Source organism: Capsicum annuum, chromosome 10, assembly GCF_002878395.1.
Source record: "Capsicum annuum cultivar UCD-10X-F1 chromosome 10, UCD10Xv1.1, whole genome shotgun sequence".
NCBI lineage: Eukaryota > Viridiplantae > Streptophyta > Magnoliopsida > Solanales > Solanaceae > Capsicum > Capsicum annuum.
Genome location: NC_061120.1, coordinates 159,240,877 through 159,385,055, shown reverse-complemented (window position 1 = coordinate 159,385,055; position 144,179 = coordinate 159,240,877). Strand labels below are relative to the sequence as shown.

At 34.8% G+C, this 144,179-nt stretch overlaps 1 protein-coding gene across 1 annotated transcript; it reads right to left on the bottom strand.

Annotated features, from left to right (window-relative positions):
• Nucleotides 1-48,400: 48,400 nt before the first annotated feature.
• LOC107844418 (mitochondrial outer membrane protein porin of 34 kDa-like) lies at nt 48,401-111,645 on the bottom strand. The gene is given in 8 exon segments (XM_047397734.1): nt 48,401-48,499; nt 48,501-48,729; nt 63,433-63,644; nt 63,754-63,777; nt 63,896-63,970; nt 64,326-64,409; nt 111,262-111,413; nt 111,612-111,645. Coding segments are annotated over 8 exon segments (909 nt in total).
• Between the last annotated feature and the right edge of the window lie 32,534 nt (nt 111,646-144,179).

Here is a 144,179-nt window from a genome sequence, read left to right as displayed (position 1 = left end):
TGGGAGTCCGAAGAATTCATACTTTAATCGATTGATTAGTACCAATGTCATGTTCTGAAGTCCAATCTGACATATAGAGAGAATTTTGCAAGGGTGGCCACGGATCTGCATACCTGCCTACTATTGGAGTTTCGGTCAATAGCCTAGTTAAAACAATAGCATCATCGGCCTCAATTAGAAGATACTTGATAGAGGATGAAGATGTGTGGTCTCTAAATCAAACCATCTCTACAAGCTGCATAAACAAAAGAATCTTAGTCAAACACAAAGTCAAGATTTGAAAAAAATACCGGCAAAGAAAAAAAAGCCAAGGAATAAAAAGGTTCTTCATGTTTTGGCTTTGGTGAAATATAGTCATGTATATTTGAAGCCGAATTCGTCAGGTATATTGAATATATCAAAACATATTGAATACCTTGATTTGAAATGATCGAAGTAATAATATACATCACATCTACAAGTATATTACCTCATAATACAACACATTCATTACATTCTGAGGAATTATCGGTTATATACATATGTACGTTACATTATTATAACTTTAGTAATAGCATAGTATTATTACCTCAGCTGTATGATATAGACATATTCATTATACAGAGATTATGTTTAACGTAATTTAACATATATACAACAAAAAATATTTATTTTATATATTAAAACATAAGTAAAAGATAAAGATTATGTTTAACGTAATTTATTTATTTTATTTGATATATTTCTAAGTATAACGTTTTTACAAAATCTAAATTTATTTAAATTTTTTATTATTATATTGGTTATCAACTACATGTGATCAGTGTAATTTTAAAAAATAATATATTTAGTTGTACATATAATAATTATAATATATTTTTTTAATTAAAATATATTTTTTTAATCAAAAATGACCTCAAGTGGTTCTTTGTGCATTTATTTTTTAATAAAAACAATCATAAGTGGTCTCTTTTTTAATTTTTTTTAATTTTTTAGCAGAAAACCGACCACAAGTTGCCGCTTTTATATAAATATTTTTATTTATTTTTAAAGAAAACTGACCACAAGCGGTCTCAATTTATTTGTCATCAAAAAACGACTACTAGTGGTCGATTTCTTACATAATTTTATTTTTTATTTTTTTAATTCAAAAAGTGACCATAAGTGGTCACTTTATAAAATATTTTTAATTTAATTTGAAAATAAAAGCAACCACAAGTGGTCACTTTTTAAAAATAGTTTTTAAATAAAAACGACCATAAGTGGTTGTTTTTTTAATTTTATTTTTATTTTTTAATAGAAACCGACCACAAGTGGTCGCTTTTATATAAATATTTTTTTTTATTTTTAAAGAAAACCAATCATGAATGGTCTCAACTTATTTTGTATTTTTTTTCAAAAAGCGTCCACTAATGGTAGATTTATTTATTTATTTAATTCCAAAAGCGACCACAAGTGGTCTCTTTATAAAATATTTTTAATTTAATTTTGAAAATAAAAGCGACACAAGTGGTCAGTTTTTAAAATAATTTTAAGTTGAATTTTTTAAATAAATGCGACCACAAGTGGTCGCTTTTTAAAAATTATTTTCTAGTGATTTTTTTTTAAAATAAAAAAGTGACCACAAGTGGTGGCTTTTTTATTTTTTTATTTTTTATTAAAGAAATATAATTAATCCAAAAATGATTATTTTGGAAATTTAAAATATAAAACCTCATCTGAGTATCATCCCAACTGAATTTTCTCCTTTCATGTTGATTAAACTTGCAATATATTTATAATTCTACTTATCCTAATTTTCTTATTCTCTAAAGTGTTATCTGTAGTTCAAGTTTTTAGTCGACACTTATTATTAACAAATTGTAAAAAAAGATGAAATTTATCGATTTTTCAATAATCTTTTAAAAAATAAAGGCGATCAATTTGAAAAAAATCAATAGACATCTGTCGGTTATATATATTTCTTACAAAAATTCGCAAAAATTGTATTAAAAAAGAGTTTTATTTTAGTTTGATGCTCTTTAATTTTGAAGTGCAAAATTGTAATTGAAGAATATAGATAAAAAGTATAGATGTATTTAATGAAAAAACATGTGTGATTTAGTGGTAGAATTGTTTAATATCGTGGTATGTATTTGATTTCAAGTTGCTATATTTTTAAATATATTTCTGAAAAATCGAGGGACTCCAACAGTATAATAAATTTGACCGGCATCCCTCTATTTAACCAAAATGATCTACTATTTTTCTTAAATCAAACGCACTATTTTACAACGTTATTGAGTCCATCAACTTTAGTAAAAAATGAGAAAATTTGTCAATCTTTTACTTGCTTTTAGTAGTGACCCTATATTGTGGGGATAATTAACCACCACAAATTATGAAAAACCTCACAATTTGATGTAATTTGTGGAGGTTATCACAAACCTCCGTAATAAAACTGCCACAAGAAACTTATATTGTGGGGGTTAAAATAAATGCTACAAAATAATTTTGTAGTAGGGGTTTTTGAAACCTCCGCAAATAAATCTCCATAATTAACCTTATTTTTTGTAGTGTAAATACGAGATATTGTCATATTTTAGAGGCTCAAATAAGCATCACGTGTCAAATGACGTGGCATGCCAAGTCAAGGGAAAGATCCAATAGGACCATGCGACTTGTCAAAATGATGCAGCAGACTCATGAAATCAAAGTTCATATAAGACGTCATGTCACTCAAATCTGATTGGTCAAAGAAAGTCCATCTTGATCATGATTCTCCCCTTTCCACAACTATAAATAGAGATCTCATAATTCAAAAAAGGAACCCCTAGAACTCTAACAAGTAGTGAGAGAAAGCTCGGGGATCAAACGCTGCAATTTCTCTAAAAAACTCAAGCATTCAAATCAAGTTCATCAAGATTCAAGATCAAGACCGCAATATTCAAGAACAAGCTCAAAAGCCCTTGAATTCAAGCACAAGTCAAGATCAAGTCCCTCAAATCAACAAATAAAGTTCAAATTCAAGATCAAGCGTTAAGCCCTTAAATTTATATTTGAAAAGGCGAATCAGAGGATTCATAGAGATTGTAACACTCACATATTGAAATCAATAAAGTGATTGTTGCAATATTTTCGTCTCGAATTATTTATTTTTCCAACTCAAAAATTTTATTGTCCAACAATAGTTTTTCATCTATTTCTGTTGTCAAGAAAGAAAAGAAAAAAAAACACTCTACTTCTCTCTCTCAACAAGCAATTACTTGTAGTTTTCTGGTATTCTTATATCATCCAACTATTTTACATGAAGATTGTGATATCATCTTCAGTTTCTTTGAAAATTCTTTCAAAGTGCATAATGATTTTCTAATCAATTTCTCTTTTGTGTTCATGGGCTTTTAAAGATGGCTAAACAAAGAATTTTTGATATTGAGATTCTGCTTTTCGTGGTGCGATTCACTACTCAACCTGTAGCCCCTGCTTACGAGTTGAATGGTATATATATATATATATATATATATATATATATATATATTTAATTGAAGTTCTTGAATTATGGAATATAGTTAGGAATGTTATTTTGATATTTATGTGATTCTAAATTTGTAGTTGTAGAGAGCTATCTGTACAGAGCCCTAAACAGCGCTGGGAAATTATCATTTATTGATAGGTAAGTTGTTAAATCCTTTTTTTCTAAGATAAAAACATCTTTGCCAATTCGTTCTTTAAGCTGTACATTGTGAATATCTCGTGAGTTGCCCTTCTTGTTTTGGCTGATATATTGTATTTCTATTTGAATGCAAACTTTTACTCTTCAAAATCCATTTCATGCACTCAATGATTTACACCGGAGGAGAGTTATTTATTTCACAGCTTCAATCCTTCAATGCCACAGTTAAGATCTCTTTTCTAAATATAAGTTTTAACTGGTAGAATGTCTTTCATTTTGTTGTTTGTGTTGATCTGTTGTTTACAATAGATTGCCGTCTTTTCTACGAGTGATCACAATATGGCTTAAAATGCTTCTTGCATTAGGTATTCATGATTAGAACACAAATATGTCACTCTTTTTACGTGTTCTTGATCATGATACGAGTATGTACTGTACTTATATCTAGTGAATCTTTGTTCATCTACATCACTTGTGAGTTATCTGTTTAGTTGAGTCTCTCAAATTTTTAAACTGTCACTCACAAGATTTTTATGCTCCTGAGAGCTTTCAAAATACAAACAGCTTATGGTTATGTAACTGGATTCAAAGTGTTAGGTGGATAAGGATAAACTCTTTTATGACGCGCTGTTTTTCATCGTGTTCATGGTTTTAATTATAGAATTCCACTTACTTTCAGCTCCTGCTTTAACATATCCTGCAGCGTGCCTTCCAATCCTGATAGCAGTCTAATGGCTGCCAACAACTTGCTTGATGAAGATCTAAACCCTCATATTAGTGGTTACGGCCCAGCTGTCCTTAAAACCACTGGCCAGCAACAACACAAATTTTTCCAGATGTTCACGGCCAATCACTCTCATATTTAATGTTGCAAAACAGGCTTCTGAGATTGCTATTACAGATAGTGGCTATGTTGCGCTGCGTGAGCATGTCAAACAATATGGAAGTGGAAACCTAACGGATTCCTTTGTTATGCTGCTTCTTGAGCTTTTAACTGGAAGGCAGACTTTTGAAATGTTAATACTTTTTTAACTTTTCTATCCGCTTGTGTTTGAAACCTTATTCTTGTTGCTGATGTTTCCTTCTTATTCCGGTACAGTTCCAAAGCAAAATAAGAAGAGTCACTTTGTAGTACTATATCAAGAATGGTTCAGAGATATATATATGGGCTTAAAACTCTCCATGCAATTTAATTTGGTCCATTTGGAATTAATACAAAACAAATTAGAAACTCCTGCCTAGATTCAGTGTACTTTCGATTTGCCTCCTAGCGTATGGTGGATGACGATAAAGTCTTTATGACTTACCTCTCTGTGTTTTTTCATGGTATTCATGGAACTAGTTATCTCATTCCATTTATATTTCAATTTCTACTTACGCACATCCTGCGGCATGCCTACCATACCCCGTAGCAAAGGCGAACCCAGGATTTGAAGTCCGTGGGTGCACCAGTATTGTCAAAGACACGCATAAGCCTCGAAGTAAGACTCAAAATGTGTTGAATGCTCGCCTCACTTAATGTGCAACTTAGATTCTAATTTCTGATACATACTTTCCTTTGTCAATGAGGCTTTCTGAAGAGGCAAACACTAAACAATTGCTATTTCATTTTATAAAAAAAATAAATTTTTTTGTTTATATATTCGTTGTGCATGCTTATATTATTAGTCTTGGACTAGACATATATTTATATCTTTTCTACCTTTATGCCTTTTTTCGTTGAATTTCACGCTTTATTTGTATTTTGTGCTTAAACACAATAGACCTTGAAGCTTTTTTACGTTTAGTGCTTTTGATAATATTGTGGAGCACCAATATTATCTTAAGACGTTAGAAAAACTTTCGGTGTCGATTAAGGGATATTATCATATTCAATTGGTCGCCAAAGACATGAACAATACTGAAAAAATAAATATATAGAATAAGAGTTTTCAGCTAATAACTTTATTTTCTAATATGAAGTTTACTTTTAACATTTTTGAACAATTAGTTGTAGTAGCTCAATGGTCAAGCGGGATTTACCTTATGGACTAGTCGTGGGTTTGAATCCCCAATCTAGCAATTTTGTTGTTTAAATTTAGTAATATGCCTTTTAAATTTGAAGTATTGAAAATAAAAACTAGGGCGTTATGCGACCCAGGAATCGGTCCCTGGTTGCATGGACGGAAGCGCAAGCTTCAACCAGCCCTCCAAGGTGCACCATCATTTATCTTTGGGTACACTATTTGATATATCCCAATTTTTCAAGGTATATACACAATTTTTTCGACGTTAACGGGTGCACGTGCACCCCCACCTATGCATGTGGATCCGCCCCTGCCCTGTAGCAATCGAATGGCTGACATCTATTCCTTTGGGGTGCTGCTTCTTGATCCTTTAACTGGAAGGAATTTTGCTTTTAAACTTCTCTCAACTTTTGTTCTGTCACGACCCGAACTAGGGTCTGTCCATGACGGGTATCTCAAGCCCACCATGGACTAGAGACCACCCTCATCGCCTAACCTCATGGGCACAACGATAATTATAATGACAATGTGGAAGCCAACTCAAAATAGATTAAAGAGATGAATAGATACTCTATGAAAGCTAAGAGTACATCAATATCCAACCAAGCTATATATGTCCATAAAAGCCTCTAAACAATCGAATATTAACCTATGTTAGGGCATGCCCCCGACTGTAACCAAAAAGAAGTCCAAGGGGATACTTTACTACATAAGAGAATCAAGACAATGAAATGACAAAGCCTTTCGAGGGATGAAGGATCACCACCTCAAAGCTAATCAACAGACAAATCTGAAACACCCCTAGGACTCTGCACCACATGGGGATATAGTGTACGGGGACGGTTAGTGGGTGAGCACTAGCATGTACCTTAGGGATAAGGGACAAAGTAATGTCATTTTAGAATATTCAAAACCAGTTAAATTCAATACACATAATCTGCCGCATATACACACAAACATGTTACACATACGTTATATATATATCAGGAATAGGAAAAAAAGCTTAATATGAACTTTAAAACTTTAACCTGGATTGTATAGCTTGACCGTCATAAACTACCCATGGGTTATTGGGTGCAGCTGTAACTCCATGGTTGGGCCCCGATGTGTGTTAGCCGCACAAACCGAACATATCATGAAAGGCTGGAGATTCTCTTGTACCCTATCCCAACCATGATACAAGTATATATATCTACTTAGGGGATTCTCTTGTACCCCACAAACACATAGTCACCAAGACCAACCCTCACGTCAACAAACATGCGTTTTCAGTATCAATCTTTCAAGACTCACACCTTCATGTCTATTTATCACAACCCCCATTAAGCCCAATTAAAACATTTAACACATAACCCAACCATTACGTTAAGGAGTCAATAATTAAGGCATCATTAAGTGGTATCATTATACCGACTATAGCTTGCAAACAATATCATTAGCCAACACTTTGAGGATTTCTTCGTACCCCGCAGACTCCATTATTAAAATCAGTTAGGGGGATTCCTTCGTACCCCACGTGGTTTTCAAGATCATTATTTTTAGGCCAAAGTCGTCGACAGGTACTCAAACTTGTTGCGAAAATTCACTTAGACCCCTAAACTAAGGCCTATTCCTATCAGACCCCTAACCCCCCCTCCCCCTCGAATTTTATTCCAATTGGGCATTTTTTTCCCTATCAGCAAAAATGTCAAAGTGTGTGTTGCACACATACGATGACGTGGCAAAACGAGCTACTTGGAAGCTGACACGTGGCATTGTGGGGCCAATAATTATTTAAAATTCATAATAATTTTTTTAACAAAAGTATATAAAAATAAGATTGAGGAAATTACTAAAAGAAAATTTTAAAATTATTTAAAAAATAAACATAAAAAATTGATTATTTTAAAAAAATTATAAATTTTCTTAAAAAATTAAATAAATTATTAAAAAATTATTTTTTAAAAAAAATTAATTATTAAAAAAATTTAGAAAATGAAAATAAATAATGGAATTGAGGATATAAATTATGAAAAAATAATTATAAAATTATTTTAAAAATAAAAATAAAAAACTGATTAAATAAAAAAAATTAGAAATTCTTTTTTAAAATAAAATAAATTATAAAAAGATATTTAAAAAATAAAAAATTAATTATTAAAAAAATTATAAATTTTTTTAAAATTAAAATAAAAAATGTCATTGAGGATCCAAATTATTACAAAAAAATTCTAAAATTATTTTAAAAATAAAAATAAAAAATGATTATTTTAAAAAAAGTATAATTTTTTTTTAAAATGAAATAAATTATTTAAAAATTATGTTTTAAATAAATAATTATTAAAAATAATTATAAATTTTTTTTAAAAATGAAAATAAAAAATGGCATTGAGGATATAAATTACGAAAAAATAAGTATAAAATTATTTAAAAATTAAAAATAAAAAACTGATTATTTTTAAAAAATATAAATTTTTTTAAAAAATGAAATAAATTATTAAAAAATTATTTAAAAAATTAATTATTAAATATATTATAAAACTTTTAAAATTGTAAATAAAAAAATGGCATTGAGGATTCAAATTATGAAAGAATAATTAAAAAATTATTTAAAAAATAAAAATAAAAAAATGATTATTTAAAAAAAATATATAACATTTTTTAGAAAATAAAATAAATTATTAAGAATTTATTTTTAAAAAAATAATTATTAAAAAAATTATCAAATTTTTAGAAAAATGAAATTAAAAAATGGCATTGAGGATATAAATTTTGAAAAAATAATTATAAAATTATTTAATAACTAAAAATAAAAAACTGAATATTTAAAAATAATTATAAAAATTTTTACAAAAGGAAATAAATTATGAATAAATTATTTAAAAAATAAAAATTAATTATTCAAAAAATTATAAAACTTTTTAAAATGAAAATAAAAATTGGCATTGAGGATCCAAATTATGAAAGAATAATTATAACATTATTTAAAAAATAAAAATAAAAAACTAATTATTCAAAAAAATTATAAAAAATTAAATAGATGAAAATAAAAAACAATTTTTTTTAAATTCAGTTTTATTAAAAAAAGAAAAAATTGGGGCCCTCTAATGCCTTTTGGGGCCTTTAGTGTTTGAAAAAAAAATTGTTATTAAAAAATTTTTGGGGCCCTCAATGCCACTTGGCAACTTTTTATTCATAAATTAGTAAAAAAAAAATGTTCCTCACGCGCCTCCCACGATGACGCTGCACACGCAGTGCCACATAGGCAAAAAATACCCAATTGGAACAAAATTCAGGGGTTTAGGGGTCTGATAGGAACAGGCCTTAGTTTAGAGGCCTAAGTGAATTTTCGTAACAAGTTTGATTGCCTATCGATGTCTTTGACCTTATTTTTATCATCTAATTAGTCAGTTATGCCATGCATTAGTTTCAAAGAGAATAAGCCAAACCAAATGATAATTTACATTCCAAAATCAATTATGCAAGTAGGTTGAGTTTACTATAAATTTCCATACCAAAACCAATTATTTAGAGATTCCGTTGTACCCCCTATTGCCATAGTTTACAAATTTGGGAAGTCGATTGTACCCCTATTCTATCCACTATTCCCATACACCCCAATGAGTGTTCAAACCAACAAGTCAATGCATAATAATTCAATAATAGTCATGGAAAAACATTCAAACACTTTATATTCAAAACCCTCAACACATAGTTTAATGCCAAATCAAAATTATGTAAATAATAAAACATTTTCATACCATTAAGAAAATACAAGAATAGGGAAAGAGATAATGCCTTAATTGAAGAGAAACCCTTGAAGAAGATAGGAAAATTTAAACCTAAAGCCTTGGGATTGAGAAATCCTTCTTGATGTTCTTGGGAGGAAGAGGATGATGTATTTTGAGAGCCTTCTGCTAGTTTTGAACGACCTTAGGGTTAATAAACGGATTGGGGAAGTTATTATGGGGTGGGAAAAGACTATTTTATCCTTGTTTTAACGTGGGAAAAACATGTTTTTACGTCTAGGAAGTAAGGGTTGCGATGCGGACCCAAACGCGAAGCCAAAGCTTTGCCTTACGCCCCAAACGCCAATCTTGGACAGTATCTCACTAAAACACTTATAACTTTTAACTTCAAACTCAGATTGACGAACGGTCGGTGGATTTGGAAAGAAGACTCAAAGGAATTTAATTTGATATGTAATAGACCACATAACTCGTTATATTCTAAGAGGAATAGTCATGGGAAGTTGGCCCAAGAAAAATTGTAAACTAAAACTTAATAGTTTGGAAAGGTTTCAACTCAACCTTGAGCTAAGAGATTTTTGTGAATTTAATCAATATCCAATGATGTTACCACTCTAGATAACTGATCATCCCACTCTTTTTAGGAAGAAATCTTTGGGCTCGGGTCTATACATATATGAAATATGAGTTCGAATTCTAGCCTAAAAATCTGGGGTGTTACAATATCTTCCCCTTGGAATCATTCGTGCTCGAATGATGGATAAGAACATTTTGAAGATCAAGAAGTACATAATAAAGAATGTAACTTCACCTTAGAAGCTCCCCCTAACCAAAAATACATAGGCATCAAAAGAGCCTTATGGAAACAACAAGTAAATCATGTAATCACGAATCATGAGATACGAGATTCAGCATAGACATGATATAGGACATGAGTTCATGGAACATGATCATTCCAAAGTAAGGTATGGGTTTTCTAAAGATCATCAGCCTGATTAAGATTGATACAAAACATGATATAAGATTCTCGTGGGACATAAGAATAGAAGCCTTCTCCACCTCCAATGATATGTTCAATATCACTTAAATATAACAATACTTCTCAACTATCAATTCAGCTACGAATACCATACTTCACCATTTCAGTCTTATGATTCCCCCCCAAAAGACATAACTACAAGAGCCTGAGTCTAACTACATATTGATTCCATATTGAAGTCTAACTCGGAGTAAAAAGGTGTTAGCTTAAGATATGGGATTCTATACTCTACACTCCTCCAAGAATACTACTCCATCTCATCACCATAATCAAACAACTTCTTGTCTTAATCAAGGAGTACTAGCCATATAACCCTATGGTTTGTGTATCTATCAATCGCCACCTTCAAGCCTATCTTTACTGAACCTACTTTATAAATCTCACCATCCAAACTAGCTACTTCTATCACTTTCACAAAGATTTTTCACCGCATATCCCCTTTCTAACTATTTTACATCATATAAGTTCATTTCACTTTTCCCGCATCTTCTATAAACTTAGTTCGAGTTGTCACACTGTAACTTTCACAATAAGTAACGTCTACTCACTTATCTAAAACATTACTATGCTTCCATAACCACTATCATCCTAACATAGGGAGGGTTATTGAGGGAATAGAGCACAAATAATAGAAAATAAGAGTGACACTATTTTAATCATAACTTATATTCGCTACACTACCCAAGGTGGGGCCTATGATGTAAGATACGATACAATAGGTACGAAGTGCTTTATATAACAAACGTCTAGATCATAAATAGAGGGAAAAAACATGGACATAGGTTGCATAGAGAACTTAGACCTTAGGCATAGGTATAATTTGAAGACACAAGATATTGGTAGAATGCCTTCTTAAATCGAGGTAGGAGAAATTCGCTAGAATAAGAGTAGACTTACCATGACTCTTCCTTAAGACTCACCACCATGATAAAATTTAAAATTAGCTGTAGTTCACCATCTCCCTCTTAGCTCAGGGTTACCATCCTAAACTTGTAAACATAGCCTCTCATTCAACTTATGAGCATAACACTCAGCACCAAGGGGGTATCACTATACACGTGAATGCTAGACTCATCTAAATAAAGTATTACAGGACGAGTTCTATGGTCTAGCTATGAAATTCCTCCCAGGAGCACTACTCTAAACTTTCTCTAGACTCCAAGGTTGAACTCTAGTCGTAAAACTCCCAAGATACATTTTTGAAGAGAAGAAAAACCCCTTTCAAATGATTACAAATGATTTAAGGATTAGAAATGAGTTAAATAAAGATTGGACGGTTTAGAAAACATAAAAAGGATCAAAATAAACTCCCATTGATGAATGGGGGAGGTTCTCAGTGCAGAGCCCTAACTGAACCCCCAGGTTCGCGGCACGATGCTCAACAGAAAGCCTCATCTTTGCGATGTGAAGCCCAATATGAAGATGAGGTAGTGATATTTTGCATCTCCTTCATAGCTCAAAGCCAAATCAAACCACCCCTTCGCAATATAAAGCCTCTTTTTGGTCCCAAACCTCCCCTAGAGCACACAAACTCTTTCTGAATTATTTTACACTCAAGATAGGGGTTATATAGGCTTGTTTAAGCACAATTTATACTCCACAAACACCTGGGCTATTACATACTTATTTCTCCAACCCTAATCCTTATATACATATATATATATACACATACACATCACAATTACCCACTCCAATATTACATAAGTCATCAACCTAAGATCTTACACACATATATCGAGCCTACTAATTCACTCTTACCAATCTTGCATCACTATCCTCAAAATAATATCCTTATCACTACAATCAACGTATAAAGATCAAACCTAGCATCTAGCATCATTCATGTACTATCGATGAAACATCCCATATACTATAATAGTCCATCAAATTGGGAAATCAATCCAAGTTACTTGCTTTACTTAACTACGGCCTATAACCACATCCTCTATACAATATTACTGCTACATCTTAAAATGTACTACACACTTTCCACCTACTAAGCTAACTTATGATTACTAGATAAAATCAAGGGACCACCATTTTAGTAAAACCACATAATAAGGATAATCGATCTTAACCTTGTAATGTAACCCATTATGATCTATAAAACATCCACCTCCCTCACATTACATCCATTCATACATCCCATCTACCTTCAAAATGCTATAAATGTCACTGGGTCCCTCTTGCTAAGATTTTACCCAAGTAATTGCTAAATTTATAAAGTATTAGCCAGTCTATCTTTCATTCACAACCTATGACTAATTTTTACTATTACAATAACTATCCATCATAAGACCCTTTCCTATTTCAAATAAATCCTGAATCATCATGACTAATCACTTACTCCACTAACCACTATAAAATCTACAAATTCTTCAACAACTATAACCAATCATTACAAGAGCATACCACCCCTTTCACTCACTCAAGGTTACACAGACATACTTCCTCCTCTTTTTACTGCAGAGTTACACTTATTTCGACTTCTACATTTATGACTTCATGTCGCTAACCTTGGGATCATCATACTACTCATAGGTCATAACACCCTAATTTATACTAAATCTTGGATGGAAATAATATCCCAACATTTGAGTTCATATCATTTCCTTAAGCGAGGCGCCTGTCATAAAGTCTTTGAAAAAGTCTAAATACACATCTTACTTTGGGCTTGAAAGCATAATTTATGAAGATAGAGGTATATGCTTAAATCAACACACCTTAATGCACTCATTGACTCCTTTCAAGTCCTTGTGCTATTTCATAACCTTTTTGATGACTCAATGGAAAAGGACCACATCGCTAGGAACCTACGCCCTTCTACTTGTGTCGCCTTGATAATGAAACATTACCAACAAGAGTAGAGCAATGAAGAAAGTTGGATAACTTTTATATTGACAACACTAGCACACGATCTAGAGTATGAAAGAATGAGAAATATTTTCTAAATGCCTCGTAGCCTCCTCCTAATATTTTCTAAATATTTTAGTTGCACAATTAAATCCTTCATGCAGTGGATAGTCTGGAATGCAGCAAATTCTTAGTAAATAGCCAGATATAACACCATCATATAATTAGAGTTAATTTCACTGAAGAACATTTGCTTATTCAGTGAACTATTTGATTAATATGCTCAGGGAAACTACTTGATTTAGAGCCTTAAAGTTTCCGTGCAGTCAAAACTTCTCCGCACTCAATGTTGATGTTTAAGCGTCATATTTCCTCCGAAATGATAATTTACATTTCAAAATCAATTATACTAGTGGGTTGAGGTTACTATAAATTTCCATACCAAAACCAATTATTTAGGGATTCCATTGTACCCCTATTTCCATAGTTTATGAATTTGGGGAGTCCATTGTAACCCTATTCCGTCCACCATTCCCATGCACCCTAATGAGTGTTCAAACCAATAATTCAATGCATAATAATTCAATAATAGTCATGGGAAAACATTCAAACACTTTATATTCAAAATCCTCAATACATAGTTCAATCCCAACATCAAAACCATGTAAATAATAAGCCAATTTCACGCCATTAAGAAAATACAAGAATAGGGAAAGAATATATGCCTTAATTGAAGAGAAACCCTTGAAGGAGATACGAAATTTAAACCTACAAGCCTTGGGATTGAGAAATCCTTCTTGATGTTCTTTGTAGGAAGAAAATGATGTATTTTGAGAGCCTTTTGCTAATTTTGAATGACCTTAGGGTTAATAAATTGATTGGGGTAGTTATGGGGTGGGAAGACCATTTTACCCTTGTTTTAATGTGGGAAAACTTATTTTTCCTGTCTGGGAAGTGAGAGTCACGACGTGGACCCAAACGCGGAGCCAAAGCTTTAACCTTCGTCCCAAATGCTAATCTTGTACAATGTCTCACTAAAACACTCATAACTTTTGACTACAAACTCAGATTGACGAAAGGTCAATGACATTGGAAAGAAGACTCAATGAGCTTTAATTTTATATATAATGGTCACATAACTCATTATATTTTAAGAGTAATAGTTATGGGAAGTTTACCCAAGAAAAATCGTAAACTAAAACACAATGGCTTGGAAAGTTCTCAACTCAACATAGAGCTAAGATATATTTATGACTTTAATCAATATCCAAATATGCTACCACACTATATAATTGACCATCCCACTCATTTTTAGAAAGAAATCCTTGGGCTAGGAACTATACACATACGAAGGACGAGTTTGAATTCTAGCCTGAAAACATGGGTTGTTACATGTTCAAAATGATAATCTCGTTGCTTATGTTTCTTCCATATTCTTGATGCAATTTTAAACCAAAAAAAGAGCAATCATTGGTGGATTCCACTTCTTCAATGCATTATGAAAGTGATTCAGCAATTTTCATTCAGACTTCTTCATTTTTTGCTGAGGATGAGGAAAAAAAGAGCAAGAGGATAAAGGTGATAAAGAACTACCTGGACCCCAAGACCCCAAGAAGGAGGAAATTTGGAGGGTGTGATTGAAAAATAAAAAGAGGAGGAGGGGGTAATTGGTTGAAGAACCACTGGACCCAAGGAGGAGGAAATTTAGGTGGTATGATTGTAGAAGAAAAAGAGGAGGAAGGATAAGAAGGAATAGATGCAGGAAGAGCAGGAGAAGGAAGAGGGTGTCTTGGTTGAAAAATCACCTAGACCTCAAGAAGGAGGAAGTTTGGGTGGTGTGATTGAACCACTTGATATTATGGTGAATGAAGAATCCGCTCCAAATAGTCAAGGACTACCTGAATTTTTGGTAATTAATGAAGTTGCTCCAAATATTCAAGGACTAGCTGCAACAGAACTACCTGATATTGTGGTGATTAATAAACCTGCTCCAAATATTTAAGGACCAACTACAACAGAACTACCTGAGATTATGGTGATTGATGAAGCTGCTCCAAATATTCAAGGACCACCTGGAGCAGCTGCTCCAAATAATCAAGGACTACCTACAACATCACTACCTTAAGGAGAAAAGGGAGAATTAGTTGCTGATAGTATTAGACGTTGTTCAACATTATGTGCAGAGGTGGTTCAAGGGTAAAGCTATCAAAACATTTGTTTTAGGTCTCAAAACTTTTAATGGTGAATTTAATAATTTTAGTTTCACTTTAAACAATATTAAACTTAATTTGAGGTAGTGGTATGGATTATGTACTCTTTACCTCTTCAGACAATATTTTGTGGGAATACACTGGATATGTTGTTGTTGTTTAAACAATATTGAAGATTTTTTTTAAAAAATCATATTTGTATAAAAGAAAAAAAGAAAACTATCTATATTTTAACAAAAATATTTTAGAACTTTCATTTAAATAACTTAAACTTTTGTATAAATAAATAATTTTTTACAATAAAATCTAAGGTTCTATATTGCAAACACATCACTGACATCTTATTAACTAGAATAACAACTAAGTTTTATATTACTACATTGAACTAAGCTCTTTATATCATTAAGAGCGCTATATTAAAAACAAAAAAAATGACAAAATAAAAATGACAATTATAAATTATTTTTTTATGTGTATCCATATATACCTAAGGCCTTAATTATTTTCTTTAGACCACTGATTTTATGGAGACACACTTGATTATGTACTGCAAAGTTGAGTGTTGAGTGAGTCTGGGCTTGGATGATCATAGGTTATCAGAATGATACAGGATAATATGTAATGTTGGACTTGTGCATTGAAGAGGAGTACTCGATATATATGTGATGTTATGATCGTATTTCTATTTTACAGTCATCAAAACAATTTTCTGTTTTAGCAATATTAAGGCAATTAATTGGAGATCGTAGTTTTCAATAATCCTATTTCATTTTAAGAATGTAGTTGTGTTGTCTAGTCATAGTAATCTCTAACTATTGATGAAAAATCACTGCCAGGGTAATAAGTAGAAAAAGAAGAAGAAAAGGAAGGAGAAGAAAGATGAGGGTGTCTTGGTTGAAGAAACACCTGGACACCAAGTGAAGGAAATTTGGATGGTGTGATTGAACCACCTAATATTTTGGTGAATGAAGAAGATGCTCCAAATAGTCAAGGACTACCTGAGATTTTGGTGATTGATGAAGCTGCTTCAAACATTCAAGGACCAGCTGCAGCAAAACTACTTGAGATTTTGGTGATTGATGAAGCTACTTCAAATATTCAAGGACCAGCAGCAACAGAGCTATCTGAGATTATGGTGACTGATTAAGCTGCTCCAAATAATCAAGAACCCCCTGCAACAGTTGCTCGAAATAATCAATGACCATCTACAGCATCACTACCTCAAGGAGATAGAGGAGAATTAGTGAGAGTGTTGAACCTTGTTCAACATTATGTAAAGGGGTGGCTCAAGGGTTAGGGTAGTAAAACTTTTATTTTAGGCCTCAAAATATCGGACCTCAAAAATTTTAATTGTGAATTTAATGATTTTATTTTCACTTTAAAAAATATTGAACTTAATTTGAGGTAGTGGTATGATTGCGTACACTTTACCCTCTCCAGACCCCACTTTGAGGGAATATCCTGGGTATGTTGTTGTTGATGTTTAAACAATATTGAAGATAATAAAAAAAATTAAATTTGTACAAAAGAAAAAAAGAGAACTATCTATATTTTAACAAAATATTTTAGAACTTTCAATTAAATAACTTAAATTTTCGTATTAATAAATATTTCTTACAACAAAATCCAATGTACTATATTGTAAACACCTCACTAACATCTTATTAACTAGAACAACAACTTAATTTTACATTACTACATTTAAGTAAGATCTTTATATTATTAAGAACACTATATTAAAAACAACAAGTGTGACAAAATAAAAAATATAATTATAAATTATTTTTTTATGTGTATCTACGTATACCTAAGGCCTTAGTTATTTTCTTTAGGCCACTAATGTTATTAAGACACCCTTGATATGTGCTGCAATGTTGAGTGTTAAGTGACTCTGGGCTTGGATGGTCATAGGTCATCAGATTTATACAGGATAATGTGTAATATGCTACTTGTGCATTAAAGAGGAGTACTCGGTATATCTGAAATGTTATGATTGTATTACTATTTTACATTCATCAAAATAATTTTCTGTTTTAGCAAAATTAAGTTAATTAATTGGAGATCGCAATTTTCAGTAGTCTTCTTCCATTTTAAGAATGTTATTGTATTTTCTAGTCAGAGTAGTCTCTAACTATTGAAGAAAATCATTGTTAGGGTAAGAAGAACAAAGAGGAAGAGGAGGAGGGTGTCTTGGTGAAAAAACACCTAGACACAAGAAAGGAGGAAATTTGGGTGAAATGATTGAACCACCTGAGATTGTGGTGAATGAAGAAGCTATTTCAAATAGTCAATGGCTACCTGAGATTTTGGTGATTGATGAAACTACTTCAAATATTCAAAGACCAGTTGCACCAGAACTACCTTAGAGTATGGTGATTGATCAAGCTGCTCCAAATATTTAAGGACCAACACTAATAGAACTACCTAAGATCGTGGTGATTGATGAAACTACTCCAAATATTCAAGGATAACCTACTACAGCTACTCCAAATAATCAAGAAACATCTACAATATCACTACCTCAAGGATAAAGAGGATAATTAGTTGTTGAGAGTGTTGTACGTTGTTCAACATTATGTGCAGTAGTGGATCAAGGGAGAAGCTAATAGAATATTTGCTTTAAGCCTTCAAAACTTTTAATCATGAATTTAATGATTTTACTTTCACTTTTAACAATATTGAACTTTATCTGAGGTAGTGGTATGAACTTCGTACACTTTATCATTTCTAGACTCCACTTTGTGAGAATACACTAGGTATGTTATTGTTAATGTTTAAACAATATTGAAGATTGTGAAAAAAATTTAAATTTATATAAAATAAAAAAATAAAAAACTATCTTTTAACAAAATATTTTAGAACTTTCAATTGAATAACTTAAATCTTCGTATTATTAAGTAAATTTTTTACGACAAAATTCAAGTAACTATATTGCAAACACATCACTAACATCGTATTAAATAGAATAACTACTTATTTTTATATTACTATATTTAACTAAGATCTTTATATCATTAAGACATTATATTAAAAAAACAACAAATGTGACAAAATAAAAATGATAACTTTAAATTATTATTTTTGTATGTGTATCTATATATACCTAAGGCCTTCGTTTAAATTTTGCTTTAGGTCACTAATTTTATTGAGACACCCTTGATTATATGCTAATGATCATTAGAATGACACAAGATAATGTATAATGTGTGACTTGTGCATTGAAGCAGAGTACCCGGTATATCTGGGATGTTATTATTGATTTTTGGCTTGGAAATTAAATAAATAACAGAGAAAAACTTAGAGAAAAAATACGGCAATTGTATTGTCAAATAAATTTTTTTATTAATAACCCAAAACATATATTTATAGCTAGATTTCTAACTAGACTTCAATTCAAATTCAAATTCAAATTCAAATAACAAAAGGATAACTAATTCCTAAGTCTAAGCCACATAGAACTCTAATAATTAAAACTACTAATAGTTATCTACTACTACTATATTTCTGAGACATATTTTCAACACTCCTCCTTAGATCAAAAATTGTAGATTGCAGGCTCAACTGAATTTGACCTCTTGAATAAATTTGCCAATTCATCATTGATCTTACAAGGCTTATGTGCATCTTCTGTTTGATTAAATAAAAAACTTTTGCCTCTCATATTAACTTGTAAAATTTTATGATTAGTGGAATCAAAGATTCGACAAGATTCATCTCTAAATAATAATTTAAATCCTTCTTCCATTAGCTGTGTAATGATCCAAAATTACCTCCCGGGTCGTCACACGGTGCTTAGGGATACAAGTAGCCCTAAGCTAACCCTTTGAGCCTATCACTTCTCATAATAACTCATTCAAGAAGGAATATACAAAACATTGGCACTGTCATATCAAATGAAAGGAAATACAAAGATAATACTTGATCCAAACGACCACAATACTGAAAATCTCAACACAACCACAATCTGATAACTAGTCTGACAAAGCCTCTACTACTCCATGAACTAGAGAGCCATTGGAACAGATCCCCAACTGACTCAAACTGCATTGAAAATAATAACATAACCACTCAAATACTGAAATATCTGAAGATAGGTCCTCGAACCATAAGGACTCACCACTGGAAAAATGTAGACAAAGGTACTCGAGAATCACTGACGAGACTGGGAATGAACACCTGAACCTACATTATAAGACAATGTAGCACATAGACGTATATGTGGATCAGCACTTGGGAATGTACTGAGTTTATGGGGGTGTATGCATTTACATAAAATAGTATCAATATTCTTTAATCAAATCATGCATGCAATTAGGAATGACTCACATAGCTTGAATAAGTCTAAAATGTAAAGCTCAAAAATCATGTATAATGAAGTATGTAACACAAATCTTGTGAGTCATTATACTTTGGCTTTAAAAACTGATGATCAACTCTTATTAATAGAGAAAACTACTTTCTTATTTGAAAAATACTCAAAAGAAATCCGTTCACTTTAGAAAATATGTCATCTCAAAGTTTTAGGGAAAATATTCTATCTCAATAGAAAATACTTTAGTTTAGGGAGGTTCTCTTAACCGACATAAACCATGCGAGCTACATGAAGTCCAACGTCTTGTCCTCCTAAGGAAGAAATCTCACGTTGGGAAAAGGCATCATACTCTTTCCAAGGAGTATAAACTCAACTCAGTGATCACTTATCTCGGTCTCGGGTCAATCATCTCGGCCTTAGGCCCAAAAACTCAGACCTACGGTGGCACGTAGTTCTGGGATAAGAAACCATAGTAACTTACCCAACTCGGTGCTAAATACTACTCCCTTTAGTTTGTCTCGCTTATCTCATGAAAATCCACTTTCAAAATAATCTCATGGTTTATAAGAACCCAACAATCAAATCTGTAATCGCATATTAGGTCAAAATATTTCTCAATAATCTTAGAATACTCAAATCATGGGCACTTATAGTACAAGAGTTCATAAAATTGCAAGTCTCAAGTAGGGCTTAATGACCCATAATTCAATCTCAAGTTTAAACTCATCAAAATGCATATTAGATAGCATATAGGTTCATAAATCATATAGAAATCTAGAATTTACAACAATTTATCTCATAATCTCAACATACTCATATACGCCAATATCTCAAACATTTCAACTATTAACTTTTCAAGGATTAAAATCATAGAGTATAGACCCAGCTGCAATTTCATAAGAAAACATGTAAAAATTATGCCATTAGACTCTCAATTCATGGGAAACATCAAAAGCTTGCAAACAATAACAATGGGTGAAAAATCCCAATTCAATTTCATGTAAAATCTCATAAATTGTAGAAAATTGTAGTTTAAATAAGCCTTTGGGCACAAGGGTGAAAGGATTACCCTTGTTCAAAACCCCACATACCTTAGATTATGAAATTGGATGAACAAGTTTGCTTCAAACTTTTCTTCTTACTCTTGAGAGAGGGTTCTTACAACCTATGAACTTAGGGAACTTAAATCTCAACTCAATTTGGAAAATCTATGGTGGATTCTTAAGATTCTTGGAAGAGGTTTTGGATCCTTAGGATTTTTGTTGAGAGAAAACTTGAGAAAAACTTCATAGAATGCTTGTAAGTGACTTTAATTTGGTGTTTGTACAGTTTAAGAGGCTTGGGAAAAGTCCAAAGTGCCCTTTTTAACTTCCGTACGAAGATGAAAAAATTAAACTGGGAACTCGATTTTATGGGCTACCGCGATACGCCACTATCACGGTGGCTCACTGGAAATTGACAAATGGGAATTTGGTAGTCACCGCAATGCGGAGCCATCGTGTTGTCCTATTGGTTGGGACCTGGAACTTCAGTGCGACGCATCACAATCGCGCTAGGCCACTGGAAATTAACAATTAGGAAATTGGGGTCCTCCGCAACACGCCACTATCGCTGAGTTCCACTAGAAATTGACAATTGTCAAATAGACCCTCTCCACGATGCGTCAAGCACTAAAATAACATTGTTTTATGACTAGGACTTAAATTAGCCATAACTTCTTACCCGACTATCGGATTTGGACGAATCCTATATCGACGAAAAGCTTATCAAATTTTCCATGTGATAAAAAGTCAAAATTAGGGAAATTTTATATGGTTAAAATGATACTCACTTAGAAAGTCACTCCTTAATCTTCTTGAGGAGAAATTAAGCTTAGGAAAAATTTGGGGTATTACAAGTTGACCAACACTTAATAAGCTTTTATCAATATCGGGCACGTAAAGAACATTTGAATTTATTTTTGTACCTGAAATTGTTTTGACTGAAATATTTCCTTTTTACTGCAGGAATATAGTCACCATTTTCAATTCTGATTTTCTTATTTTTCAAAGGTAGAAAATCTTTAAAAAGAGTTTTGTCATATGTCATGTGGTTTGTACAACCACTATCAATCATTCAAAAATCAAATTTCTTTGTTAAAGAATACGTTGCCACAAATAAGTGATGTTTTTCTTCTTCTTTGGTGACTTGGGCATCTGTTTCATGATTTTGAAATTTGTTTTTGTAAATCACAACTTCATGGCCAAGTTGATTGCAGATCTTGCATTGTGTATTTGGTCTCTTCCAATATTTAAATGGAGGATAACCTATTTTACCACAGTACTGACAAGGTGGATAGTTTTTCTTTGAATTATTATTGTCGTTTTGAGTCTTGTGATTGGTTGTCAAAGCTTCTTTAACCATACCATCCTATCTCATAAGCCTCATTTGCTCTTATGTCTGTAATGTATTTAATAATTCTGCCAAGGTAATCTTGGACAGGTCTTTTGTATTTTCCAAGGTAGTTACTTATACTTCGTATCTTTCTGGCACTGTAACAAGAATTTTTTCAACAATTCTTGAATCTTTAAATTTTGTGACAAGCAATCTTACCTTTTTAACAATGCCAAGAAGTCAATCTGAGTACTCTTTGATGGTCTCAGATTCCTTCATCTTTTGCAATTCAAATTTTCTTATTAGATTCAACACCTTCATGCCTCGTATTCTTTCATCTCTAGTATATTCCTTTTTTATATAATCCCAATTTTTTTTGTTGATTTAAGGGTCATAATTATCGTGAAAATTGTTAGAGACACACTAGCAAATAAAGTTGCTTTTGCCTTTAATTTTCTCTTCCTTTCGACTTTTGATTTGAGCCACCGTGGGATTATCAGGCAACAGAAGAACATCATAATCCTCCTCCATGACCTCTGAAAGATCTAAAGCCTCAAGATAAGTCTCCATTCTTATTGTCCAAAAGTTGATAATTTTCACCATCAAAGACAAAAAGAGCTATTTGAAAAAGTTATTTTTAGAATTTATCTCACTCACAGATCTCTCAAGATAATGGCTTTAGATACCAATTGTTGGTTTTTGGCTATGAAATTAAAAAAAATAACAAAGAAAGACTTGGATAAAAAAATACTACAATTATATTGTCGAATGGATTTTTTTTTATTAATAACTCAAAGCATATATTTATAGCTAAATTTCTGACTAGACTTTAATTTAAATTCAAATTTAAATAACAAAGGGATAATTAATTCCTAAGTCTAAGCCACTTAGAACTCTAATAATTTTAAACTACTAATAGTTATCTGCTTCTACTTTATTTCTGAGACATATTTTCAATAGTTATGATCATATTACTGTTTTATAGTCATCAAAGTAATTTTCTGTTGTAGCAATATTAAGCCAATTAATTGGAGATCGCAGTTTTTAGTAGTCTTGTTTCATTTTAACAATTTTTTTGTATTGTCTAGTCAGAGTACTCTCTAACTATTGAAAAAAATCACTGTCAGGATATGATGAAGAAGAAGAAGGAGGAGGACAAGAAGGGTGTTTGGTTGAAGAACCACCCGGACCCAAAGAAAGGGTAGGAAATTTGGGTGGTGTTGCTTAACCACATGAGATCATGAATAAAAAAGCTGCTCCAAATAGTCAAGCACTACCTGACATTTTGGTGATTCATGAAGCTGCCCAAAATATTCAAGGACCAGTTGCAGTAGAACTAATTAGCTGCAGAGAGTGTTGGACCTTGTTCAATATTTTATGCAAGGATGGTTTAAGCGTGAAGCTAGTAAAACATTTGCTTTAGGCCCTCAAAATGTTTAGGCCTCAAAACTTTTAATTGTGAATTTAATAATTGTCTTTTAACTTTAAACAATATTGAACTTCATCCGAGATAAAGTGGTATCGACAACGTACACTTTACCCTCTCTAGACCCCGCTTTGTGGGAATACACTAGGTATGTTGTTGTTATTTAAACTATATTGAAAATTGTCAAAAAAAAATTCAAATTTATATAAAAGAAAAAAAGAAAACTATCTATCTTTTAACAAAATATTTTATAACTTTCAATTAAATAACCTAAATCTTCGTATTAATAAATAAATTGTTTACAACAAAATCTAAAGTACTATATTTCAAATACACCACGACATCTTATTAACTAGAATAAATACTTAGTTTCATATTACTACGTTTAACTAAGATCCTTACATCATTAAGAACATTACTGTTTCAAACGTAATTTAATTCAAGGAAAATAAACTTCAACCACAAATAAAAAATATGAAGAAACAACAATTTTATTGATAAACAAGGTGGTTAAAAATTTGTTTCTTCCTTGATTCTTCTCTCAATTTTCTCCATAATTCAAGGGCTGTCAGTAGCGTATTTCTCGAATGTAAGAAGATTTGGATATGAATTTCTCTATAATTCGAGGGCCGTTAGTGGTGTATTTCTCGAACATAGGATGATCTCTTTATGAATATCCTATGATTTTGTGGGATATTACAGATCCAAATATTTTTATGAATACCCATCAGTTTATGGATATTCAAGATGCTTGTTTCAAGAAATATATTACCCTTTAAATAGGCGGAATTTAGGGTAAAGTAGCCTCCTAGAACTCTAATATAATTTGAATTTTTCTTTATGAGTCACTCAAATTTTAGATGTCTATAAATGCCCCCTACTTCAAGGCTCGTCGAAGTGTAGATTTGATGAATTGTCTTGAAGTACCAATAGAGCTTCCATCTTTCTGCGGCGGCTACAGATTTGCAGATCTGATTTATGAGAGAAGAGATGAATGACAGATTTGGTCCCACCGGGTGTGCCAGTTTATTTTTGACATAATTTAATTAATGAAAAATAAACTTCAACCACAAATAAAAATATGAAGAAACAATAATTTTTATTGATAAATGACGTGGGTACAAATCTGTTCCTCCCTTGATTCTTCTCTCTTGATTTTCTCCATAATTTGAAGGCTGCCAGTTGTGTATTTCTCAAACGTAGGATTTAATATGGATTTGTCTTGATTTTTCCCATAATTTGAGGGCTGTCAGTAGCGTATTTCTCGAACGTAGGATTTGATATGAATTTCTTCGTAATTTGAAGGCCGTTAGTGGTATATTTCTCGAATGTAGTAATATTTGGATTTAATCTCCATGAAAGGAGGTTTTGTGATTTTTTTTGATGTATTTGATTATCAAGAAGAAAAGGTTTTGATCTATAAATATCTCATGAATTTATTGGGACTTTGAAAATCATCGATCTCTTTGTGAATATCCCGTGAATTTGTGGAATACTGGAGATGCCTCTTTAAAGGTATATTTTCCCCCTTTATATAGGCATAATTTAGGGTTTATGTAGATTAGCTATCAAGCTAGATTTAGGGTAAAGTAGTCCCAAGAACTCTAACCAAAATTAAACTCTTTTTGTAGAGTCCACAAAATTTGAATGTCTATAGATGCCCCCTACTTCAAGGCTGGTCGGAGTGTAGACTTGATAAAACTCAAAGATGACTCTTGAAGTACCGCTTCCATCTTTACGATCCTACGGCTACAGATTTGCATATTTGATTTATGAGAGAAGTGATGAATCGCAGATTTGGTCCCACTGGGCGTGCCAATTCATTTCCAACATAATTTAATTCATGGAAAATAAACTTCAACCACAAATAAAAATATGAAAAATAATAATTTTTATTGATAAACGATGTGGGTACAAATCTGTTCCTCTCTTGATTCTTTTCTCAATTTTCTCCATAATTCGAGGGCTATCAGTAGCATATTTCTCGAATGTAAGATATTTGGATATGAATTTCTCCGTAATTCGAGGGCCGTTAGTGGCGTATTTCTCGAACATAGGATGATCTCTTTATGAATATCTCATGATTTTGTGGGATATTGGAGATTTGAATCTTTTTACGAATACCCATCAATTTATGGGATATTCAAGATGCTTGTTTCAGAGAATATGTTACCCTTTAAATAGGCGAGATTTAGGATAAAGTAGCCTCCTAGAACTCTAACAGAATTTGAATTCTTCTTGAAGAACCCCACAAATTTTAGATGTCTACAACTACATTAAAAACAACAAATGTGACAAAATAAAAACAATAAATGTAAATTAATACTTTTCATGTGTATCTATATATACCTAAGGCCTTGGTTTAAATTTTTCTTTAGGCCACTAATTTTATTTAAACACTCTTGATTATATGCTGCAAAGTTGAGTGTTAAGTGGGTCTAGGCTTGGATGATCATAGGTGTTCATAATGATACATGATAATGTGTAATTGCGACTCGTGCATTGAAGCGGCGATATATCTGGGATGCTATGATCGTATCACTATTTTACAGTTATCAAAATAATTTTTTGATGTTGCAATTAAGATAATTAATTGGAGATCACAATTTCAGTAGTCTTCTTCCATTTTAAGAATGTTCTTATATTGTCTAGTTAGAGTGCTCTCTGTCTATTGAAGAAAACCACTGGGTAAGAACGACAAGAAGAAGAAGAAGAAGAAGAAGAAGAAGAAGAAGAAGAAGAAGACAGAGAAGGAGGAGGATGACGAGGAGGAGGGTGTCTTGGTTGAAGAACCACCTGAATCCAAAGGAGGAAGAAATTGGGTGGTGTGATTGAAATACCTGAGATTGTGGTGAATGAACAAGATGCTTCAAATAGTCAAGGACTAACTGAGATTTTGATGATTGATGAAGTTTCCCCAAATATTCAGGGACTAGCTGCAACAGAACTAATTGAGATTGTGGTGATTGATGAATCTTCTCCAAATATTCAGGGACAACTATAACAGTTGCTCCAAATAATCAAGGACCACCTACAACATCACTACCTCAAAGAAAAATAGGAGAATTAGCTGATGAGACCGTTGGACCTTGTTCACCATTATATGTAGGAGTGGATCAAGGATCAAACTAGTAAAACATTTACTTTTGGCCCTCAAAATATTAAGGCCTCAAAACTTTTAATCATGAATTTAATGATTTTATTTTCACTTTAAACAATATTGAACTTCATTTGAGGTAGTGGTATGGATTGCGTACACTTTACCCTCCTCAGACCCCACTTAGTGGGAATTCACTAGGTATGTTTTTGTTGTTGTTTAAACAATATTGAAGATTACTAAAGAAAATCAAATTTGTATAAAAGAAAAAAAAGAAAACTATCTATCTTTTAACAAATTATTTTAGAACTTTCAATTAATTAACATAAATCTTCATATTAATAAATAATTTTTTTTACAACAAAATCCAAGGTACTATATTGCAAACACATTACTAACATTATATTAACTAGAATAACTACTTTATTTTATATTACTACTCTTAACTAAGATCTTTATATCATTAACAACAATATATTAAAACTAAAAAATGTGACAAAATAAAAACGACAGTTATAAATTATTACCTCCTTCGTCTCATTTTATGTGTCATCAATTTTTTTTGTCCTTCTAACAAAGAATGTCACCTTTCCTTTTTCAGTAACTATTTAAAGATGCAATTTCACTTTTACCCTTATTGGTCCCACTTATAAGTCCCGTTAAATTAAAAATAGTGGTAGTACATTTTTTCATAAAAGACAATTTGGTAAAAATCATTAAGTATTTACCTATTTCTTAAACTACGTGCCCGGTCAAACTATGACACATAAAATGGGAAGGAGAGAGTCTATTTTATGTGTATAATTTTACTTTAGGCCACTAATTTTATAAAGACACACGTTGAGTATCAAGTGGGTCTGGGCTTGGATAATCATAGGTCATCAGAATGATAGTGCGAGTTGTGAACTGAAGCGGAGTACTCGATATATCTGTGATGTTATGATCGTATTACTTCTTTATAGTCATAAAAACAATTGAACCAATTAATTGAAGATCGCAGTTTTCAGTAATTTTCTTCCATTTTAAGAACGTCGTTGTATTATCTACTTAGAGTGCTCTCTAACTATTGAACAAAATCACTGTCAGAGTAAGAAGGAGAAGAAGAATAAGAAATGGAGAAAGAGGCTATCTTTGTTGAAGAACCACCTGGACCAAGAGGAGGAAATTTGGGTGGTGTGATTGAACCACTGAGATTGTGGTGAATGAAGAAGCTGCTCCAAATAGTTATGCACTACCTGAGATTTTGGTGATTAATGAAGTTGCTCCAAATATTCAATGACCATGGTGAATGAAGAAGCTGCTCCAAATAATTATGCACTACCTGAGATTTTGGTGATTAATGAAGTTGCTCCAAATATTCAATGACCAACTACAATAGAACTACCTGAGATTGTGATGATTGATGAAGTTGCTCCAAAATTCAAGGACCAACTGCAATAGAACTAACTGAGATTGTGGTGATTGATGAAGTTGCTCCAAAGATTCAAAGACCACCCGCATCAACTGCTCCAAATAATCAGGACGATCCGCAACGTCACTACCTTAAGGAGAAAGAGGAGAATTAGTTGGTGAGAGTGTTGGACTTGTTCAGTATTATGTGCAGGGGTGACACAAGGGTGAAGCTAGTAAAATATTTATTTTAGGCCCTCAAAGTATTGAGGCCTCAAAACTTTTAATCGTGAGTTTAATGATTTTATTTTCACTTTAAACAATGTTGAACTTCTTTGAGGTAATGGTATGGACTGCATACACATTACCCTTTCCAGGCCCTACTTTGTGGGAATATACAGGGTATGTTGTTGTTGTTGTTTAAACAATATTGAAGATTGTCAAAAAAATTCAAATTTGTATAATAGAAAAAAAAAAAAAAGAAAACTATCAATATTTTAGAACTTTCAATTAAATAACTTAAATCTTTGTATTAATAAATAATTTTTTATAACAAAATTCAAGGTACTATATTGCAAACACTTCACTAACATTTTATTAACTAGAATAACTACTAAGTTTTATATTACTACATTTACCTAAGATCTTTATATCATTAAGAATATTGTATTAAAAACAACAAATGTGACAAAATAAAAACTCATTACTTTAGGCCATTAATTTTATTGAGACGTCCTTGATTATGTGCTGCAAAGTTGAGTGTTAATTGGGTTTGGGCTTGGATTATCATAGATCATCAAAATGATATATGATAATGTGTAATATGCGACTTGAGAACTGAAGTAGAGTACTTAGTATATCTGGATGTTATCATCGTATTACTGTTTTATTGCCGTCAAAACAATTTTCTATTTGCCAATACTAAGCCAATTATTTAGATATCGCAGCTTTTAGTAGTTTTCTTCAATGTCATTATATTATCTAGTGAAGAGTACTCTTTAACTATTGAACAAAATTACAGACAAGTAAGAAGGATATAATTGAATACCATTTAGACGAGTCACTGGGTTTCTCTTGTGAAATAAATTTTCAAATGTTTGTCTATTCCCGACACTTTGTTGAAAGTAATGAATACAAGACTTCAAGCCTAAAAGGTTTATTGGTAGGGATTAAGTGATTATTAGAAATCTGAACTAATAAAGGATTGCTGTCAGAATAGGTCATAGGTAGATGCGTGATAGAAGCATTGAGATTATTTTTAAACCATAAATCATTACCAAAACAATGATCTAACCTTTCTAAGACTAACTCACTACATCTTCTACGATGATTAGACCATATATCATCTACCTTAAATGCCTAAGTCTATTGATTTGCAATGATTTATACAAGAAGGGAATCTAGTACTTTTATTGTGATTAATGCATTACCTCCCCATTTATCGTTCTGACTAAGAATATCAATGAAAGTTACCAGCAACAAACCACATCCAATTGATAAAATTAGCAATAGATTCTATATTATCACATAACGACTTTCTTTTAGTAATATCAGGACTAGCGTAAATGATGCTAAAATGCCAAGGTTTATGGTTAGGATAATAGCATGTAATTCTTGATCAGGCTATCTATTGTTAGTGACCGTAACCATGCTTGTGAGTCATAAAAGAACTATGCCCCCGATCTACAAGGCGTTGGAATTTCCGGGATTGATCAAACTCAAATTCATCCGCAATCCCCCAATGTTTCTATGCATAATGAATACATAGAAAACCACGCGTATTGGCAATGCAAGGGACTTTAATGCATGCATTAGCATGGGTAAAGATACAATAACTCTTCAAAACCTTTTCAACATAATCTATATTTAGTCGTGGAGGATATTTTTATAAATAATTTTTTTTTAAATAAATATGTAATGCAAGTTATTTTTAACACACCAAACCAAACACTGCATAAAAAATAATCTTAGCATAACTAATACAAATATTATTAATACATCATATTTTGCAGTACTCTTATACACCCTACTAAACGAACCCTTTCTAAAAGTACCACCAATCAATATTCGCTTTTTTACTGAAAAAATATAAATGTTCCAGCTGAAAATAATGGTAGCAACTTAAAGATTGGTGCTATTTTATTAAAGAACTTTCATAGGTTGAAATTTTCTAGGGGTTAGTTATGGGTAAGGGTGTACATAGGTCGGGTTGGTTCGGTTTTATTAAAAAAAAAACAAATCAATCATGTCGGTTTATTAAATTATAAACCAAATCAAACCAACATAAAATTAATTTTTTGATTCTTTTTAATAATATTTAGTTTTTACGATTATATTGTGATCGAAGACTAGATCAAATATATTTTCACTCATATGCTAATGAAAAACCATAATTATGAAAAATGAGGAGTGAAAAACTCTCTTGAAACTAAAAACTGAGATGAAGAGTGAAAAGTTTAGGTTTTAAGTTTATATTGGGTTTTGGATCATTTAATTAGCAATTAATGGACAAATATTACAACTTAAAAGCCCAAATTTAAATATATATCTACATCTACTTTCAAATTATTGAAAATTACTAAAACTAGTTGAAAAAGTATTTAAAAAGTAGATTATAATTAATATTTTATGTATAAAAAAGTTCGAATATTATATCTATACTATATTAAAAGTGTGAAAGAATCCTGATAAACTAAAAACTTCTAGTACTTCATAATTTAAAATTATAAAGAAGAATAAGTAGAATATTATGAATAAAATTGTAGGATAAGTCAAAGTTAAAAAGGGAAGAAATCGTTGTGCACGTAAAAAAAATGAAGCGAAAAAAATTATATTTATATATGATTTATAAAAGGAAAACTTTATAAATAGAATAAATTTAATTTATTGTTCCTATGCATGAGTTTTAGGATTAATAACATATATTTATATATTTTGATGATTTAATCTAGGTAAGATTTAGTACTTCTAAAAATAGAATTTTTCCTTGTATAAAAAAATATTCTTTATAATTCTATTTAAGTAATATTTTGGATCACAATTTATACGAAATAAATTCCTATATTGTACTTTTGCTTTTTATTTTAATTTTAATTCACGTGTTTTCTTACTATCATTATCATCATCCCTTTTGCCTTTATTTATTTCTTTTAAATCAAACCTTTAAAGATTATATATGAAGAATAATAATCAACAATTGACATTGATTATCTCTTTTGATAATTTCTTGTGTTTCTCTTTTAGTTAAAAGTTTCTGATCGAAAAATTGGATAAGTATGTTGCCGCTGAATGAAGTTATCAAAAATCAAAGGTTTATTCCTCTTTTTTTCTTTTACTTTCTTTGCATAATCGTGACATAATTTTAATTACCGTGACATAAAAAAGGCTCTAATCCCATTTTTCTTTTAAAAAAAATATATCAAGGTCATGAATTAGGATAGGAGGTTAAATTCTTTTTTATTTATGAGTCATGTATTTTGTAATAGCGTAACTTTTATGTACAATTCAACCACTATAGAAATTCATATTATTTGTAAGTGAAACATATTAATTGTTATTTATGTTAAAGAAAATCGTAATACTAATTTATGAGAATAACATACAAAAGACAGTTATGGAATTTCAAAGAACAAAACAAAATCGAAGCAAAAAAGTTGTTTGTAGTATAGTCATTTTCACCAATATCACATTATGCATAGTACCCTCCTCTATCGAAGATTAGGTTTGATTGAGTTGGTTTTAGTTTATATGTGAATGTGTTGGTTGCTTGTAATCAAATATTTTGATCTTCATAATCTAAATTTAAAGATTTGATAATATGGAGCCATATACAAATGTAGATGTAGAAATTCGACTAAATATAATTCAAATATCTACTTAAAAAATCTGACTATATAGATTTGAGATATGAACACGAAAATTCGACTGATATTTATGTAAGGAGGAGGATCCGAACGTTTATATATAAAAGGCCGTTATTCAACATTCTTCATCACAAATTTTTAAGGTATTATTCTCTCAATTATTTTTGTCATCAACAATATTGCATTTTTTTCTCTAGGAATATTTCTTTTATCATCTTTTGTGCATGTAATTGATAAGGTTTTAATTTACTGTTATGTCCAATTTTAGTCCTTTTTTGGCATAAGATTTGTAAGCAAGCAATGTTATTATAATTAGATATCTTTGTAAAAATTTATAATCCACTCTATTTGAGTAAATTACTATTTAACTTTTTATAATAAAGTCATATATAAATATCTATATAAGCTTTCGCAATAGACAATCGTCTAATTTTAAATAATCAAAGGTTATACGTGCGAGACACATGCGGTTAAACTAATATATATTATGTCGGTTTGATTCGGGTTCGGTTTGACTTTTTTTTGGTTAACACAAAACCAAAATCAAGAATGGTCGTTTTTTTTTTCTAACGCCAAACCAATCAAACCAAACTATAAGTCGATTTTTTTTCTCGGTTTGGTTTGGTTTGTCGGTTCGGTTTGACTTGACGGTTTGATCTGTACACCCCTAACGTATGGGTATTATTATTACTCCTCCCGTACGTCTTATATTACTTATATCCATTTTCTCCTTGAGCGCCTCTTAAGAAATCATAACAATGTATACTTATATTAATTTATCCTTTAATTTATAATACACTATATTAACAAGTAGTAATTTGCTAAGTCGGAAGTCTCTATAAAGTTTTATAAGATTTTATTTTGATTGTGTATTTTAATTGAATTGCCCATTATAAAGATACCGTATTCAAGAATTCTCACATGATAATTGATTGGGTGGTAAGGTTCCCTATTCAATTAGAATAGAATGGTTGTCCGCTCGACCTTGTGATTTGTGTCATGACAGTAAAATTGGGAACGGAAGCATAACATAGAAAACATGAATAGAACTGAAACCATAACTTAAACGAGGAAACATGGGACATAATGGGCATAAATTATCAACTGAAAACTCATTAACATCCTTTGTTTCACTTTCGAGCTTAATGATATCACCAACATCATTGGATCAGCCTCTAACAATTATCTCCTCTGTTACCACATACACCACAACCCCTACTACTTCTACTACCCCTTCTACCTTCCCTATTACCACCATCATTATCTTCATCTACATTCTTTTCAATATTTCCTCCCCTTCCCCCATCACCCTCATACATCACCTATTATCACCCCAATTAGCTCTATTATCATTATTTATCGTACTTCCTCATCTACCACCTCACCTTAAGTTGTTTCCACATACTGCTCTGTGCCTGCAATCGAAGGCCTTCCACGTGAACGAACTTCCCTAGGATTTTTTATATATGTTGTAAAAATAAGTTAACTAGGATTCTCATTTATGTTACACAAGTAAGTCTTGAAAGTTATAATCCGTGAAAAGCCTGTATTCACTAGTTAAAATATAAACTGGTCCTCCTCGACTGCAAATTATTTTTTTTTAAACCTTTGGCCTCTAAAATTGTGTCAGATTTATAATGACGGTAATCCTAACAAATTAAACAACATATTATACCTAATAACAATAAATTATTACAGAGGCAACATCGGAGTAAAAGCCAAAAGAAGCAAAGACATCCCTAGCCCTCCAGGCATTACACCTCGGCTCCAAGTATTCAAAGGAAAAACAAAAAATAATTGTAGACACCTAATTTTATCCCTCCCAAAGCCCAATTTATCCATTTTTTGCTATCCTACATCCTCACCCATGTGATTATACCCATAAAAATACAGAAATAACAACCCTTAACAAAATCTCTAACAAATTTTATCTTGTTTTAATCATCCTAACCACCCCTCCTATCAATTTTGGACAACTCATCACCACCCCATTCCCCTATTCCTATCCCACTCACGTGTCTCACATCACAAAACACATACAACAATACCCCTCTCCGGGGACTCCCAATTTCCATTCACTAACAATAGACACCATCATCTTCCATTTTTGTCAACAACACAACAACATTTATACACGCACAAAACTCCATTTTTTTTCTTCATAGAGAATCACCTACAAGAACACAGTACATACCCCTCACCATTCTCCATTTGACACAATACCACCATATATACACAACAACACACATAGTAGATGGAGGAGAGAAACTCATGCACACACTCACTAGATTCACACTCCCCTCACCACATGCACATACACAGATCTGAGAGAGATGAAACAACAAAGAGAGCTGAATAACGAGAGAGAAAAAATGAAGCAGAGAAGGTGTGAGAGTCGAGGGAACATGAGTTCGTGAGTTGGTTACTGTTTCGGTGACAAACTCATCGGAAACGCTTTAAAGCCGTCATAAATCTGGTCAAATCCATCAAAAAATATCACCAGCTCCGGTTTCCAACCAAAACAGCACCAGCCCGACCCCATAATCTGACCAAATCGACCAAGTTTGATCCATTTCAGTTTGATTCCAGCAAAGTCCGCCAAAAAATGGTTGAAACAGTGACAAGTGTGCGAATTCGGGTACGAGTCTCTCTTTACTTCGCGATTTGATTCGGGTTGGCGAAAAATAGAACAAAAAAAGGGTATATTGAGGTTGGTTTGCTTGTTTTGTTGAGGTTTGACTCGAGGGTTCAGACATGGATTCTACAGGATATAATCAGAATAATACATCAATTTTGAAAGCGGCATTGAGGTCCAATTCTATCTTCTCTCCCTTTTAATTTTTATGTAATTATGAGTGATTTGTGTGTTTGGCATGCTTGAATTTCCATTATGTGTTGATTGATGTTGGATTTGGATATGAAAACTTTATTGGTGAATTGCATATTGAATTGGTTTAATAATGTTGAGAATGAAATTTGGGGGAAGGAGATGAGAATCGAATAAGGTGAATTTTGATTAGTTTTGATTCATTGTTGGATATTGTTGAAATTAATAGTATTATGTTTTGGGTGGAAATTGATAGGCAAATTTTAGGTTTTGGGGTAGGCAAATTCGTAGGATCCTATATCATTGAATGTGTGAATGTCTATATTGAATAATTTCTCCTCTTTAATTACATCTCAAAAAATATATTCATTGAACCGAAGAATGCCCTGAGTTCTTATGTACTTATTCACCAGGGAATGCCCGACGTATCATGTATGCAAAGGAGGTTCGTGATGAAGGCCCAAGGTATCGGGTAAAGCATTGGAGCTTAGTCTAGGATTAGTTTAGAATAAGATTTATATTTTCGTATTTTTTATTTTTGGACTGTATAACTCGGACTGGACATTATTTTGGTTTTGAAATTTCTTTGATTTGTTTGTTGCTTGTTTTTATGTGTTTTATGTGGTTTATACATTCATAGTATTAAATTAACTGATATGCTCCATCGAGCGATCGTGGTCGAACCACGGGATCGAGGGGTGCCTAACACCTTTACCTTGGTCAATATAATTCCTTAACTGGAATCTCTATTCGCAAACCAGTTTAAAACTATTTTGAAAAAGGATCCAAGGGTGACTTGGCACACCCGATATATGCTAAGTGGCGACTCTGAGCTTTGAATATAAAAAGTCCTTTTTGATTTTTTTATGTTTTATCACTTAATAATAAAACCCTTTCAAACTTAAAATTTGATATCTTTCAGGTTGAAAAAGGGGTGTGACAGCTCTGACAACTCTGCTGGGGACTTTTCAGAATTCGAGCTTATTTTTGTAGTTGTATCGGCTTAGTTTGACATTATGGGTGTATAAACATTATTTGTTTTATCATTTGTGTTTATTTTATTATTGTTGAGTTCCTACGTGCTACATGTTTACATTTTTTCTCTTGTGTGTTACCGCTTTATATCTGGTATCATGTGCATAACCCGAGTCAATTCTTTCTGCAACAAGTCCCGGAGTGCACATCATTTGCACGAACTCTAGTTGAGTCACCCTTATTTTAGGAGAGGGAGCCATCGGATGTATGGAGTGGGTGGAAAGCAAAACAGCCACTATCAACCATACGCTCCCCAAACAACCTTGTTAGTGGACCCCAGCATAGGTCAGCCTTTAGGTCATGCTTATTTGCATCATATTGAGACCTAGCGGAACTCACTTGGTCCTTTGTAGGAGACTCACCCCTAAAGCATCGTTACGTGCTGATTGTTGCATCTTTGAGGACAATAGGGTCATTTGACGGACTAATTTGGGGAAAGCACGTGCTAGAATTAAAGAAAGGTGTGTAGGTATGGATAAATCAAAAAAAGAGAAAGGTGATTCAAAAAAAAGTGTTTTATAGTTTTTAGGGTTCTTTATGGTTTTTGTTTTCCACAATACAAAATTCAAAAAAACAAAAGATTTTTTTACTTTTTGCACTCATTTTTTAAAAAATCAAAAACATCAAAAAGATTTTCCTTTTGTTTCTTTTAGCAAGCATTCAAAATTTGAAAACTCCAAAAAGATATTTTTAGGAACTTTTTATAAAAGAAAAATTCAAAAAAAATGGTAGAAGTTTTGTGCATTTCATATAACGAAAATACCAAAAGATTTTTCTTTCATATTTGTTGGGGTTATTTTTTAAGGTTAAGTATCAAATTGAAAAATCAAAAAGATTTTATTGATGTTTTTCATCTTCTATTTGTGGTTGCGTCTCTCAAGTCAGGGTTCAGTTGGTTATTTATTCCTTAATTGTCCTATCTGGATGAACTATGCACCCCTGATTCTTCTCTCTCAGGAGTGAGATACGTAGGAAGCCTATTGTGGGTTCGGGGATCTTATTTAAAAAATCCAAATTTTTTTTTCACTCTTCATTTAGAGTAGGTGTTTCCTATACATCTTTAAAAGAAAACTACAAAAAGATTTTCCTTTAATAGTTTTAAGTTTCATTTTCATATGAAATTCAAAATTGAAAACCCAAAAAGATTTTTCTTTGGTAATAATAGGTTTTATTTTGTGTAGGAATTTGAAAAATTCAAAAAAAAATTCTTCACTCTTCATTTAGAGTAGGTGTCATATGCATCTTCAAAAGAAAACTACAAAAATATTTTCCTTTAATAGGTTCAAGTTTCATTTTCGTATGAAATTCAAAATCGAAAACCCCAAAAAGATTTTTCTTTGATAATTGTAGGTTTCATTTTGTATAGGGAGTTTGAAGCTGAAAAATTCAAAAAAGATTTTCGTCGATTCTTTTGACAATTTTCTTTTCTTTTCTTATTAAAGTTTCAAGAAAAAGAAAGAAGAATGGAAAAAGATTTTAATTGGCTATTTTGGTAAGACTTCACGAACTATGCACACCTGATTCTCCTCTCTCAGGAGTGAGATACGTAGGCCCCTTTCTTGGGTTTGGTGATCTTTTCAAAAGAAATGAAAAAAAAGAGCTTTGAAAAAGTGTTGCACTCTAACATGTTTGTTATCTCCTTTTGAGTTAGTTTAAGGTGGTTGGTTTGTGGCATTTTGGCATTGTAGCTAATTCTTCACATCACACCAATTCCAAAAGGTTAGTTGTGCCCAACAAGAATATAGGGAGTGACATCATGGATCAAACCAAGATTCAGAAAAATGAGAGTTTAAAGCAAGAGATTAGGAGACTAAGGTAACAAATGGCAGAAATGTACCGAGCTTGGGCCAGTGGGTTGCCTCCTCCTCCATTTCCCGCTATTGATCCGACAAATACCTCAAGTTTTCCACCAAAATCATAAAGTCAGTTTTGTACTGTTGTTGATGTATTACAACATGACTCAGAATTCATTCCAAGCCAAAATCATCTCAATACTTCTGCAACTCTTTCTCTAGCTTTTCAGTATAAGCCTGCTACATTGAAAGCACCATATACTACCTGTACTTTTGTTTCTCAACCTTTTGCTGAAGCTTTCACTTTGGCTATCAATTCAACGGTTGTGCTACCCCAATATGCTAATGGACCCATGTTCAATACTCTTGATGATCATTGCTATACTCACAAGCCCACATCAATGTTAATTGGACCACCAAAATTTCTTAACAAGAAGTTTAGCTTGCCAGAAGAGCCAAAGAAAATGGTGGAAAAATGAAGAGTGCAGAAAATGCTAGGAAAAATTCCCTAGGACATGTGGATAAAGAAGATGTTACATACAAAAACTGGGCAATTTCTTCAAGTGTTAACCCTTCTCCAAGCCTTGAGATATCAAAATTTAAGGAGCAAGATGGACAGAAGGAATCTATGAAATATTAGGAACAATATTGCCATCAATTAAAGGAAACTGGAGGGAAGAAGCGTGAGAAAGATGCAGCTGCTATTGTAGTTGGAAAACAGACACATTCAAGAATATGAAGTCATCGTTTCCATCAGTCTCAAGCCCAAGTTCATACCCAAGCTCTCTTTAATCTCTCCCAAAATCCATTATACTCCATTTCCCCACCTCCAAATCTAGTATGTTGTACACCACCATATGTTCAACTTCCTTCTAACTCACAATGGCATGCACCAAATCCTCAGAGTAACCCTCTAACTCCACAAACATACCTAAACCCTTTTAGGCCCGATGTTCGATCCAAGTCAAACAATGAAAAGAGGCAGAAGTCGAGAGATAGCTTCACACCAATTAGAGAGTCGTATGCCAGTTTATTTCAGATGTTAGTACAGTGGGGCATGATTATTCGTCTCCTTGGGTATACTCCTGACCCGGATTCAAGAAGTTTTGATCCTAATGAATGATGTGCATATCATTCTGATGTTCAGGGTCACAGTATTAAAGATTATCGTGCTTTGAAAAGAGAAATCGAAAAGATGATTCAAGATAAATCCATTATAGTTTAGAACATTGATAGTAAGGAAAGCTCTAGTCATGCTGATATGCAAACCAGTGGCTAAGATGCCAGGCTAAGCAATTGAGAAGACACCTCTCTCCCTACTAGGAAGAAGAGGTCTGGTAGTTTATTTTGTTTTATTTTTTGTTATCTAAATTATTTCAAGGTTGTAGTTCGGGATCTATCTTGTTTTGTTCTGTTGTCGTTTATGTCCAAACCCTTTTAATTCAACTAAATAAAGTGTCTCTTTACCTTTGTGTTTTAAATATGTGTTGTTTGTTTTCTTTACACAGTACATTTTATGTTGATTCTAGTGATATGACATGCTAGCGGAATTTTCAGCCAAATCTTAAAATTCAGTTTAAGCATGAACTATGAATTAGAGAGCTAAAGTTAGAAAAAACATCTAAGTAAATAGGTAGCGTGTTGAGATATTTGGTGACAAGTTGAAGTCTTCTTCGAAAATTAAGGCAATTATTTTGAGAATCGTAAGAATAACTTGGTCACCAATTGCGAAGCAAAGCTCAATTAGGTCAAATAGTGGATACATGATCCCTATATCTAGAGAAATGGGAAGATAATCAGCTCCACGAAAGAATGTGTCATTCAATATGAGGGATGTACAAAATGTGGAGTTGTATGTTTGACAAGTGTAGAAGAAGAAGTGGCATACATGCTCAATTAAAGTCGGTGTTGTTAAAGTGTCACAAATGATCTTCATCTTTCACCTCATATTGCATGATGTGTACTTGCATTGTCAAGGATTGATATGACAAAAGAATTTTATTCTGCTATCCAAATATCATGTGATCCTTTGTTTATCCCATTTGAGCCTTAGTGTTATTTTCTTTCGTACCTCTCTTTTGGAATCAAGATAGAGTTAGCAAAGCTCAAAAGAAAAGTGTCGAGCAAAACAATAGAGTCAGAAAAATTTCAAAAAAGAAGAAGAAGAAGAACATATGTCCAAAAAGAAAGTAAAGAGAAGAGTGTCAAGAAAAATAAAGTCAAAAAAGTTCCAAAGAGAAAAAGAGTCAATAAAAGAAAAAAAGAAAAAGTCAGAATCAAGCAAAAGAAACTAGGCCATGAGTTAATCTTCATTGTTTGAGTCGATTCCAAAAAGCTGTAAATCCCACCCCACTTCAAGTGTCATTTGGTCCTCATGCCATCCTTTCTTTCTAACCCTATCCAAAAATCAAGTTACAACCAAAGAAAGACCTTCAGATCAATCTTTGAGAATGTTAAGGGTAAGCATGCGAGAGATATGATGATGCATTTAGGAACTACTTGTATTCCTTAGCATAAGGAATCAAGAGAGAAATAAAAATGAGAGTGTCTTATTGGTGAAAATTCTTTTTGGTACCGTAAGATGATGGTAAGTTGAGAGAAATAAAAATAAGAGAGTCTTATTGGTGAAAACCCTTTTGGGAACCATAAGGCGATGGTGAGCTGAGAAAAAAATGAGAGAGGCTTCTTGGCGAAAGCCCTTCAAGGTGCATCTAGCCAAATAAGGTCTTAAATGCAATTGACCTAAGGAAACAACTCCGTTCCAAGGCCATTATCTCAACAAAAATTGGTAGAAAGTTTGGATGGAAAAATCAGGCAGCTTAATCCAAAATGAATGGCATAATCATTAGAGGTGACTGTTATTTTTAGATAAATTTTTCGCTTCTTTGTTTCAAATGGGGACGTTCATTGTCTTTTATTTCTTCTTTATGTTTTGTTTTCTTTTCTTTTCTTGAGTCAGTTATCAAAGTAAAAAATAAATCATTGTCATTTTTTCTCTTGTCTTTGAGTCAAGTCCATATCAAAACAAGTGAGAAAAGATTTCAAAACTGGCTACCAGCTTCTTTAATTGCACAAAGCAAGACAAAGGGTTAGCACAGGAAAGAAACAGGATTGCTAGTCAGAACAAGGCATACAGAAGGTTGTTGTCAACACACAAATTTGGGGAATTCATGGAAATACCAAGGTTTAAAGGGGATTGTCTGGGAAACATAGAAAAACAGAGATACCGTGTTTGTTTTAGGGTTACTCTTAATATTCTGTGTTTGGGACCAATGGTGCAACAAGGCAATGGCAAATGCTAATAATGGGAAGAAAGATCTAAATGGGACAAGTTCAAGAGAAATCTCCTCAAAGGACAAAGCCGTAAGACAACCACCCTATTTTAAACTCACAAGTTTTCTTTGTATGAAGCAGGAGCAGTTGCGACTTTCTAATCAAGGGCTTCAAAGAACAAATATCTAGAGGTGCAATTCCTCGTTTCTGCAAATAAAAATACATTGTTCCTGTACAAGTTTTGTAATCCCAATTGTGGTAAAACTCATCATATTGTACCCCTTAGAGACAAATTCTCTAACTTAGGTCTTTCATGTCTCATGTCTAGGAGGTGCACTTCCTAATTTGAACAGTTAATTCTGAAAGATGCACTTTAGTAAAGAACCTTCACTTTCATTCTTAAGAGAGGGACTTTTTGGTCTCATTTATTTAATTTCATCCTCAAAAGTGCACTTGTTGATCATAATCTTGATTTATCTTTGCATTACGCACTGTTGCAAATAGTTGTGATTGAGTTTGACACCCACAAAACCTTTTGATGAAAACAGGGGAAAAATTTACTTCACTTTTTTCAGCAACCTTTGGAAAGGCAAACATGTGAGGAATTTACTTATGTCAGCCTGAAAAATGGAAATTTACTTTATGATCAGGACCCTCATAGAAAATGGAACATTACTTTAAGAAAAATAAAATCTATCTTTATCTTAATCTTTGTTCGGGATAATTTTTGTTCTAGTTTTGATTTTGATTTTAGGAGCCCGCCTGAAGAACAGGGTAATTAAATAGCAAGTCAGGAGTCCTCCTGAAGAACAGGGTGATAAAATGGCAAGTCAAGAGCCCGACTGAAGAATAGGGTAATGAAATGGCAAGTCAGGAGCCCATCTAAAGAATAGGGTGATGAAATGGCAAGTTAGGAGCCCACCTGAAAAACAGGGTGATGAAATTAAAAGTCAGGAGCCCGACTGAAGAATAAGGCAATGAAATTACGAGCCAGGAGGCCGCTTGAAGAACAGGGTGATGAAATGGCAAGTTAGAAGCTCGCCTGAAGAACAGGGTGATGAAATAGCAAGTCAGGAGCCTACCTGAAGAACAGGGTGATGAAATGGCAAGTCAAGAGCCCGCTTGAAGAATAGGGTGATGAAATGGCAAGTCAGGATCCCAACTGAAGAATAGGGTGATGAAATTAAAAGTCAGGAGCCCGCCTGAAAAACAGGGTGATAAAACTGCAAGTCAGGAGTCTGCTTGAAGAACAGGGTGATGAAATGGCAAGTGAGGAGCCCACCTAAAGAACAGGGTGATGAAATTGTAAGTCAGGAGCCCGCCTGAAAAACAGGGTGATTAAATTATAAGTCAGGAGCCCACCTGAAGAACAGGGTGTTGAAATTGTAAGTTAGGAGCCCACCTGAAGAACAGGGTAATGAAATGACAAGTTAGGAGACTGACTGAAGAACAGGGTGTTAAAATAACAAGTTAGGAGCCCGTCTAAAGAACAGGGTGATGAAATAGCAAGTCAAGAGCTCACCTGAAGAACAAGGTGATGAAATAGAAAGTCAGGAGCTCGCTTGAAGAATAGGGTGATGAAATGGAAAGTCAGGAGGCTGCTTAAAGAGTAGGGTGATGAAATATCAAGTCAGGAGCCCGCTTGAAGAACAGGGTGATGAAATGTTAAGTCAGGAGCCCTCTTGAAGAATAGGGTGATGAAATTGAAAGTCATGAGTCCGCCTAAAGAACAGGGTGATGAAATTAAAAGTCAGGAGCCCTCCTAAATAACATGGTGATGAAATTGCAAGTTAGGAGCCCGCCTGAAGAATAGGGTGATGAAATTGAAAGTCAGGAGCCCGCCTAAAGAACAGGGTAATTAAATGGCAATATAGGAGCCCGCCTGAGAAATAGGGTGATGAAATGGCAATTCAGGAGCCCACCTAAAGAATAGGATGATAAAATAGCAAGTCAGGAGCTCGCCTGAAGAACAAGGTGATGAAATGGCAATCAGGAGCCTGCCTGAAGAACAGGGTGATGAAATAGAAAGTCAAGAGCCTGCCTAAAGAATAGGGTGATGAAAATTGTAAGTCAGGTGCCCGCCTGAAGAACAGGGTGAGGAAATAGCAAGTCAGGATCCGTCCTGAAGAATAGGGAGAATAAATGTAAAGTCAAACAACAAGGTGAAGAAATTAAAAGTCAATAGATTGGAAAATAGCAAGTCAGGAGCCCGCCTGGAGAACAGGGTGATGAAATTGAAAGCCAAGCAATAAGTTAGGAAATTACGAGTCAGGAGCCCTCCTGAAGAATAGGGTGATGGAACTCAAGTAAAGAATCCAAGAGAAGCTGCTTAGATAGGATTTTTGTAATCCCATTTATGTTTTAACTTGTAATTTTCATTTTTTGATGTAATGACAGAGCCGCAGACCGAAACCATGATGGAAACTCACTTGACTCTCCAACTTGGTATAGTCCCTCTCTTTCCAACCCTTTGAGATACTCATGACTTGATTCCCTCATAACTTGGGCAGGTAGGATGTCCTAAGTCAAGACCCGATTGTCCTTTTTCCTTCTATTTCTTTTCTTGAATAATGGTTGGGTCAAAATTTGGTCTCTTTGTCTTCTTTTTTTGTCTGAAAATACTTTGTGTTTACATCCAAAAAGGGGCATGATGTAGACACCTAATTTTGTCCCTCCCAAAGCCTAATTTATCCATTTTTTTACCTCACATTATCTTACATCCTCACTCATGTGATTATACCCCACAAAAATACAAAAATAACAACCCTTAACAAAATTCCTAACAAATTTTATCTTCTTTTAATCATCCTAACCACCCTTCCTATCAATTTCGGATAACTTATCACCACCCATACCCCTATTCCTATCCCAATCACGTGTCCCACTTCATAAAACACCTATAGCAACACCTCTCTGTGAGGACTACCAATTTCTATTCACTAACAATAGACACCATCATCTTTCATTTTTGTCAAAAACACAACAATTTATATACATGTACAAAACTCTATTTTTTTCTTCACAGAGAATCACCCATAAGAACACAGTACATACCCCTCACCATTTTCCATTTGAAATAATACCACCATACATACATAACAACACATACAGTAGACGGAGGAGAGAAACTCACGCACACACTCACCGAATTCACACTCCCCTCACCACATGCACACATACAGATTTAAGAGAGATAGAGCAAGAAAGAGAGCTGAACAATAAGAGAGAGGGAGAGAAAGAAGTAGACGAGGCATAAGAGCTTATGGAACATGAGTTTGTGAGTTGGTAAACACATCAAAGCTATCATAAATCTGGTCAAACCCATCAAAAAATTTTAGCAGCTCCAGTTTTCGACCAAAATAGCACTAGCCCGACCCTATAATCTGACTAAATTGACCAAGTTTGATCCATTTTACTATTTCAGTCTGATTCCAACAAAGTCTACCAAAAAATGATTGAAACAGTGACGGGTGCCTGAATTTGGTTACGGGTCTCTCTTTACTTTACGATTTAATTTGGGTTGGCGAAAAATAGAATCAAAAATGGGTATACTTAGGTTGGGTTGCTTGTTTTGTTGAGGTTCTTGTAACGCCCCAAAATTGGGTCCCGAGACGTCACACAGTGTTTAGGGTCACAAATGACCCCAAGCTAAGCCTTCTACTGGCATCACTCATAAGCAACTGAATAAAATGCTTAAATCTATTTAAAATCAGTGAGAACATAAAAATTTTCTGAACTTGATCAATACAAATCTGAACTTTACACGATTATAACTCTGCTTTTACCAAAATAAAACTGAAACTGAATACATTAACTCTATTGACTGTCTATGAAGCCTCTAGTAGTACTGACTTTAGATAGCCGGGTCATGACTCCCAACTATACCAACTCAATATGACTAAAATAGAAAAATAAAAAACTATTCAAACTGTTTATCTGGCTCAAATTCTTGAATTAAAAAGATTCATCACCTGCTGACTGGAAGCTGCGAGCTGACTGAATCTGAATGTGCATACTAAGTCTTGTACCTACATTGTAAGACAATGTAGCACATAGATGTATATGTGGATCAATACTTTGGGAATGCACTGAGTATATGAGGGTGCAATGCAATAAGTAAACAATATCTCAATATCATCATAGTTTATAAAATTATACATGCTGACATAAATGACGCATATAGCTTGAATAATATCTAAAATATAAATCTCATAAATCATGAATAATGAAACATGTATAAATCTCGTGAGTCATTTAACTTTCTTTTAAAATCTGTATTCTCTACTTATTCTCAAAACTTGTAAGCTAGATGAAATCTGAAACTCATTCTGTATAGTAAACTCTTTATCTCAATACTTTAAATCAATAAAACTATTTCAAGAGTAGGGGACATCTTTGGGAGTTTTTTCTAACTGACATAAACCATGTGAGCTACATAGAGTCCAACGTCTTACCCATGTTGGGGAGAGTTGTTCTATCCTTGCCATCGGATAGAACCTTAACTTCAGTGATCACTATCTTAACCCACTTGGGGTATATCAGAAACCTATGGGTCGACGTAGTTTTGGGGGCATGAGACCTTAGAATCAGGCCTAAATCGATGCTAAATACTACTCCCTTACTCAGGTCAAAACTTTAGAAAATCCACCTTAAAACATTTTAATAATATGCAATGGTAGCCAAAATGCATCCTTTTTATCTCAAAATCAAGGATGTGGATTTCTTTCTTAACTTAAGATCAAACCTCACTTCTTTTGTAAAATCTTGATAGACTTATCATGAATAAGCTTTAAAGTCTCAATAACATTGAAATATATGTACTCTTCTTGAAACGCTTTAAAAATTATCAATAAGTCATTCTCAAAGACTCACAATTTCACAATAAGGCTCAATTCACAACAACAAATCTTGGAAATTCTTGAAAATATGATATCAATATAAAAATGTGCAATTTATGTCATGAACTCTCAATTTATATCATAATTAAATAAGATAATAATGCAAATCAAGACTTGAATAATTCCATAATCTCATAAACTTGAAATATAGCAAAATAATATGAATTCATCTTGTAAATACGAAATTCTTTAAGAAAAACTAAAACTTTTGGGCACAAGAACGAAAGGGTGTTCTTGTTCAAAACCCACATACCTTATTTAGCTTGATTTGGTAGAACAAGATGACTTTTGAAGCCTTGAGAGTTTTTCTTGAAGGTTTTTCTTAAAAGTTCTTAGATAGTGGTGCTTGATTCTTGAGTGTTCTTGGAGAAGTTCTTGAATTCTTGGTCTTGGGGCTTGATCTTGAAAGAAACCCAAACCTTGAGTTTGAAGGTGTGTAGAGAATTTTGAGATGTTTAACTAAAGAGAATAGAATAAAAATACATTCCTTGAGGGTTATAAGTCATGGAAAGTGAAGGAAAAATACCAAAATACCCTTACTAAACCGCTATCCAATTACTAAAAATCTCGATTGACGATCAAGGCTGATAAGCTATCAGACTTGTGATAAGTCGTTAGAAATGTCATCACTTGGGAATTGGATTTTATGGGTTTCTGCCTAAGGCTAATGACATTTGTGATAAGCCGTCAGACTTGTGATAAGTCATCACAAATATCGTCACTTGGGGCTGGAATATATGGGTTTCTACCTAAGGCTGATGAAATTTGCTGATAAGTCGTCAAAAATATGATAAGTTATCATAAACGTGATAAGTTATCAGAAATATCGTCAGGAATGTGATAAGGCATCAGAAATATCATCACTCAGTTTTCTAGGATGACATGCTGGAGTAAAATATTCATAACATTTTTCTATGATATCAGATTTAGGGGAAATTGATATAGTTGGAAAGATAATTTGAGGATCTTTCATTTGATATATAGTAAGACACCCAGTTAGTTATATACAAAGAGTTATGTTCAATTAAAGTCGACTCAAGTTTTGACGCTCACTAAAACTCGAACGATAGGAAAGCTTTCAACTTGACTTTGAGTTAGGGGATCTCTATGATCTCAATTCATGCTCAAATAGGTTCCCACACTATATAATTGATTAACATACCAAATTTTCGTAGGATTTATGACTTTTGGAACATCTACATGTAGAAAAGACGATTTTTGTTCTAGCTCAAAATACGGGGTGTTACAGTTCTACTCGAGATTTCAGACACAAATTCTACAATACTTAATCAGAATAACATATCAATTTTGAAAGCGGCATTGAGATCCAATTCAATCTTCTCTCCCTTTTAATTTTTACATAATTATGAGTGATTTGTGTGTTTGGCATGCTTGAATTTTTGTTATGTGTTAGTTGATGTTGGATTTGGATATGAAAACTTGATTGGTGGATTGCATATTGAATTGTTTTAATAATGTTGAGAATGAAATTTGGGGGAACGAGTTGAGAATCAAATAAGGTGAATGTTGATTAGTTTTGATTTATTGTTGGATATTGTTGAAATTGATAGTATCATGTTTTGGGCGGAAATTGATAGGCAAATTTTAGGTTTTGGGGTAGGCAAACTCGTAGGATCCTATATCATTGAATGTGTGAATGTCTGTGTTGAATGATTTCTCCGCTTTAATTACATCTCAAAAAATGTATTCATTGATTAGGGATTGCCTCGAGTTCTTATGTACTTATTCACCGAGGAATGCCTTGACGTATCATCTATGTAAAGGAGGTTCATGATAAAGGCCTGAGGGATCGGGTAAAGTATTTAAGCTTAGTCTAGGATTAGTTTAGAATAGGATTTATATTTTCGTATTTTTCTATTTTTGGACTGTATAACTCGGACTGGACATTATTTTGGTTTTGAACTTTGTTTGATTTGTTTGTTGCTTATTTTTATGTGTTTTATGTGGTTTATACATTCATAGTGTTAAATTAGACAATATGCTTCACCGAGCGACCGTGGTTGAACCACGGGATCGATGGCTGCCTAACAACTTCCCCTTGGTCAACAGAATTCCTTAGCCGAAATCTCTGTTCGCAAACTAGTTTAAAGAGTCAAAAACGTTTTGAAAAAGGATATCCAAGGGTGACTTGGCACACACGATATATGCCAAGTGGCGACTCTGAGTTTTGAATATACAAAGTCCTTTTCAAAACAAATTTTTATCTTTTGTCACTTAATAATAAAACCCTTTCAAACTTAAAAATTAATATCTTTCGGATTAAAAAGGGGTGTGACACTAATCAATGACAAGCAGACCGTTAGCACTACAATTACCACAACATTAAATATAAGAATCCCAATGAAATTGTCTAAAGATAGAATGTTGGAATTTACTAAGCAGAGAACAAGAGATGGATAATAATTCATCATATTGTGTAAAAATCTTGCGCAGAAACCTCTCAAGACTAGAGTTTTTAGGAAAATGAGCTACTCAACTAGCCATCCCAAATTTTAAAAAGTTAGAATTAGAATCTAAGCAGTCATAATGACAACACTAGGCTGAAACAACCACCTAAAATTATTTTTACAGTCAAGAACCATGCCACAGAAACAAGGCTTCTAATTTTCTCTATAGCCCATGTATATCAGTCATTGTACTGAACCTCTGACTTAACCATAACCAAGGCCAGAACAAATTTTGCACTTTTGTCAACAACTTTGGTTCCACTTCTCCTGAAATGCTGAAAGAGACTTTGGACGCCACTCATTTTAGCTCAGAGCAGTTGCTTTGCCGTAGCTGTTAACACTTGTTGTCACAGTCGACAAAGGATCCAATTGATGCTGAGTTCCGAAAGTAACGGTGTTCCCATTGGCAGATAAGCTATGGGTCACCTCCGTGCCAACAACAGTACTAGTCAGAGGACTGACTACATGGTAGCAGCATGATGCACTCAAAGAATATCCCTTTTCATTACTGATTTTTCAAAATATATGCACACTCAAAGCAAGATAATCAAACAACTGTTTCCAAATATCTGTTGGAAAAGGCAAGGGCACTATCAAAATGCTCGACATGGTAGCAGCGAAAAAACACCCAAATCTAAACTTTTCCTTTCAATTTGAACCAAGAGGAGAGAAGAAAAACCAATCAAAACAAATAAAATAGGCAGAAAATATATCAACCACACAAAAAAGCTAAGATAAGAATAAAACCAATCAAGCCAAAACACCAAATTTACGTGGAAAATCTTTTGGTGTGAAGAGAAAAAAATCATGAGAACAAACTTCCACTATAATAACCAAGATTTATAATATTATTCTCCAAAATTATCCACAAAACAAGTGCCAAAAAACGAGAAACAACACAACAAGATAGCACCAAAACTAGAGAATAAAAAAGAGCAAGAAACATAAAAAATGTACCTTCTGTTTTGGAATGAAAAATAGGAGATACTGGCCACAAAATCTACCTACTTTAGTTTCTAATGAAATATTGAGATGAGAGGAACAAGCTGTCCAAAAATCAGCTCAATCGGACAAGAAACGAAGCGGGAATCACAATTTTAAGTTGACTGTTGAGGCTGGAATTTAAGGTGCGAAAATCTGCACTCTTTTCTCTCTTTGTGGATGGTGAAATAAAACATAAAAAGATCTATATATATACACCATAGTAATGGGCCTATGGGAAAAGTGACTTGGTCCATATTGGGCTTTATTTATCCACATAGGAAGAGAAAAAGACCAATAACCCAACAATTCTCCCCTTCCCGACTATGTAGAGGAGATTGCCATCCCGACGATCATGCAACAATCTTCAAACTTTCCTCTTGGAAAGGCTTTATTCATCATGTCGGAACCATTATCATCGATATGAATCTTCTCAAGTTCAAGCAATTTAGAATCCAACACATCCCGAATCGAATGGTATCTCACATCAATGTGTTTAAACCGACTATGAAATGTTGAATTCTTGCCAAGATGTTTAGCACTTTGACTGTCACAATGAAGCACATACCTCTTTTGAGCACAACCAAGTTCCTTCAAGAATCTCTTCATCCAAAGAAATTCTTTACGAGCTTCAACGACAATAATAAGCTCAACTTCTATAGTAGATAGAGCAACAAATTTTTGCAACCTGGATTGCAAAGACACAACTTCCCCTGCAAAAATAACCAAATACCCTGAAGTAATATTGCAAGTATCAACATCACCAGCCATGTCTGAATCAGTATAACCGCAAAGAATAGGCTTCCCTATACCAAAACACAAACTCAGACTAGAAGTGCCACAAAGATATCTCATAATCTACTTCACAGCTTTTCAATGTTCTCTTCTCGGATTAGAAAGAAAATGTCTAACAATACAAACAACATGAGCAATATCCGATTTTGTACAAACCATTCCATACATCAAACTACTAACGGTTGAAGCATAAGGAACCTTCTTCAAATCTTCCTTCTCATCATCACTAGGACACTGCTTCATGGTCAATTTAAAGTGCATAGCTAAAGGTGTACTGACAACCTTATCCTTCTCCATGTTGAACCTTTGAAGTACTTTTTAAATGTACTTCTCTTGTGATAACCAAAACTTATTGGACTTTCTGTCACGGACAATCTGCATGCCAAGAATCTGTCTTGATGGTCCTAAGTCTTTCATAGAAAAAGACTTACTCAACTCTTGCTTTAAATTTTGAATCCTGAAAGCATTATGACCAACAACAAGCATGTCATCAACACAAAGCAACACAATAATAAAGTCACCATCGGAGAATTTTTGCACAAAAACACAATGGTCTAAAGTAGTCTTCTTGAAACTCTACTGACTCATTAAGGAACCAAATTTCCTGTACCATTGCCTGGGAGCTTATTTCAAACCATACATGCACTTCTTTGATTTGCAAATATAATTCACTTTTCCCTTGACTTCAAAACCTTAGGGTTGATCCATATAAATTTCTTTATCTAAGTCACCCAAAAACCCACCTGTTTTTCAAAGCTTTTCTATATTTAGGTAGCTTAACCAAATCAAAGGTATAATTATCATGCAAAGATTTAATCTCATCTTCCATAACATCAAACTATTTTTCTTTTTCTTAACTTTCCATGGCTCCATCAAAACTCTCAGGTTCTCCCCCATCAGTCAAGAGTACATACTCACTAGGAGAATAACAAGATAAAGGTATTCTCTCTCTAGTAGATCATCTGAGATAATTCTCTGGACCATCAACAACTGGTTGCTGATCAACCATTTCAACTTGCACTAGAGCATCAACATGCTGGTCATTCTAAATATGATCATCAACTTTATTATCAACTTGATTTTCATCATCATAAAAATTTCTTCAGGAGAGTAGTCAAAGGAACTAGATCAACATCAACTAGGCTCTCACTACTCTGAAAATCAACCTTCTCAGCTTTTACAAAATATTTAATAGTTTGGTCTTCAAAGAACACAACATCACAGCTTATAATGAGTTTCTTCTCAACTAGATCATAAAAATGATAGCCAAATTCATCTTGACCATAACTAATGAAGATACAATACGTAGTTTTAACATGCGACTTTGACCTTTTATCCTTAGGAACATGCACAAAGGATTTACAACCAACTAAGATTATCATAAGAAATATTCTTACCAGACCAAACTCTGTCAGGGACATCACCATCCAAAACAATAGTAAGAGATAAATTGATAACATAAGTAGCAGTATTAAGTGCTTATGCCCAAAAGGAATCTGGCAGGTTAACATCTAAAAGCTTACATTTAACTCTCTTAACTAAAGTTCTGTTCATTCTCTCTACTAAACCGTTCAACTGAGGAGTCTTTGGAGGAGTTTTCTGATGCCGAATACTGTAAGACCCCATATAATCCTAGCTCAACTCAGTCTTTTAAGCTTGCTAAGGGGTCCCAAACTTAGAAAATTCTAGCTAAGTATTCAGACTTAGTATTATTTTGGCCTTCATAAGTTAGCAACCCTATTTCATGACTCTTATAACTTTAAAGTATCGATCTTTAGATTGATTCATAATCAGGAATATCAGTAGGTATTCCCAGACGAGTTTTAAATTTTTCGTACCTCATTTGAACCATGTTTGGGAATCCAAAATAGTGTATCGACGCGATCTCAATGCGGTGTATCAGCCATCGCATCAATCAATATTTTTCCTTGGCTCCCAGTGGCAATTTCCAGTGAACCGAAGCAGACTCGATGTGGTGCATTAGCTATCACATCGATGCCAATGAAACGACGCATCATCTTACGCGTCGACAGTCTAATTTTTAGTAATTAAAAAGCCGCATCCTCAGGGGTATTAAGGTTTTTTACCCACCCCTATTCAACCCTAAAATATGAGATTTAGCCTTTATTGAGAAAAATAAACTTACTTTCTCTCAAATTTCTCAAGAACAAGAACCCTAGGTGATTTAATTTCAAGGAAAAGGCTTAAGATTTCCACCATTGTTCTTCAAGAATTTAGCAACCAAGGTATGTCAAGTGTTCATCCAAGGGTTCCTTTCACCCTTGGAGTCCAAGAAACTCTTTTAAACTACAAGTAGTTTGATTTCATGCTTTCTATGATTTGGATTCAAGTGTATTCATAATTATAATATTGATTGGATTTCTATTCCATGATTAAGTGCCAGATTTATGTAAAAACAACTATTATGTATGTAGTATCATGTGAATTCATGTTAAAGCCTTAAAATTGTGATGCTCATGTGTTGATTAGTTCTATGTGAATACACAATGCCTTCCAAGTATTTGATAAGTTGTTCATAAGAATTAAATAATGAAATTATATCATGTTAGCATGTATTCAAGTTCATGGCATGCAAGTGTTAGCTAGAATGTCACTATGAATGAACAGTGATCAAGTAGTTATTTATCATGTTTCAAGATTTTGCCATGTCTTATAATTTATGATATCGAGTTTTGGGGGTATTTAATACCAGACAATTTAGCTGATTACCTAGAGCCATGGTTAGTCTCAGGATAGTATCAGTCATATCATGATTAATAGTACTTTCAGTATGTTACAGAACTCAGGAAAAACTTAGTAGACTTAGTATCAGTCAAGTCCATTCAGTATTCAGTTCAGACCTTAGTCAGTTCAGCCAGTTAACAGAATTCAGTAGTATTTTGTCAGTCAACAGAAATCAGTAAACTTAGTAAACTTAGTTTAGTTCAGTTATACAGCATGATCAAAAATAGTTCAGTCAAGCCTAGAACAGTCTAGAATCCAGTCCAGTGTCTATTTAGTTGGGAGTGGAATTTAGCACCGAGTGAACCCACAGATGAGGAATCACCTGCCAGTAGAGGGTGTGATCCATAGAAGTAATCCTTGTGTTCTAGAAATACGTAGCCAATGTAAGTTGAGACTTCAACCTACTAGTTGAGGGTTGATGAGGTTATCTACCTGCCAGTTGAGGGTACCACCATTCTTGTTCAAAGCACCTTCTATCTAGGGTTATAGGTTAGACCCCAATCAGTTAAGAGAGGGGCATGTCGGTTAGATGATTAATTTCCATAGTCTCAATTTCAGTTCCAGTCTCAGTATAGAACTTAGTTGAGTTCTACAAAAAATTAGGTCTGTCAAATACAGTCACTCAGCTCAGAACAAAACTTAGTATAGTTCTACAGAATCAAAACTATCAAATTTAGTTACTCAGCTATCAGTAATTTAGTATCAGTAGGATCAGATATCAGTTAATCAGTATTCAGATTCGCTAATTTAGTGTTATCACGATCTCAGTTATAGTTTATATATTCACGCATGTACTCTCATTTAGTTATACTCACGTTAGTCAGTCAGTATTGTTTATTCATATGAACCCATGCATCTTTGCATACCAATACATTTAAAGTACTGACGCATATCTTTCTTTTGCATTATAATATTTTATATCATAGGTTCATATGTGCGGGCTCCTGATTATACTTAGCAGTTTAGATATTCAGCTGACAGAGTTAGTGGTGAGTCCTCTTAGTTCGAGGACATAATTATTATTTCAGTAGTTCGGAGTTAGTTGGGGACTTGTCCCATGAACTCCATATTTTAGACAGTTTAGAGGCTTTTTCAGACTAGAGTATTTTTCAGACAGATGTTTCATTTTTGGTATTGTTATACCATATTTAGTTTTATTAAAGTATTGAACCTTATGGAATATTTTCTGCCTAATTTTATGTATATTTATAGTATTACTATTCAGTTATTACAGCAGGTATCAGTCATGGGTTATCGTGTGGTCCTTCAGATTATGAGCACCGTGTAGCGTCTGGGGTACAGACTCAGGGCATTACAAACTTGGTATCAAAGCGTAAGGTTTAATAGAGTCCCAGGAAGTATGAAAGCCACATCAGTAGAGTCTTGTGCATGGGCGTGTAGCGTGCCACACCTATGGATAGGAGGCTACGAGATGTTTTAGGAAAAGTTCCCCTTCTTTTAGTATTTATGTCATGCGAGTGAGCATGAGCTCTAGTTAAACTCCCTGTGTATTCTAAATTCCTCTTTCATTTACAAAATATGCCTCCTAAGAGGACTAAGGAAAGAGGAACGGGAGACCATCCAAAACCCCAGCCCATCCAGCCAGATCATCTGGACGAACACATCTCCCAAGCTAAATTCAGAGCAGCTTTTACCAACCTAGCTCATTCTGTGGCAGCCTAGAATGAATGTCCAGCTGCTATTTCGGCCAATCCAGTAGAAAATTATAGATATTATGGGAGTGACTGTTGTTGAGAGCACTGAGTTGGCTACATATCAGTTGTATGATGTGGTCCACTCATGGTTCAAATAGTGGAAAATAGGAAGGCCCGCAGATGTAGGGCCTATAGAATGGGAGGAGTTTGCCACTGATTTTCTTGATAGGTTCTTCCCATTGGAGTTGAGGAAAACAAAGCTTTTGTAGTTTAAAAATCTAAAGTAAGGCAACATGATAGTGAAAGAGTATTCTCTCAAGTTTACTCAATTAGCCAGATACGCTCCTCATGTGGTAGAAGATAGTAGATCTAAGATGAGTAAGTATGTGTCTGGCATATTGAATAGTGTGGTCAAAAAGTGTAGGACCGTAATGTTGATTAAGGAGATGGACATATCCAGGCTTATGGTCCATGCTTAGCAGATAGAGGAGGCTAAGAATAGGGAGAAGAAAAGCGAGAACAAGAGAGATAGAACAGGTAGTTTCAACTTCTCTTAGCCTAAGTTAGAAGGTGAGAATCATTCTCAGTTCTAGCACCATCCTCAGCCAGTGCTCCAGTACTGAAATTCAGAGATGACAATAGAGATAGGGCACCAGGCCCTAACCCTAGGGTAGTGTTAGCAGCACCCAAACCAATCCCCTTTGTCAGAAATATGGCAGAAATCACCAGGGTATCTGCAGAACAGGCAGTGATGTATATTTCAGGTGTGGAAAGCCAGGCCACAGAGTTAGATATTATCCCTAGTCAGGTTCTTAGGGTTAGTATAACCGCCTTCCAGCTCAGTCTAATCGCCCGAATTAGCAGGGTGCCGCTTCCAATGCCACTAGTGGGCAGCGCCCAAATAGACTGTATGCTCTTCAGTCCCAACAGGATCAGGAAAGTTCTCCTGATATGGTCACTGGTACATTATAAGTTTTTTATTTATATATATATATGCTTTGCTAGATCCAGGAGCTTCGTTGTCCTTTGTTACTCCATATATATCCATTGATTTTGAAGTTAGTCCTGAAATTCTAACAGAGCCTTTCTTATTCTCTACCCCAGTGGGTAAACCTATCATAGCCCGGTGGGTATACAGAAACTATCCGGTTATGATACCTTAGAAAGTCACTTCAGTAGACTTAGTCAAAGTAGAGATGACTGATTTTGATGTCATTCTCAGCATGGATTGGCTTCATTCCTACTATGTCTCAGTCGACTATAGAAACAAAATTGTCCAGTTTCAGTTTCTGGAGGAGCCCATCCTAGAATAGAGGGGTAGTACTTCAACACTTATGGGTCAGCTTGTTTCTCACCTTTGGGTGAGAACAATGATATCTAAGGTATGTGTCTACCATCTCGTTTGAGTAAAGGAATCTAGTTTAGAAACCCCTACTCTTGAATCAGTGTCAGTAGCATGTGAATTTCCAGATTTGTTTCCCAAAGATCTTCCCGGAATTTCTCCCGAAAGGGAAATCGTCTTCAGAATAGACTTTCTTCCAGATACTCAGCCCATATCTATTCCTCTAAATATAATAGCTCTAGCAAAACTCAGAGAATTAAAAAAATAGTTAAAAGATCTCCTAGATAAAGGATTTATCAGACCTAGTGTGTCCCCATGGGGCACGCCAATTTTATTCGTGCATAAGAAATACTGTTCTCTCATAATGTGATTACCATCAGCTAAAGAAAGTCATGGTCAAGAATAAGTATCCACTTCCCAAAATTGATGACTTGTTTGACCAACTTTTGGGTGCCAGTTACTTTTCTAAGATAGACCTCAGATCAGGCTATCATCAGCTCAGAGTCAGAGAAAGTGACATCCCGAAGACAGCTTTCAGAACTCGGTATGGTCACTTTGAATTCTTAGTCATGTCCTTTGGTCTTACCAATGCTCCTGCAGCCTTCATGGACTTGATGAACCATGTGTTCAATAAGTACTTGGACATGTTTGTCATAGTCTTCATAGATGATATTTTTGGCTATTCTCTCAGTGAGCATGATTATATAGACCATCTCAAAATAGTATTGCAGACTCTCAGAAACCATTAGCTATTTTCCAAATTTAGTAAGTACAGTAGCCTTCCTTGGCCATTTCATTTCCGATGATGGCATTAAAGTTGACCCCAAAAGACCAAAGTAGTGAGAAACTGGCCTAGACCCATCTCTCTATCAGATATCAAGAGTTTCTTGGGCTTGGCTAGCTATTACCGATGGTTTGTTGAGCGATTTTCATCTATTGCATACCCTATGTCCAGATTGACTCAGAAAAAAGTCAAATTCTTATGGTCAGATTCTTATGAAAAGAGTTTTCAGGAGTTGAAGACTCGACTTACTACAGCTCCAGTTCTGACCCTACCAGATGGTTTAGATAGGTTTGTGGTATATTATAATGCCTCCAGAGTCAGTTTGGGATGTGTTTTAATGTAGGGAGGTAAGGTCACAGCCTACGCCTCTAGACAGCTTAAGCCCCATTGAAAGAACTATCCTACTTATAATCTTGAGTTAGCAGCAGTAGTATTTTCCTTCAAGATTTAGAGGTACTATTTATATGGGGTGCACGTTGATGTGTTCACTAACCATAATATCCAATAGTATGTGTTCTCTCAAAAATACCTAAACCTCCATCAGAGAAGGTAGTTGGAGTTGTTTAAAGAATACGACATGAGCGTCCTGTATCATCCGAGTAAAGCCAATGTAGTGGCTGATGCTCTTAGTAGGATGTCTATGGGTAGTGTTGTGCATGTAGAGGATGGTAAGAATAAGTTAGATTAGGAAGTTCATTATCTTTCCTGACTAGGTATTCGCTTAGTCAATTCAGCAGAAGGTAGTGTATGGGTACAGAGTAGTTCAAAATCATCCCTAGTTTCCAAGGTGAAGGAAAAACAGGATAGAGATCCTAGTCTAGCTAAGTTAAAGGAATCAGTCTGAGATCAGAAGGTAGAAGTTTCTCTAAAGGGGGAGATGGTGTGTTGCGCTGCCAGGGTCAACTATGTGTGCTAGGTATAGGTGACGTGAGATGGCAAATTCTTAAAGAAGCGCATTATGTGCGCTACTCTATTCATCCAGGGTCTACTAAGATGCACTGCGATTTGTGGGAAATCTATTAGTGGAGTAGGATGAATAGAGATATTGCAGAGTTTATGGATAATTGGTCAATATGTCAGCAGGTTAATATTGAGCATCAGAAGCTAAGTGGATCCATGTAGGAGTTCAGCATTCCCACCTAGAAATGAAAAAAAGTGAACATGGACTTTGTGATGGGTTTTCCTCGTACTCATCACTAGCATAATTCAGTTTGGGTCATTGTAGACAGGATGATCAAATCAACCTATTTCCTACCAGTCCATACCTCTTATTCAGCTGAGGATTATGCCAAACTCTATATCAGCGAGTTGGTCAGAGCCTACAAAAATCGTACGTAAATGTACGTAAAAAGGATCTCGAGTTCGAGGTTGACAATTTTGTGTATTTGATAATATATCCTATGAATGGAGTGAAGAGGTTTGGCAAGAAGGGGAAACTCAGTCCCTGATATGTCGGTCCTTACTGAATTCTCAGCCATGTCAGAAAGGTAGCTTACGAGCTTGAGTTACCTTCAGACTTAGCTTTAGTGCATCCAGTGTTCCATGTCTTCTTGCTTAAAAAATGCATAGGTGACCCAGCAGTTGTAGTCATTATAGAGGGCATATATATTCAGAACAGCCTCTCTTATAAAGAAATTCTAGTCAAAATCCTTGATTATCAGATTCCCAGACTGAGGAACAAAGAAGTCCCTCTAGTCAAAGTACTTTGGCAGAATCAGTCCGTTGAGGGAGCTACTTGGGAAGCAGAAGCAGATGTGAACCAAGTATCCCTACCTATTCTCCGCAAACTCAGACTCAACCCAAGGTAACAACTTTCTTTTGAATTACTCAGTCTCATATTCAGATATAGCTACCAACGTTGTATCTAATAACATTGTATACTTAGTCATGCATTCATGAATCAGTTCAGTTATGTACTCATGCATCAGACATGCATGTTCAGTATATAAATTCAGCTTATCAGTAATCGTAGTCATGCATTCATGAATCATGTTCAGCTATGTACTCATGCATTAGATATGCATGTTTAGTATGATAACTCGGTATATCAAAAATTTTAGTCATGAAATCATGCTTCAGTTGTGCATATCCAGTGTCTAAATCTAGTCTATCAGTATTCTTAGTTTAGTCAGTCTCATTCGATGAAGAATGTTCACAAGGGGAAGATATTGTAGGACCCCACAAATCCTAAGCTTAACTCATTCTTTTAAGCTTGCTAAGTGGTCCCAGACTTAGAAAATTCTAGCTAAGTATTCAGACTTAGTATTATTTTGGCCTTCATAAGTTGGATCTATTTCACGACTATTATGACCTTAAAGTATCAATCTTTAGATTGATTCATGATCAGGAATGTCAGTAGGTGTTCCCAGATGAGTTTTGGATTTTTCAGACCTCGTTTGAACCACGTTTGAGAATCCAAAATAGTGTATCGACGTGATCTCAACGCGGCGCATCAACCATCACGTCTATCAATATTTTTCCTTGGCTCCCAGTGGGAATTTCCAGTGAGCCGATGCAGACTCGATGTGGCGTGTTGGCTATCACGTCGATGCCAATGATGTGGCGCATCGTCCTATGCATCGACAGTTTGGTTTTTAGTAATTAAAAAGCTGCATCCTCAAGGGTATTAGGGTTTTTTACCCAAACCTATTCAGCCCTAAAACACGAGATTCAGCCTTTATTGAGCAAATTATACTTACTTTCTCTTAAATTGCTCAAGAACAAGAACTCTAGGTGATTTAATTTCAAGGCCAAGGCTCAAGATTTCCACCATTGTTCTTCAAGAATTTAGCAACCAAGGTATGTCAAGTGTTCATCTAAGGTTTCCTTCCACCCTTGAAGTCCAAGAAACTTTTTTAAACTTCAAGTAGCTTGATTTCATGCTTTCCATGATTTGGATTCAAATGTATTCATGATTATAATATTGATTATATTCTATTCCATGATTAAATGCAAGATTTATGTAAAAAAACTATTATATATGTAGTATCATGTGAATTCATGTTAAAGCCTTGAAATTGTGATGCTCATATGTTGATTAGTACTATGTGCATATACAATGCCTTCCAAGTGTTTGATGAGTTGTTCATGAGAATTAAATAATGAAATTATATCATGTTAGCATGTATTCAAGTTCATGGCATGCAAGTGTTTGCTAGAATGTCCAAATGAATGAATGGTGATCAAGTAGTTATTTATAATGTTTTAAGATTGTGCCATGTCTTATAATTTATGCTATCGAGTCCTGGGGGTATTGAATACCCGACAATTTAGCTGATTACCTACAGCCATGGTCAGTCTCAGGATAGTATCAGTCATGTCATGATTAGTAGTACTCTCAGTCACTTACAGAACTCAGGAAAAACTTAGTAGACTCAGTATCAGTCTAGTCCAGTTCAGTATTCAGTTCAGACCTCAGTTAATTCAGCTGGTTAATAGAATTTAGTAGCATTCCATTAGTCAACAGAACTTAGTGAACTCAGTTCATCTCAGTTATAGAATATGATCAGAAATAGTTCAATCCAACCTAAAACAGTCTAGAATTAAGTCTAGTGTCTATTCAATTGGGAGTAGGATTCAGCACGGACTGAACCCGCGGATGGGGACTCACCTACCAGCAGAAGGTGTGATCCTTACAAGCAGTCTTCGTGTTCCAGAACTACATAGCCAGCATAGGTTGAGACATTAACCTACTAGTTGAGGGTTGATGAGGTAATCTACCTGCTAGTTGAGGGTACCACCGTTCTCGTCAGAGCACCTGCCACATGAGGGTGAATCAACTTATCTTTACCCGTGGCTTGGTACTGGTACCCTTCCAACTGGGGTTGCAGGTTGGACCCTAATCAGTTCAAAGAGGGGCATGTCATTTAGATAATTACTTCCTGCAGTCTCTGTTTTAGCTCCAGTCTCAGTATAGAACTCAGTTCAGTTCTACAAAAAATCAGGATTGTCAGATACAGTAACTTAGCTTAGAACGGAACTTAGTATTATTCCACAAAATCAATACTATCAAATAAAGTTACTCAGCTATCAGTAATTCAGTATCAATAGGCTCAGATATTAGTTAATCAGTATTCAGATTTGGTAATTCAGTGTTATCACGATCTCAGTTACAGTTTACATATTCACGCATGTACTCTCATTCAGTTATACTCATATCATTCAGTCAGTATTGTTCATGCATATGAACCCATGTATTTTAGCCTACCTCACTTTGCATACCAATACATTCAAAGTACTAAAACATAGCTTTCTTTTGCGCTATGATATTTTATATCATATGTTCAGATGCGCGGGCTCCTGATCATACTTAGTTCAGATATTTAGCCGACGGAGTTAGTGGTGAGTTCTCTTAGTTCAAGTACATGATGATTATTTCAATAGTTCCACTTATTTTAGTAGTTTAGAGTTAGTTGGGAACATGTCCCACCATTATCTGAGCAGATGCATTTTAATTTTGTCCCTATCTGTCTCTCAACCAAGGCCAGAAAATCCCTGATCACTTCAAGTACTTGGTCCTTGGGCTTCAAAGGAAATACACATAGTTTGCGAGAATGATCATCAATAAAAGTCACAAAAGGACCACACAAATAACAATGTACCAACTTCAGTAAATCAAGCTTTCTTGAAGGCGGATGACTCTAAAAAAACTCTTTTCTGTTTACCGACCAAGAAATTAAACACTTCTTCAACTTTTCTTGTTTCACCCCAGAAAGCAATTTTTTCTTAGCCAAACTATCATTCCCTTTCTCACTCATATGACTTAATCTTATATGCCATAACTCTAATGAATTATCATTCTCCACCAAGTTTGCTGAGCCTCTAGAAGTGGAGCCCTAAAATATATACAGGTTAGACTACTTTTCACCTTAAGCAACAATCATCGAACCTCTAGTAAGCTTCCACTGTCCAGTACCAAGGGTGTTAACATAACCCTTATCATCGAGGTTCCCTACAAAAATCAAATTCAAGTGAACATCTGGAGTATGCTTGGCATTATTAAGAACTAGTTTGGAACCATTGTTACTTTCCAAATAAACAGTCCTAGTGCCAAGTACTTTAACTTCATTATTATTGTCCATTTTTAACATCCCAAAATTACCTGGAGTTTAAGAAGAAAATAATTACTTCTTTTGCGTAGCATGAGAAGTATCACCAGAATCCACAAACCATCTAGACTTATCACGAACAAGATTAATGGCATAACACAATTTTCAGCATTGACTTCATTCTTTTGTCGCCTTCATCCTTTTGTCATCTCATATCTCTCTTATGCTTGTAACAATAATTCATGATATTCCCCTTTTTATTGTAATAGTCACATACAACATTCTTGAATTTGGACCTCGACTTGCTTCTACTTTTATCTCTATTATTCGAACCTCTGGACTTGTTTTTTCCCCTTTTTCAGTAACCAAAACATCAGAGTATGAAGATGAAGAAGATGACACCTGAGGTCTTATTCTCATCTCTTTATTCAATACACCACTCTTAACATATTCCATAGTTACAATACCATCGGGAGCAGAATTAGTCAAAGAAACTCGAATAGTTTCCTAAGAGTCTGGTAGAGTATTAAGAAGCCAAAGTCCCTGAATTTCTCCATTGAAATTTACACCCATTCTGAACAGCTGGTCAAGGACACCCTGAAAATCATTTATATGATCAAAAATAAGACTACCCTCTTTATACCTAATATTCATCAATTGCTTAAGTAGGAGCAACTTGTTATTGCCAGTCTTCAAAGCATAAAGTGTCTCGATCTTGTCCCACAAACTTCTTGCATGTGTCTCATTCATAATATGGTTTCTCATATTATCTTCAACCCGTTGTGTACTATAGCCACATACCTGTAAGTGCTCAAATTCTTAATTCTCATAGACTGAGGTTTAGTAGATGCAAACACATGTAAATACATTTTCTTAACAAATATAGGATCTTTCATCTTGTCTTTCCAAGTATGATAATTACTACCATTCAAACACACCATCTTGCACATATTTTCCTCTATTATTCAAATTAACAATCAACAACTACCAACGCTTTGATACCACTCTGTTGGGAAAGGCAAGGGCACTATCAAAATACTCGACAAGGTAGAAGCATAAGAACACCTAAGTATAAAATTTCTCTTTCAATTTGAACCAAGAGGAGACAAGTAAACCCAAGTAAAATAAAGATAATAGGTAGAAAATATATCAACCACACAAAAAAGTTAAGAAAGGAATAAAACCAATCAAGCCAAAAAACAAAATTTATATGGAAAATCCTTCGGTGTGAAGAGTAAAAAATCATGGGACCAAACTTCAACTATAATCACCAAGATTGAAAATATTATTCTCAAAAATTGGCCACAAAATAAGTGCCAAACAACGAGCAATAACAATAATATAGCACCAAAACTAGAGAATAAAAAGGAGCAAGAAACACCAAAAAATGTAGTTGTTGTTTGGGAATGAAAAACAGGAGCTATAGGCCACCAAATACACCTTCGTTAGTTTCTAATCAAATATTGAGATGAGTGGAATAAGCTGTCCAAAAATCAGCTCAATCGGATAAGAAACACAGTGGAAATCATAATTTTAAGTTGACTGCTGAGGCTGGAATTTCAGGTGTGAAAATCTGTAGGTGAAATAAGATCTAAAAAGATCTATATATATTCTCCATATTAATGGGCCTATGGGCAAAATGGTTCGGTCCCTATTGGGCTTTATTTATCCACATAGAAAGGGAAAAAGACTCAATAACCTAACAAAATTAGTATATGCAACTGATTTTGCTCTAAATTTTAATCACACCAGTAGCATGGAAATGAGGTTGACAAGTTAAATACACAATATATACCCAACTCAACAATAATGCTTTGTCAATTATCATGAAAAATATTTGACAACAGTGAAAATAACTCACAGTGAAAATGAGGTAATGAGATCATCATTTGTGAAAGTCAAGCCCGCATTGCACTTTGTGATAGCTCCCCTATTGGTGTCAAAGGATATATTAGTTCCTAGAGTAAGAACATTCAATCCCAAGATACCAGCGAAGTTAACATTAATGGTGTTTTTCGTCAGCCCAATATTGGTGCATATCCCAGCATAGTTATGAAAATATTGAAGTTCCATCTGTCATGGAAAACAAAATAAGAAAATAAGCATTACCAGTGTATGTTTTGACTCGTTGATTCTATTAACATTTAGTAGAAATCTTAGCTAAAATAATATGGTTGTTTACCTTTGCATAATTTCTATCATGAATCTGTCATGCAAAATAAAATAAGAAAATAAGCATTAGCAGTACATGTTTTAACACATTCACTATATAACATTTGGAAGCATACTTAGCTAAAACAATATGGTTGCTTACCTTGTAGAACTTGGATCAGGAATCGATAGCTAAAAATTATCTTCAAACTAGGAGCAACTTCATCAATAGTAACAGCTACAAGAACCTCACATTGGAAATAAAATTAAGTCAGGACTAAGAAACTTGTGATAACATGTCCCAAGATAAAAAAGGCTAATAGATCATGCTAAATTACAACTTACAACCAAAAAAAGGAGGATGAAGGAAGTCCATAAATATCAATATATAATTGATCAAATAAAGTTTTTACAACTTATAGAGAGAGAGTGGGGGGAAGGGGGTTGTTGAAGTGGCTTACGACTTATAGGTAGAGACAAGGCACACAGAGTTATTGTCAGATAAAACCTAGGTAAACTTTAAACATCACAAGCCAAGACAACAAGAACACACCATTAGATCTAGGGGAAATATATTATATTAAAAGGAAAAGAGGTACTCACATTGGAGTGCGTGTCTACTTTTAAGTCAGTTGTGAACTTTTTGTTCTTCAATTGAGTTTTAACTTCAGACAAAAATTGTAAGATCTAGTAAAACTTTGATGATTTTATTTTTTATCCTTCTGCATGCGTAATGTCCACTTTTGACTTGAATTATGACTAGGGATATTAAAGGGTGTCTTGACATAGTTTCAAATTTTTTGAAAGGGGTTCAGGGCTATTTTGGGATTCCAACACAGTAAGCCTCCACGATAAGGCTGTATCACGGAGGTTAAACTCCATGATATTGGAGTGGAATGAAGGTTATCCTCCGCGATATTGGCGTGCCATGCTGATGTTTTAATTTTGTTCAATTTGTTTTTTTTACTTGGGGTGAAGGGCTTTGGTGTTTGTACTCCTTGTACGGCCTTTAAGCATAAAATAACCCCATTCCCTTCAGTTTTCAAAGATCAAATCATTCTCTTTCTCTCTTAAACTCAACACCCAAGAACATTTAAAGGTTTCATAGAGAGTTCATCATTTGGGCTCTAAACTTTGAATTGGCTTCAATTTCTTGTGTATTTCTAGCATGTTTCTCTTCCCTAACTTAAATTTTATATTATGGCATTAATTTCATAGATTATCATGTGATTTAAAGTTGTGAGTTTTGAAATAGGTTGAGGGGTTTCAAATGTTACTGATTGAATTACTTGTCTTATATTTTAAATTGATTATTTATACTTTAAATTAATGGTTATGCAATTGAATTTGTCAATTGATTAAATGGTTGGAATGAGGGACATAGATTTTCCCAAATTGGATGAATTTTGGCTTAATAATTGCAGTAAACTCAACCCACTTTGTGAAATTGATTTTGAATATGGAAAATTGCATAGTTTAACTTGTTCTTGAACCCGTTGCATTGCATTAAAGGATAAATGAATATAAAAATAGTTTTGGATAGCCTTGGTGGCCATAGATTAGACTTTAAATGGACATGAGAGTCAATTTAGTTATGTTGATTTGGCTTGACTATACAAAGTAGAAAATGCCTTAATAATTGACTCCTGGGTTAATGGATAGGTTTATGAGCATCATAATTTAATTTGGGCTTAAATGGGTTCATGTAGCTCTCTGTGAAGGTGGAGGTCTCAAGGGAACCGATACTTATGTTTGTCGGAGTAGGGTCTAATGACTCTATGTATATATATATTTGGAATGGTTAGATCCTCGGTGGCTTTAGCCCTTCCTCATATTTCTTTGGTTCATATGGCTACATGCCCTGGGCTCTTTCAATCGAGGAAATTGAACCCATATAACCCGTGGGTTCCCTTAGGATAGATAGAGCTACATAGTCCAGGTTAATGATTTTAAACTCTCATGTTCATGACTCTTTACCTTATACCGACATTCTATATATGTATATAAATGACTTTTTAATGTGATTTAATTGATTTTTGACATGACATTATTTTATCACCTCCTTGAGTTACATGTCAGTGCTTATTACACTAACCGTCCTAGGTCGCTACATTGTTTTATAATGTAGGGTCCAAAGATACTTCTGTTACCCCTGTGTAGTATCAGGTGGTACGGTTATTGGTTAAGTTGTTGTGAAGTAGTAAGCCTCCATCATCTAGAAAGCTTTACCATTTCATTAGGTTTCTTTTTATATTTTTAAGATTGTTAGCTTTTTTTTGTCACGGTTGGGGGCATGTCCTGACCTAGTGTGGTATTCTAATTTTTAGAGTCTTTTGTGGACATATGTAGGTTAGATGGTTTTTTTTTACTCTCAGTTTTCATCTGGATTATTTACTCTTCCTATTATCATGTTTTGGTTCGTTTTTGCTATTTATTTTACTGTGTTCAAGTGGTTAGGGGTGGTCTAAAACCCGTGGTGGTCTTCGGATACCTGTCATAATTAGTCCCTCATTTGGGTTGTGACAAGCTTGTTAGAAGAGCATAGTTTAGGGTCGTTGAGTATCAGCAAAGCCATGTCGATTAGAGTCATTTTTATGGGTATGTAGTGCGCCAAACTTATAAGGAGAAGGCTACAAGGCATTTAGAAATGTTTCCCTTTCTTGTGTTCTATTTCGGGCTATATAGTCTAGTGATATGAAACTTCTCTAACCCCTTGCTTTCTCATATTTTAGATCATGCCTCCTCAAATATTTGATGGTAGTAGAAATTTTACTAGAAACTCTATCCCACCTAAGGACTATGTAGAGGAGACTCGACCTGTTTATAGAGTTTAGACCTATTATAGGGTCCCTGATCCGAGTTGTACTGCTCCACGTGGGCTTCCAATAGTCCCTACTAGTTCTACTAGTCCTCTCGATCTTCTTAAGCTGGTGGCACTTATGCTCAGTCATCACAGGGAGATATCTCTAATGCGGAGTTGCCACTAGTCTATTCATATACTTTCCCAGTTGGTGGCATCAAAGTTTCTTAAGTCTGATTGTACTGGTATTACTACCAGTTCATCTGATGTCATATGGGTTTCTAGTTTATAATGTTGAAACCTCCAACCTTTACAGGCTCTAAGGTTGAGGAAGATCTGCAGGGGTTTATTGATAAGACAAAAAAAATCTTTAAGGTGATGCATGCTATTGATGAAAATAGTGTGGAGTTTGTTTCTTATCAGTTGAAAGACATTGCTTACTAGTGGTATAAGGAATGGGAAGCGTCAAGGGGTGATAATGCTAAATAGGTAGTATGGGGTGACTTTTTCAAGTGTTTTTCTTAATTACTTCTTTCCTAATGAGTTAAGAGAAGCTAAGGCTGAGATATTTATTAATCTGAAATAGAGTAAGATGAGTATCAAGGAGTATGCTATAAAGTTTCAATAGTTGGTTCGTTATGCTTCTAAGTTGGTGTCTAATATGAGGTCCCAAATGAGAAAGTTTACTTCTAGTTTATCTCGTGATTTGGTGTTAGAATGTAAGGATTTTATGTTAAGAAATGATATGTACATCTCTAGGTTGGTGATTTATATGTGGTAGGTTGAGAATGAGAAAAAAAGTAGGCGGAGATGGGAGAGAGATAGAATAAGAAGTTTAGATATTCATATCAGGGTATAGGTCAGCAGAACAGTGGGAGAGATGCTAGACAGTGAACTAAGAAGAAAAATTAGAGAAATTCATATTTGATAGCTAGTTCCTCTTATCCTAAGCCTTCGGGTGATTGTCATTTTTAGGATAGCATTGGTCCTAAGGCACAGCATGCCCAGTCTCAGGCTAGTGGTCTCAGTCAGCCTTACCTTACCCTCCTTACCATTTTTGTGGGCAGCTTCATTGTGGATATTGTGAGGAAGAGAGGAATTATTGCTATAATTGTGGTCATCCTGGTCATATGCAATAAGATTGTCCTTCAGCCAGGGTTGCCACTGGGCTAATAAAGTTCCAATTGCCACTTCTTCAGTTTCTTCCCCTAATGGTGTAACTTCTGGTACCAAAACTAGCTGAAATTGTCCCTGTGCTCTTGCCACTAGTCAGGAATCTGAGGCATCCCTAGATGTTGTTACTGGTATGTTACAACTCTTTTCCCATGATTTTTACTATTTGCTTGATCCAGGTTCTACCTTATCCTATGTGACCCCTTATGTGGTTGTACACTTTGGTTTTGATCTTGAAAATATTTCTAATTCGTTTTTTGTTTCTACTTTGGTGGGTGATTCATTGTGGCTAGAAAAATCTATAAGGGTTGTGTGATGTCCATCTTTTATAAAGAGACATTGGTGGACTTGATAGAACTGAATATGGTAGATTTTGATGTTATCTTAGGGATAGATTGACTTCATTCGTGCTATGCTTCTTTGGATTAAAGGACCTGAAAGGTTAGTTTTTGCTTTCCTAATAAACCCATGATTGAATGGGAAGGGAGTTTTTTAGTGCCAAAACAGTGGTTTATTTCCTATTTCATATCTCAGAAATTAATTTCCAAAGGGTTTTTGTATCACCCAATTCGAGTTAAGGATTCAGACTTTGAAAGTCCTTTATTGTAATTTGTCCCTGTGGTTAATGAGTTTCCTTAAGTATTTCCTGATGATCTTCCTAGAATTTTTCCCAATAGGAAAATATATTTTGGGATTGATCTTCTACCGAATACCCATCCCATATCCATTCCTCCTTATAGGATGGACTGAAGAAGGAGTTAAAAAACCTTCTTGATAAGGGCTTTATTCGTCCTAGTGTTTCTCCGTGGGGTGCTCCAATACTTTTTTGTAACACCCCACATTTTTGGGCTAGAATTTAAATCATTGTTCTTATGTGTACAGACTTAAATCCAGTGATTTTATATTTATACATGTGTGATTATCAAATATATTATGTGGGAATATCTTTGGGTATTGATCGAGGTCATAATATTCTCCTAACTCATGGACGAGTTGCGAACACTTCTATTGATTAATTTTTAGTGAAAGATTCAGCTTGGGTCAACTTTAAGTGACCATTACTTCCTATACGTAATGATTTACGTGTCCTACCTTTTATCAAACGAAAGATTTTTGAATCTTCTTTCTAACACATTTTGTTTCACCTTAATCCGATATTGGAGAAAAAAGTTATGCTCGTTTTACTTCAGCATGTCCGTCTGTCAACTAAGTGACGACCTGAGCTGATAAGCCATCAACTATGTGACTACTTATCAGCCAAGTCATAAGCCTAAACCATAAACCCATCAAATTAAGCTTAAGATGATAGGCCATCAACTATGTGATGACTTATCAGCCCAAGTCGTCACCCTTAAAATTCAGCAATTCCCTAACAGTTTTGGAAGGGTATTTATGAGTTTTCCTTCACCTCCCATGACCTAATCATCAAAAACACATACATGGTCATTATAAATCAGTTTTAAAAATCGTTAATCCTCTTCATTCTCAAGAACAGGAAAACTAGGGTTTTCTCTCAAGATCATCTCCCAAGAACAATGTCCAAGTCCTTCTTCAAGAAAACCAAGCAAATTATAATTCCCAATCCAAGAACATTCAAGAAAAGTCAATTATCTTTCAAGATTAAAGCTCTAAGTTATGTTAGATGTTCATCTATGGACCCTTTCCACCCATGGAGTCCAAGAATTCATCTTTTAGGTTATAAATCATGAAATTACATGTTTATAATAATTTTTCTCCATGAAGCTTTTATGGATTTTGATTATAAATGATGTTTACGATATATTTTCATTGAAAGTAGCCCATATTACATATTTTATGAATTTTGTCCATGAACTTACATGAATTTCGAATTTTTACTATGTTTCCTTGAAAGTGTTGGTAATATTAAACCTTACATGTTTGAATGGGTTGTTGTTGAATTTAAACCCTAATTGGTGATCTTAGAAGTGAAATCGTGCTATTACCAAAATTTTTAAAACTATTCTCATGCTTAGCTTAAACCATGAATTTCAAGGGTTTGATGAAATGCCTAAATGATTGAGTTTTGAACAATGACTACTTATTACATGTTTACAATTTAAGATTTTGGAATGTATTTTCAAGTGAAATGCATTAGAGTATGTTTTAGATATTGTGTTTTCCATATCATGTTCATGAGAATTCAGAATAAATCATTAGTGTATGATTTTGTCATGTGATCGTGCTATCTCATCATGTCTAGAAGTATCCTCATGTTAAAGTCTTGGTCCCCATATATTTGATGAAATGCTTAAGTGAATAATTGTGAACACTAATTTCCTTCTATGGTTTCAAAGATTTCATGTGACCTTGTTATTATTGTTATCGAGTCCTGGGGGTATTCAATACTCGATAATCTAGTTGTTTACCTAGAGCTATAGTATTTACAGCATAGTCTCAGTCATGTCACAAAATAGTGGTACTCAGTCAGTTAATAGAACTAAGTGAACTCTGTCAAGTACAGAACTCAGTGAAAATGAATATCAGTTTAGTTCAGCTTAGTACAGTAATTAGTGTCATTCAGTTGGGCATAGGATTCAGCACCGAGTGAACCCAAGGATGGGGGCTTACCTGCCTGTAGAGGATGTGATTCTTAGTAACAGTCCTTGTATTCTAGAACTACGTATCCAGTGTAGGTTGAGACATCAACCTAGCAGTTGAAGGTTTAAGAGGTGTTTTTACCTGCCAGTTGAGGGTACCACCATTATCATTCAGGGCACCTGCCAGATGAGGGTGACTCTTCAGTGTCCTTACTCGTGGCACAGTACTGACACTCTTTCAACTGGGGTTACAGGTTGGACCCAGTTATATTATTTGGGGCATGTTGGTTAGATGATTACCTCCTACAGTTTTAGTTTCAATCTCAGTATAAAACTTAGTTTAGTTCTACAGAATTAGGACTATCAGATACAGTCACTCAGCTATCAGTAATTTAGTTATCAGTAATCTCAGATATCAGTTACTTAATTATCAGAACTCAGTTCTCATCTTCAGTAAAAGCTCAGTTACAGTATACACTCATATGCACAGTATTGCATACTTAGTATTTACAATAGTTTTAGTTATCTATGTACTCTTACTCAAATATTCCATATCATTCAGTCAGTTATTGTTCATGCATATAAATTCTTGTATTTAGCCTTACCTCATCTAGCATACTAGTACATTCTACGTACTAATGTATACTTTCTCTTTGCGTTATTATGTATCATATCGTAGGTTCGAATGCTCAGGTTCCTGACCATGCATAGAAAAATTCAGATTCAGCCAGCAGTGTCAGATTTAGTAGTGAGTCCTCACCTATCGAGGATATGCTTCCATTTCAATATTTATAGTAGCTTTAGTATTTTAGTAGTCAGAGTTAGTTGGGGGATTGTCCTATCAACTCCATATTCAGACAGTTTAGTTAGAGGCTTTTTAGACTAGATTAGTTCAAATAGTATTTCAGATTCAAATATTTTATCAGATGTTACATTTTATTAGTATTTTAGATTTTGAACCTTATGGCATTTTAGCCTATTTTTTGCATTATTTCAGTATTATTATTTAGTGCTCATAACAAATATAAGTCATGGGTTAGCTTGTGGTCATTTGGGGTCGTAAGCACTGTGTGCTGACTAGGGTGTGCTCCCAGGTCGTTACATTTTTGTACAAATGAAAGATGAGTTTCTTCAGATATGTATAGATTATCATCAGTTGAATAAGGTGACAGTGAAGAATAAGTACCCTCTTACTAGGATTGATGACCTTTTTGATCAACTTCAGGATTCTAGATATTTCTTTATAATTGATCTTCGTTTGGGATATCATCAATTGTAAATTAGGGAGGTTGATATTCCCAAGACTATTTTCTGAACCCGGTATGGTCACTATGAGTTTTTGGTTATGTCATTTGGGTTGACTAATGCTCCGACAGTGTCTATATATCTTATGAATTGAGTTCTCAGGTAGTTTCTGAATTTTCTTGTTATAATCTTCATTGATGGCATCTTGGTGTACTCTAAGAGCGAGGAGGATCATCCCAATTTCCTCCAAATTGTGTTACAGACTCTTAAGGATCAGAGATTGTTTGTAAAAATTTCTAAGTGTTAGTTTTGGTTAAGTGTTGTGACTTTTCTTGGGCATGTGGTTTCTAGTAAGGAGATTAGGATAGATCCACAGAAAGTTGAGGCAGTTAAGAGGTGGACTAGACCCACGACATCACTCGATATTAGGAGCTTCTTATGATTTTTTAGGTATTATAGGATATTTGTGGAGAGTTTTTCAACTATTGCTGCTCCATTGATGAAGTTAACTCAAAAGACGATTAAGTTCTTGTGGTTCGACGCTTGTGAGGATAATTTTAAGAAGTTAAAAGGTAGGTTGACTTCTACGCTAGTTTTTACCCTACCTGAGGGTACTGATGCTTTTATTATGTATTATGATGTATCTCATATGGGACTAGGTTGTGTGTTAATGCAGCGTGGTAAAGTTGTGACCTACGCTTCCAAAAAGCTTAAGGTTCATGAGAGGAACTACCTAACTCATGATTTAGAGTTAGCGGCTGTGGTTTTTCCATTGAAGATCTGGCACCACTACTTATATGGAGTACATATGGACATTATTCAGACTACAAGATCTTGCAGTAGGAATTTACGAAGAAGGAGTTGAATCTCAGGCAGAGGCGGTGGACCGAGCTACTTAAGGATGACGACATGAGTTTACACAACTTCTAGGTAAAGATAATGTGGTTGTTGATGCTCTTAGCAGGTTGTCCATGGGAGCTTATTTCATGTTGATGAGGAGAAAAAAGGGTTGGTGAAGGATATTCACAGGTTTACTAATTTGAGAGTTCATCCTTTAGACTAGGAGAATGGACGAGTGATTGTTCAAGATGTGGTTAAATTATCTCTTGGTGTTGAAGTGAAGTAGAAACAAGTTATAGATCACATACTCATGCAGATTAAGGATGATGTGGGTCAGAAAAAGATTATGGTTTTTGAGATTGGGGAGTTGGCATCTTGAGGTATCAAAAGGGATTGTGCATTCTTGATATTGATGAGTTATGGTAAAGGATCTTGACTGAGGCTCATGAGTCTAGATATACAGTTCCTTTGGGTTCAACTAAGATGTACCATGAGTTGAAGGAAATCTACTAGTGGAATAATATGAAGAGAGATGTGGCAAGCTTTATGGTTAAGTATATGATTTGTCAGCAAGTCAAGGTGGAACATTTGAGGTCTGATAGAGTGTCTCAAGAGATAGAGTTGCCCACGTGAAAGTGGCAGATGATTAATATGGATTTCATTATGGGTCTTCGGTGGTCTCACAATCAGCATGATTCTATTGGGTCATTGTGGATAGGATGACTAAGTCTGCTCACTTCTTACCTGTAAGGACTAATTACTCAGGAGAAGATTATGCTAAGTTGTTCATTCAGGATTATGAATTTTCATGGTGCGCTAGTGTCCATCATTTATGACCGAGGTCTGCAGTTTTTATCTCATTTTTAGAGTTTGTTTTAAAAAGGTTTGGGTACTCAAGTGAACCATAGCACCGGTTTCCGCCCTCAAATAGATGGACAAGCAAAATGGACTATTCAAACTTGAGAGGATATTCTAAGGGCCTGTGTGATTGATTTCAAAGGTAGTTGGGTTGATCATCTGTCTCTTATTGAATTTGCGTATAATAACAGTTATCATCCTAGCATTTAAATGGCTCCTTTTAAGCCTTTTTATGGTAGGAGGTGTAGGTCTCCTATAGGGTGGTTTGAGGTAGGTAAGACTAGGTTGTTTGGTCCAGAGTTGGTTCACCAAGCCATGGAAAAGGTAAGGGTAATTAGGGAAAGAGTTAAGATTGCTCAAAATTGCCAAAAGTCTTATATGGATGAGAGATAAAGAGAATTGGAGTTTGATATAAATGATTGAGTATTCTTGAAGGTGTATCCTATGAAAGGAGTCATGCAATTTAGGAAGAAGGGGAAGGTTAGTCCCCGTTATATTGGTTCTTATCAGATTGTGAGGAGAATTGGGAATGTCGCCTATGAGTTAGATTTGATTGTGAGTCTGGATTCTATTCACCCTATTTTCTATGTGTCTATGCTAAAAAAGTGTATGGGTGATCCTTCTTTGATAGTGCCTGTTAAGCGTGTCGGTGTTATAAATTCTTTATCGTATGAGGAAGTCCCGATTGAGATATTGGATAAGAAAATTCATAGATTGAGGACAAGGATGTGGCTTCAGTAAAGGTGCTTTGGAGGAATCAAAAGGTAGAAGAGGCTACATGGGAAGCTGAAGAAGATATGAGAGTCAAATACCCGTTCTTGTTCCTTGTGCTGGATGAAAATGCATAAGGTATGAGATTTATTTTCTTCTTGTCGCATTTCATAATTGTCGTGTGATTCTGATGTATTCTTGCTATTATCATGCTAAAAATATCCCAACTCATTATTCGGGGACAAATGATCCTAAGGATGGGATAATGTAAAACTTTATAAAGCTTTGATGATTTTATTTTTCACCCTCTGGCATGTGTAATGTTCATTTTTGACTTGAATTAAGATTAGGGATGTTAAAAGGGTGTCTAGGGAAAGTTTTGGAATTTTAAAAAGGGGTTTGGGGCCATTTTGGAATTTTGAGGCAGTAAGCCTCCATGATATGGCCGTGTCATGGAGGTTAACCTTTGCGATATTGGCGTGCCACACTGATGTGTTAATTTTATCTAGTTTGATTTTTTTCACTTGAGGTGAGGGGCTTTTGATCTTTTTATCCCTTGTACGACCTTTAAACATAAAATAACCCCATTTTCTTCAGTTTTCAAAGATCAAATCATTCTCTTTCTCTATTAAACTCAAAACCCAATAACATTTGAGGGTTTCATAGAGAATTCATTATCAGGGCTCCAAACTTCGAATTGACTTCAATTTTCTGAAGTATATTCCTCATATTGTCACTCAACTTAGAAAAATATCCCACTAAAGTCATTTATCTTTTTTCTGTTCCAATAATGTCATGCAACTTTATGCACTTTCCTTAAAAATTAATAATTGCTAAAAGTGACTCAAAAGATGAGACAAAAATTACCAAAAAAGTCCTTTAAATTTGAACTTTGAATTTAAATGATCGCTATTTGTTAACAATATGAAATACTAATAACCTTTCAACTATAAAAATTAGTGAGCATAATTTTCATTCAACTTCTAACTACAATATTAAAATTAAGGAAGTCCACCAAAAATTGCGGTTGAAATTGTTAGAAATAATCTTATATGTACTCTATTTATTTGGAAACTTATGAGTTCAATTATAAAATAATTTTCTATATTTATTCATTTTATGATTAGTCTTTATTTTAATAGTTCAATTTAGTTGTTTGTTTCTTCTACTTCAAAATTATTGTCAAAATATTTATAATTCATAAAGAAGATGATGAATTCTTGCAAATAATTTTTTTTTAAGAAAAACTAGGGTCTCAAGCTCGTAGAAGAATCATATATAAATATTTTGTAGGATTTCTATAAAGAAAATAATGCATATTAATAGATAATATGATAATAACATAAATCATTCACTATCAAATAAAATTAGGTGATTTTATATAATCATTTCGTAACTTAAAAAATACCTTTATGTTTTGAATATTAATTTTTTCAATCTTGTGATATTATTTCAGATAAAATTATATCACCTATTCAACTTGACTGTAAAAATTGAATACATTTTCTAATTTTGAACAATAAATATACTTCTTGTTTATTTATTTAAAATATATCTACCTACTTTAAGTTCTAATTAACATTCTTTGTCATTTTAATATTATGATTTGTGTCTTTTAAAATTGTATTATGCCCTTATTAATAAAATATATTAAAATTCTAATTTAAGAAGTGAAAAAGTAAAAATAATTGGAGGCCCATTAAAATGTCATGTAAAAAAATAAGGACTATTTAAGTTCTAAGTTTAAATTTGATGGAATGTTTTGGACAATTTTTTGTTGTTTTCGAGTCACTTTTAGCAATTATTAGTTTTTAAAGAAAATGCATAAACTTAAATGATATTATTGGAACAAAAAAAAAAAGATAAATGTCTTTAGTGGGACATTTCCCTAAAATGTGTATTTCGGACATGTTTCTCTTCCCTAACTCAAATTTTTCATTGTGGCATTAATTTCATATATTATCATATGATCTAAAGTTGTGGGTTTTGAAATTGGTTTGGGGGTTTTGATTATTACTGATTGAATTAGTCATGGGTTCAACGCATCCTATTTCCCAGCAACTACATGGCAACGTAGATTTAAGGGATCTCACCAGAGTGTCTCCTTGCCCCAAGGGGCTTAGTTTAGTAATTACTCTAGTTCAATTCAGGTTCTATATTTATGGCAAAGATAGAACAACCCTCTTCAACGTGGGTCAAACCTTGGACTCTATGATAACTCACATGGTTTATGTCAGTTATGAGAATCTCCTACAAAAGTAAAGATTTAGAAACTAAGTGTAATGACTCACAAACTTTATTCAGATGTTGTTTTATGATTTATGCTTATGTTATTTTAGCTTTCAGTTTTATTCATGATAAAGGTAAGTCTGTTTACACTTTGTATGCATGTTTTTACACTTATGATATATATTAGTTTCTACATATTACATTCACCCCACATACTCAGTATATTTTAGAAGTACTAACCACATATACATCTATGTGGCTATATTGTTTCATAATGTAGGTATCAGTTGTATCCCACAACATCATGATCAAGTAGTTAACAGCTTCCAGGTAGTAGTTGATGATTTCTCTTTTTTTGAGGACTCTAATCAGTTTGTAGGTTTAGTATTTTATTTTTATTCATTTGTATTGATTAGGGATAGTTGTAGGTCATATCTTGGCTACCTATAGTCAGTATTAGTAGAGGATTCATAGATAGTCAGTCAAAGTTGATGTATTCAGTTTTAATTTTCGTTTGTACAAACAGAATTTTATTGAAAAAGTTGAGCTAAGGATATCTCTTCCTCTTATTATTTCTATTTTAATGTAATTTATTCAGTTGCTCACGAGTTATGCTAGTATCATGGGTTATGTTGAGACCACTTATGGTTCTAAGCATCGTGCGATGTTCAGGAGTTAGTCTCGGGGCTTTACAAACTTGGTATCAAAGCACAAAGTTCAAGTGTCCTAGGGTGTCTACGAAGTCGTGTCTAGTATAGTCTTACAAAATGGTACGGAGACATCTGTACTTTTCTTCAAGAGGCTATGAGTCATTTAAGAAATATTTCTCTTCTTTCATACTCTAGCTCATGCAGTAAAGTTTCCCTCTTAGAAATATACGTCGATTCATGTGTTACTCCAAAATTCTCCAACTATGACCTATCTTTGAGTTAATGTAAGAAGTAAATTTCAATTCCTCCCGATATAATACTCTTAGATTAGCTATTAGAAACTTTAGAGATCATACAAAGCGCTTGAGGGGAACCCGTTAGTGTGTTATAAGTCCTTAAATTTGAAAGCTTATGTCATCATCTATATGAATCATGTGGTTAACACAAAATATAATATGTATTCAAATTTACCTTTAATCCTTCATTACAGATAACACCCATGAGAGGAGAGAGTGGATACTTAGATTATTGAATAGAGTTTTATTTGAGGGATATTGTAACTTATAGTGTTAAGATTCACAAGTAGAAGAACAACTTTAGGGTTGGAAGTATGGATTTAGAGGTGTAGTGACAAGAAAGGTGGGGATAGAGATTGGTTAAGAGTATATTGATGGATTTATGTATGCTATTCAATTAGGATTGATGGGATATGTCTATATGTGTTAACTAATGGGTAGTGAGTATGGTGTATATTTCATGGTGGAAGGTACAAAAGGAGTTATTAGTTAGAGTGACTTAGATTATGCTTAAAGTAGGAGTGGATTTCTTGATGGCATTTCATTATGTTAGAAAAGCATAGGTCATTAATGAAAGTATTAGGTTGTTAAGGATTGTTAATATAGGCGTTCCTTTGTGATTATGAAAAGGAAATTAGTTGATGCTTATAGAGCCATGAATATAATTTACACATATGGGTGGATGAGTAATAGTGATATGTGAAAGGAGGATATGCGAGTGGATTATAATAAGATAGACCATAAGATTATGATCAATTATTGTTATTTTGAAGTTCTAGTGGACTAGTGTTTCTTCATTTTTTTCATTATATAGATATCAAGCAAGAATAGTATGTGAAGTTGTATTATTAATCATGTCTAGTACTAGACACTAAGTTTGAATAGTGTATGATCATGAAGATGGAAATGATGATTGCTTGGGATAATGATGGTAGTTATATGGAAGATGAGCTAGTACGCTTGAAACAATGTATGCAAGAATTTAAGTTCATTCTTTCGCAATTAAGTATGATGGTGTAGGTATGATATAGAGATGTACCCAAGGTAATATGTGGTTGCATTATTTTCTAAGATTATTAACTGTCATGTGTGGTTAGATAGTACTCTTGAGTTGCTAAGTATGAAGAAGGCTAATTATATAGTATATGGTGTTCTTAATAGCTAAGTTAAGGAGTTATGAAAAGATGATATTAAGTCTTTTGGTATAATTTTAATTATCATGATTTTGGAAAAATATAAATTTAGAGGTGTGATATTAGCAAACTACGAAGAGAAAGGTAGATTGTGTATTTAGAGAGGCAGGTATGTTTACCAAGAAATCTATAAGTTTATGATGATGATTAGTAAATCTAGAGAGAGTAAAGGGTGGTATATATGAATGGAGTGTCCAAGAATGAAGTTAGGATTTTCTGAATATAATTTATCTGGGTGAGTTGAGCATTTAAGTGTAGACCATTAGAGTAAAGAATTATGGCTCAGTCTTGAGGATATGAAACAGTCTCATAGGCTTAGAATGTCGACTTTGTTCTAAGGGGGAGATTATAGGGTGAAGAACCAAATCAAGTCTTGTGAATTAGATTGTGATGCATGTCAATAAGAGGCATGTGAGATAGCTATTCATTCATACTCTAGTGTATTCCTTAGATTTTAATAATTATAGCACCCTGCCCATCTTTTGTGGGATGGAGCCATGACCATGACCAATGTTTATACACATCATACATATTCATGTTCATTCTCAGCTCTTAGTAAAAAAAAATAGCAGATTAACTCCATAATCCTATTCATCTGTCATGAATTTATGAGTTCTAGTCTTATGTTAAGTAACTTATGATAAGTATGAACCCACATTTTAGAGTATGCTCAGTTCTCAGAACTCATGGTACACCCTTAGTAACCAGTGAAATTCACACCATTCATGTATGTCCTCAATTTAGGCCTTTTTAATGAATCCATGCCTATGATTCTCTATACTTTAGGCCTCAATGAAGTATCAAAGTTATGTATACTCTTCTTTCATGCTTTAGGTCCTAATGTTCTATCACTTCAGTGACTCTTCTTATGTTAAGATATTGGTGATGAAAATGGATGAACAATAGTTTAAATGAGAAAGCGTAGATGTTCCTTATTAGGGAAAATTATTGTATGCTTGATTTCTCTAAGGCTATAAGTGTAGAGGAAGATTGAGGCAAAACTTTGGTATATGTCATATATGTTGAGAATTTTTGGTGTATTTTTTGAAGATAATTTATGCTATTATTAGTGATAGAGGTATTAGAAAATATGGAAAGAAATTCCTAGATGGGTTGGTCTCCTAGAAGTTCATATATGGTTATAAGAATAGGATTGAATGTCATGTTGATAGATAAGTAGATGAATACATTGTACACTAGTGAATTCCTAATTAGAGCTCATTACTTGTTAAAGTGGTAAGGAGTATTATTCTTGAGATGAAAGCTCTGAAAAGACATAGGATATTGAATCACGTAGTTAGACTAATATTATTATGTTATGTGTAGTACCTTGTGACTTTGAGTTAGGCTTAAAGGGTATGTAATTCAACTTAGACGTTGGTATGGTTAGTCATATATACCGATGTGAAGGTTATAAGTTGTATCACATGAAGCGTAGTATTTCAGAGGAAAAGTATAATTGAGAAGAGTGTTTGAGAAGTGTTTTTAAGCTTGAAAGTTAACAGTTGCATCACCTAGGGCATATAAATCATATTCTTGCTTCTGTTCTATATAAATAATCGTGTCATGAAAACTTCAATTGAGTTCTAAACTCTTAGCATGAATCATCTCCTTATAATCAATCAAGTCAACTTAGAAATTAGTTTCTTGTTAGGGGTTCTATCTTTATAGTTCATCTATATCCTACATTTGCAGACTTGATTGTCAAGTACCTTTATTTGTTCACTTCTATCAAAGATTCAATAGGATTAAGAGATTTTGCCCTATCATTGCACTCTTATAATTTCATGTCTACATTGTTCCATACTATTTTTGTGTATGTGTTCATGTTCCATATGTATCAGCTGAGTCAATACTCTGTCAGAGGATGATTCGAGAAATGAAACATGATCAACTTTAGAAATTTTATTCTAATTTGGTAACTACATTTTTTATCACAATATTGTTCTTCATTGAGGACTAATAATCCCAATGGGGAGATAATGTAAAGCCCTAAAAAAATGTCACGACCTGAACCCAGGTCTAGTGGTGATGGGTAATCTGAAGCTCATCATGGGTCGGAGACAACCCCTTAGCCTTACCTCAAAGCACATAAATAATAAACAGCCTAATCCAACAAAAATAGTAATAAGGATAGATAAATCAAATGACAATTTTAAGAATTCAAATAAACAACTAACCCAAACCTGTTCACAAAAGCCTTCAAAACCAGAAATACCAAGTCAGGACATGCCACCAACTATGACAAAAAGAAATACTAAGACAATAATGAAGAACAGCAAAAGGACCGGGCCTTCTATAATAGGGAGGCTCACCACTTCACAAAAGATCAACAGATGAACCATACCACCTAACGCTACACAGGGATAACAAAAAAAGCCCCCAGATCCTACATCATGAAATGATGCAGCGTCCAGGGATGGTCAGCAGAGTGAGCACTAGCATGTAACTTAGAAGAAAGGGATAAATAATGCCATTACCTAAAACCAGTCAAAACCACATGTACAACATGTATATATACATATATAGGATGCCGAGATAGGGATAAAAGTCATGAATATGAGAGTTTAAACCATTAGCCTGAACTTTATAGCTCGCTCTGTCCTAAAGGCACCCATGGGCTATATGGATTCAGCCCCCTACTGAAAGGGCCCCAATGCGTGTTAGCTGCATGAACCGAGGAAAAACTAAGAGAAGGCTAAAGACATAAAGGCAATAGCCGTTTCAAACAAAGACAAAGTATGCACCAAGCACACGGTCATATAGATCCTAAATGTCGGCAAACATGGTTTCCAGTGTTGATCCCTCAGGGACCTACACCTTCACGGTGAGATACAAAATTCTCTTTAAGCCCAAATTAAAATAATTTATACATAAATCAATCCATTAACTCAAGAGTCATTTATTAAGGTATTTACCAACTTGGTATCGTCATACCAATATGCTTGCAAGCTAATATAATTATGTCAAACCCATCTGTATAACCAATAGACTCCCAAGTTCAATTTATAATCCAATGTCATAGCCCCTAAGAATATTCCTAATCCACTTAAATCCATTTATCCTTTAATGCATGCAATGTTTTTAAAGACAAGTTTAATGGTGTAAAATCCCTATCTAAAATCAAGATTTTAAAATGGGTTGATGTTAATGTCATTATTAAGCCAAAATTTTATCAAATTGGAGAAACCCATGTTCTCCATTCCAATCCTCATAAAAATGCACCCACTCAGTCCCCAAAACTACTAATTAAAGCACGTATAACATATTTAAAATATGGGGAAAACAATTCAAATAATACTAATCAAAAGCCCTCAACCCAATTTCAAACCCATCAATTTAAATCACATGAATATCAAATCAATTAATTCCACAATATAAAATTTCAGTTAAGGAAAGAGAAACATGTCTAAAATATGAATGAAATTGAAGAGAAATCAAATTTTGGATCTTGAATGGTGAATTCCTTGTAAAACCCTTGAATTTTCTTAGGTTTAGGGTTAGAGGGGAATAGGATAGGGTTTAATCTTTTAAAACTGAAGGAAAAGGGTCACTTTTATGTTTATAAGTCGTGCAAGGGATAAAAATACCAAAATCCCCTCACTCCAAGTGAAAAAAATAAAACTAAGCAAAAAAATACATAGCAAGGTGGTACGTCGCTATCATGGATCTTAGCCTCCATGCCACGCCCTTATCGTAGAGGCTAATTGGCATGGGATGTGTCATGCCCCAAATTAATAAGGACGAACAAGAATCATATACACTTACTCTGCAAGCACTCTATGACGAGGTTATGGGATAATAACGAGCAGAATATTCAATAAGAGTTGCATATATACATGAGGGAGTTATATTAACAAAATTATACAATACTACATGATGTCCATGAAGCCTCTAGTTAGTTTAACATGCTATACTACAAGTGACTAGTTGGAATCAGGCCCGTCATGCCCGACCAGTGATCTATACATATAATCAAAATACTAATACTAGGCATAGACTGGCTCCAGAGAGAGTTGGATCTCACCAAAATATCAGTTGAAAATAGAAATAGGGCCTAATATGAACGTCTGCTACCCTAAGGGACTGAGATGTTAGTACATAAACAACATGTAATGGTATGAAAGCAGATAGAATAATAGTTGGACAGGTACGAAAGCTCATATGAGTTAAATGGTAAAGTGAAAAACATATGAGCCAATAAATAACACATATAAAATATGAACTGATAACTTATGCACCGACCTTATTCACATCATATATAATATTTAGAAAAATGTTCATTATAATATAGGGCCTATACTTTGCCTAGGTGATGCACTTATCCTGTAAGTCGTACAAATGATCACAAGATGGACTATATACCCTCCCGTCATTAATGTTTATCAAATAATGCCTTGAAGGACTATGACGTGCGAGTTACGATAATGATCATTTTGATACCATATACAAGTAAAACTATGCTATTACTATTTACCCATAACGTGTAAGGGCTTCAAGTATAAAAACCTATGATAATATGGGAGTATTATAGAAATTTAACAGAAAAAGAGAAAGATAGATACTTATAAGCTTAATGGTAGAGATGGGGAATGATATGTAAGGAAATATAAAGATTACACTTTTTTATTTCATGAGAATTATACTAATATCAAAATAGGAAAAAGCATGTGATGTAAGGTGGTGCCTTAGCAGCGAGGGAAGGTTTAGATTTACATACCTTAATACTTTACTAGCTACGCTAGTATTCCGAACCTTTATCATTTCAATCACCAGTTTAAGATATCCGATATCCAATCTACTAACTACAAGGATAACATATATGTTCATTAATAATCTGTAAGAACATTTAACAATTCACCCCATTATTCTCCATTCATGCTCAAAATTTATCAAATTTAGTAGTAAGCATTCGGAATGAATCCTTTAACTTTTCAACTTATACAATTCAATATTAAACCACTCAATTTATAGAAATCTCCAAAAATGTCCTATTTTATCAAAACTTTCCCCTTTCCTCAAGAACCCATTTCAACGTTTAGAGCAAATATTCAAACTAAATAACCCCAATTACTTATTTATAAACAAATTCAAAAATTTACTTCTTGAAATTCAATCTTTTTTTGAAATTTTGTAACTTATGTGCTCCGTAAGGACAGAGGGATCCTTCCACTGCTTATAATCTCTTATTGACAACTTAACTAAATTCCTTGGTGATAAGAAATGAAAGAAAGAAGAAATAAAGAAGGAAAGAAATAGAGGAGCAGCCATTTTATTCTTCTTATTTCCTGGAATTGACTTCCAGGGAAATGAGAAAATCCCCCCTTTATCCATATAATATTTTTATTAATAAAAAATTAATACAATGGATCCCCAACTCCTTAATAATAGCACTTGGTACAAATGAGGAACCACAATATAATTTTCTTACCATCTTTGGCACAACAATATCAACAACAAAAACAAACAATATCAACAACAAAAACAAACCCAGTATATTCCCACATAGTGGGGTTTAGGGAGGGTAAAATGTACGTAGTCCATACCACTATGTAACACCCCAATTTTGGTAATCAGAATGCTACAGGTGCCTATGACCCCGAAGGACCACAAGCTAACCCATGACTAATATCTATACCTGAGCACTGAATAACCATACTGTAAAATATGCGGAAACATATTACTGTAAGGCCATAAGGTTCAAATCTAAATAAACATCTGATAAAATAATGTCTGAAAATGGTATAATAATACCAACACAAATCTAAAATAACTGTCTGACATACTTTAGTCTGAAAGCCTCTAACTGTACTGAATAAGGAGTTGAAGGAGCATGTCTCCAACGAACTCCATCAACTGAAAACTAAATTGAAATGATAAATAAAGTAATAATTATATCATCCTCGAATAAAGAGGACTCATTACTGATACTGACTACTGAAATATACAATGCTATTGCTGCTTTGAAACTCGTGCCTCTGAACCTATAGCGTAATATTAAAAGAAAACACCATAGCGCAAATGCGTCAGTATGACTGAATGTATTGAGTATACGAGTGAGGTAGGCTATATTTAAAGGGTTTATATGTATGAACAATGCTGACTGATATGAACGTGAGAATACATACATGCATAGATAACTGTAACTGAACTCGTAGTGATACTGACTACTTAGTCTGAATGCTAACACACGAGTTTACTGATACTAAGATACTGAATGATTGAGTTTATTGATATTGATATTTGGGTCACTAATAAGTGAGGAAATGATACTGTATTATGGAATACTGAGAGACAGATATTATATTACTGATAAGTGAATGATCGTTTCTGACAGTTCTAATTATGAAGAACTGGTCTAATTGACTATATCTGACAGTCCTAAAATTGAATATTGATAACATGGTTTATCGATATCTAGCATAACTGATAAGTGAGTTCTGATAACTAATATAACTAATAACATGAATGACCATATCTAACAGTCTTGAATCTGATGGAACTATCTAAGTTCTATACTGTATCTGAGTTGACTGTATCTGACAGTCCTGAAAATTAAAGAACTATCTAAGTTCTATTACGAAGCCTGAATGACTGTATCTGACAGTCCTGATTCTGTAACTAAAATTGTGGGAGAATTCATCTAACTGACATGCCCTGAATGTGCTTCAATAGCTAAATCGAGGTCCAATCTATACCCTGATTGGAAGGGTGCTAATACCGTGCCACGGGTAAAGAGAAGCTGTGAGTGAACCTCAAATCTGGCAGTGTCCCCATAAGAGAACGGCGGGTATCTGCCTCATCAACTCTAAAGTTAGTAGTGTTGATGTCTCAACATATGCTGGCTACATATTTCTGGAACACAAGGATTGCTTCTAGGAATCTCACCCTCAATCAGGCTGTGTGGATTCCCATCATTGGGTTCACTCGATGCTGAATCCTACTCCCATCTGAATAGAAACTGAACATCAATATTGAGATGAGTTACTGAGTTCCATTGACTAACGGAATACTACTTATGACTGACTGAGTTCATGAGATTTCTGACAATACTGAGTTACTACATTTTTCCTGAGTCACATGACTGACTGAGTTCTATGGAACATGGCTTGACTATGGATATCATGAAAACATGACATGGCTCTAGGAACACAACTATATTTTTTTGGTACAAGTAACTCCAAGACTTGATGGAAGGAAACTGACACAACATGACAATTCTTGATCATTGGACTAAATTCCACATTTTATAACATCATAACTTGAAGATTTCATACTATACATGGTTTTTGCAAATCCTATACATGAGAGGGATTTCATATAATCAACATGCCATGAGTTTATCAATCTAGTTTCATGATCATCCCATCAACATTCACAACCATATCATGAGCATCTCATACAACATCTTTAATTCAAGGCAATAGCATGGAAATTATGTTGAACACGAGCATAGAGCATGGACTAGTCATTTAGGACCTATTATGTCATAAAAGCATGATTTCTAGTCTCTTAGGTATTTTCACAAACACCTTACATGCACATCTTAGGCATAGGCAGATTAATCAAGATTACAAGTATTCAACCATCAATTTCACATATTTATACATCATATACCACCATGGTTTCACACAAACATACAAAGATCCCATCTTGGGCATCATCCAACTTCAACAACATAAATTCATGGTTCTTAATTTAAAAAGGGGTTCTTGAGCTTTATGGATGAAAGGGATCCAAAAATCAACACTATGAATACCTTAGATTAAGAATCCGTGGAAATTTACGGTGATCTTGGCTTGAATCTTGAAACCCCCAATTGAACCCATACTTGTTATTAATAATCTTAGAGAGATATTTAGAAAAAGGAGTATATTCTGGTCTCAAATGTCATTAATCCTGTGTTATGGATATATATAGGGGTGGAAGGTGACCAAAATGCCCCTAAAGAAAGAGAGAAAGATACAGTTGTCCCTCTATTGACTGTGTGATAGGCTGAAGTAAATTCATCATAACTTTTTACTCCTATTTTCAAATTGGATAAAACTAATTGAATTGGCTAGAGGACTCAAAGATCTTTCCATTTATATATAGAATCTCTCACAGTTCATTATATACAAGAAGGTATGATCGTTTGAAGTTGACTAAAATTTTGACCTGAAATATGCTCGAAATGCGGGAGCATTTTAAACCAGTGAGTTAGACACAGAAATAAGCCCAAAATGCGCCCGGAATGTGTCCAATGCATAATAGGGTCTTTCCCTATTGTAACACAACTTGAAAATCTAAAAACGGAGGTCGGGAAGGTCGTCAAATAAATTCCCAAAGTTGGGAGGTCTAAAATGAGTAAGTGTTGAACTTGAATACTTAGCAAAATTTTTGTAAGTGTTGGAATATCTCATGGAGCTTTACGAGCTGAATTTGACATGCGATTTTTATGGGGTCTTACACATTACCTCCGAAGAAGTAGAGAGGTTGTTTCCAATAAACCCCTGGCTCAAGACAAATGACAGTAGACAAAAACATTGAAAGTGAGCAACATGATAAAATAACAAAAATACGACATCCACAAAAATAAAGTTTATTAACAAATCAAGGACCTCCCTCCCCCAATCCTAGGACTACCAACTAAGCTATACCCAAACCCTCCTAGCTACAGACTATGACTCGACCACACACCTTATCCCTCTATCTTAATACTTTTCCTCCATACCTTTCTATCGAGGTTCATGTCCTCAATAAATTGTAACTGCTCTATGTCACATCTAATTACTCCTCTCCAGTACTTCTTCAGTCTACCCCTACCCCACTTGAAACCATCCAAGGCAACCGTCTTACACCTGTGAACTAGAGTATCCCGGCCCCTTCCCATCACATAACCAAACCATCTAAATCTTAATTCCCGCATCCTTCCTCCACCAAATCCACTCCCACCTTCTCCCAAATAATCTCAATCCTAACCCTGTCAGCCCTCGTAAATCTATACATCCAATACAACATATTCATTTTCTCCACCTTTAACTTTTAGACGTGAAAATTATTAACAAGCTAACTCTCCACTCTATATAGTATAGCCAGTTGGACTGCAACTCAATAGAATTTTCCTTTAAGCTTGGGATCTTATCGTATAAAATTCCTGAGGCGAGCCTCCATTTCATCCAACCTGCCCCAATATGGTGAAAGACATCCTCATCAATATCTCAATTCCCCTAAATCATAGACCCAAGATACTTAAAACTATCCCTTTTATAAACCACCTGAGAATCCAACTTCACTACCACCTCTTTTTCTTGCCTTGAGTCACTAAACTTGCACTTCAAGGACTCTATCTTGGTCCTACTCAACCTGAATCCTTTAGATTCTAGGGTTTATCTCCAAACCTCCAACTTATCATTAATACCTCGGTGCGACTCATCAATTAAAACTACATCATCCATAAAAACATACACCAAGGTACCTCTCCTTGAATACTCCATGTCAACAATCCATCACCAAGGAAAATAAAAATGGACTAAGAGTCGATCCCTGGTGCAACCCTGTCAAGATTGAGAAATGCTCAAAATCTCCTCCCACAGTCCTTACCCAAGTCTTCGCCCCCTCATACATGTCTTTAATCGATCGGATGTACGCCACTGGGACCCCCCTCACCTCTAAGCATCTCCAAAGAACCTCCCTAGGGACTTTGCCATATGCCTTTTATAAGTTGATAAACACCATGTGAAGATCCCTCTTTCTCTCTCTATGCTGCTCTACTAGACTCCACACTAGGTGAATTGCCTCAGTCGTAGAGCGACCAGGCATAAATACAAATTAATTCTCCAAAATAGACACTATCTTTCTCAACCTTTGCTCCACCACCCTCTCCTAAATTTTTATCATGTAACTCAACAACTTAATACCACAGTAGTTGTTGCAACTCTAAATGTCACCTTTGTTCTTATACAAAGGAATCATTGTTCTCCAACTCCACGCCTCAGGCATCATAACGGACTTGAAAATGTTTTTAAACAAATTGGTTAGCCACATCAACCCTGCCCCGCTAGTAAATTTCTAAAAATCCATTGAAATCTCATCAGGCCCCATCGTACAGCCCCTTCGCATCTTGTAAATAGTCTCACAGACCTTCCCCACCTTAAAATACCAAAAAAAGCCAAAATCGTGAAACTCCTCAGTGCAGTCCAACTCCCCTAACACAATACCTCTGTCTCCTTCATCATTCAACAGCTTAAGAAAATACGACTGCCATCTTTTCTTAATTAGAACATCTTCCACCAAAACTCTGCCATCCTTTCCCTTAATGCACTTCACTGGTCCAGATCCTGACCCTTACGCTCCCTAGCTTTGGCAAGCCTATACAATATTTTTTCCCTACCTCTCTCCTTTAATCTCAAATACGGTCTCTCAAAAGTTATTGTCTTCATAGCCGTAACTGGTAACTTAGCCTTCTTCCTAGCTAACTTGAACTCCTCCTTGCACACCCGCTTCTTCTCTTCATCCTTTCTCTCAACCAACTTAAGTCTCCTTCTCTGCTTCTACCTTCTTCTTAACAATATACTATACAAAATACAATTCCTGGTCAAGTATATACACACACTTAATAACCCTTCATAGATCAAAAGTTGTACTTGTCAAAAGTGCTAAATTAATTCATTTATTTATTTGAGATGCTACAATCTCCCCCATTTAGAATCATTCGTCCTAGAATGATGTATGAAACTTAGTTTTCATTTTACAACTATCCCAAACATTATTAAATCTAACTGACCTTGGTCTCACTTTACTTATCCCACATAAGGCCTTAAAATTTGGCTAACTTTCCAAATTTCCAAAAATTTGTCCAGAGTTTCCTTTGTAAATAGGCCTATCGGGTACCTCATCTAACCAGAATATATTTCAATACGCTTCACAGAGCATCACAATAGATATAATACTCAACAAATAATACACGAGACTCTATTTGGCCTTAAAATCAAAAACAATAGTACACGAGGCTCTTCTTGGCCTTAAACTCATTAAAAGTCATAACAAACCATGCGACTTACCTTATGCTCTACATTTACAGGCTGTTTTGTAACGCCTCAAATTTGGTACCCAAAATATTACACAGTCCTTATGACCCCGAGGGACCATAATCTAACCCATGACTATATCTGTACCTGAACACTGCATAATATACTGTATAAATGTGGAAATAAAGGCTAAAAGGCCATAAGGTTCAAAATTGAGACATAATATCTAATAAAATATAACATCTAGGTGAGGTATGAAATACCCAAAATAACTAAAATAAACTATTTGAACATGATAGTATGAAAATCCTCTAACTGTCTGAATAAAGAGTTCATGGTATATGTCCCCAGCTAAATCCATATACTAAAAGCTAAATTGAATTAATGAAATAACTAATAATATCGTCCTTGAATGATGAGGACTCACTACTAAATCTGGCTGCTACTGATACTCTAGAGCTCGTTCTTATGAACCTATGGTATAGAACACCATAGCGCAAATGTGTCAGTACGATTAAATGCACTGGTATGCATGTGAGGTAGGCTGAATATAAAGGGTTCACATGCATGAACTATACTAACTTTCTGAATAAAATAAATGTGAGAATGCATGCATGAATACATAATAGTTGTAACTGAGTTCGTGATAACATGATTACTAAGCCTGAGTACTGATAACATGAGATACTGATAACTATCTAAATGAAATAACTGATACTGAGCGACTGTATCTGACAGTCTAGGTTCTGATGAAACTAGCTGAGTTTCGTACTATTTTGAGTTAATTATATCTGACAGTCCTAAATTCTGTAGAACTATCTGAGTTTTATTACTGATACTGAATGACTGTATCTGACAGTCCTAATTCAGTAACTAAAATTGTGGGAAGTAGTCATCTAACTGATATGTCCCAAATAACGCATTATAGTTGAGTTGGTGTCCAATATGTAACCCCAATTAGAAGGGTGTCAATACCGTGCCACTAGTAAGGACAATCTGTGAACAACCCTCATATAACAAGTAACTCTAGTGAGAATAGTGGGAACCCTCATATAACAGGTTAAACCACCTCATCTACCCTCATATAACACGTTATTATGTCTCAACCTACACTGGCTAGGTAGTTCAGGAATGCAAGGATTGCTTCTACGAATCACACCCTCATATAATAGGTGAGTTCCCATCCTTAGGTTCACTCGGTGCTAATTTCTACTCCCATCTGAATAGACATTGAACATGATTAACTGAAATAGACTCGACTGAATTCATTTAAATTCTGTGGACTAACGGAATACTATTGAATCTGATAACTGTATGAGACTTCTGAGATTATTGGATTACTAAAATTTACTAAAATTTCTGAGATTACTGGACTGATACTGAATTCACTGAGTTTTCCTGAGTCACATGACTAACTGAGTTCTAGGAATCATGGATTGAATGAGAGTATCGTGAAAACATAACACTGGCTCTAGACATACAACTAAATTGTCAGGTACAAGTACCCCCAAGACTCGATAGCATAAAAATAATTCATGGCATGAATTCTAAAGCACAATAATGGATACACATTTAACCATAATCCATTGACTAAGACATTTTATCAAACACTTGACATGCATGAACTTGTATATAAATGGGGATTTCACATTATCATACTAGTATGACACTTTTCCTTCGCATAGGCATTTAGTCAAACATATGGGGAGCATGCTTTGGTTATACAATCATCAACACATCTAATAATCACGGATACATTATTCAACTTGTAAATTGAAGGGTTTATCATGAATATCGCGTAATTCATCACATATTAGAATCAATTCTTTTAATTAATAGTCTATAACATGGAACGAAACCAAACAACAACATGAACATCAATTTTCAATTCAATTAAATCATGAACATTCATAAATATACAAATCTTGGGTTTTGAAAAGATAGTCTTGAGCTTCATGGGAGAAAGAGACCCATAAATTAATACATGACATACCTGAGTTAGTGAATTTGGAAGGATTGATGGAGAGTTCTTGTGATTTGGCTCCTTGAATTTAAGAGCTAGGGTTTCTTGGCTTGAGAGAGAGCAACTCAATTTGGGAAAAAATAGAGTGAATAATGATATCCTTAGGTCATGTAGGGTTAAATTTCATATTGTAAGGATGAACTAAAATCATGGGAAAAGACCCATTTAACCCTGGATGCATTGTTTAAATTTTGTGAAAATTTCCCAAACTGGACCCCTAGAGCAACGCGGTGCTATTACGCCGTTTCTCTAGAATTTGACAATTGGGATTTGGGAGCCCTCCATGATGTGGTGAAATCATAGAGTCTTACTTGAAATTGACAAGTGTCATTTTGTCTTATTGCACGACGCGCCACTGACTGAGATGATGGTGTTTTACAACTGAAACTTTAAATCGCCATAACTTCTTACCCGGTTGTCGGATTTAGGCAAATTTGGTATCGATGGAAAGCTTATTGAATTTACCATATAAATAAAAGTGAAAATATAGTAAATTCCCTATGGAATAAACATCATTCAATTTAGAAGCTAATACTTGACATTCTTGGGATGAAATTAGTTAGGAAACTTCAGGGTATTACAATATCTCCCCCTTGGGAACATTTGTCCTCGAATGAGACTAATTGAGGTAGAACATTTGTTCTGAATATCTATTCTGTGAATAAGGAATACAACTTCTAGGTCACCCATGCACTTCTTAAGCAAGGAAATATGAAAGACTGGATAAACTAAGGCAAGATCTGAAGGCAATTCGAGCTCATAAGCTACTTTGCCAAAGTAACTGAGAATTTTAAAGGGACCGACATATTGAGGACTGAGCTTTCATTTTTAGCTGAATCTGTTCACTCCTTTCATGGGTGAGATCTTTAGATAAACATAATCACTAATCTCGAACTTGAGATCTTTTCTACTCACTAATGTATAAGACTTTTATCGGCTCTGAGCATCCTAGAGTCTTTCTCTGATCAACTGGACCTTTTCTAAGGAAACTAATACCAAGTCAGGCCCTATAACTGAGGCCTCACTAACTTTGAACCAACCGACTGGAGATCTACATCTCCTATCATAGAGATCTTTAAATGGAGCCATCCGAATACTGGAATGATAGTTGTTGTATGCAAACTCAATCAAAGGCAAGTGGTCATCCTAAATACCCTTGAAATCAATTGCACATGCCCTTAGCATAGCTTCTAAAGTCTGAACGGTCCTTTTTGCTTAACCATCCATCTGAGGATGAAAGGCTATACTGAGATAAACTTGGGTACCAAGACCCTTTTGGAACACTTTTCATAAATAAGAGGTGAATTGGGTACCTCTGTCTTAGATAATAGATAGCGGAACACCGTTCAATCTGACCAACTCTATGACGTAAAGTTTGGCCTAATCCTCAGCTAAATAAGAGGTATGGACTGAAAGAAAATGAGCTGATTTGGTCATCCTGTCTTCAATGACCCAAACTAAATCATATTAATGACGAGTTCGAGGCAAACCCATCAAACAATCCATTTTTACTTCTTCCCACTTCCAAGTAAGAATATTGAACTCTTGTATGGACCCACTAGGCTTTTGATGCTCTATCTTAACCTGCTAACAGGTAGAGCACTTTTCCACAAACTCTACCATATCTCTCTTCATCCCATTCCATCAATAGATCTCCCGTGAGTCGCAGTACATCTTTGTGTCCCCTGGATGAATAGAGTAGCGTGCACCATGAGCTTCTATAAGAATTTGCTGCCTCAAGTCATCTACACCTGGAAACATAGACGAACCTGATAACTCAATACACCATCTACCCCTTGGAGAAAACCTCTACTTTCAGATCCTTGATTGACTCTTTCAACTTGACTAGACTGGGTTCTCTATCTTGCTCTTCTTCCACCTCAAAAACTAGAGATGATTCTAAACTACTCTAAAACCATAAATTACCCTCCTCTATATCGACTAAGAGAAAACTTAGTTTGGCAAGATAATGGACTTCCTGAGATAACTTTTTCTTACTGTCCTCAACATGAGCAACACTACCCATAGACAATCTACTGAGAGTGTCGGCCACTACATTGGCCTTGCCTGGATGATAAAGGACACTCATGTCATAATCTTTCAAAAGCTCTAACCACCTTCTCTGATGAAGAATGGGATCTTTCTGAGAAAAGACATACTAAAGGCTCTTATGATCTGTGAACACATCTACATGAAATCCGTATAGATAATGCCTCTAAATCTTTAAGGCAAATACTATGGCTGCTAACTCAAGATCATAAGTAGGATAATTCTTCTTATGAGGTTTAAGCTATTTGGAGGCGTAGGCTATGACCTTGCCATGCTACATGAGAAAACAATCCAAACCTACTCTATATGCATAACAGTACACCACGAACCTATCTGGACCATCTGGGAGAGTCAAAACTGGACCTGAGGTGAGTTGAGTCTTCAACTCCTAAAAACTCTTCTTGCTAGCATCTGAACACTAAAACTTGACTTTTTTCAAAGTCAATTTGGACATAGGGGATGTAATAGAAGAAAATTCCTCAATAAACCATTTGTAATAGCCAGCGAAACCCAAGAAACTCCTGATATCTGATGGAGAGATGCATCTGGGCTAGTTTCTTACTACTTCAGTCTTTTGAGGATCTACTTTAATGCCATCACCAAAAATGATAAGACCAAGGAATGATACTGACCTTAGCCGAAATTCACAATTATTGAATTTGGTGAACAACTGATGATTTCTAAGAGTCTGCAATATTATTCTGAGATGGTCTGTATGATCATACTTACTGCGGGAATAGACAAGAATATCATCTATGAAGACTATGACGAACATGTCTAAGTACTGCTTGAACACTTGATTCATCAAGTCCATGAAAGCTATAGGGGAATTAGTAAGACCAAAGGACATGACTAAGAATTTGAAGTGACCATACCGAGTTTAAAAAGCTATTTTCAGAATGTCACATTCTCTGACTCTGAGCTGATGATAGCCTGATCTAAGGTCTATCTTAAAGAAATAACTGGCACCCTGAAGCTGGTCAAACAAGTCATTGATTCTGGGAAGTGGATACTTGTTCTTGACTATGACTTTACTGACCTGACGGTAATCAATGCATATTCTAAGAGAACCATTATTATTTTGCATGAATAAGACTGGGGCACCCTACGGGGATACGCTGGGTCTAATGAATCCTTTATCTAAGAGATCTTTCAACTATTTTTTTAGTTCTTTGAGTCCTGTTGGTGCCATTCCATATGGAAAAATAGATATAGAGTGAGTATTTGGAAGAAGTTTAATGTCCAAGTCTATTTCCCTTTCGGGAGGAATTCCTTGAAAATCTTTGGGAAAGACATCTGAATATTCATTCATGACTGGGATCGATTCAAGACTGGGAGTTTTGGAACTAGTGTCCTTAACATGAACAAAATGATAGACACATCCATTAGATATCATTTTCCTAGCCCGAAGGTAGGAAATAAGCTGACCTCTGAAAGCGAAAGTACTACCCCTCCACTCTAGGATAGGTTCATTTTGAAATTAAAATTGGAGTATTCTATTTCTCCAATCGACTGTGACATAGTAGGAATAAAGCCAATCCATGCCAAGAATGACATCAAAATCAGTCATCTCTAATTCAACTAAGTCTGCTGAGGTGACTTTCTGAAATACCATAATCGGACAGTTTCTCTATACCCACCAGGCTATGATGGTTTTACCTACTGGGGTAGAGACCGAAAAGGGCTCTGCTAGAATTTCAGGACTGACTCCAAAATCAACTGCTATAAATGGAGTAACAAAAGATAAGAAGGCTTTTGGATCTACCAAAGCATAAATATGCACATAAAAGATCTGTAACATACTAGTAACTATATTAGGAGAATTTTCCTAATCCTGTTAGGACTGGAGAGTACAAAGTCTATTTGGGCATTGCTCACTAGTAGCACTGGAAGTGGTACCCTACTGATTTAGGCGACTGTACTGGGCTGAGAAATGGTTAAGCTGACCCTGAGGACCTAGCTGAGGACAATCTTTGACTCTGTGGCCTAGCTTGCCATATCCAAAAAAAATACCACTGCTCGTTCTACAAGTACCCTGATGGTTCTTACCACATGTTTGACAAAGAGGATAGGTTTGGGCACTACTAACCTTGCCTTGAGATTTAGAGCCTAGCGCCCTATCTCTATTACCGTCTTTGAATTTCGACATTAGAGAACTAGCTGGAGAATGGAATGGATGACTTAGGATAAAACTGAGAATGATTTTCTTCCTCCAACTTAGGCTGAGCAAAGTTGAAACTACCTATCATTGCTCTCTTATTCTGCTTTTCTCTCGTCTTAATCTTTTGCTCTTCTATCTGTTGAGCATGGGTCATAAGCCTGTCTATGTCCATCTTACTAATCAGCATTGCAGATCTGCACTCATTAACCATACTATTATTTAACCTTGACACAAACTTACTCATTTTTGGCTCTGCTATCTGCCACTACATGAGGAGCATATCTAGCTAATTGGGTAAACTTAAGAGAATACTCTTTCACCATCATATTGCCTTACCTGAGGTTGATAAATTCTAATATTTTATTTTCTTTTAGATCTAGGGGAAAGAATCTATCTAAGAAGGCATTAGCAAACTCCTCTCACTCAATAGGCCCTGCATCTACAGCCCTCTCTAACTTTCACTATTTGAACCAAGTGTGAACAACATCCTGCCACTAATATCCAGCTAGCTCAGTACTCTCACTAGAAGTAACCCCCATGATATCCGTAACCTTTTGAACCTAGTCTAGGAACTCTTGAGGATCCTCTTCTGACTTAGACCCAAAAGAGGATGGAGGATTCATTCGGGTGAAGTCCCAAATCCTGGCTGCAGCTGAATTGGCCACTGGGTTGGTCGGAACAATAGCTGGTCATTTATTCTGAGTAGCAACTGAATTATCAAGAGTGGTGAATGCAGGTCTAAACTCTGCATACGAAATATGCTTATCTAAGGGGTCTGCTTGGATGGGCTGAGAGGTTGACAGATTTCTATTTCTTCTTTTAGGAGGCATGTTTTGTAGAAGAAAGGGAGAAACAGATTAGACTAGAAGTTAAATTTGAGCTCACACTCACTGGCATGACATGAATACTGAAAGCAGGGAAACTATTCCTAAAACATCTCATAGCCTCATGCACATAAATATGGCATGCAATACACCCATGCACAAGACTCTACTAGATGTGGAATTTAGACTTCCTAGGACACTATTGAACCTTAGAATCTGATACCAAATTTGTAACACCTAGAATCTAGTACCCAGAATACTACACAGTGCTCATGACCCCGAAGGACGACAAGCTAACCCATGATTGATATCTGTACCTGAACACTGCATAATATACTGTATAAATGAAGAAATAAAGGCTGAAAGGCCATAAGGTTCAAAACTAAGGCATAATATCTGATAAAATATAACATCTGGGTGGGGTATGAAATACCTAAAACAACTAAATAAACTGTCTGAACATAATAGCCCGAAAAGCCTCTAACTGTTTGAATTAGGAGTTGATGGGATATATCCCCAGCTAACTCTATCTACAAAATTAATGAAATAATAAATAATATCATCCTCGAATAATAAGGACTCACTACTAAATCTAGCTGCTACTGATTCTTTGGAGCTCGTGCTTCTGAACCTATGGTATAAAACACCATAGCGCATATATGTAAGTACGATTGAATGTATTGGTATGCATGTGACGTAGGCTGAATGCAAAGGGTTCACATGCATGAACTATACTAACTGACTGAATAACATGAATGTGAGAATACATGCATGAATACATAATAGTTGTAACTGAGTTTGTGATAACATGATTACTGGTCTTGAGTATTGATAACATGAGATACTGATAACTGTATAACTAAAATAATTGATACTGAGCTACTATATCTGATAGTCTAGGTTCTGATAGAACTAGCTAAGTTTCGTACTATTTTGAGTTAACTATATCTAACAGTCCTAAATTCTGTAGAACTATCTAAGTTCTATTACTGAGACTGAACGACTATATCTAACAGTCCTGATTCTATAACTAAAACTATAGGAAGTAGTAATCTAACTGACATGCCCTAAATAATGCATTAACGATGAGTTGGGGTCTAATCTATAACCCCTATTGGAAGGGTGTCAATACCGCGCCACTGGTAAGGACAATCTGTGAGCAACCCTCATATAACAGTTAACTCTAGTGAGAATGGTGGGAACTCTCATATAACAGGTTAAGCCACCTTATCTACCCTCATATAATAGGCTATGATGCCTCAATTTATGCTTGCTACATAGTTCAGGAACACTAGGATTGCTTCTAAGAATCACACCCTCATATAACAGGTGAGTTCCCATCCTTGGTTTCACTCGGTGCTAATTCCTACTCCCATCTAAATAAACAATGAACATGATTAACTAAATTGGACTAGACTAAGTTCATTTAATTCAATAGACTGGCAGAATGCTATTGAGATCTGATAACTGTCTGAGACTTTTGAGATTACTGGATTATTGAGATTTATTAGAATTTCTAAGATTACTGGACTGATACTAAATTCACTAATTTTCCTGAGTCATATGACTAACTGAGATCTAGAGATCATGGATTGACTGAGAGTATTATGAAAATATGAAACTGGCTCTAGGCACACAACTAAATTATCTGGTACAAGTACCCCCAGGACTCGATAGCATAAAAGTAATTCATGGCATGAATTCTAAAGTACACAATGGGTACACATATATCCATAATCCATTGACTAAGACATTTCATCAAACACTTGACTGGCATGAACTTGTATATGAATGGGGATTTCACATTATCATACTAGTATGGCACTTTTCCTTCACATGGGCATTTGTCAAACATATGGGGAGCATGCTTTGGTTATACAATCATCAACACATCTAATAATCATGGATACATCAATCAAATTGTAAATTAGATGGTTTATCATGAATATTGCATAATTCATCACATATTAGAATCAATTCTTGTAATTAATAGTCTATAACATGAAACGAAACCAAACAACAATATGAACATCAATTTTCAATTCAATCAAATCATGAACATTCATAAATATACAAATCTTGGATTTTAAAAAGAGATTTTTGTGCTTCATAGGTGAAAGAGACCCATGAGTCAACAGATGACATACCTGAGTTAATGAATTTGGAAGTATTGATGGAGAGTTCTTGTGATTTGGCCCCTTAAATTTAAGAGCTAGGGTTTCTTGGCTTGAGAGTGAACAACTCAATTTGGGGAAATATAAAGGGAATAATGATATCCTTAGGTCATGTAGGGTTAAATTTTTTGTTTTAAGGAGGAACTAAAATCATGGGAAAAGACCTATTTAACCCTAGATGCGTCTTTTATATTTTTTGAAAATTTCCCGATCTGGAACCATGGCCCGACGTAGTGCTATCGCACTGTGTCACTAAAATTTGACAATTGGGATTTAGGATCCCTCCGTGATGCGGTGAAATCATGGAGTCCTACTGGAAATTGAAAAAAGTCATTTTGGCTTATGACGCGACGCGCGACTAACTGAGATGGTGGTGTTTTAAGACTAAAAATTTTAATCACCATAACTTCTTACCTGGTTATCAAATTTAGGCATTTGATATTTATGGAAAGCTTATTGAATTCCCACATAAATAAAAGTGAAAACCTAGTAAATTACCCATGGAATAAACATCTAGTAAATTTTATGGATGATATCTGTTGTAGGCACTAAATTATAATACTAAAATAAATGTTGAAAATAGGCTGAAATACCATAAGGTTCAGAATCTGAAATACTGATAAATATAACATCTATTAAAAATATCTGAAAACTAAAAACTGTCTGAACTTGTCTGGTCTGAAAGCCTCTAAATAAACTATCTGAATATGGAGTTAATGTGACAAGCCCTCAACTAACTATAACTACTGCAATATTGAAACTACTAAATTATTGAAATAAAAGTGTATCCTCGATAGATGTGGACTTACTACTAAATCTGCAACTGCTGACTGGATTTGTCTAAGTGCGGTCGGGATCCTGAGCGACCGAGCCTATGATATGAGACATTATAGCACAAAGAAAGAGTATGCATCAGTACATAGAATGTACTGGTATGCTAGCTGAGGTAAGGTTGAATGCAAGGGTTCATATTCATGACCAATAACTGATTGAATGATACAGAGTAACTGAATATAAGAGCAAGTGGATAACCGATACTAGAGAAGTCACTGAGTATGCAATACTATACATATAAGTATAGACTGTAACTGAGCTTTTTTTATGTTGAGCACTGAGTTCTGATAACTTAGTAACTGATATCTGAAGTTACTGATAACTAATTCACTAATACTAATTAACTGTGTTTGACAGTCCTAATTTTGTAAGACTGAACTGAGTTCTAAACTTGAGACTAAAACTAAAACTGTAGGAGGTAATCATCTAACCGATATGCCCCAAATAGATAAGGTAACTGAGTTGGGGTCTAATCTATAACCCCATTTAGAAAGGTTCTAATACCGTGCCACGGGTACTAATATATGATGCGTAGTCAGTCCTATCTAATGGGTGACCCCTAAGATCAGTACTAAACTACCAAGTGATTCCTGAGTATGTCAGTCCTATCTAATGGGTGATATCTCATAACCTACGCTGGCTACATAGTTTTAGAACTTAGGGATTATTTCTAAGGACCCAGTCCTAAAGAATGGGTGAGCCCCCATCCCTAGGCTCACTCGGTGCTGAATGCTACTCCCAACTGAATTGACACTGAACTGATTATAAGGAGCTGGACTGGACTGATACTGAGTCTACTGAGTTTTCCTGAGTTCTGTAACTGACTAAGTTTTACTGATCGTGATATGACTTATACTATTCTGTAACTGACACTGGCTCTAGGTAAATAGCTAGATTGTTGGGTATTAAATACCCCCAGGACTCAATAGCATAAAAAGAAAGACATAACATGATCATAAAGGCATAACAATACTTTCTTGCTAATAATGAACTCATTTAGACCTTTTGTCAAACACTTGATATAAATGAACTTGTGTATGAATGGGATCACATAATAATCTGCCATGCTTTCACTAGTCAAATCACATAAGTATTTCATCAAACACTTGCAGGGCATAAGCTTGTACATGATTGGGACCACATAATAACTGTCATGATTCTACTATTTACTTCACATAGGCAATTTAGCAAACACTTGGGAAGCATGGACTATTTACATGATAATGGCCAACACTTGAAAATCTTGATACATTAATCAATTTGTAAATTCAAGATTTTATCAAGATAATCACATATTCATCATACTTGCTATTCAATTTTCATAAAACTTGCAACTAAATCATGGATTGAAACCCAACTAATATCATGAACATGAATTCAATCTAATTCAAACATAGAAATCATAAATCTGAGATGTTGTATGTTTGAAAAAGGTTCTTGGACTTCATGAGTGAAAGGGACCCATGAATGAACACCTAACATACCTAAGAAGAAGAGTTCTTGAAGGTTCTTGGAGGATTTCTTGAGATTGCTCTTGGTTTCTTAAAGTTAGGGTTTTGTATTATAGAGAGAAAACTCTTGATTTTGGGGGAAAATTGAATAATAAGTGACCTAAAATGTTCTTAGGGCTTTAATCTCATATCTGGACGTAATAAAATCATGGGAAAAAACTAATTTAACCCTGGATGAAACTTTGGATTTTCGTCAAAATTTCCAAAATCACCCCTAGTGTGACTCGGTGCTTTTGCACCATGTCACTGGAAATTAACATCTGAGAATTTGGCCTGTGGTGTGATATGGCACAATCGTGGTGCCTCACTGGAAATTGACAACTAGGAACTGGGACATCGGCATGACATGGTGGTATCATGATAGAACACTGAAAAATGACAATTATGAACTAAGCATATGGTCCAATGCGCCAATATCATGATGGAGCACTGGAAAGTGACAATTTCCATTTGGCTTGGCTCCGCGATGTGCTGACGTTCTAGGTGGTACATTGTATTACAAAAATGGCTCTAACCCTTCACTCAGGTATCGAATTTGGGTTAACTTTATATCATTGAAAAACTAATTGAATTTCCTTTGCAATGGTAGGATCTAAATTGAAAAATACTGAGCCTTTCAAAAAATTTATATAGAATAACTCATGAACTGAGAGTTCATTTAAACTAGCGAAATATAAGGTATTGCAATATCTCCCCCTTAGGAACATTCATCCTCGAATGAGACTGATTAAGCTGAAGAACACTGACAGACTGAGTTTACACACTGAACATGTATAACTGAAACTCGACTACATGATTGAACTACTGATAAATTGAGTTTCTATACTGAACATGCATATCTGATGCATGGAATACATGACTAAAGCTATTAATAAGCTGAATTTTCATACTGAACATGCATATATGATGCATGGAATACATGACTAAACTGATTCCTTGAATATATACCATGCCATGGAATGGTCATACGATTGAGATTAGAATGAGAGATTTAACTTATGAGTACCCGTTACTCCAAATTGGATGTTGTTATGTAAAGAGAAAATGGAAGGTTAGGACATGAAAGCTTGAGTGTTATAGTACATCTCCCCCTTGGGACATTATGTCCCCCGAAGAATGCCGACTTGGCTGGGATATTGAGGAAAGGCTGAGACGATGCACGGGGCACCCACAAACTAAATTGTGACTGAATATCTGAGATCTAAAACTAAGTCATGATACATGAATCGAGATGAACTCGTAACTACTAGGATGCTCTATCTTGTAATAGTCATATTCACAAAACTTCAGATAGTACGACTAGGTGAAAAGATCGGGAAACTTACGAACTTGTCTTCCTGATTGCTAAACTAAATTCTTGGCTTTACGGACTAACTCATTCTGAAAACTTATACTTAACTGGGGCATTTCTTGACACTCTTTCTATAGAGTTCTACTGACTTTGGGGAGCAAGGACATCTTGTCATGGTCTGAATAAGACATCTGAATAAGAAGCCACAGCATGGAAAACATTCTGTAATATGGGCACTAATAACTCAACCTACTGAAGTCTAAGATGGACTAAATTCACCCACAATGTTCAAGCCTACACAATTCTTCAAAATGCATTTTGCCACTTACACATCAACATGACATTCAAGCCCATCTTTATAACTACCGCCTCATGTAAAACTAGCATGCAACAATTATTTCTTAGCATGAAACAACTACTCTCCCCCTTCTAAGAAACTGCTTATCACTACATTTAATAAGGAGAGTTCACTGAAGGTTAAACATGAGGACCTGAAGTATGAATGGACACTATACTAAACTTGACACTTAACTGAGGCTTGAGGAATAGAATGTTAACATCAATAGCCAGGATTTTCATCAAGAAATCTAAACTGAGGATATACATGATAAAATCTGAATTTAGCTGATCATTAGAAGTATAGCAGGAGTCATGGGAACTGAGCATACTGTAAAGCATGAGTACATAAGTAATGAGCTGCATGACCTGAGTTTGGAGTTTCTATATTCATGGAACATAATTCATAACACTGAGAAAACTGGAACTGTTTATACTAGGAACTAAAAGCATACATGATTTTTTATAACATGCATAAATAGGAGCGATGATCATAGAACTGACATCTACTGAGTGAGTAGATATCGTGATAGCTGAAATGTAATACTTTTCACTGAGGTAAGGAAGGGTTGGGCATTAACCTCTCCAACTGATTTTCTACACATACTGACATTACTATTACAATCTAAAGTCCTAATTTTTTGAGATATTGTAACCAGACAGTTCCTATATACCTGTCGGGCTATGATAGACTGACCCGCTGGGGTGGAGACTGAGAAAGGTTCTGTTAAGGTTTTCGATCTGACTTTAAAATCGACTGCTATGTAAGTAATTAAAAAAGATAGAGAATCTCTTGGATTTAATAAGACAAAACCTGTAAATAGAAGATCTGTAATGAACTAGTAACCATGTTAGGAAAACTTTCCTGATCTTGTTTGGACTGAAGTGCATAAAACCTGTTTGGGCGTTGCCCACTGGCGGCACTGGAAGTAGCACCCTGCTAATTCAGACGATCAGACTGAGCTACAGGATGGTTATACAGACCCTATTAGTGCAAATCTTTTCCCCTATAAGCTATAACTCTACACTCTCACATTCTGTGGCTTGGCCTACCACATCTAAAACATATATCACTTCCAGATCTATATGAACCTTGGTAATGTCTACCACATTCTCCACAAAGTGGATGGGTATGACCACTGCTCACACTACCCTTGGTTTTAGAGCCTGGTGCCTCATATGACTACAATTCTTAAACTTTAGTACTAGCACACTAGCTTAGGACAGAGTTAGAACTAAAAATTTTGGATAAAACTAGGAATGGTTACTACTCTCTGACTTAGGATGATTGAAATTGAAACTACCTGTTCTAGCTCTCTTGTTCTCTTTCTCCCTCTTCTTAAGCTTCTACTCCTCAATCTGTTTAGCATGGACCATAAGCCTAGAGATATCTATCTCCTTAATCAACATTGCAGTTCTGCACTCCTTAACCACACTATTTGATACCCTAAACATGAACTTACTCATTTTGGACCTATTGTCTACTACTATATGTGGAGCATACCTGGCTAACTAAGTAAACTTTAGGGAATACTCTTTCACAGTCATATTGCCTTACTTGAGATTGATGAACTTTAACACCTTGGATTCTCTTAGCTTGAAAGGAAAGAATCTATCTAGAAAAATAGCAACAAACTCTTCCCATTCTAGGGGCTCTGCATCTGTGCCCCTGTCTACCTTCCACTGCTTAAACCATGTATGAGCTACATCTTGTAGCTGATAGGCAACTATTCAACACTCTTATTGGAATTTACTCCCATAATATCTGTGACTTTCTGAATCTGATCGAGAAACTCCTGTGGATCCTCTTCTAACTTAGATCCTGAGAATAAGGGAGGATTTATTCAGTTAAAGTCTCAAATCCTGGTTGCAGTAGTATTGGCCACAGGGTTGGCCGAACCATAGTTGGCCATTCATTTTAAGTTGTTACAGAATTGGCTAGAGTAGTGAATGCAACTCTAAATTCTTCATGGGAGACATGCTTGTCCAGGGGATCTACCTGAATGGACTGAGGTGCTGACTGATTTCTGGTTCTCCTTTTGCTAGTCCTTTTAGGTGGTATGTTCTGTAAACAAAGGAAGAAACGAATTATACTGAGAGTTTAACTTTAGCTCATTTTTACTTGCACGACATGAATACTGAAAGAAGGAAAACTTTTCCTAAAACATCTCATAGCCCCATGTCCATAAGTGTGGCGCGCTACACACCCATGCACAGGACTCTACTTGATACGAATTTCAAACTTTCTAGGACTCTGTTGAACCTTAGGCTCTGATACCAAGTTTGTAATGGCCTGAGTCTGTACCCCAAATGTTACACGGTGTTTACGACCTCGAAGGATCATAAGCTAACCCATGACTAATATCTTCTGTGAGCACTGATTAATAATACTAAAATAAATGTGAAAATAGACTGAAATGCCATAAGGTTCAGAATCTGAAATACTGATAAACATAACATCTGTTAAAAATATTTTAAAACTAAAAACTATTTGAACTGGACTAGTCTGAAAGCCTCTAAATAAACTGTCTAAATATGGAGTTGATGGGATAAGCCTCTAACTAACTCCAACTACTACAATACTAAAACTACTGAATTACTGAAATAAAAGCATATCCTTGATAAATAAGGACTCACTACTAAATCTGTGACTGCTGACTGGATCTATCTAAGCAAAATCAGGATCCTGAGCATCCAAGCCTATGATATGAGACATCATAGCACAAAGAAAGAGTATGATCAGTACGAGAAATATACTGGTATGGTAGATGAGGTAAGGCTAAATACAAGGGTTCATATGCATAAATAGTAACTGACTGAATGATATAGAGTAACTGAATATAAGAGCACGTGGATTACTGATACTATGGAAATCACTGAGTATGCAATACTATACATATATGTATAGACTATAACTGAGCTTTTCTAAAGCTGAGCACTAAGTTTTGATAACTGACTGATATCTAAAGTTAGTGATAACTTATTTACTGATATTGATTAACTGTGTCTGACAGTCTTGATTCTGTAAGACTAAATTGAGTTCTAAACTGAAGACTGAAACTAAAACTGTGGGAGGTAATTATTTAACCAACATACCCCAAATGATATAAGGTAACTGAGTTGGGGTCCAATCGGTAACCCCAATTAGAAGGGTCCAAATACCATGCCATGGGTACTAACATGTATTGTGGAGTTAGTCCTATCTAATGGGTGACCCCTGAGATCAGTCCTAAACTAGCAGGTGATCCCTGAGTATGTCAGTCCTATCTAATGGGTGACATCTCATAACCTATGCTAGATACGTAGTTCTAGAACCTATGGATTATTTCTAGGGACTCATTCCTAACTAACGGGTGAGCCCCCATCCCTAGGCTTGCTCGGTGCTGAATCCTACTCCTAACTGAATAGAAACTGAACTGATTATACTAAGCTGGACTAGACTGATACTAAGTCTACTGAGTTTTCCTGAGTTCTATAACTAACTAAGTTCTACTAATCATGACATGACTAATACTACTCTATAACTGACACTGGCTTTAGGTAAACAGCTAGATTGTCGGGTATTAAATATCCCCAGGACTCGATAGCATAAAAAGGAAGACATAACATGATCATAAAGGCATAAGAATACTTGCTTTCTAACAATGCACTCATTTAGACCTTTTGTCAAACACTTGATATACATGAACTTGTGCATGAATGAAATCACATAATAACATGTCATGCTTTCACTAGTCAAATCATATAGGCATGTCATCAAACACTTGTAGGGCATAAGCTTGTACATGGTTGGGACCACATAATACATGCCATGATTCCACTATTTACTTCACATAGGCAATTTAGCAACCACTTAGGGAGCATGGATTATTATGATAATGGCCAACACATGAAAATCATGATACATTAATCAATTTTTAAATTCAAGGGTTTATCAATATAATCACATATTCATCACACATGTTATTCAATTGTCATGAAACTTGCAATTAAATTATGGATTAAAACCTAACTAATATCATGAAAATGAATTCAATCTAGTTTAAATGTGGAAATCATAAATCTGAGATGTTGTATGTTTTTAAAAGGTTCTTGGACTTCATGGGTGAAAGGGACCCATGAATGAATACCTAACATACTTGAGAAGAAGAGTTCTTGAAGGTTCTTGGAGAATTTTTTAAATTACTCTTGGTTTCTTAAAGTAAGGGTTTTGTATTATAGAGAGAAAGCTCTTTTTTTTGGGAAAAATTGAATAATAAATGACATATTTTAGGGCTTTAATCCCATATCTAGACGTAATAAAATCATGGGAAAAGACTAATATAACCCTAGATGAAACTTTGGATTTTCATTGAAAATTTCTAAAACTACCCCCTGGCGTGACGCGGTGCTATTGCACCGTGTCACTGGAAATTGACATTTGAGAATTTGGATTGTGGCATAACACAACACAATCATGGCCCCTCACTGAAAACTAACAATTGGGAACTGGGACATCAGCGTGACGTAGAGGTATCATGATGGAATACTAAAAAATGACAATTGTGAACTGAACCTATAACGCGATGCACCAATATCGTGATGGAGCATTGGAAAGTGACAATTTCCATTTGTCTTGGCTCCACGATGTACGAACATTCCAGGTGTACACTATCTTACAAAAATGGCTCTAACACTTCCCCCGGGTATCAAATTTTGGTGAATTTTATTTCGTTGGAAAGCTAAATGAATTTTCTACGAAATGGAAGGCTATAAACTAAAAAATTTGGAGCATTTCAAAAATTTAGTATAGAATAACTCATGAACTGAGAGTTAATTTAAGCTAGGAAAATATGGGGTACTGTAGCAGCATGGGGATATTCTTCCAGTGAATCTGATGAGAATTAGAAGCCTGAAGTTTTGTCTAAGTTAGTAGTGGAAGATGGCCCAGTTATCTATTATTCCTTGTTTGCCTTTATGGCCAACATAGAAGATAAAGAAGAAAAAGAGGTAACTCTTTCTGACATTAAGGATAACCTAGCTAACTACTCGGCTTGGAATACAGTAAAGCTTGCTAGTGTCTTGATTAACTCTATATGTGAACTAACTGCTAAGAAAATTGGTTTGGAAGAAAAAATTGAAAATCAAGAACTTGAACTGATTTCTTTTAACTCTCCAAATTTCTGAAATTGAAGAATTGTTCACAAAGATAAAATCTAAAAATCTAAAGTTTGATGAGTAATCTAGAGAAGGCAAATACAGTAGATGTAAAGGGAAGAAAAAAGCTTCAAGTCATCAAATTGATCTTGAGAAAAAGTTGAGGGATTCTCAAAAACATCTTATGTCTGCACTCCATAAGAATGAAGAGTTAGAAAGAGACCTAGTTCGTTTAAAAGAAAATCTTAACAAATCTCTTAAATTGACTACAACTTCACAGATCCTTTATAATTTGACCAGTCAAGGTACAAATAATGGCAAGGAGCTTACTTATCAATGAGAATCACAACCTCTTGGGTCAAAAGGAAAAGTTGCTCATGATGCTAAAAACAAGGTTCACAAACCTTTATGTACTCACTGTGGAAGAGATGGGCACTTGAAAGAAAGATGTCATTATTGGCTTGAAACTAAAATAAGTAGTTTTGAATACATTCAGCAAGGGAAGTCGCATCTTAAGGGTTCCAAACTCTTGAAAAATATGAAAAGAAATTATTTACCTAGATGGGATAAGAAGGATTTGATCACACCATTATCCTCCTGCTGGGAACTCAAATTTAAGTGGGTTCCCAAATTTAACTTGTGATCATGGTTCAAGGATGAGAAAGAGAATTGTAGTCAAAAATGGGTTGTTGATAGTATGTGTTCTAAGCTTAATATTGGAAGATCTGACTGGATTCTCTCTCTCAAGACACTTCAAGGTGGAAGTGTCTCATTTTGAAAAAGTTAATTTCAAGGGACCTGGTCCTAAAGGAATTCATCTCAGAAGAAGAAACTTGAGGCAGTATGAGTAAAGTAAAGTCTAGGCTTGGTCCTTAGACCTGTTCTAAAGAGAAAGTTGAGACAAATCTTGATTAAAATACCCTGACCTAATATTTGAGTTAATGTCACTCCTTAAAATTAGCTAGGTTAGGGAGACAGGTATCCATGATAAAGTAGGTGCATATTAATCTAACTCAGTTCCACACTTTTGTAGGAATACACCTGAAACATCCTGGGTTTTGTACCTTGGAAATTTCTTGAGTTCTGAGCCTACTGTTGGTCATACGACTCAGTATACTAGTCGTATAATGAGGGTACAGATCAATGATATAACTTGTAAGGTGTCCAATGTTGGGTGGTTGAGTTTCTGGGGTGATTACAACTTGGTGGGTATGGGTCATATGGTTGGTGATGGGTCATTAGGTTGGTCCTTCACTTAATCTAAAATTTAGTAACTTAACTAGGCTCTAAGTACGAGTAGCTCACTAAGAGATATAAGGATAGGGTACGAGTTGTGGTGGGGAGTCATATGTTATCCAATGTTGATTTCCTTGGATTCTGTCTTGGGTACGATTGGGATCATATGAGTCATATGGTAAAGGTACGGCTTGGGGTAATAAGTCATATATTGGACAGAATGTGGTATCCAAATTTATGTTCTGGGTATGATTGGATGGTACCACTCATATGATATGGGTACGAGTGAGCGGTCCAAATTGTACCCACCTGTGGGAATTTTTACAGTTTAAGTTAGGGGTATTCTGGATATTTCACCCTCTTAACTCCCTTTGACCCCATGACATAAACCACATTTGGAGGCTTCCTTAAGCTATTATCATAATCAAACACTCTCTAAACACTCTCAAATCTCTCTAGACCTCTTGGTTCAAGAAAGGCTAGGGTTTTTCTCAAAGCAATCAATTAAGTCTCTAAGTAGTGGTTCCTCTTCGTCTTCTTTGTTAGCTAGGGCATGTTACTTCTCCCTCATTGTTAGGTCAACTAAAAATATGATTTAATGAATGATTTTCATGGCATTAGTATGATATTATTTTGGGTTTTTAAATATATGTTGGGATTTTTTGTTATTCTTGTTTAAATACCATTTTCCAATGTTTTTCTTATGGTTTTCATGTTATAATTATGATTTGAACATGTGGTTGCATGGGAATGGTCAATTGGTACTTGGTTCTGATTTAGGAAATCTTATGCCCTCAATATATTTGTTAAAATGTCTATGAGAATGTCTTTATCACATAGCTTTACTATTATTAGAATCCTTGAATTGCATAAAAGGTAATGGAACATAAATTGGTTTAAATGGTTTTAAAAGGATTGAAAAGGCCTTGGTAGACATGGTATTGGTTTAAATGAAAACTTTGGAGTCAAATTAGTTTTATGGATTTGGTATGGCATAAATGGATAGACTTGTAAGCTCAAGTGTTAGTGTAATGATACCAAAGTTAATGCCTAATAAATAAGACTCCTTGGTAAATAATTAGTTGTGCGTGAATGATTTTAATATGGACTTAAAAGGGGATTTGTTAGCAAAGCCATAGAAGATGGTGGTCCCGAAGGGAGCAAAACTGGAAACTCACATTTGTTGATGTAAGGTGGGTCTTGGTGACAATGTGCATTATGTCACACTTATATTTTGGAAGTTGTACTAGCTATCTCAAGTTCTTTTCTCTGAATCATGCGGCTAACATACGTCGGGGACTTTCAGTAGGGGGAGATAAACCCATATAGTCTATGGGTGGATTTAGGATGGTAGAGTAACATAATACCAGGTTAATTGTTTTAAATACATACTAAATCCGGTTGACTTTCCCAAAATGAAGTGTGTGTATATATATATATATGAATGTGATTGCATCTGGTTATTTACTGGGTTTTAAATATTGGCATTATTTTATCCTTACTCCTGAGTACATGCTATCGTTCACTCGCTAACCCATCTTTGGGCGTGTTATCCCGACGCAATGCAGGAACCATCCATAGTACTCCTTCTACTTAGTGACTAGGTTTGGGGACAGCTTGTGTTAGATTGAAGTGTAAGCTTCCGTACTCCGAAAGACTCTATTTCATGTTATGGATTTCTCTACATACTTTTTGTTATTTCTTGGACATTAGTTTTGGTTATAGTTGGGGGCATGTCCTAATCTGCTATTATTTTACTTTCAGATAGAGGCTTTGTATGACTACTATGGGCATAGGCGATGTCAGTATTGGTGTCAGCCTTGGTATTGGTATTAATATTGGTGCTAACACCGTTTAGATGTATTTGATTTGTGATTGTTCAATTCTATCTTGTTATATGTTCATAATTCATCCGACTTAAGATGTAGGGAGGTAATGATTAGGTGTTGGGGGTGGTCTCCAGCCCTGAATGGGGCTTGAGGCACCCGATATGACTAGGACCTGGTTTGGGTTGTGTCAACACTTATGGGAATAGCTTAGGAGGAGAGCAGTTGAAGCAAACACAAGTACAAAATTCAATCAAAAAGAGAGGGACCTGGTCCTATCTCTTAAGTTAGTAAAAAAATAAGGTGCCTTAAAAATTCATTAATTTTTTGTTTAAAAAGACCATATGTCTTCTCCTACCTGAAAAAAAGTTGTCAATTCAAAAACAAATGTGAAGAGTCACACCTTTTGTGATTAAATGCATCAATCCAAAAAGGTATCTCTTAAATGGAAAACAGTCATCTCCTTAATTAAAAAATCAAATCCTATATATTTTATTCTCTTCTTAATTAACTTAGAGTATTTTTCTAAAGTATTCCATATTTGAACTAAACTAGTCCTTATTCTTTTCCTTTTACAAAAAAATTCAAAATGGCAAAAATTCTATCCTCTTCAACCCCCATGAAAGAATTATCTTCTAATCCTCCTAAAGAATCACAAAGTGTCTTACAACCCACACCTTCCCCTGAAATTCCAGAAATCCCAAGTGAAACTGTTCCTGTTGAAAATCCTGCATCCATTAAGGATCTTGCTGAGTTAGTTTTGAAAGTTAACTTAAATCAAGGATCTGACTAAACAATTGAATAAGAAACTTCTCATTCAAAAATTCTCTCTTCATCAGAAAAATCAAAATCGTCCAATGTTGCACAAATATTTGTTCACTCTGAAGAATTGGATGGTACTGAAATGTCAAAGAATTTACCATTACCTGGATCCCTTAACCCTTCTGAGTCAAACCCCATCTTTGCATAATTATTTGATGAAGGAGTTCATGTAGAGAAATTTGATTCACTTAGCAATGTAAACTTGGTGGCTGAAAATTTTCTTCTACTTGAACATGATCCCAAGAAAAGCTCTGTCAATGTAGAAAGCAACATAGTAGGAGAAAGACAAAAAGTGAAAAGGAATGAGGAAGTGGCATTACCTCCTAATGAAGAAGATGTGGATGAAAAACTTCTAAGGTGGTCCATGAAGAGACAGAGCGACAGTAAAGAAAAGGATATATTGATTGACTGTAGCGTACAAGTGACTAGATCCTATTCTACTAGAGGGCCTAAAAAAATAGTAGTGGATGATGCTATGGAGGCTAGTAAATCTCTACCACTAAAATAGGAAGACTCGAGAAAGCTGTTACGGTGGAGGAAGAAAATTTTGAAGCAATAGAAGTTGGAGAAAGTAAGGTTATTGATTCTGTTATTTTTGTTGCAACCAAGAAGAAAAGACAAGAAGTTTATATTACTGAAAGGACCAGGTCCTCTTGTTCAAAATCCGGAAACCTTCCAAGAAAGAAAAAGAAACATGTTATTATGAAGAAGGATAAAGTCTATGAGGGACCTGGTCCTAAGAATATAAAGGTTGTTGAAGAGGAACCAAGTAGTTACTCAAAGGGAAAAAAAAGAAGGTTGTCCCTAGAGAAGTAAGAAATGTTGTCTTGGAAACCCAGAAAGTGCTATTTAGGAGAGTGTTTGATCCAAAGATTTATGAGATACCTGACATGATGGAATTTATGGAATGTATGAAACACTAAGCTTAGATGCACCTACTTGAAGTATCAACTCCTATGGTGTTTGAAAATAAAGTTAGAGAATTTTATTACACTATAAATTTCTCAAAAGATAGAGTGAGTCTAACCAGTCTAGTGCGAGAGAAGGAGATATATCTAGATGAAGAGGGCTTGGGAAAAATCCTGGATGTACCTATAATAGGTGTAAGGACTGTTTTGAAAAAATAGCCCTCAACAGAATTTATGATTGAAACCTCAAAAGTGGGTGGAACTTTAATAGCTGGTGTAAAGAAAAAATTTCTTACATGTTAGTTCTAGTTAGTTTTTGAATTTGTGAACAAGGTCCTTCTACCCAGATCATATAAAATGACCATTACCTCTGGTGTTGACCTATTCTTAATCAAATATCTGAGTAAGTTTGAGCTGATTTCTTACCTGCTCTTATGATAGAGCACATGAAGTAGGTAATCTATGAGAAGGAAAGGAAACATGGGATGTAATATGAGTACTTATTAAACAAAGTATTTAATCATGTTGGAGTAATTAGGACAAAGGGAACCCCTGGAATAGTCAAACAAAAGTTCAGCCTGATAACTTTGGTAGAGTATGAACGCATTGAAGGAAAGTGGGAACTGTATCCCAAGCATTAGAACTTTTGTCTGCTCAAGAAATCTTAACAAAATAAATTGAGGAGTTGAGGATTGTGTTATTAGAAAAGGACACTGAAATAGTGTACCTGAAACTACAGAATCGAAAGTTGTCTTCAAAGGGAACTGGTGCCACTTAAGAACTTACAGCAAAAAATGCAAAGCTCAAGGGCAAGGTTGTAGAATTAACTAGTGAGTTTCAAAGTTTGAATGTTAAAGTAAATAACCTTACTAAATAGTTATTGGATGCTCATGCTACTGAGGCTTCTAGAATGGACATGTTTCTAAAATCACTCACCCCTAAGCCCCCTTCTATTTGAGTCCTTGTGTGTCAATTTCTTGTGTCAGTCTTTATTGTTGCCTTTGCAAATAGTTATTTGATGTTTTTTTGGTACATTATAATAGTGCTAACAATGTATGAATTTCTTCTTGTGTGCCTCATCTGTTTCCTTTATTTTAAAGTTGTTCTTCATGTTAGTATTGCTCTAGTAACCATGAGTTAACTAACTTCTGCTTATCTTTACTCTTGGTTTACTGTTTTCACTTTTCAATGATTCCAAAAGAAGGAATACTGATTTCATGTGTTGAGGACCAGGTGTATGTACTGATGATATGTATGTGTTGGATTGCAAATATGAATATGATGGCATGTTGATAAGGGGAAGTATGTAAAGTATAAAGAGGGAAGGTATGGAGGCACAATGATAGGAGAAGTATGTAAATGCACTAAATGAATAATGTTCAAGATGACAGGGGGAAGTAATTAAAGCTTAATAGTAATTGATAACAAGGGACCAAGTCCCTAAGTTCTGAAAGCATGGTGTTGCATGATAGGGTGAACATTCATCCTCAGTAGTGGTAATTACACTGATTAAATATGATGAATGATCAAGAGCATTGATGCTCAAAACTCTGGGGTTGGTTTGTCGTCATAAAAAAGGGGAAAAATTGATGTATTTTGTTTTGATGATGAGCAGTTGACTTCAATGGACCAGGTCCCTAGATATTCAAGGTTACAGTACAGTTGGCATGCGTCTACACAATTTTATCTTCTTGTGTAATAAACTGCGCAGGTGTTTCTTGTACTATTTAGGACACCTATTCCAATGGCATTTCAACTTTAATCATTACTCATCTATAAAACAAAAAGGATATTTCTCTATCAAGTAGTTTTTTCAAATTCGAAAGAGTGTTGCACAGAGAAAAGGGAAAAAACTCAACTTTCAACATTGGTCAAGTATTGCTCATGTTTTTATTTCTTTTGTAAGCTAAAAGAGAGAGTTTTATTGAGTGAAGATTGATTTATAACTAAGTTACTCAGTCAATAAGAGTAATTTTCTTTTGTTTTCTTTGCTTAGAGAGTGCTTAGGTAGAGTTTTCTAAGTTTGATACTGATTAGAGTTAATCAGTTTTGAGGGATTTTTCACAGAGTTGTCAAGGTGAGCTTGTAGTAGAGTTATTACAAAAAGGAGGAGCCTAAAGTTAGGTTCATTGGAGTCTGTAATCAATATTTTGATTATAGTAAACTTCTTGAGAGCTTTTGAGGGCAAGCTGTGGTTTTCCCTCTCTTGAGAAAAGGGGTTTCCACGTTAAATATTGTGTAGGGATTTCCACGTTAAATATTGTGTCCTATACTCTTCCTGCACTGTATTGTATTCTTGGTTGCTTAACTGTGTTTTTTGCTTGTGATTGACATTGAGGTACCTGGTCCCTTATAGTGTGGTGCAACCCCCAGGGTTTCAACAATAATTCATTCTCTTAAATCAATGTCAAAATCCTATATCATAAAATACATGTATAATATAGAGTATTGAAAAACAAAATTGTTAAGTCCATGAATGTTAGGATAGTTCGGCATACCTTTTTGATAAACAAAATTTGAGATATCTTGAATCTAAGCCTTAGAAGTATGAGTTTTGAAAGAAATCCTAACTTCTTTCTCTTGAGAATGAAAAGGAGAAAGAACGATGATAAACTGATATCTAATACTTAAATAGCATTAAAAAAGTGATATAAGTCGTGGGGGTAGAATTTGAGGTGAGGAAAAGACAAAAATACCGCTAAATAAATCAAAAAAATGCAGGAATTTCTCAATTGACAACTAGGTTGACAACCCATCATTTTGTTGACAACTCGTCCACCTAGTCATCAATATCTAGCTAGATTAGGTCATTTATAGGTTAAGGTTGACGACTTGAGTTGACAACTCATCAACTTAGTCGTCACCTAGTTTATAGCTCGCCAACTTGGTCATCACCTTCTGGCAGACAGACACTCCCAAGTAAATTGGGCATAACTTTCTACTTCGATATCGGATTAAGGTGAAATTAGAGGTGTTGGAAAGAAGACTCGAAGATATTTCATTTGGTATATAGTAGGACACCTAAATCGCTATATTATAGGAGTAATGTTATTTGAAGTTGACCCAAGTAGAAATGTCCACTAAAACTCAATCGGTAGAAAAATTCTCAACTCACCTTTGAGTTAGGAGATTTTTATGATCTCAATCCATCTACAAAGATGTTTTCACACTATAGAATTGATCATCACACTTATATTGACATAGAATCATTGAGTTCAGGTCTTTATACGTAGGAACAACGGACCCATTCTAGCCCAAAAATATGGGGTGTGACATTCTTCCTTTATTTTCTCCCTTAATTTTTTTTTTCTCTGTTTATCTTTTTTTTTTTTTACATTTTTTTTCTTCATTTATTTGTCCTTTTACATTATCCCTTTTTTTCCTTTTCATTTTTTTATTCAATTTTTTTCTTTTTTGTTTCAATTTTCCTTTTCATTGTTTTATATTTTCATTTTTTCATCTATGTTTTTATATCTTTTTTCTTTGCAACGTTTTTTTATTTTATTTTTTATGTTTTTATTCTTGTTTCGTTTTTTCTTCTTTTTTTATTTTCATTTTTCCTCTTTTTTTCTTTTTTCATCTTTTTGTATTTTCTTTTTATTTTCTCTCATTTTTGTTATTGTTGTCGTATTTTATACTTATTCGTATCAACCTATATATTTTAAATAAATTTATTATTTATATTTGAATAGTTTAGCCATGGATACAATTTATCATTTGTATTTATATACAAATAAATATATGGATAACTTGTATATATAATATGCAATGTGCTTTAAATGCAATTGTATTATTAGTATTTGTATGTAGAATTTATTATTTATGTTTGTATATAAACAAGTATCATTTGTATACGAATGATTCAAGTTTCATGAATATGTATCACTTGATACAAATGTAACATTTGTATTTGTATAATTTAACATTTGTATTTTTATAATTTATCATTTATATTTGTATTTTTTAATTTGTATTAATAAAATGCAATTCGCGTCACTGAATATCAATATAAGTGTTTGTAGAAAGAAAACTAACATTTCTCTTTCAATTGTTTAAAAATACAAATGATGTTATCAACTATAATTTCAAATATTGACAAATGAAACGAGTGAAATTAAAAATACAAATACAATATGTGGTCATTTTACAAATACTAATACAAAATAGTTTTTTTTTAAAATACAAGTGCATCAACAAAAATAGAATATAAATACAAATACAAACAAAATAAAACAATAAAATACAAATACAATGTGCAGACAACTATAAAATATAAATACAATATGCAGTCGATTATAACATATAAATACAAGATAATTTTTTAAAAATACAAGTGCAAATTATAAAATATAAATGATGGTGAGAACTAATAAAATACAAATACAAATACAAATATGAATTATAAAATATAAATACAAGCATGAACTATAAAATACTCATACAAGCGAGAATTATAAAATATAAATACAATTGTATCAATGAATACAAAAATATAAATGATGGTATGAGTTATAAAATACAAATACAAGTGAGAATTACAAAATACAAAGATAAATGTGAACTATAAAATACAAATAAAAATATAAGTGTGCGCTATAAAATACAAATACAAGTGTATCAATCAATACAAAAATATAAATGATGGTACGAATAAAAGTACAATAGCGATTGTGGTATTTTCATTATCACCCATGACTTGTATTCGACATAGCCATATCTTGAGAAAATACAAAAAAATATAAAATAGAATTAAAAAATAAGAGAAATTGAAAATAAAAATAAAACAATCAGAAAGAGAGAAAAAGAGAGAGAAACAGAAGCAATAGACAGAAGAGAGAAAAAAAAAAAGAAAAGAAAAAAATGAAAAATAGAAAAAAGGGAAAATATGAAGAAAAAAATGTTTAAAAAAGACAAAAAATAAAAAGAAAAAAAATAAAAAAAATAAAAATACAAAAACTGAAAAAAAAAAATAGAAAAGGAAAAAACGGGAAAGAGACATAGAAGTTACAATTTACTGGAATAACATTATCTTCAAACTTCCTACAACCCTAACTGTTTTATCCCTTTTTTGATATATCAATAAAGCAAACATTTATACTTCCCTATGAATTAACTCAACATTAAACAATGTAATTATGATTTTTTTCTTAATATGTGTGAAAATACTTGCTAAGACTCCATTGATGGAGCTAAGAAGATGTGAAGGATCAAAATTATAACTGCTTCTTAAACTTCTGTTACAATCTGAGATTTGTGAGATGTTGTACCTTATATAAGCTGTGAAAGGGATACAAATTTTCTAATAACCACCTTCTTCTAGAATATTCTATTTGACAGCTCATTGTAACTAACTAATCATTATCTAACAACCTTCAACCACTTATACAGCTGACTCATCAGTCGGCTAACTAACTAACTAAATAACTACTCATATCAGTATCATATATCAATGGAACAGGTAGTCGTGTATGTGCCAGTGTATGTGGTAGTCAAAACACTTCCCCTCAAGCTGCAAGTTATAGAATGTTCAGCACACCAAGCTTGCTAAGTAAATGAGTTTGTTGAGAAAGGCTCAGGCCCTTGGTGAGCAGGTCTACAAGATGATCACTAGACTGAACATATAGAGCTTTAATCAAGCCATTTTTGATCTTGTCTCTGATGAAATAACAGTCAATAGCAATATATTTGGTTATCTCATGAAACACAGGGTTGTTAGCCAATTGGATGGCTGAATTACTGTACTATAAACTGAAATAGGAAGGGTGATAGGAACCTTGAGTTCCTGAAATGATCAAACCAGCCAAGTGAGTTCTGCAACTACTGAAGCCATGCTTCTGTATCAGTTTCAGCAAAACTCCTGGACACAGTGTGTTGCTTTTTAGATTTCCATGATATAAGGGAATCACCAAAGTGAATGGCATAATCAGTAACTGATCTTCTGGTGCTTAGACAAGCAGCCCAATCTGAGTCATACCAGCAAGTCAGAGTAGTAGCAGGCTTAGTCTTTAACCAGATCCCTTGACCAATAGAACCTTTAAGGTATCTGACCACCCTAATGGCTGCTTCCCAGTGAGACTTCTTGGGATATTGCATGAATTAGCTGAGATTCTGGACAGCAAAGTTAACGTCTGGTCTTGTAATGGTGGCATACATAAGTTTGCCAACAAGTCTTTGATAAGATGAAATGTCATACAGTAATTCATCACCTTGTGTACCTGTGGCTTGATCATACTCAATGGAGGTAAGCTTGGTATTAGACTCTAAAGGAGTAATAGCAAGCTTAGAACTACTAAGACCTGTGTCAGCAATCACCTTAAGAATGTACTTTCTTTGGTTCAATATGATCCCTAATGTTGATCTTAAAACTTCAATCCCCAAAAAAATACTTGAGATCTCCTAAGTCTTTCATCTTAAACTGCTAATGCAACTTAATTTTGGTGGCATTGATCAATAATACACTACTCCCAGTGATTAGCAAGTCATCAACATAAACAAGCATTATAACAGTATCATTACCTTGATGTAGAGTGAGTAGGGAATAATCATGTGCACTCTAGGTAAAACCAGCATCAAGTAAGGCTTGAGTGAGCTTAATATTCCACTTCCTAGGAGCCTGCTTAAGACCATACAAAGATTTGATCAACTTACATATCTTGTGCTCCCCTTATCTTCTAAATCCCTCTAGCATTTCCATGTAGACTTCCTCCTCAAGATCCCCTTTAAGGAATGCATTATGCACACCCATTTGATGAAGATTTCAACCTTTAGATGCAGCTATTACAATCACACATCTGACTGTAACCATCTTAGCCACTGGTGAGAAGGTTTCATGATAATCTAACCCCTCCTGATAGTCATATCCTTTGGTCACTAACCTGGCTTTGAACCTCTCCACTTCACCATTTGCAATGTATTTGATTTTTTTTATCTACTTGGGACCAAAAATATTCTTCCCTTTAGGTAGATCAACAATAATACATGTGTTGTTAGCTTCCAAGGCCTGAATCTCTGACTTTATAGCTTCCTCCAACCTCTCATCTTTTATAGCTTGTTTATAGTGTTGAGGCTGAGTCAAAGTGGAGAATTTGGTTAAATAGCACTGATAAGTAGGACTCAAATTTTTGTAAGACATGTTGTTGGCTAATGGATATTTTCATCTATGGTTTCTGGAAGTATCAACATAATCACGTATCCACATTGGTGGTCTACTTGTTTTTATCGGTCTACTAGAAGAGGGTTGATGTAGGGAACATTCATCTCGACATGTTTCTTCATGGTTTATGCCAGGGAAAGCTATACCAGGTACTGCAACATCAAAAATTTCATCCTCTTCAATTGGAGCTTCTTCAGTAACACTCTCAATAGTTGTTTCATGAAATATTTTTTCATCTGTGGGGATCAAGAATTTAGTGATATCTTCTTCAGATGAGGAAGCTTGTGTATTTTGTGCTGGTGAGGGAGCAAAAGGAATGTATCTTTATGAAACACAATATCTCAAAATGTCATATTTACTTGTTTCATGTCTTTTGTTTATTTTCTCAATATGGTCATAATCTGAGTGTACTTATCCTCAGTGAATGTGTGAGGCTTGGCCAGTGAAGCACGAGTCACTTCATGACTAGAACTAGCAGCATCAACCTGACCAACTACTATAGTTGAAGCCTGAGAAGACTTATTGTCAGTGTTGACAAAGTTGTTACCACCATTGCATGTGAAGAAGTTGTTACTACCAGTATTTATTGATCTGAAGTTAGAATTGTAGCCTTGCTTCTTCTTATTCTTCCATTCATTTGGATACCCTACCAACTTGTAACAAGTTTCCTTTGTATGACCTAAGACATGGTAGTAATCACATTTTCTACCTTTATAGTTAGTCATATTTTGTCCAAAACCATAGTTTCGATTCACTTGCATAGCAAGTGGCTCTGATCTGTCATTCACAGTCAGCATACAAGCTGAATGTTGGATTTCATCCTCTATAAGCATAGCATAAGCTTGGTTAAGAGTAGGAGTCACTACTTTGAGCAATATCTATCTTCTAGCTTGATCATAGGACTCATTTAAGACACTTAAAATTGTAAATGTCTAAGTTGACACATATGATCTGAGTACTCTATGGATCTAGGGCAATCACAACTAGGATTTGGCACTAGTATATCATACTCACTCCATAAACTCTTCAATTTGGTAAAATAGGTTGAGACTGAATCTATACCTTGAGAGTGCATATTAATTTCACGATGCAATTGGTATATACGCATATGATTCGCCTTATCATACCTCTCCTTCAAATCCTCCCAAACTGCACAAGCACTCATGGCATAAACAATGCCAGATAACAGACTCTCACTCACAGTGTTCATGATCCAGGAAAGCATAATTGCATTACATGTTTCCCACTGCTCATGAAGCTCTTCTCGATACGACTCCTTGTTGCAAGTTCCAATGACAAATCCAAACTTCCTCTTCCCTAAGAGAGCAATATGCATCGATCGACTCTATAGACTATAATTTTCTAAACTAGTTAACTTGATTGGAACAAGTACAACATTGGAACTATCAGATGCACCAATGAAAAGTGAATCACTTTGATTAATTTTAGCCTCCATGATTGATAGAATGTAACTGTAATATAGATCTAAATTGCAAAAAAAGAACTGAAGAAAGAGATCCAAAATGCATAGAAAACTTAATAAAATATGATCAAAAAACACACTTAGTGTTGAGATCCTGGCTCTAATACCATGTGAAAATACTTGCTAAGACTCCATTGATGGAGCTAAGAAGAGGAGAAAGATCAAAATTATAACTGCTTCTTAAACTTGTGTTATAGTCTAAGATTTGTGAGATGTTATGCCTTATATAGGCTGTGAAAGGGATACAAAATATCTAATAACCACCTCCTTCTAGAACATTATATTTGAAAGATCATGGTAACTAACTAATCATTATCTAAAAACCTCTAACAACCTTCAACCACTTATACAGCTGACTCATCAGTCGGCTAACTAACTAACTGAATAACTACTCCTATTAGTATTATATATAATGGAACGGGTAGTCATGTATGTGCTAGTGTATGTGGTAGTCAAAACAATATGCTACAAATAGTTGGTGATTGGACTTTTTATAATAAAAAACTACACAAATAACTTTGATAAATTAATTATCTAAGTTGGATGCATGGCCATTATATAGGCGGATTTAATTTAACTTTTTCAAGTAGAAAGCATTGTACAAATGCAATAAGCATCAAAATTAATCGATGCCTGCCTATTTACCAATTATATTTGGTGAACCTATTAAGCGGATAAGATGCTCATAGCCCAGGTAAAAAATTTACATTAGAAATAAACTGGTGTATAGCTCGTTTAATTATGGGATTTGGTAGCAATTATGAAATACGTTGACTTTGAATCCTTAGAAAAATTCCCTAAGCTGAGTTTCTGGACAAGGTATGGTTTGAACATACCACTCGTATGCTATGGTACGACTTTGACCCTCTTTAATTATTTTAAGTAGTTTAGTGTGGGTTACATTCTATCCAAGGAACGATTTAGCCTTACCCAAGTCATATGACAGGGTACTAGTCGTAAGTTGCCAAGTCGTTTGTTGTCCTGAGCTTGACCTAGTGTATTCTGCCTAAGGTACAAGTTGTAGGGTACTTTTCGTACCTTATGGTGTTATTTATACATGTGTAGTCGTATGTTGGATAGCTTATAGGTACATGGTTAGGCCTAGGGTATGAGTTAGGGTACCACTCATAACCTAGGATACGAGTTAGGTGTGGAAGTTGTACCCTCCTGGGTTCAATTTCAGCTTTTAAGCTGAGGACATTGTAGACTTTTCCCGCCCCTAAACCCTTAAGACCCATGACTTATGACATTGTTTGTCCCTTCATTCTTCACTTGGATAAGATCAAAACATTCCAAAACAATCTCTAAACTTCTTCAATAAGATTGGAGGCTTCAAGAGGTGTTCTTCTAGAGGCGAAAGGGGTCAAGTTCTTTCTGTGAATCATCTTGTATAAGGCATGTGAATCTTCCCTCATTATTATTTCTCAAATATATTGTATTTTAAACATTGATTTTGATTCTTGAATGGTGAATTTTGAAACCAAATATTAAGGATTTTGATGCATAGTGATGAGTATTTTTTACTCTTGTTTAAACTTGTGTTTATATATGATTTGGTAATGGTTTGTACATAAGGGTTCTAGTTGATTGTGGTTTAAAAAATTGGTCATGAATAACCCTAATCTTGATGATTTTTACTTTGATTTTGGTCATGGTAAAGGTATGCCCTCAAGGGGTTTGTGAAAATGTCTAAGAGAAATAACTAGTCATGTGTTAATAGTGTTTTGAACTAAGGAAATGTATTAATGAGTAAGAAAGATTAGTAAATGAATTTGTAAAGGCCTTGTTGGCCATGTAATGAGTTAATTGGTAACCTTGGTGGTTTGATTGTTGAAAAGGAGTTTGAGTCCCTAAACATGAAATTGAATTGTGTTTTGAACTAAAGTCTGGTATATGAATGCTAATGAAGAACGAATGTTGTTGTATGGGTCTTGATGACAACAAATTGACTTGAATTATTGTTGAAACTAAGGTATTGGCCTATTAAAATGATTGATTGATAAATGGTTCATAAAGACCTTGTGGTCAGGTGTGGTGTTGAACCGTAGCCTTATTGTCTTGAATTGGCTAAGTGGGTTAGAGTCCTTGAGTGTTGAATTAAATGGGTGTTAATGCATGGAGAAAAGGTTAGAGTCCCGATGTCGGCTAGTATGGTCAAAACAACTTATGGTTAGAGTCCAATTGTTTATAAGACGACTTTTGGTTAGAGTCCACTTGTCTAATAAGACAGCTTATGGTTAGAGTCCACTTTCCTAATGAAACGGCTTGTGGTTAGAGTCCACATGCTTCATAAGATGTCTTTAAGTTAGAGTCCTCTTGCTTGATATTACCGGGAATTTAAAACTTCCTAATATACAAAGTGGAAGGTTAGAGTCCTCTCCTTCATGTTTCATGATTGGATGTTTCAAAATGCATGCTAAGTCCTTGTTTCCTTTCCTGACACTCGATGCATCTATATATCTACATATATGCCTATGAACATAAATGTGGTTGCATGTGATAGTTTGATTTAGTTTTAAATAATGACACTATTTTATCCTTACCCTTGAGTTACATGCTAGTGCTCCAACCGATAATCATCTCCAGACACTGTGTCCCTATACGACACAGAGGTCGGAGTTTCTTCATCTCTTTCTATGCAGTGACTAGGTGTTCAAGTGGTTCATGTGTTAACTTTGAAGTGGTGAGCTTCTATACTTTAGAAGTCATACATTTCAGGGTCTTTCTATCTTATTTCATAGACTTACTTTATACTTGGTTTTTGACTATTGTTGGGGGCATGTTCCAACATATTAAAGACATTAGATTTGAAGAGGCTTTATGGATGACCGTGGACTTGGGTATGTTGTTAAGTATGTTGACATTAATGGATTGATTAGACACTTCTTAAGTGATAATTGTTAGTCTTGTTTCTGCTATCTTGTTATATGTTCGGAGTTCATCCAAAACTTGTGGATTAATGTGATAGTTAGGTTAGGTTAACGAGGCAATCTCTGGTCCTTGTTGGACTCAAGATGCCCATACGACAAGGCCCGATTTTGGGTCGTGTCAAATTATTACTTTCTATTTTTTGAAAAGTCTAAATGGTTTGGTTTAGATCTTTATTTGATGGTTCTCAGGCTATCTCTTCTAATCTTTTGTAGAGATTCATACGTGTGGAAACACATGTTTTATACGAGATAGAAAGTGGAATATAATCTATTATGGGAATCTAAAGAAGGTACATCCTTCACTTGGTATGAAAATTAAGTGGAATATAATCTACAATGGGAATCTAAAGGAGGTACATCCTTCACTTGGTATGAAAATTAGATCAAGCTTAGTCCATTGTTCCTTCACCAATCAGAAGCACAAAGTTGTCATCCTCTGACAGAGATTGATGTTTTATTAAGTGAAGATAGCTAGGATTGGGATGTTATGTAGGTACTTCTATCTTCTGATATTTTTGAATATGTGAGGCATAATAAGACCATGTGATCAAAATTAAACCAATGAATGCAAGAATAAGAGACGAAAATAAAGACGAGCAAAAATAGATAAATAGATAGCCATAGATGAGGAAATGGTAAGCAACTCAAAGGTATATTAAACCTAATAACCTCAAACATATTAATGCTACAAGAGCATCAATCTCTTACAAAGATCTTGAGGGTATCAAATTCACCGCGCAACTAACATTTCTAACTAAGTGTTCAAAATAAGTTTCACAAGCTCAACTCATAGAAGGAGTATTTTTGTTAATATTCAAAAAAACTAACAAAAGAAGGAAACAAATATCTATTTATATACATGATCCTAAAAGTGACATTGAAAATGGGCTGCCAAATTTAGAGCCACTGAGTCTTATGCCAAACTAAATAACAAAGCACAAAAGTACTTCTTCCAATGCCAAATTGGACAGAATGTGGATCTACTTTGGCGATCCATCCTTTTACTTGAGAGATCTCTCATCCTCGTTTGGAAGCTCTTATAGACTCTATGAAGATCCTTGATCATCTTTCTAAGAAGCCATCAACATAATAAATCCTTGTTTTGGCATCAAAACATGATTAAGGATCCTCATCTTTGTGACAACTCGTATGTTTCTTGAAGCTCTCTTTCTTGACTAAGGGTTAAATGTCTTGAGGAAACCTATTCCATATCATCTTCTCTTTATTCAACAAAAAATTATCCTCAAATTTGATATATCACCATCATGATCATCAAAGGGGAAGATATCACAAACATTGAAGGTGTTGTGAACTTGATACTCTGAAGGGAGGTCAACCTTATAGGCATTGTTGTTTATCCTTTACATAATTTGAAATGGACCATCACCTCTTCGTATAAATTTTATCCTCCTATAGGTGGTAAAAGGATCCTTTCAAAAGTGTATCCACACCCCTTCGCTTGGCTTAAGAAAAAGTCTCTTATAAACCTTGTTTTTCTTCTTGGACACCTTATGGTTTTTCTTCTCAAGGTGAAGCCTCACCTTTTCTTGTAGATTTTTGATAACTTTGGATTTTTTTTCCATCTAAGATTAAAATAACATCTTAATGAATAGGGTGATATCTATAGGTGTTAGGGGATTAAAGCCATACACAACTTTAAATGGTGTCATGCCAATAGTTCTATGAATAACTTGATTATAAGTAAATTTAACAAAAGAAAAATGTCCCTCCCATGAGGCCAACTTTTCGTGTACCACTATATGAAGCATAGAACCCAAGGTCCTATTCATGACTTCGAATTGTCCATCCATTACCACGACATAAAGCATAGGACCCAAGGTCATATTCACGACTTTGATTTGTCCATCCATTTGTGGGTAGGAAGTAAAAAACAACAACTTAGTTCCAAGACTACCCCATAATTCTTTCCAAAAATGACTAAGGAATTTTGGATCCCTATTACTCATAATGGTTTGAGGAATTCTATACAATTAAACAATATTTTCAACAAATAAAGATGCCACAGTAGGAGCATCATCATATTTATAACATGGAATAAAACGAGGCATCTTTAAAAGTTGATCAATAACTACAAAGATATTATCTCTTCCTATTTTTGGTCCTTGAAAAACCCAAAATGAAATCTATGAAAATATCAATCCAAGGTAGTTAAGAAGTGGGGAGTGAGGTATACAAGACATGAGAAAGAAGAAACTATTTAGCATTTTCCTTGGTGTATGTTATTTGCTAATGATTTGTAATGATTAATGAGACGTGGGGAGTTGTTAATGATAAGTTAGAGGTCTGTAGACAGACCCTTGAGTCTAAAGGATTTAGATTAAGCAGGACCAAAATGGAGTACTTGGAATGTAAGTTTAATAATTTGTTGCATGAGCCTGACGTGGTAGTGACGCTAGATTCTTAGGCCATCTGGAAGAAAGAGAGTTTCATGTATCATGGGTATATGACTCAGGGGAATAGCGAGATTGATAAGGATATCACATACTGTATTGGTGTAGGGTGGTTGAAATGAAGGCTCACTTTGGGGGTCTTGTGTGATAAGAATGTGCCTTCTAAGCTTAAAGGTATGTTCTACAAAGTAGCAGTCTGACCGGCTATATTATATGGGGTGGAGTGTTGTCTAGTTAATAACTCCCACATCCAATAGTTGATGGTGACGGAGATGAGGATGTTGCAATGGATATGTGGACTTACTAAGAGTGATAGTGTTATAAATAAGATTATTCAGGAGAAGATGGTGACTTAGGTAATGGATAGGACGCGAGAAGTGAAGTTGTGGTGGTTTGGGAATGTGATGAGAAGGGGAACGGATGCTCTAGTTTGCAGGTGTGAGAGGCTAGCTATAGATGGTTTTAGGCGAGATAGAGTTAGGCTAAAGTAATATTGGAGAAAGGTAATTACACATGATATGGAGCAGTTACAGTTTACGTAGGACATAACCCTTGATAGAAAGGCGTTAAGGATACAGATTAGGGTAGAGGGTTAGTGGGTAAGAGTTCATTCATAATAGTGGGTAAGTGTCCTTTTGTTTGTATCTATTTTTGTAGTTTCTTGTTCATGGTTTTTCATTGTTGCTTTCAATTTTGAATAAAGAGTTTATAGTATTACCTTATGGGTGCCTTGTTTTCATTATTATCTAGTGGTGTGTAATTATATTTTTGTTGTGTTCTTTTATGTTTTATGTTTGTTTATTGGTTATACTGTTATCTGTCCTGAGCCGGGGGTCTATCAAAAATAGCCTCTCTACTTCATCTAAAGTAGTGGTATGGACTGCATACATTTTACCCTCCTCAGACCCCACATTGTGGAAATACACTGGGTATGTTGTTGTTGTATACTCAATACATTGGCCACAAATTCGAGCAATATCCTTGCACATTTTTGGCCAACAAAATTGATCCTCTAGAATCACCATGGTCATGATAATGCCAAAATGACCCATTAAACCCCAAGGTGCTCCTCCCTCACAAATATTCTCTTTAAGATCTCATAGGAACACATAATATCTTGCCTTTGAAGAACAAACCATCAAACTTCAAGTGGGGAATTAAAGATTTATCCTTAAGTCATCTTTCCCTTTCCCAATCCTCACAATATCAGAAGATTGGAGCCAAAATGGGGTCCTTGGTATACAATGTCTTCAAACACTCAAATCCAATTAATTTATAAAATAAGGTATTTAATTCTTGATAAGGCATCAACCACCATATTTTTCTTTACCTTCTTGTATTAGATTTCATAGGAGAAAGTTTCAAGGAATTTAATCCATTTGTCATGCCTCTTCATCAACTTGTCATGCCTCTTTATCAACTCTCCTTGAGCCCCAAGATATTTTAGGGACTCATGGTTGGTATGTATCACAAACTCTTAGGGCCACAACTACTTTTGTTAATTACCCAATGCTCGAATCAAAGCAAACAATTCAACAGCATAAGTAGAATAGTTCAAAGATTCACCTTTAAGCTTTTCTCTAAAATAGCAATAGGTTTTGGGGCATTCAGACAGATCCAATGCCTACTTTACTGGCATCACATCAACTTTAAAAGACTTCTCAAAATTGGGAAATTGTAACAAAATAACATAGGTAAGCATTGATTTTAAGGCTTCGAAAGGTTTTACTTGCTCACCAACCCTTGTAAAAGGTTTATTCTTTTGTATTACCTCAGTTAAGGGACCGGCTATGATGCTAAATCCTTTGACAAATTGCTTATAGAAACTGGTCAACCCATGAAATCTTTTAACATGGATTATGGGTTTTAGAGTTGGTCAATTCTTAATGGCATCTATCTTGGACTTATCCACTTCGACTCGCCTTAAGCTTATAATAAACCATAGGAATACAACTTCACCTACACAAAAGGAATATGTTTCAAGGTTTCCATAAAATTGTTCTATCCTAAGCACATCAAACTCCTTAACAAATGCTCAACACATTCATCTAGGGTCTTCATATAAACCAAAATATCATCAAAGTATACCACAATGAATTTTCCTGTAAATGGTTTCATCACAAAGTTCATTAATCACATAAAACCACTTAGAGCATTAGTGAGACTAAAAGGCATAAAAAACCATTCATATAGACCAAATTTTCTTAAAGGAAATTTTCCATTGTCATCGAGGTTCATCTAGATTTGATGGTACCCACTCTGAAGGTTTATTTTTTGAAACACACAAAAACCATTTAACTCATCTAGCATATCATCTAGTCTAAAGATTAAGTAGTAATACTTTGCCATTATCTTATTGATTTTCTGACAATACACACACATGTCATGTTCCATCCTTTTTTGGAACCAATAAGACCATAATGGTACCCAGACTCATGTAATCCTTTACATACCTTAGTTGAGAAGTTTTTCATCTTTTCTTTAAATCTATCTTATGTCCTCTAGATTGATTTGATAAGCTGATTTGTTTGGCAATCAAGAACCTGACATAAAAATTTGGTGTTTAATACCTCAAAGAAAAGGTAATCTACTTGGAACCTCCTTAGGAAAGACATCATCATAATCTTTGTTACACCTCAACTTAGGAAGGAGTCTCACATTGGTAAAACATAGGAGGGATACTGGGTATATAAGTAAGAAAGCCTTACTCCTCCCTAGTGACACATTTTAAAGCCGTTTGGGCATGGGGCCAGAGCAGACAATATCACTAGTGGACGGGCTAAGGGGGTCTCTCGAGCTTTTATAGTTTGGGATACCCATCGCGGCCAGGGACTAGAGTCGGGTCGTGACATAATGGTATCAGAGACATTCTTGTGTCATCCCTATTGATTTGGGCCAGAATTCAAACTAAGTTTAGGCAAAACTCAGTAAGATAGGGCAAACCTCAGTCCTGAGTCTAGGAAAATCCCATTCGGTGGGGCAAACCTCAGTGAGGACGCTGAGTCCATAAGGGGGTGTATGTAACACCCCAACTTAGGAAGGAGTCCCACATCGGCAAAACACATGAGGGATGCTGGGAATATAAGTAAGAAATCCTTACTCCTCCCTAGTGGTGCATTTTAAAGTCATGCGGTCCTGGGCCCAAAGCGGACAATATCACTAGTGGGTCAGGGAGTTACAGAGGTCACTCGGGCCTTTATGGTTTGGGATGCCCATTGTGGCCAGGGCCTCAGATTGGGTCATGACAGGATGGTATCAAAGTTGCTCCTGTGTTAACCCTGTCAATGTGTGGAGGAGATAAGAATTAGAATAGTTGGTTTGCAACACAAGATCCTTATGTGTGGTATGGATCAACAAAATTTTGGCCTGAACCTCCTCCCTAATATCATTATACTTATCTAATATTTCCAAATAACATTTTCTCTTCAACTTCCTCCTCTATTCTCCTTCATCGACCTCTCCTTCCATACGCCCATCCCTTTCACTCTTTCTTTGTCTGTCAACTCACTCATCTTTTGATATAATTCACTGACTTGCAAAGGTGATATGGGATAACGAACATAGTTATACCAACACAAGTGCATATCGATTTATTCTCCCATCACACTTTATTAAATAACCATATTGCCAAGGCCCCTTGGGTAGTATATGATAAACTTTTATAGAGATCACATCACATAGAACTTCATCTTGGACTTTCAAATTTTTAACTTGATAAAAACTTGACTATGAACCCTTAATTATCCATATTCACTTAATTTTAGATCTTGTATAATGCAACATGTTTGGTAGTATGAAGTTTCAAGAAATCCACAAAAGAAGTGCTAGCAACATTAGCACAACTTCCACTATTAATAATCAAAAAATAACTATGATTCTTGATGATTAAAGGTGTCAAAGTGAGCATAAATTAAGTGAACCCACCCAACCTAACCCAATATATATGGGTTAGGATTAAGATAATATATAATTGTGTTCAATCTTAACTCATTAAGCCTTAACCTATTTTAAAAAGATCTTCAGCTGAACCAAATCTAATCTCCACTTCAACCCATTTAGTAAGGAAAATGTTTTCCTAAATGAAAGAGGAAAAAATAAGTAACATGAATTTTTTTAAAATCCCTTAGCCATATCTCCCTTCTACCCCACTGCACCTGTGATTATTTAGGTTTTCTAATTTATAATAATATTTTTTCTCATCAAAAACAGGCACTCTGCCACACCCCATATTTTGCCTCTGAAATTTTTGAGTTTTGAGATCACTGCCCAGGGTAGGACTTTGGTAACGAGTCATGAAGACTCTATACGAGACAATAGTATCATCCATAGCCAAACCAGTGTAGGTTCCCTCAGTTTTTGTCTTGATCATGATTGGTACCAAATGAGTCATAAATACTCATTACGAGTCATTGTGTGCAAATCGTAGACAAGTTCTCAAAGGTATTGTTATGACAATAACATGACTCTATAAGTCCTAAGATCTGGTCCCGAGCCGTAAGGTATGACTCGTGATCAAACCAATAAAGGGTGCCCAAAAGTGTAACCAAGTTATGAATCCAGGCTAAGACTCGTACCCAGTCGTCACAAGTCGTGATGTGACCCATAACGATAGGGTGTCTTTTTCTACACTTTTAAGTGAGGGCATTCTTGTTATTTTCCCTCTTTCCATAATTAAAACCCATGACTATAAAACACCTAAAGAGGATTATTTTCACCACTTTAACTATTATAAACTACTCTCTACTCTCTCAAATTCCCCAATTCAAGAACAATAAGGGTTTCTCAAGGTTGATCATCTAGGGCTCTAAGATTAGGTTCTTCTTCATAACTCTTGATACCTCAAGCATTTATCTCTTCCTTAAAAACTTTTTGTTAAAATTATGCGTTTAGAATTATTATTCATGTGATTAATTGATGGTTTTAGAAATTGGGTTGGGGTCCTTTAAATGTTATTGATGGAAATATTTTTCCTATAGTTTTTGTGAATTGTTCATATTTTGAATTGATAGTTTTTGAAATCATTGGGTGAATGGGAATGGTCAATGGGAATAGGGGTCATGGATTCCCTAGAGTAAATAGATTTGGAATTGAAACTGGTAATAACCTCAACCCACCTTATGAAATTGGCTTTGAAACATGAGTATATGCATATTGTAATAGTTTTTAGAACTATCGCATTACATAAAAGGCTAATGTAACATACATGGTTTTAAATTGAACCTTAGGGATCGTGGATTCCCCCAAGTTAATAGATAATTAACATTGAATATAAAGGGTCATGGATGAATGATTGGAGCTTATGAGGTCGTAAATTCCCCTAAGTGATGATAATTGAAATGGCATGTTGATAAGAGCTTGCAAGCATAGTTCGTATGATGATACTGATGGGCTATTCCTTAATGGATAAATATTAATTTAGTAAATAGAAATGTGTAAATATTTTAATTGAGCTTAAAGGGAGTTGTGTAGCGGAGCTGTGAAAATAAAAGTCTCGAGAGACTGATTCTAGAAATCCATATTTGCTGGCGTAAGGGTTGATCTTGATGGTCATGTGCTTGTATCACACTTTATATATTTATATCCTAGATTGGATAAGGGTCGTGAATTCCCTGGCCTTTCTTGATACCCCAGTTCTTGCAGCTAAAATGCACATGGACCCTTTCAGAAGGGTGAGAGCTGGACCTATATAGCCCAGGGTATAGATGACGGTTTGAGCTACAAACTCCAGATTAATGTTTTAACTCTCATGCTAAACCATGTTCCCTATACCAGCATGTTATATATATATATATATATGATTGTGTGCTGAAGGTTTTGGAATGATTTTGGATTGATTGATCATGGCATTATTTTATCCCTTCCCCGAGTTACATAATAGCGCTCACCCCGCTAACCATACCTAGACACGATATCCCCACATGATGCAGGGTAGACACTTCTATTTCTATGCATAATGGTAGGTAATTTTTGGATTATCTATGAGTCAGCTTTGAAGTGGTGAGCTTTCATTCTCTAGAAGGCCCTTATTTCCTAATAATGTCTTTATTTATGTCTTAGAGTACTTTGGTGGATTTTTGGCTATGGTCAGGGGCATGTTCCAACTTTGGTTGATATTTAGTTCTTAGAGGATTTTGTGGGAAGGATGTGGGTGGATTTAGTATTGGTGATTATTAGATCCTATTCAGTTGATTTATCTATCTTGTTATATGCTTGAAATTCATCCTCATCTAGTTATATTGTATTCTAGTTGGCTAGGTTAATAGGGGTGGTCTCCGGTCCTTGCCCAACTTGAGATATCTATCATGACTAGTCCCTAGTTTGGGTCATGAAAAGCTTTGTATAAGAGCCTAGGTTTATGTTCATTGGATGTCCACAAAGTCATGTTAAGTATAGTCTCTTTTATGGATGTACAGTGTACCACACTTATATGGGAGAGGCTACTAGGCATTTAGAAATGTCTCCCCTTTCTTGTGATCTATTTTTTGGGGCTATAGTGTCTAAGGTCTTCAAATCTCCTCTAATTCTATTTTTTTACATTTTATATCATGCCTCTTTGAAGATCTGATGCTCGTGGAAACTCTGTTGTCCCACTTGAGGACATGGATAGAACTCATTCTACATACAGAGGGTAGACCAGGTCTAGGGTCCCTATTCTTAACTACCTATATGGAGTTTCGCCAATCCCTACTAATCCTCCTTAGGCTTATTGAGCTGGTGATGCTCATGCCCCACCATCCCACGAAGATATTTCTAATGTCAAGTTTCATTGATCTATTCATCTGCTGACTCAGTTGGTGACTTCTCAGTCTTTTTATCCTAATCGAGTTGGTTTTATTGCCCTATCTTCTGAGGTTACTAGAGTTGTCCAATTCATGAGGTTGAATCCTCCAACTTTTACTGGCTTTAAGGTTAGGGAGATCCTCAAGGGTTTATGGATAAAATAGCGAAGATATTTAGGGTGATACATGCTACTGATATAGAGGGTGTAGAGTTTGTCGTATATCCATTGAAAGATGTGGCGTACCAGTGGAGAGGATGTGGCATACCAGTAGTATGAGAAGTGGTTCAAGAGTTGATGATGTTGAGCAGGATTTATGGCAGGAATTTTTTAGTGCTTTCCTTAATCATTTCTTTCGTTAGGAGTTAAGGGAGCCTAAAGTTGGGGATCTTGTGAACTTGAAGTAGGGAAAGATGACTATCAAGGAGTATGCTTTAAGGTTCCATCAAATGCCTCGTTATGCCCTAGAGATTGTGTCTAGTATGAGGGCAAGAATGAGAAAGTTTGCTTTGGGTTTATCTCGGGATTTGGTACTAGAGTGTAAGGCGATGATGTTGAATAATGACATAAATATCTCTAGGATCATGATATATATGTAGTAGGTTGAAGATGAAAAAAAGCAAAACTCAGAGATAGGAGAGAAGCAAAATAACATGTTTTGCTATTTAGAACAGCGCAAAGGTCAACAAACTAGTGGTACAGATAGTAGGCAGTAGGGAAAGAAAAAGACTTGGGGAAACTCGAGTTCATATTCTACAGCAAATGCTCCATATCCTAAGTCATCTGATAATCATCACTTATAGAATAATTGTGGGTTTAAGGCACATGGTGGCCAGTCTCAAGCTAGTAGCGCTCAGTCAGCCCCATCTTATCCTCCTTGTCATTTTTATGGATAGCTTAATCATGGTCAGTGTGATAAGAGGAGAAATAGGTGTTATAGTTATGGTCAGCTATGGCATCTACAATGACACTGTCTAGCTAAGGTTGATTCTAGATCTAACAAGGCTTCGGTTACTACTTCATCACCTCCTGCACCATAGGGTACTACTTCTGGTACCAACACTGGACAAAATCGTCTTTATGCTCTTTCCACCTGTTAGGAATATGAGGCATCTCTCGATTCCATCACTGGTATGTTGAAACTTTTCTCTCATGATGTATATTTTCAGCTGGATTTAGGTTTTACATTTTCTTATATGACCCCTTATATGGTTGTTTATTTTGGTTTTAGTCCTAAGTGTACTTTTAATCCCTTCTTTGTATCTACCCCAATGGGTGACTCTTTTATGGCTAAAAAAGTCTATACAGTTATGTAGTATCTATTGGTGATAGGGAGACATTAGTTGATCTAATTAAATTGGATATGATAAAATTCTATGTGATCTTGAGGATGGATTGGCTCCATTCGTGCTACTTCTCTAGATTGTCAAGCCTGTAAGGCCAGTTTCCAATTCCTAAATGAACCAGTGATAGAGTGGAAAAGCAATTCACTAGTACCTAAGGGAAGATTTATTTCTTATCTTAAAGGCCAAAAGTTAATTTCCAAGAGGTATCTGTATCATCTAGTTTAGGTTAAGGATTCTGGTTCTGAAATTCCTTCCTTGCAATCTGTCCTGGTGGTTAACGAATTAAAGATTTTCCCATTGATCTTCCTATTATTCATACTGATAGGAAAATATACTTTGGGATTAATCTTCTACCGAATACCTATCCTATCTATATCCTTCTGTATGGGATGGCTCCAACTAAGTTTAAATTACTTAAGGAGAAATTAAAGAAACTTCTTAATAAGGGATTCATCCATCCTAGTGTGTCCTTCTGGGGTGCTCTTATTCTTTTTATACATAAGAAGAATGGTCTCTTTTAGATGTGTATAGATTATCAACAACTGAATAAGGTGACGGTCAAGAATAAGTATCCTCTTCCTAGGATAGATGATCTCTTTGCCAAGCTTCAAGGTGTTAGATGCTTCTTTAAGATTGATTTTTGATTGGGTTATCATTAGTTGAAGACTAGGGAGCCGAATATCCCTAAAACTGCTTTCCAAGCCCTATATGGCCTTAATAAGTTTCTAGTTTGTCTTTTGGGTTGGTTAATACTCTGACTGGGTTTATAGATCTCATGAACAGGGTATTCAAGTAGCTTTTTGATTTGTTTATGATAGTGTTAATTGATGACATCATAGTATATTCTAAGAGTGGGGAGGATCATGGAAAATGCCTCCTAGTAGTGTTGCAAACTCTTAATGATTAACGATTATATGCCAAGATTTTAGAGTGTGATTTTTGGTTGAATGCGGTGACCTTTTTGTATTATGTTGTTTCCAGTTTGGGGATCATGGTAGGTCCACAAAGATATGAGGTAGTTAAGAAGTAGCCTAGACCCATAACTCCAACTGACATATGGAGCTTCTTGGGTTTAGCTAGGTATTATAGAAGGTTAGCGGAGAGCTTCTCTTCTATTATTGTTTCATTGACTAAGTTGACTCAAAAAAGTTAAGCTTTTGTAGTCTGATGCTTGTGAGGGTGGTTTTGAAAAGTTGAAGGATAAGTTGACTTCCGCGCCAGTTATGACCCTGCTTGAGGGAACTGATGGTTTTGTTATTTACTATAATGTGTCTCATATGGGACTAGGTTATGTCTTGATGTAGCATGGTAAGGTTGTGGCTTATGTTTCTAGGCTGCTGAAGGTCCATGAAAGAAATTATCTAACTCATGATCTAAAGTTGACGGTCGTGGTGTTTGCATGAAAGATTTGGCATCACTACTTGTATGGAGTTCATGTTGATATTTATTCAAATTATAAGATCTTGTTGTATGTGTTAACCTAGAAGGAGTAGAATCTCAGGCAAAAGAGATAGATTAAGTTGCTCTAGGACTATGATGTGAGTCTTACTATCCATGTAAAGCTAATATGGTTTCTGATACTCTTAGAAAGTTGTCCATAGGTAGTTTGTCTCATATAGATGAGAAGAAGTGAGAATTAGTGAAGGATATTCACCGATTGGCTAATATTGGAGTTCATCTTTTTTATTTTGAGGATGGAGGTGGGATTGGTCAAGAGGTAGCAAAGTCATCTCTTGGTGATGAGGTGAAGGAGAAATAGGTTTTGGATCCTATCTTGATGCAGATTAAAGTTGATGTAGGTCAGGAAAAGGATGTGGCTTTTGAGATTGATGAAGATGGTATCTTGAGGTACCAAGGTAGGTTGTTCTTAACGTTGATGGGCTCCAAGAAGGGATTTTAACTGAGGCTCATGAGTCAAGGTATACAGTTCATCTTGGTTTGACAAAGATGTATTATGATTTGAAGGAGATTTATTGGTAGAACAACATGAAAAGAGATGTGGCCAATTTTGTGGTTAAATGTATAGTTTGTTAGCAAGTGGAGGTTGAGCAGTTGAGGCTTCGTGGCATGTCTCAAGAGATTCAGTTACCCATGTGGAAATGGGAGATAATCAACATGGATATCATTACTGGTCTTCCACGGTCTTGGAATCATGATTTGATTTGGGTCATCGTGGATAGGATGACTAAGTCTACTAACTTCTTTCCTGTGAGGACTACCTACTCTGGGGAGTATTATGCTAAGTTGTTCATTAAGAAGATAATTAGATTGCATGGTACTCCAATTTCTGTTATTTTAGATCGAGGTACAGAGTTCTCTTCTCATTTTTGGCATTCATTTTAGAGAGGTTTGGGGACTAAGGTGAACCTTAGCACCACTTTCCACCCATAGACTGATGGACAAGTGGAGAGAACTATTCAAACTTTGAAGATATGCTACAGGCCTATGTGATTGATTTTGGAGGAAGTTGGGTGGTTTATTTGCCTCTCATTGAGTTTGCTTACAATAACAGTTATCACTTTAGCATTGGAATGGCTTCTTTTGAGGATTTTTATGGTAGGATATGTAGATCTCCAATTGGTTGGTTTGAAGTTGCTGAGACTAGACTGTTCAGTCCAAACTTAGTTAACCAAGCCATGGAGAGGTGAAGGTGATTTGAGATAGACTTAAGACTGCTCAGAGTTGCCAAAAGTCCTATGTGGATGTGCAATGAAGAGAGTTAGAGTTTAAGGTTGATGGTTGGGCATTCATAAAGGTATCTCCTATGAAAGGAATAATGAGATTTTGAGAGAGGGGCAAGATTATCCCCTATTATATAGGCCCGTACATAATTTTAAAGAGAGTGGGCAACCTTACTTATGAATTGGATTTAACTTTGATTTTGGGTTCCATTCATCGATTTTCCATGTGTCGATGTTGAAGAAGTGTATGGGTAATGCTTTTTTAGTGGTTCCAATTGAGGATATTGGTATTTTGAATTCCTTATCTTATGAGGAGGTTCCTGTTAAGATTTTAGATAGGCAAGTCTGTAGTTTGAGGTCTAAATATGTAGCTTTGGTGAAGGTCCTTTAGCGGAACCATAAGGCAGAAGAAGCTACTTGGAAGCTAAAGAGGACATGAAGTCCAAATATCCATTCTTTTTCCCTGAGTTGGATAATCGTGATTAAGGTATGCTTTTTCTTACTCTCTTTGTTTTCTTAGTTTGTAAAGTCTTATGATTGTATTCCTATCTTACAATCGTGCTAATGGATGCCTTGATTTATCATTTAGGGACGAATGATCCTTGGGGGAACAATGTAATACCCCAGAGTTTTGCCTTTGAATTTTTTGAGTTTTGATCTCACTGCCCATGGTACGACTATGGTAACGAGTCGTGAAGACTCAATACGAGTGTATAGTGCCATCTGTAGCCAAACCAGTGTGGGTTCTCTAAGTTTCTATCCTGATCATGTTTGGTACCTAACGAGTCGTAATGACTTATAATAAATCGTGATATGCAAGTCGTAGGAAATCTAGTATGAGAACCCAAAGCTATTATTGTGATGACGACAGGACTCTAAGAGTCGTAAGGTCTGGTGATGAGTCGTAGGATGTGACTCGTGACCAAACCAGTGAAGGATGCCCAAAAATCTACCCAGACTACGAGTCCAGGCTAAGACTCGTACCCAGTCGTCACAAGTCGTAATGTGACCCGTAACGACTGGGCATCTTTTCTACAGTTTTAAGTGAGGGCATTCTTATTTATCTCTTTCCCCAATTAAAACCCACTACCATAAAACACCTAAAGAGAGTTATTTTCACCATTTTAACAATCATAAACTACTCTCTACTTTCTAAAATTCCCCAAGTCAAGAACAACTAGGGTTTCTCTTTCCTAAAACTTATTTGTTAAAAGCATGTCTTCAGAATTATTACTCATGTGATTAATTGATGGTTTTAGAAATTGGGTTGAGTTCCTTTGAATGTTATGGATAGAAATGTTTTTCCCATGGTTTTTGTGAATCGTTCATATTTTGAATTGATAGTTTTTGAACTCATTGGGTGCATGGGAATGGTAAATGGGAACAGGGGTCGTGGATTCCCCAAAATAAATAGATTTGGAATTAAAATTGATAATAACCTCAACCCACCTAATGAAATTGGCATTAAAACATGAGTATATGCATATTGTAATCGTTTTTGGAACTACCACACCGCATAAAAGGATAATGGAACATATATGGTTTTAAATTGAACCTTGGGGGTCGTTGATTCCCCTAAGTTAATAGATAATTAACATTGAACCTCGGGGGTCATGGATTCCCCTATGTGGATGAATAATTAGAGCTTATGGGGTCATGGATTCGCCCAAGTGATGATAATTAAAATGACATATTGATAATAGCTTACAAGCGTAGTTGGTATGACGATATCGGTGGATTATGCCTTAATGGATGAATATTGGTTCAGTGAATGGGAATGTGTGAATGTTTTAATTAGGCTTAAATGGGGTTGTATAGTGGATCCGTGAAAGTGGAAGTCTCAAGGAACTGATAACAGAAACCTACATTTCTCGGCATGAGGTTGGTCTTGATGATCGTGTGCTTCTGTCACAATATATATATATATATGTATATATATATATATATATATTTGTATCCTAGATTGGCAAAGGATTATGGATTCCCCGTCCATCCTTGATGCCTCGGTTTGTGCGGCTAACACGCAACAGGACCATTTTAGCAAGGTGAGAGCTGGACCCATATAGTCTATATTGATTAATCATGGCATTATCTTATCCTTTCCCTGAGTTACATGCTATCTCTCACCCCACTAACTATCCCTAAACGTTATATCCCCATGGGATACAGGGTACAAAGACACTTCTATTTTCTTACACAGTGGTAGGTGATTTCTGGATTGTCTGTGAGTCATCTTTGAAGCGGTGATCTTCTATTCTTCGGAAGGCCCTTATTTTATGGTCTTGTCTTTATTTATGTCTTAGACTACTTCGGTGAGTTTTTGGCTATAGTCGGGGGCATGTCTCGACTTTGGTTGATGTTTGGTTTTTAGAGGCTTTTGTGGACAGGATGTGGGTGGATTTGGTATTGTGGATTCTTAGATCCTATTCAGTTGATTTGTCTATCTTGTTATATGTTCAGAATCCATCCGCTGATAGTTATATTGTGTTCTGGTTGGCTAGGTTAGTGGGGGTGGTCTCCAATCCTTGGTAACTTAAGATACCTGTCACGACTAGGCCCTGGATTGGGTCGTGACACACACCCACCATCCCCACCCTCTTAACCTACTAACCCTCTTATTCCCCCTCTAAAAAAATTAAAAAAACTTTTTCATGGATAATAATTTCATGAAAAATAATTTTCTTCCATACCGAGCACGTCTATAATATATTTATTTTATTTTTATAATGTTTGGTGGCTTTCCGTTTCAAAATTAAGGACTTATCTTTCATATTTTTGAATTGGAATTCAAATTGTTGTTAAAATAAGTAAATATCAATGTGTTAATATTCTTTAGATTAGTTGGTTAAATTGGGTAAGTCAAGATCCAACCCAATTTTAAGCCCATTTTAGCCCAACCCATTTGAACCCAAAGTACATTTGAGTTGGTCATGACACAATCTGATTTCAAATTAAATCTATTTTAATAAATCTAATTTCATCCCTACCCACCCATTTGACACTCCTGTTAATGATACATTTGAAGTGAAAGATATTCTCTCTTTGACTTAGATCATTCATGGCCTTACTGATCATAAATCGCCTTACCATATAGTTTGGAAAAGTTTCCTTCTTGAGGCTAAGCATTTTTAATTTGAGCTTTCCTCATCAATCCATTAGGAACTATAATATCTTTCCCATTACAAGGATCTTGTACACCATCATCATCATCCCCAAATTTAACATCATCTTGGTCTTTCTTATCTTGCTTCTCCTCTTCTATGAGATATAACTCATCTTCACAAATGATAATATTAAATTGGTTAAGAGACACACTCATTTTATGATCCCATCCTTTGAACTTATAAAATTGAATGCCTTTAGGATACTTTATTGAGTCCTTGCTACCTCTTTCTCCCGGTGAATACATTTGATCACTTTTCTCAAATGCCTTCTTTTCAAAATGCTTCTTGAAGTCTTTGTTCTTGTTTCATATTGAGGACACTTCAGATTCGTCTTTTCTCTTTCCCCGAGAATTAAAAATTGAGTAACCTTTAGACTTGGTGGATTTTCTATTTAAGTTCTCGTTTAATGACTATAGTCTCTTAGAAGATGTCTTATATATTGGCAAACTTGTGGGTAGTCATTCTAGAGGAAATATCCATGTTAAACCCTACCTCGTAGGGAATAACACCATGCTCTTCATTCTCATTGTACTCATAATTCAGTATCAAGTTCAAGAATTCATCATAGTACATCGCAACACCTTTGCCTACTTACCTCAAGGTATACAACTTAGCAAGTACCTCTTGTCTATATCTTTCTGGTACGTCGTTTACTCTCATAAGGTCTTTCATTATGGTCCATTTTAGAGGTTGTCCCTCGTGAAGGACTTATTGATACCTTTTTACATATTCCTACAACATTACGAAAAAACCTTCAAACTATGCAAAAACATAGCAACTCTGTCTTACCTTGATTAAATCATTGACTTGGAAAATCCTATCACAATGCCACTCTTACTCTAGATAATCCTTAGAATTATATTCCTCTATGAAATTTGGGAGAATGATCTTGATAGAATTGATTCCCATATTTCATCCTATTTCTGCATTGGTCCCTATGATAGTTTCCATATCCACCAACTTCTTGGTTGTTATAGTAACCTTTTTTGACTCCTCTATGATCTTGGTTACCATAATTTTCTACTAGATCTTGACCATGCTATTGATTCACATAAGCACCCATTTGTCCTTCATCTTGAGGTTGGCTACCATAGTTTCTTCCTATATGTGGATTAGACCAAACCTACCTCCTTTTCCTTTGTCTTTGAATTGACCTCTTAGCCTATTACTTTGATCATCATTCTATGGATTCTTTTTACCTTCCACTTCATACCCTCTTTATTGATCACCTTTACTTACCTCTACTAATTGATTTAATGGAATTTGGTTTTGTGGAGCTTGACAGAGTGGATTTTGATTTTGTGGAGCTTCTTCGATAAACAAGGGTTAGAGAGGATAAATTTTAGTTTGGGTATATTGGTCGGTGTTGGTTTGTGGATAATGACATCTTCTTGGAAGGCGGATTACACATTTGGCAGAAAGTTTTAGGTGTGTTAGTAGAAGAAGTGTTTTGGGTATGTCAACTTTAGGAAGCTTGATAGTTAGGTTATGGTTTGGAATTGGTAGAGTTTGGGCATCCCTCTATATTGTTCATTCTACCATTTATTATTGATATACTGCCTCGAATAGTGGATGATTTCCCTAGCATCACTTTCATCCTATGATCAATACCATTAAGTTCCTCCATTAGAGATTCTAAACTAACCCTTTCAATAGGCTTTGGTGTTTCACTTCCTGAAGCTATTGTACCTAACAATAATACACTCAACAAATTATAAACAACAAACAAGTTTAGAGTTAATTAAATAAAACTTACAATCATCCATGCTTTCGCACCTTCGATTGCTTCACAAATTGGATTTGTTATTAAAAGGTTCCAATTACTACTCTCAGCCGAAATAGATTCTTATTTGGAAGAAAGACGGACGACTCAACTAATCTAAACGGACTTGAATTAAGAAGCTAAATAAGAGCTAAAACAAGAAAAGCATGAAAAGAATTAACACTATGAAAGAAACAAATTCAAGAACTAACATTCAACTACATAGATCAAATACTAGTTGAGAATTATTTTTAGAAATCAAGTAAATTTTAGAAATCAAGTAAGTGAGTTAGAATCAAGAAAAAGTAAATAATGAATTAGAAGTTGAGATTGACAAGAGAAAATGGAGTTTGGCTCGCCAAATTGACTTAGTGGCGCCAAACTTTCCTTCTATGTCTCCAAACTACTCTCAGTTATGCTAAACTTGGCCTCCTATCGCCAAACTCACCAGAATGTGAGGTGGAGTTTGGCATCAAATACCTTCACTTTGGCATTGGGGTCTTGGGTGCGCCAAACTTAACAGTTTGTGCACCTGATGCCTTTGAATTTCAATGCTTCGGTGGTCCCTGTACTTTTGTACTTTAATATTTACCTCCTTTTGGTAAATTCCCTTTTCGTATTATCACCCTATTACTTCCCTTTTTCTTTTATTTATGATCAAACACTTCTCTTTTTCTCTTTTTTTAGATCAAACACTTCCTTTTCTATGATTCTTCATCTTGAATATTTGAAGGACCTCAAGAACTATATGAATATTCAAATACTAGATCTAGACCTAAACAATACTAGAGAAAACAAATTTAATATTAAGAAATTCAAATAATACTCAAAACAACAAAATAGTTTTGGTTTTTTTTCGAAAATGTTTTGACACTTTTTTTATAATAAGAAACCCAAGACAAGAGTCTTAATAATGAATCTAAGCTTGAATCCATACCAAAAGATATACATTAATAAAAAATACACAAGAATAAGATATAAAAAAAAAGAGCAAAATAGATAAATAGACAAACACAGATAAGGAAATGTAAGCAACTCAAAGGTATATTAAACCTAAGAACCTCAAATGTATTAATCTTACAAGAGCATCAATCTCTTGTGAAGACCTCGGGGAAATCGAATTCACCCTGTAACCAATGTTTCAAACCAAGTGTTCCAAATAAGCTTCACCAAGATCAACTCGCACAAGGAGTATTTTCATCAATTTTCAACATAAACTAAGAAGGAAAGGAGACAACTAGCTATGTATACACATGAACCTAAAAGTAACCCAAAACATACACTACCAAGTTTGGCTCCACTGAGTCCTGTGCCAAACTGAAGGGGGCTGCACAAAAGTGCTTCTTCCTATGCCAAAGTGGATAAAATGTGGTTCCACTTTGACAAGTCATCCTTTCACTTGGGTGAGCCCTCATGGAATTTGGGGAGCTCCTTTAGAATCTTCGTCGAACCTTGATTAACCTTCAACACATGAAAACATGATCGAGGATCTCCATCTTTGTGAACCAACCCTTGTGTTGATTGAAGCTCTCTTGCATGAATAGGTAGAAAGGTCTTGAGTCAATCTAATTTATATCACCATGTGAGGATATCTAATCAGGTCGACAAACCTTGATTGTTACAAACTACTATAGGTAATTTTACAGTGAAAAGTGCTTGGAGATTATAGAAAACAAGGCTGCTCTTGAAGATTCTTTTAAATATATATGGATGAAAGGTTTACCTTTCAAGATATATTTCTTTAGGTAGAGAGTTTGGATTGAAAAACTTCATGTTGCGAAAGTTAAGGCTACCTGAAATCCTAATATTTATTAACACTTCACATGTTGTAACGTGTCTGCTAGAAAGACAACTGAACATTTTTTTAAGGTGAATTGGCCCTTAGTGTGTGAAGGTACTACACTAGGGCAACAGGTATCATGGGCCCTTTGATACAAGTGAGACAAACTATGAAGAAGTGGTGGGATACTCATGGTAATCACATATTGAAAGAAGCTTATCAAGATATTCCCAACTTTATACTATGATTTCTTTGGAAGGAGAGAAACATAGTACT